The sequence below is a fragment of the Sus scrofa genome, chromosome 17, assembly GCF_000003025.6.
Source record: "Sus scrofa isolate TJ Tabasco breed Duroc chromosome 17, Sscrofa11.1, whole genome shotgun sequence".
Classification (NCBI taxonomy): domain Eukaryota; kingdom Metazoa; phylum Chordata; class Mammalia; order Artiodactyla; family Suidae; genus Sus; species Sus scrofa.
This window is the reverse complement of record NC_010459.5, coordinates 30,296,578-30,422,191: the sequence shown is the minus strand read 5'-3', so window position 1 is coordinate 30,422,191 and position 125,614 is coordinate 30,296,578. Positions and strand designations below refer to the sequence as shown.

General features: G+C 51.1%; 5 protein-coding genes across 5 annotated transcripts; 2 read left to right on the top strand and 3 right to left on the bottom strand.

The window, feature by feature from the left end:
* On the top strand, positions 5,208-7,031 carry CST11 (cystatin 11). Its single transcript, XM_021077681.1, has 3 exons — positions 5,208-5,509; positions 6,040-6,144; positions 6,996-7,031. Exons 1-3 carry the CDS (start codon positions 5,285-5,287, stop codon positions 7,029-7,031), a joined length of 366 nt encoding a protein of 121 aa, XP_020933340.1. The 5' UTR covers positions 5,208-5,284.
* On the bottom strand, positions 14,621-18,351 carry CSTL1 (cystatin like 1). Its single transcript, XM_021077857.1, has 3 exons — positions 18,136-18,351; positions 15,471-15,584; positions 14,621-14,768 (listed from the first exon to the last, which is right to left on the bottom strand). Exons 1-3 carry the CDS (start codon positions 18,349-18,351, stop codon positions 14,685-14,687), a joined length of 414 nt encoding a protein of 137 aa, XP_020933516.1. The 3' UTR covers positions 14,621-14,684.
* Positions 26,087-60,753, top strand: NAPB (NSF attachment protein beta). The gene is made up of 11 exons (XM_003134297.4): positions 26,087-26,284; positions 43,390-43,469; positions 44,538-44,654; positions 46,211-46,257; positions 46,349-46,426; positions 48,657-48,712; positions 48,865-48,949; positions 56,046-56,150; positions 56,769-56,837; positions 57,157-57,207; positions 58,092-60,753. The coding sequence occupies exons 1-11, from the start codon at positions 26,187-26,189 to the stop codon at positions 58,200-58,202; spliced, it is 897 nt and encodes a 298-aa protein (XP_003134345.1). The 5' UTR covers positions 26,087-26,186; the 3' UTR covers positions 58,203-60,753.
* On the bottom strand, positions 61,947-70,759 carry GZF1 (GDNF inducible zinc finger protein 1). The gene is given in 7 exon segments (XM_003134296.6): positions 61,947-64,256; positions 64,458-64,615; positions 64,984-65,151; positions 66,834-66,928; positions 68,214-69,399; positions 69,402-69,628; positions 70,455-70,759. Coding segments are annotated over 6 exon segments (2,163 nt in total). The 5' UTR covers positions 69,607-69,628; positions 70,455-70,759; the 3' UTR covers positions 61,947-63,905.
* NXT1 (nuclear transport factor 2 like export factor 1) lies at positions 80,563-83,813 on the bottom strand. The gene is made up of 2 exons (XM_003134295.4): positions 83,470-83,813; positions 80,563-81,185 (listed from the first exon to the last, which is right to left on the bottom strand). The coding sequence occupies exon 2, from the start codon at positions 81,139-81,141 to the stop codon at positions 80,719-80,721; it is 423 nt and encodes a 140-aa protein (XP_003134343.1). The 5' UTR covers positions 81,142-81,185; positions 83,470-83,813; the 3' UTR covers positions 80,563-80,718.

Here is a 125,614-nt window from a genome sequence, read left to right as displayed (position 1 = left end):
CTCTGAGCACAGGGCCCTGCTTCCTGCTATGCTCAGAGTCTCTCTGTCTGGGGGTTGGGGGAAGCCTGGGAGCTTCCAGGGAGGGGTCAGGCCTGTGGCTTCCCCAAGCTCCTCCCATAGGCACCATGTGAGATAAAGGAAACCTATGCATGGTCTCTGGCAGGATTCCTGGCACAGAGCACTTGAATCTCGGTGCAGTCCTCAGGGATGAGACGACGAGGAGCACCTTCTGTTCTGTGGAGGTGACTCAGGGGGGCTCCTGGGGGCTGGTCCCCAGAGAGACCAAGACATCCTTAGGAGTGTGGACTTTTCAGCCCCGCCGCAGCCTCCAGAGGGGAGGAGGGCTGGACGCAGAGTGAATAATTCCCGAGGCCTTGCGAGGTTGCATCCATGGAGCCCAGGCATGTGGGGTCCAGAGCTTCCAGGTGGCGAGTGCATCCATTTGGGGGTGATGCACCCCAACTCCATGGACAGAAGTTCCGTGCTCGGGACCCTCCCAGGCCCAGCCCTATGGATCTGGGTCTCTGCATCGGGCTGTTCATCTGTACCCTTTGCTGTGTCCTTTATAAGATGGAAATATGAATGCTTCACTGAGCTCCATGAGCCGCTCTAGCAAATTAACCAAACCTGAGGAGGGGGTGGTGAGGCCTCCAGGGACCTCTTAACCTGCTTCGGCATCTGCAAGGAGTAGGAGCCACCTGGTAGGCCTGAACCTTCAGCCTATGAGAACCAATGCCATCCCCAGCTAATTATCTGGTGCCCTGGAGTTGTTGGGTAGGAAAAACCCGGATATTTGTGACCAGAAGGGTTAGGAGCGAGGCGCGCTATGTGTGGGGACATGTGGGGCTGCTGGTGTCCCTAATTCATCCTCTTTTCATAGTAGTTTCTTTCTCAGAAGATTCATGATGCTTGGGGATTGACTTATTCTCAAACCTTTTTTCCCTCCGGCGCTTCTTGCAAGGGGAAGTTATCAATGCCTTTGTCGTGTTTTTTCACAAACCGTGCGGCCCAGCTCCAGGTCCATTAAAAATACCATTGTCCAGCCCTGTCAAGGAGAAATTATAATTATAAAAATATTCCCTTTTCATGAGTGATGAAAAGGCAGAGAATCAAGTAGAAAAGTTGACATAGACAAGAATATGTAAATAAATAGGACACAAACTGTGTGCCATTTGTCTATAAGCACATCCCCAAAAAGATGTCTCAGTGCAGGTCCAGCCTGCCTTCCTTCCCCTGCGACCGCTCCCTTGGGGACCTCACCTTAGGAGCCACATCACTGGTCTCTGGGGGGGGCAAAGGGTCGTGTCCTGGGATGGGGCTGAGAGTGCAGGTACAACAGCCCTGAGCCGAGACCCTGCCCTCCATGGCTTCAGATACATGGGGCACCTCCCCTTCTAGAGAGGGCAATGGGATCGGGTCCACTGAGCCGCCAGACCAGCCCTGTCCTTCGTGGGGCAGCATCCTGACCAGGTTGGGGTGGGGGCTGGACGCGCTGTCTCTCCTGGGGGGCTGCGGCACCAAGGGCTCCCAGTGGGTGTTTGGAAACTGGGCGTGACTCCTGGTGGTCATCAGGCTTCTCTAAGAGGTTTTGACCCTTTAGGATGCCCTGTTTGCTCAGGGAGAGGGGCTGAAAACCTGGGAAGGATTCAACTAGGAGAGGAAGGGAGCCAGAGACCTCTGGTGGGTGGGGGGGCTTGCCTCCATTGCACAGACTGGGAACCGTCCTGCACGCTGGCTTCCTGAGGGGCTGGGGAACCCCACAGCTGATGCCACCAGCCACACACTCACACTCACTCACTCACAGGCATAATCATGTATACAGGCACTCACATGCACACACTCATGCACACACTCAGGCACGGAATCCCTAAAGCTGATGCCACCAGTGTGCGCACACACACACTCACACATACACATACTCACACACACTCAGGCTCGCCAAGCCTCTTGCACAGCTGCCACACCCTGGGCAAGGACAGGTTCAGGGCCGGGGCAGCCTCAGGCACACTTATGCTGGAGGGACCTTGGCCTCCCCAGGTGCAGGGCTGGGGTACAGCCCAGGGAAGGGGCAGCCAGCCAGGAAATGCGGGCAGGAGAGGGAAGCAGGGCATCTGTGCAGGGAGCGAACGCCCTCCAGTCCCTTTCTGGGGGGACCTCAGCTCAGAGCCCTGCTGACAGAGGCTGGCTGGGGCTGGCCTTCAAAGTTGGGGTTGGGCCTGGGCTCCCGACGGCCACTCACCTTTTGCTGGGCTTGCCCACCTCCTGCAACTTGTAGGCGTGCCCTTCCTTATTGAACTAAGCCGTGGTGAACTCCACAGACAACGTGGTTCTTAGTAACGTCTATGGATTCCTTGTGAGTTGTCCAGATGTGAATGCCCAGTACAGTGAACCCCAGGAGCAGAGGTGTCATCAGGAACGTGCTTTCTGGCATCGGCACAGAGGACTGGCAGAGGGTGGGATGGGGGCTCCCTAGCTCACCACCCATGTGGCCTCCCTGCAGCCCTGCACTTCTGGCCTCCACTTTGCCCAGAGCCTCTGTCCAACTCCCCTCTGTCCCCTTCCTGTCCCTCCTTCTAGCACCACACAGGCAGAGCAGGGTCACATCCCCGTCCCTGGCACAGAAACCCTGGGCACAAGGGCATGCCGCGGCACACTCTATCCCCTCGTTTCCAGGGCTTCATCCTGAGAGTCCCGATCGTGCAGGGACCAGAGTCCTCCTTGTGCCCTCAGGGCAGTGCAGGCAAGGGTGACCAGGGTGACATGGGTTCCTGGGAATGCTGGCGAGCCGTTCCCTGGGCAGTGGAGGCAGCAGCCCAGCCTGCCCTCGACCTTGGCCGGAGCCAACACCACCCGCTGAGCCCAGGGAGCACGGGGTGTGCGGCCAGCAGCGGGGGCGGCCAGGAGGCCCTGTCCTCTTCTCAGCCCTGATGGGAATTTCTAGCCTTGGTTGATGTCCCAATTATCTTTTCTCTTATCTGCTTCCAGCTCAAGTCCTCTGAGGCAAAGAACATCTTATTATGCCTCGTCGTTGAAATGTGTTGCAACTGGTTTTGTTGCCCGGAATTTGGCCAGGATTCCACGGGATCTGGAAAAGACCGAGTTTAGGGCATCTTCATACCTCAGACCTTCCACAGCTGACTCTCTCTACTTTGTTTTGTCTTATTGAGTTCGCTGGGTGTGGGTCTGTATTTCTGTCCGTTGTTGAAAGATGTGTTCCAACCTCTCCCAGTGCACTTGACTGTGGATTTGTCTTTGTTTTCTCACAATTCCTGCTGTGTATGTGGGGTTCTGGCCTTAGGTGTTGTACAGATGGAACCATCAATCCCTCGTCAGCAGTACCTTCACCCCAGTGAAGCCCCCACTCTGCAGTCGGCTTCGACATCAGAGGAGCTGCGTCTGTGTTGTTCCCAGTAGCATTTCCATGACGTGTCCTTATCCATCTTTGTACTTGCAGACGGTGCCTTCATTAAGTCATGACTTTGTAAGCAGCAAACAGTTTTTTAAATAAGCCTAACATGCTTTCAGGTGGAGAAGCGATCCCTTTTGCAAAGACTCCTATTACCCATCATCATGGGTAGGTTTGGGTTCAAATCTACCAATTACTGTGTTTTCTTTCCATCCCAATCTTCTCTGTTCCTCCTTTTCTCCTTTCTTGTGTTCTTTTTGGCTCATTCAGGGCTCTTTCATTGTTCCATTTCTTCCTCTCAATGGCTTTATTTTTCCTGACTTTTTTTCTTTTAATGGTAACACTAGCAAGGGTAGTGAGCACCATTGACTTAGTTGAATCTGCTGTAAATTAGTACCTTTACCATTTCAAAGAAGGGGGGGGACCTTGAAATACTACTGCTCCTAAACTTCCCTTTGCCTGTGTTATTGTCATATTCGAAAGCCCCTAGGACAATATGCTTGTCACCTTAGACACTCACTATTCACTTGCACTTAGCAACATGCCTAACCTCTGCTGGGCATCATTCCCTCAACAGAACATTTCTCCCACAGGGACCATTTTCCTCCCCCTAAATAATTCTCCTAAGGATCTGGGGGTGTTGGTGGATATAGTTGATACATCTTTTAGTTTTTGAAAAAAGCTGTTTTTTCACTAAACAATTCTCTTTCCATGACAGCCCCTCATTCTGCAGTTTCAGCTGAAACTCCTTACTCTTTCCTCCTGATTTTTTCTGTGGGGATGGAGAAAGGGACACAGACTGAGCAGTGATGCCCAAGCCTCTGAAAGCTGAGAGAGGCAAGGAAATGGTTCTTCCCTGGGGTCTCGGGAAGGAGCACAGACCTGCCAACCGTGTGGTTTAAGGACCTCCCATCTCCAGAGGCGCGAGATAATAAATGCGTGTTGTTTAAAGCTACTGTTGGTAACTAGTTATGAAGCCACAGGAAACTAACAAGCTGCAGAGGGAGGTCAGCACCATGGGGGCTGGGAGCCTGGGAAGGCACCTGTGCGGAATCCCGCCAGGAGCCCTGAGGCTGGAGCTTCTGTCCCCCCTTCCTCTTCTCATCCAGACCTGGAAGGTCCAGGATGGGGGTGGAAAGACAAAGGGAGAAAGACAGAGAAGCCCTCTGAGCTCTGGGCAGCTGAAGAGCCCAGCTCTGGGTGCTGAACTGAGGCTGTGTGTGCTGTCCCAGGGCCTGGGAGGGTCTCAAGGATGAATGGCGCAACCTGTTACCATCCATAGGGACAGCGGGACATGATCACAGCTTCCCCTAAAGCACACCCTCCCTTTGCTAGGGAGCATCCACTTCTCTGGAGCCCAGGCATCTCCCACAGCTAAGCTGTATTTGCAGGAGGAAGACACCAAATTTGGGGCTTGTGGGAGACCTTGGTCCAGCCAGCCAGGCAGCGGGGGGAGATGACCAGAGGAAAGTCCCAAAAAGATGTGGGGCTCATGGCCCATCCTTCTCCTCCAGCCCCGGGTCCAGCGCCCCCGTGTCCCTGTCGCTTCCTGCTGCTCCAGGCCTCCCACGGTGTGGCTGGGCCAAGCTCAATGGACGGAAGTCCCTGGTCTGGCTCCACCCGGACCTGCCGGGCAGCGGGAGGGGCCCGGCTGCGGAAGGAGCAACCCACCAGAGAGAAAGGGTTCGCCTGGGTGTGCACGGAGATGAGAAACCTGTGAGGAGGGTGTGGCAGACAGGCAGAGCCCTGATCTCCCCATAGGTCATTGGGCTGCAGCTCGAGAGCCAGGAGGACAGCCGTGCGTGTCAGCTGCCTGGGCTGCCTTAAACCCACCAGGCAGCCCAGCCCTGCGGGGGCTTCCTCCCCAGCTGAGCAGCCATGGCCAGACCCCAGCAGGGCCCCCGGCTGCTGCTGGCCATCGTAGGGGCCCTGGTGGCCCTCAGCTACCAAACAAAGAAGAAGAGCTTCATCCACGTCCAGGAGCTGCCCGTGTCAGATCCTTTCGTGGTCACCACCCTGGATTTTGTGAGTAAGGAGTTCAACAAGAAGAGTGAGGACAAGTACAATTTCCGGATCGTGCGTGTCCTTAAGGCCGTGCAAGTGGTCAGTGTCCCCCTCCCCTGGCAGCCTGGACACTGTGGGCTTGGGGCAGCCATGCAGCAAACTCAGTCCCATAGTCTGAAGTGGGCATGCGTTTAGCCTAAGAGAGCAGAAGCTCCCTGGCATGAGTAAAGTGGAGCCACATCACCAAAACCCAGGGCCAGGCCCAAGGGCCCAAGCCTCCTGCTGCCTGGGCGAGGGCCTCCTGGAGCCGGGCCACCTCTCAGGGGTCCTTTCCTGCGGGGCCGCATGCAGGACTGCTGCTGAGATGGGTCCCCTGGGAGCCTAGGCTGGGGTCTCAGCCCTTGACAAACATTTCACAAAACGTGGGTGACCCAAGGGTGCCCTGCTCATGGGGCAGCTTCCGGGGGGTCTGCTCCAATGGCCAAGGGGAATGGGAGGCTCGATGGAAGGTAGAGGGGCCTGGGGTCTGCCCAGGCTGGCCCTGGGCCCAGGCAGCGCAGGAGGAATCTCCACCCCCAGAAGCTGCAGAGAAAGGGAGGTGGTCCTGAGGTCCTGCCCTGGCCCCACAGCTGACCAACCACTTAGAGTACCGCCTGAACCTGGAGATGCAGAGGACCGTCTGCCCCAAGGCAGAGAGGAACAACTGCACCTTCCAGGAAGGGGAGCTGTACAAGGTACCAACCAAGAACAGGTTCCCTGGGGCTTGGGGATGAGGAGGGGTGGACTGGCCGGGGACAAACGAGCTCATCTGAGAAGAACCTGGGATCACACCTGGCCTCTCATGGCTTGAAATTGAAGGTGAGCATGACCAGGATCTTGCCTCTGGCAACAAGAGGAGGTGGGGGGGAGGTGGGGGGAGGAGGGGGAGGTGGGGGGAGGTGGGGGAGGTGGGGGTCCAAAGGAGCAGCCGAGGTGGCTGAGATTCAGAGGCAGATGGCAGGGGGGGACACCCTGGGGCTGAGAGAAGGAGCTGAGCATGTAATATTTTAGCAGCAGGGTTGGGGTGGGGCTCCCTGGTGCACCCACTGAACATCTGAATAGCAGCCTGATGGGAACACAGGTTGCTGGGCTACAGCCTCTGCTCTTTCCCTCCTGCAGCGTTTAGGTGAAGCAGAGGAGAGGCGGCACGTGGGTTCGGAAATAGTTCAGCCAGGAGTTCCCTGGTGGCGCAGTGGGTTAAGGACCCAGTGTTATTCCTTTTGGGGCTCTGGTCACGGCTGTGGCACAGGTTCCAGCCCTGGCCTGGGAACTTCCCCGTGCTGGGGGCACACCTGAAAAAAAAAGTTCAGCAGGTGGTGGGGTGGATCTGGCAGAGGACAAGCCTGCAGGTGTGTGACCTGCTGAGGAGCCACTGCCCCAATAGTGACTTCATGTCTACCCAGTGTCATTACGTCTGGGGAGAGTGGCTAGACCACCATCATTGCTGGTGGTGGATTATCACTGCACACATGTCAGGCAGGGCCACACGCTCAGGGACCTGAGGGTCTCAGTCCCACAGGCCTGCAAATCACTTCTCTTTATCCAGAAGAATGAACAGGAGCATGAAGCCATGACCCCCTGACCTAGAGTAGCCGTGATCTGGGTGCAGCTTTCTCGTGTGAGCGTTTATAGATCCCCGCTTGCTTTCCATGTGTCCTGGTTTGGTGCATAGATTACATGGTCACCCTAGCTCTGATGGCTTGGGTATTCAAGACACAGACGCGTCTCTGTCCACGGGCTCCCAGCTCCGTGGAGAATTCTTCAAACTCTAGCAAGTGAGACTTTTTCGGTTCTTCCCTGGAGAAGATCGTGAAATCTCTGAAAGGAATCATCGCCTATAACAGTAAAGTAAAATTAGAGACTCATTGATGTGAGAGATTAAATTGTGGAGTTGGCATTCAGAATCCTGTTTTAGGAGACACGCAAGTGTTTGCAATTCCCACCCCATCTCACCCTGCCCTCTTCCTCCCTCCTGGGAAGAGCCCGACAGCCACATCGCCCGAAGATGTGACAATACTGTGGGAGCAGAGAAAGTGAACAAGAAAGGGGTCTTGGGAGAGAACAGGGGAGGAGCAGGGAGGATGGACGAAGGGTGGATGGATGGATGGAGAAAGAGGATGGGAGGAGGGAACGAGAAGGGGTATTGGGCGGGAGGAAGGTGAAAGGAAGGCAGGAGAGATGGGGGAGGGGGGAGGGGACAGGGAGGGTAAGTGACGAGGACAGCACGTGAGTAGAAAAGAAAAGGAAGAATCAGTCCTTCCCACGGTGGTGAGGCGGGCAGACCCTATTTCATCTCTGATTCTAACGACAAGCAGTGGGGACATTCGGTGACTTGATCTCCGCAGTAAGGCTCTCAAATCATCGAAATCGAGACCCAGGCGGCCACACCTGTGGGCTGGAGGCAGGTGGCAGTGCCATTTTCCCCCATGTGTCTTAGACCAGCTTCTTTCCCCTTTAAAATATTCACCCGGCATGTTGATCTTCTTCACCTTTGGTTTTGTTTTTTTAGAAAATCGATTGCTTCTTCTCAGTGTTTGCTGTCCCCTGGTTTGAAAAGTATAAAATTCTGACCAAAAACTGCACCGATGGCTAGGTGTCCCGGAGCTCGGCGGGCAGTCACCGTGTGTACAAGTGTCCTGCACCAAGAAGGGGCTCTCCATGTAAAAAAATAAATGTTAGTCAGTTTCTTCTCTTAATGCTTTGAATGCTTCTGGTTCCACTCTTTTCCCCCTAATTCTTCAGCCCCCAGTAATATGATCTGAGTGTCTCCTGGGGCCCAGATGAGGTGATGTGTGGAATTCTTGGCCTTGCAGCCCTTTCCTTCATGATAGCAGAGCTTATTAAACCTCATCCTCACATCAAGTAGAACTCTTTAGATTTTAAAAAGAAAAGATGAGAGAGTTCCCATTGTGGCGCAGCAGGAATGCATCCAACTAGTATCCATGAGGATGCAGGTTCGATCCCTGGCCCCACTCGGTGGGTCAGGGATCCAGCGTTGCCATGAGCTGTGGTGTCAGTTGCAGACTCAGCTCGGATCCCGTGTTGCTGTGGCTGTGGTGTAGGCCAGCAGCTACAGCTCCGATTGGACCCCTAGCATGGGAATTTCCACATGCCGCGGGGGCGGCCCTAAAAAGCAAAATCAATCAATCGATCAATAAAATGAGGAGAAGCGAAAAAGGAGGTGAATGAGGAAAGATGCTCCCATTACTTGGCTGAACAGCTAAGAGATATTGGCAGGAACGCCTGTTGTGATGTCTTCTTTGCCCAAAGTGGGACATAGGGGACAAAGGGAAGAGTGACAATGGTCACAGAAAAGAACAGGGCCTCTTTTCTGATGAGAGCTAGGACGAGAGGCAGGCCCTGTCGTTGCAGACAAGTGCACTTTCTGGTATCAACGGCAGAATTAGACTCACAACCCAGCATCAGCAACCATGGACCACAGCAGATGTCTTCCCAGACAGATTCCCCTCCCAGAATGGGCAGAGAGCACGTGGGCCCCTGTGGGACGCAATCCAGGGCTATGAGGCCCGTTTACACTGCCCAGACAGACCCATCACATAACTTCCTCCAGGACACGAAGAGAAGCTGGGGACGCGCCATTAAAGGGGCGCCCTTTGCTGGGATGTCACACCAGCAGTGAGGAACAAGCACCCCCACAGCAGTTTGCTCCGGTATTTCCCACCACACCCCCAGGCTCACTTCCTCCGTGTGGTCTCAGATGGCTCCAGCGGATCATGGGCACATCAGCCCTCATTCCCACCCAGCAGGGAAAGGACGACCTGTTCCCAAGGGATCAGGTAAAGGCCCTGGGGTTTAATACTGCTGGAGAATTCTGGGGACTCTGGGGAAACGCACATGCTTGCATGGCGCCCACCCACCTGCAGAGAGGGGGCCCAGGGCATTTCTCCAACAGCTTTGGCCAATTGCAGGCTGCAGGGTGGCCCCCCAATGGTACTGACTCCCAGGAACCTCCAGCCTGGGGTGGCTCAAGGTTGGAGCAAGCACCTGGGCCTTCAGGACCACCAGTGCTGGCATTGTCGGGGACTGGAGCTGGTGCACAGAAAGGTGAGGTGAGAGGACACAGGTGGAACCCTGGTGGGGCACCGCATAGGCAAACTGTGAGCCGAGGTGACAGCAACCACCACATCCCCAGCTGCAGAAGCCAGAGCTCCGGGAGGACAATTTTTTCAACTTTTCTATTCCAAATCTCGGGAGTCCTCAAGGGCCCAGTTTCAGGGGAGGCTCCGTGAGAGCCTTACCACTAACTCTCTGGGAAACGCTCACCTGAGCTTCCTCAGCTTCAAATGAGCATGACAGGACCTGTCTCGAGAGAGCGCTGTAAAGATGAAAGATGCTCCTGCATGGAGGTTGCTTAACACAATGCCCAACACACAGCAAATATTCCAGGAAACATGACTGACCAGTGAGAGTGCAGGCTGGGGTGTCTGTCTTTTAATACTGACCAGCCATGCTGCGCTCCTGGCATGTTGGCTTCTCATCTGGAAACATGGAGAGAATAAAGGGAAAGGGGAACATTTCTGCTCATTGGTCTTGGATTTCTCAGCCTAGTGTGTCCTTGAATTTTTATTTTGAAACAATTGTAATTCATAGGAAGTTACAAAAACAGTACGGGGCAGAGTTCCCGTCGTGGCACAGTGATTAATGAATCCGACTAGGAACCATGACTTTGCATGGTTCCTTTGCTCAGTGGGTTAAGGATTCAGCGTTGCTGTGAGCTGTGATGTAGGTTGCAGACGCAGCTTGGATCCTGTGTTGCTGTGGCTTTGGCGTAGGTCGGCGGCTACAGCTCTGATTCAACCCCTAGCCTGGGAACCTCCATGTGGCGCAGGAGCGGCCAAAGAAATGGAAAAAAAAAAAAAAAAAGACAAAAAAAATATATATATATATAAAACAGTATGGGACATCTCCTGTACCCTTCCTCTCGCTCCCCCTATGGTGACACCCTTGTGATTCGAAAAAAATATCACAAGCAGGAAACTGATGTTGGCACACCGTACACGGATGTCCTTCTGCCATGTGTGTAGGTTTGTGCGGCCACAGCCAGGAAGTCATCCTTGATTTCCCTCCACAGTCATACCCCTCCCTTTACCATCTCAGACTCCCAGCAACCACCGATTCATTCTCCACGTCTAGAACTGTGCCAATTCAAGCATGTTGTGTGGGTGGGATCATAGAGTGTGACCTCGGGGGATCCATCCCAGGTGTTTCAGGCATCAGTAGTTTGGTCCTTTTAACTGCTGAGCAGTGTCCACGGTGTACTCAGTACCACGGCCTAACTCCTTACCCATGGTGGGTATTGGTTGTTTTCAAGTTTGGAGCTTCTGTGAACAAGTGTGTAAGATTTAGGTGTGGACCTAAGTTTTCGTTTCTCTAGGTTAAATGCCCAGGAATGCGATTGCTGCGTTCTATGGTAAAGTATATTTTAGGATTCTTTTTTTTTTTTTTTTTTTTAAATAAACTGCCAAACTATCTTCTAGAACGGGTATATGGTAATGTTTCTCTCTAGCCCCAGCGACAGTCTTTGCTCTGAGACCAGCTTTGTCTGATGTTAATAAGGGATCTCCCGCTTTCAATTCATGTTTGCAAAATAGAACTTTTTTTTACCCCTGTGCTTTTTTTTTCTTCTTCAAGGGCTGCATTGCAGCATATGGAAGTTCCCACACTCGGGGTCGAGTCAGAGATGCAGCTGCTGACCTATGCCACAGCCACAGCAACATAGGATCTGAGCCGGTGGCTCACAGTGATGCTGGATCCCCAACCCAATGAGCAAGGCCAGGGATCGAACCCGCATCCTCATGGATACTAGTCGGATTTATTTCCGCTGAGCCACGACAGGAATTCCCTACCCCTATACTTTCAACCTACCTATACCACTAGATTTGAAGGAAGTTTTCTGTAGGGTACCTATAGTTGGGTCACTTTTTAAAATCCACTCTATGGATCTCTCTTTTAATTGGCTTGTACACATAGTTTGTATACACCATTCCTGCAGCTATTGAGAGGGCTTAAAGTCTACTTTACTATTTGGTCTGTTGTCTGTTCTGCCTTTTCTATCTGTTTTCAGTCTTCTTCCTGTGAGTTTCTTGAACATTTTTTTTTTTTCTTTTATGGCTGTACCTGCAGCAGAGGGAAGTTCCTGGGCGAGGGGTCAAATCAGAGCTGCAGCTGCCGGCCTAGACCACAGCCACAGCAATGCCAGTTCTGAGCAGAATCTTGGACCTACACAGCAGCTTGCAGCAATGCAGGATCCTTAACCCACTGAGCCAGGCCAGGGATGGAACCCACATCTGCACAGAGTCAGTGTCAGGCCCTTAATCCTCTAAGCTACAGCAGGAACTCCCTTGAACACTTTTTGAAATTCCACTTGCATGTGTCTGTACTGTTTGAGTGCATCTCTGCATAGCTTTTCAGGGGCAGGTCCAGACATTACGTCATGCGCAAAGAACTCACTGGTGCCCTGGCACCAATATTCCACCAGTTTGAGAGAAGGGTAGAAAGTTGGCCTTCCTTTGCATTCCGTTTCTAAAAGTTCAGCCAACAGGCCAGACTGGGGATCTGGACAGGTTACTGTCCGTGGCTCCTCACCTGTGACATAGAGGTAAGCTGCTGTCTCATGGGTTGTCACACTGATCAAATGAGGTCATGAGGCAGCAGGCAGCGAGAGGCCCCCAGGCAGACCCCAGGAGACACCAGATTTGCAAAACTGGTGGCTTCCAGTTTCCCTCTTTTTTTGCACAAGAATTGCATTACCTTTAACCCTTCATCTCCATCTTCCCTCTGGGTCAGGCCCCTTGGACAAAGTTTTGACTGAGATGGTGGAACTGGTCCCCAGGGAGGACACCAGCTGGCCTTGATTTCAGGGAAACAGCAGTGGGGCACAGCTTCAAGTGAGAGCTTGTTTCTTGACCCAGAGATCAACCCCTGGCCATGGTGGTGAGAGCACCAAGTCTATGGTGAGGCCATGAAAATGAGTGGCTAGAGTCTGGGCCCCAGTTCTGGTCTGCTTTGGGGGAAAAAAAATGGAGTTTGACAAAGAGATAGAAGGTAAAGAGATAAGCCAGGGATTTATTAGAGAAGCAGAGTTTCTGCAGACAGACCACAGGCGACCTCAGAGAGAGCCGTGCCTTTGGGAAATTTAAATCACTTGTTGGAGGGGAGTCTTCCTGTGTCTGTCTTCCTCTGGCCAATCATCATGCTTTGACCCTGTATCTGTTCTGTCTCAGGGCCCTCCCCCATGTGTGGGCATCTTTGAGCAGAGATGCATTCCTGGGCAGGGAGTGCTGGGAGATTGAGAGCACCTCTTATGGGGCAGTGCCCCCTTCCTTCTGACCTGAGGAGCTTTTCTCTGAAGGTGTAGCTAGCGTCTCTCTGACCCCAAGAACGAGAAGTATGTGGCCTCCTTATTTTTTGCCCATTCAGCACTTAGCCCCTCCCTGCGCCTGTGATTAGCGTTATCTCAACTTGTCCGCAGGAGACAGAGTCCAGGTATTCATTCTGCCCCCGTGACTATTTCTATCTCAAAGCATAAACTGGAGGAGTTCCCACTGTGGTGCAGCAGAAACAAATCCGACTAGGGACCACGAGGTTGCGGGTTCCATCCCTGGTCTTGCTCAGTGGGTTAAGGATCCAGGGTTGCCGTGAGCTGTGGTGTACGTCACAGATGTGGCTCGGATCCTGCATTGCTGTAGCTGTGGCATGGGCTGGCAGCTGTAGCTCCAATTTGGCCCCTCGCTTGGGAACCTTCATGTGCCACGGGTGTGGCCCTAAAGAAGCAAAAAAAAAAAAAAAGCATAAACTGGAGGCTGCTTGCCACTGTCTAGCCTGGTGCCCATCTCTCTCCTGCTTTGTCTGGGTAGGGAGGGCGGGGGACTTAGCCCACATGCTCCCCAGCTGTGGTCTGGGGTCACCTTCTCTGCTCAGCCATGCATCCCATGAGGGGGGGACACATGGGTCTCACTCCACCAGCAGTGAGCCTGTGAGAAACTCAAAAAAGACCCCCATGGTCAACCCAAGACTGGGTCCTGGGAAAGACCCCTGGTCAAATCGTCCTTGCCTGGAGGCTAGGAACTGGAGAGTAAACAGTCCCAACACGGGTAGAAAACTTTCTCTAAATGAAAAGAGGGCCTCGCTGGGTGTCTACTATCTGTATAAATGATGGCATTTATTCTGAGCACCTGCTTTCTTTCAAAGAAGCTGAAATTTCAGTCCATGATGGGCAAAGGGTGCCTATGTGACAGTTTCAATGAGACCCCAGGACACATTCTCCAGGGAGCTGTCCCAGGAGGGACCCTGGAATCCTGGGCCTGGTTTCCAGGGAACTTCTCCCCACAACCTGCTCCCTTTGCTGACTTTGGGCTGTGTCCTTCACTGTGATGCTCAGAGCCCCAAGTACACCTGTACACCCTCCCAGTCCTAGGAGCCTCCTGATGAATCCCTGAACCTCGGGGTAGGCTTGGGGCCCCTGACACACTCACAAGGCAGGTGTCTGTTATGGAGTTGCACATGTGAAGAAGAAACTGGGCTCTACAAGCTCAGGCCAGAGTCAGGATGTGCCTGAATCTTTTTTTTTTTTTTTTTTTTTTTTTTTGGTCTCTTTGCCTTTTTCTAGGGCCGTTCCCACAGCATATGGAGGTTCCCAGGCTAGGGGTTGAATCGGAGCTGTAGCCGCCAGCCTACACCAGAACCACAGCAATGCGGGATCCAAGCCGCGTCTGCAACCTACACCAGAGCTCACCGCAACGCTGGATCCTTAACCCACTGAGTGAGGCCAGGGATGAACCCACAACTTCATGGTTCCTAGTCGGATTCGTTAACCACTGCGCCACGACGGGAACTCCAGGATGTGCCTGAATCATGAAAAGCTTAGAGACATGGACTGGAGGTAGAAAACCATACAAGTTCCCCCAAAGAGTTAATGACCTTCTGCACCAGCACCTAAACTGTGCAGGCCGCCTAAAGACCACTGAACATATGCATGAGTGTGTGAGTACAGGTGTGTGAGGGTGTGTGAGCCTCCTTGTGGGTGTGAGTGAGCCTGTGTATGAGTGTGAGTGTGAGCCTGTGTGTGGGTGTGAATCTGCCTGTGAATGTGGACGTGGGAGTGGGAGTGAGTGTGTCTGGAGACCCTGACACACCAGGATGTTTCTGATGCTACAACACAAAGCACACGGCAGGCCTGGCCAAGGTTCCATCAAGGATCTTTGCACAAATGCACCTAGGCCTCCAGGCAGGAGTTGTTCCAGAGCTGGTAGTGGTTTATCCAGGGCACAGTGTACACCAAAAAGTCACAAATGAAACTCTGTGGCAGGAGAGAGAAAACAGACAATCAGCCTTCAGGGAGAGATTTTTTAAGGTGACAAAAATTCCTGCCTCCCACCAGGCCCCAGTCTGGGGTGTCTAAACCTTGCCGAGATGGAGCTCCGAGCACATGGGTGAGACCAGATCTGTTCACTGTCACGTACTGGGGATCAGGGGTGGCTGGACAGCATGGGAATGTCACCACGGTCTCCCCTGCCAGCCCCTGGGAACCTGGAGCAGGCACACCTGGAGAGCTGGCCCCATCCAGTCCTCCTGCACCTGCGCCAGACACAGGGCAAGACCCTCGGGACTGGCAGCTCGAGAAGTGCTGCAGGAGAGACCATGAAGAGGGAAGAAGTTGGGAGACAAGGAGGCCACTGGACAATCCACAGGGACCTGGGGGCACAGACCCAGACCAGACAAAGTCCCAAGGAAAGTAAAGCCACTTCCACTTGAGGGCTGGAGAGTGGGTCAGACAGGCAAGCAGTCTGGCACCCAGAGGCCTGTGGCCAGGGCTGTGCCTGCCCTGGGTGGGGAGACACCCAATTAGAGGGCTTCCCTTCCCCATCCCCCCTGCCCTGTCACCTCTGGGGAGGTCAGGGCTGTGCCCACACAGCACCCCAGACACCCAGTCACCGCTTTCCTTATTGAATGTTCACTTCCCCCTCAAGTGGAGCCCCTTTGCAGATGCCACAGCACACACCTTCTGCAGCTTTTTCTTGCTCTGAAAGGGGCATGAGAGGTTGTTCGTGATATTCCTCTTGCACTTGGTCCGTCCAATCTTCACAGAGACCAGGTATTCCACGCCCGTTGTCAGCTACCGACAAGTAAAGGCTGTTTTGACTTCAGGTGTCCAGTTGCTGATGCTCTCCAGAAGCAGCTGGCCGGAGAGTGAAGCCCCAGGACCACCATCCCATCCTGGAGCTCAGCCTCCTCCCCTCCAGGCTGGAGGATGCAGAGTAGCGCCCAATCGGTGCCCAGGGCATGCGAAGCTTGGTCCCTGCTCTGGACCAGCTTCTCTGCTGCAGTCACAGGTGCCTTCTCACCTGTCTCCCTCACATCCTCGGGACCAGGGAGGCAACAGTGAGCTTGGCAGCCTCCTGTGCCCCATGGTTGGCACAGTCGTCCTCAGAACACACACACAGAGCTGAATCCAGGCCCTTGTCCTGCCTCCCTCTCCTCACCCCCCAGCAAATTTGAAGACAGCAGCTCAGTGCCACAGCTCACAGCCTGGGTGCAGGGACTGAGCTGGTCTGAGCAAGCTCCTGCCTGCTGCTGCTGTAGGCTCAAGCCTCCCTCCTCTCTCTCCTGTGGAGGGCACCCTGGCATGTGTCCCCTGAATGCACAGCACAGATTGTCAAATGGCTTACTAACCACGAATGATGGCAGGTTTTAGCAAAATGCAGGGAACATAGCCTGAAGCAGCCTCGGAGGCAGCCAAGTGAGAGAGGACAGTAACTGCTTTGTCCCTGAGTTTTGTCTCCTACCAGCTGTCGCCTGGGCCAGTCCCCCCACCCTCTGTGCTGTGTCTCCATTTCCTCCTCTAAAATGGGCAGAGTGGTGCCAATTTCTTCCCGGGTGTGTGCTGGTGTGGACAGAACCACAGAGAGTGCGCCGGGGCTAGTCCCTGCTGGTCCTCTTATTCTCAGGTCCACATGGAGGCCACCAAGACTGAAGGGGCAAAACTGCAAAGCCCTTGGTGGCAGGAAGCTCCCCCCCTCAACAGGGAAACTCTGCAGATGGGCTCCAGGTGAGTATGCCTGCTGGGGAAGGAAGAGGCTGCAAAGTTCCCAGGCATTATGCCAAACCAGTGAGAGGCAGGGCACTCTCTGGGGTGGTGACAGAGGGGGAGGCCCTCGTACTGCCCCCTGGAGGACAGCACCCCCAGAAAACCTCAGGGCAGAGCAGCAGGATGTGGGGCCTGGGGGCAGGATTGTCCTGGTTCCTGCATCCCCTGGAAGGACCTCAGGATGCAGGCTCCTGGCTCCTCGCTAGAGGACAGCGGGCTCCATCCAGGGATGCTGAGGTTTCACATGGGAAGTAGGAGGAAACTAAAACACTGGCCATAAGTATCACGGACTCTTCTTTGTGCACAGTGTCTCCTTAGTCATTGTTAGATGTGCTTGCTAAATAACAATAGGAACAATCATGATCATACAAATTCATGGGTGTGGCTTCTGCCCACTTTGCAGGTGAGGGAACGGGCCTGGAGGCAATGGGTAGCCCTTGACCAAGATCCCACAGTTAGGAGAAGCCGGGTGTCACACCCAGAAGGGGGACTGTGGCCCTGCAGAGATGCCTCCGTTTCCCCTCCTGTGCCCTCTGTGAGGTCATGAGGCAGCAGGTGCCCCAGGTCACCCAGCTACCCAGGGCACATCCACTCTGTTCACTAATCCATGACATGACTTCAAAAGTTGGCCCATAAACACTTGTTTCAGCTGTTACTGATAACGGACTAGACTTGGGTTCCACCTTCTCCCCAGAGACTGATCGGGAGAAAAGGCCAACTTGGGCAGAATTTGGTGAACGGTTGCCACCTTGTGGCCATGTCACCCAATATCCTGGGCTCCGTGGCCAACCTGCAGGAAGAGCAAGTGACTCAAACGGACAGGAGGACAGGACACAGTCTGCACCGCATGGGGCCTTAGTGCCACAAGGACACTGCCCTGCCCCCCGGGGTTCTGTGCCTGCTGCCTGCCCTTTCACCAGAGCCCTTTCCTCCTGGTTAGTCATTTTTTCCAAATCCAGTTAGGTAAACGGAGATACATCATTTCCTCTGCCCAAACCTACGTAGTTTACCATCTAACCTTGAGGACAGGATGGGCCAACAAAAGTGGGATTTAAACAATTGTCCTTTCCTCTAGTATCTTTCAATCAGTCTTTTTCAGAAAAACTTTATGTGTAAAACAAAAAGAGAGAGCGTGTGGTTAAAGCCTATCCCCCACCACCTCCCCGAAACACCCGCTATGGGGTCCCAGGTTCGGAAGACACAGCTGGGAAGTCCAGACTGGGGCCTTACAACCCTGGACGTGGAAAAACACCTCTGGGGGAAACAGAAGACATTTGCAATTTGCCAAACAAGAAGGATAATAAATGAAACAAGACCATCCACATTTGCTATCCCCCCGGCAGGACCTAATTTCTGAATGAAAGCAAATTTCCTCCAGGAGCAGCAGCTGAGAAGCTCAGGGACTGTTTCTGCTCAGGTGAGAGGAGCAGCGTTAGGTTCCCGCGGCCCCTGTGTCTGGGGCTCAGGCAGCTCTGGGTCTGAGCCTAGAAGCTGCCGCACCCCCACCCCCGGGGACACCCTACCCGATCCTCCCTGGGAGCCCACGGGGACCCTCGAGGCCCTGCCCACCTGCTCTCACCTGCACCTGACTGCGCAGCAGCTTGTCCACACGGAACAGGTAGGAGTCATTGCTGTTATTGTTGAAGGTCTCCATGAAGAAGTTGAGCGTGGAGTTCACGTTCTTCCAGCTCATGGACTGCTGGAAGCCGCTCCACCCTTGAAATTGACCCAGTCTGACCGCCAGGGCCAGGGCCACCAGCAGCAGCAGCGGGTTCCCCCAGCGTCCAGCTCCCATCTCTGCACCGTGCCTTCCAGGTAGAAAGGTGCCACCACGACTGCTCACCCACTGACAGTGCGGTCCTCGCCTGCACAGGCTTCTCCAGGAGACTCCTGCCTGTGGTCACACAGAGATTGAGACCCCAGCCCCTTCCTTCTGGGGCCCACGATGTGGCCAAAGGCCCCACTGGGGAAATCTCCCTCATGGCTTCCTGACCCCTGACCCACCAATAGGTCGTTCACCTTTTATACCCACCGGGTTTTTGGTTTTTGGGTTTTTTTTTTTTTTTTGGTCTTTTTGCCACTTCTTGGGCCGCTCCCGCGGCATATCGAGGCCCAGGCTAGGGGTTGAATGGGAGCTATAGCCGCCAGCCTACACCACAGCCACAGTGACGTGGGATCTGAGCTGCGTCTGTGACCTATACCACAGCTCACGGCAACGCCAGATCCTTAACCCACTGAGCAAGGCCAGGGATCGAACCTGCAACCTCATGGTTCCTAGCCGGATTCGTTAACCACTGAGCCATGACGGGAACTCCGACACCCCTGGGTTTTTGGGGGACTATAGGAAGTGGCGTTTCTAAACACCTGCCAGAGCAGGCGAGCTCCTCCCCCTGCCCTCACCCTGGTGGGGAAGAGAGCCCCAAAATAGACCCACGGGCAGTAAGAACTGGTGCCTTGGTGGGGTTCAGGGAGCTACAAAGAGGTACTGTCTGAACTGGGAACAAGCGTCAGGGACCTGGAACAGGGTCTGACACATTCTACTTATCTACGGTGGGCTCAGCCCTCCGCTCAACCATCATCTGTTCCTGTGTTTCTCTAGAGACTGGCTCTTTTTACTCACCTGCCACTCACTCACTGCAGAGTCCTGCCTGCTGGATCCCACTATGCCTGCAGGCCAGGCGCTACTTCTTGCTATCTGGTGTGGCCCCAGAGCTTTGTGAGGTAACCTAGCCTTTCTGTGAGGGAAGGATGAGCTGTAGGCCTTATGCAGAAATGGGTCCTGCAGGCCCTGAGGGCGAGGTGTTAGGAACGGGATATTTTCCCTCTCTCTATTTTTTATTTTATTTATTTATTTATTTACTTTTTAGGGCTGCACCTGCAGCATATGGAAGTTCCCAGGCTAGGGGTCAAATCAGAGCTGCAGCTGCTGGCCTACACCACAGCCACAGCAACTCCTGATCTGAGTGACATCTGTGACCTACACCACAGCTCATGGCTGCCAGATCCTTAACCCACTGAGCAAGGCCAAGGATTGAACCCACATCCTCACAGATACTAGTCGGAATCGTAACTGCTGAGCTACAGTGGGAACTCCCACCTCTCCCTCTTGCAGGCTTGGGCTCGGCCTGAGAATTCAATGGACCGAAGGCAGATTAACAGGAGACAAGCATACAGATTTTAGGGGCTTATCACACATAAACAAGAGAATGAAGACACAGAGAAGTGACCAGAGAAGGTGGTGTCTGTACTTTGCAGACAAAGACAACGTAAATCTGTGAAACATTAACGGGGGGTTTGGGTTTGGGGTGCTCAGTGGTGAAGGGGTCACAGGTTAGTTCGCACAGCCTTCCCGGTGGCAGCAGAAGGACGTGGCTGACCTTGGCTGGAGGTGCCAGCTGGTGCTGCGAGCAGGCGAGCAGCAGAGGGCCAGCAGGGAGGAGGCAGCGCTCCAGAAGGCGTGGAGCCACACCACCCCAAAGGGCCCAGGGACGTTTTCTTTCAGACTGAGAAGCCACGGGGCTCAGAGGTCAGAGAGGTCACAGGGGCCAACCAGTCTGTCTCCATGGGCCTTCCCCTGGGGACCGAGGTGGTAGGTTTGCCACAGGCTGCTGTCCTCGTGCAGCTTTGTCCATGCAACTGCAGCTTGGGTTTACCAGCACTGAGGCAGGTGACTCCACTTAGCCACAAGGCCCCATCCTGAAAGCAAGAGAAGGCCCCCAGCTCCGCAGGCCAATGGCCTCCTGCCCCTGCCCCTGGCTGTCCTTCTGTGGAGGGACACTGTCCCCCGAGGCAATGAGCAGCAACAGCCCAAGAGGGCCAGGACTTTGCTGTGACCTTTGAGGCTTCAGGTTCCAGTCCTTCGCCCGTGTTTTCTGTTTGGTTATTTGCCTTCCATTGGTTTGGAGAATGTCTTTACCCTTAATGATTATTCTTTTAGGGTTTACATACTGCAAATGTCTTTGGCTGGGTTGTGGTTTTTGTCTTTTGAGTTATGCTAAGCAGGTGAAAAATCTTTAATCTTAATGGAGTGAATGTATTGATTTTTTTCTCTTATAGTTTGCACTTTTGATGTCTATTTAGGAAATCAAGGTCATAAAACTGCTTTCCTGTCTTTGCACTTAAAACTTCTTAAAGTTTAAAGTTTAGCATTTCACATCGATATCCACAACCATCAGGGTTTGTTTGTTTGTTTTTTTCACGGTGTGTTTGCTAATGCTTTATTCAGAATTTTTGTATCCATGTTCATATGTAAGCTTGGCCTCAAACTGTCCCTTCTCACACTGGCCCTTTCTGATCTGGTTTCAAGGTTATATCAGCTTCAGACACCGAACTGGGGAGGTTATCTGTCAGGGTCCCTGCAGTCAAAAGGACACACTGGCAACAGCGGGTTTATTTACGCTTCTACCTACAGTGCTGCAGGGGCAAGTGTGCCTGGGGACAGTGCCGTCATTGGCTGCAGGATGATGGGACCTTCAGCTGGCCACCCAGTCAGTGGACCAGGGACCAATGCAATGATGTCTCTCCCTTCTGTCCTCCACCTCAGGCTGGGCACCTCGCTGGCCAAACACCACAGGAAGTCCGAAGCCATGGCCCCCTAGTGGAGCCTGTGCAGGTCAGCATCACAGGCTGACCACACCACAGGGATGGGTGATGAGCCAACAGCCATGGGGAGGTGGCCCTGCCTTCGTTCTGCAGAAGTGATGGATGTTTGCTTTTCTGTCCATGTCCTTTAGGGGTTGGGAAAGAGCGATCCTATGATCTGCTTCACGTCGTTGTCTCTACCCAGCTCCCAGTATGGCTGGATCTCGTCATTCAGGTACTTCTGTCCTATCAAGTGACCACAAACCTGAATTAACAGAGACTGAACCATCGCCCCCCAGGGAAACGCAGGCTTGCTTCCCATGAGTGTCTGATCACATTTTGTCAACCCTTCAGTAGGTAACCTTCTTGTATGTGACAGATATGGTTGTATTTGGCATGTTGCAAACGTGTTAATGCTGACTCATGGCCAATAGCCCTGGAACTCCTGCCTGAACAAAGCTACCCCAATACCCGTGTTTGCTCCAGAGGACAGGGCCCAGGCTTCTTGCCTCAGGACCAGACAGCACTTCGGCACTGTGCTTGGGGGCTGATTTAAAAAGCAAAATTGCTAACAGAATGTACAAACATTTTAAAAACATGGCACTAAGTGAGAAGGACACATTCACAAAATGAGGGCAGAGCGTGGCCTTGCCTTGTGTGCATCACGCACGCCAGTGTCTCCTGCTCTGCACCCTGGAAATAGTCTTTAAATTCTGTCTTTAATGCTGCACAAAGTTTAGAAGCCCAACATCATCAGTGTGTGGAGAACAGTCAATGTCATTAATTCACTACTTCAATGGCTTGCTTCCTTTCTTCCCTCCCTCTAAAGGGGGCCCTGCCAGGGCTGGGACCAATTGCCTCTGAGCCACTCATGCTGCAGTGGGAACTGAGGCCAGATGCCCATGGAGGAGGTGGCTGGAGCAGGGAGAGCTCTTGGGACCCCCAGTTTGGGGACTATCAGTGCGACCTGAGTGGATCAGGGTGGGGACAGGCACCCCTGGAACGTGCGGTAATTAAAGCTTCTGCACAGCTCCGAGCGATTTGCTCCCAGGAAGCAGAAGCACCGCCTGGGAGCCTTGGAGACCAGGTCTAAGGCAGCATGGCTGCTGCCTGGGTCCCCCCTCCCGCCCCCACGCTCCCCCCCACCCCCAGCATCTGGTGGCCCTGGCCACCGTGTGTGTCCAGAGAGCCTGCGAGCAGCCCTCGGCTGCCGTGGCCACATGTGTCTCCCCAGTCCAGGCACTAGGTGGGCAGGAAGTCAACTGCAGCTCTAGCTACACCCTCAGGCACACCCCACGTGAAAACCCCCGGCAGCTGGAGAGCGCCACAACCACAGGGGACATAGTGACCAAGTTTGAAATGGAAACCAGGGCCCACTGGGTGACCCACAGGTGAGAAAGCCAGCTGATGATCTGGTAACCAGCAGGGGGTCTGCTGGTCCTCAGCTATCCCGCTGGTGTCTTCCCACAGGTAGACCCGGGACAAGGACTCTAGCAGAAGCAGGGATGTGGGCAAAGGGCAGGAAGGAGCCTGTAGAGGGTGCAGAACAAGCAACCTTCTCCTGTGGGCAAGGGAGTGCCCCCCACTGGGGGTTCCAGGAAGGGGTGTGGGTGGGGCTGCAAGTCTTGTCCAGCCTCCACACTGAAGAAAGAGCCTGGAGTCAGTGCCACAGACCTCAGTGGTTTAGTGGATGAGGGATCTTATAGGTCTAAAGCAAGGTCCTGGGGCCCCGGGGAGGGCAAGACCCTGCAGCTTTGCTCCTGGGGGGAGAGGGAAATTACCAGATATGAGGGGTGGTGCAGACTCCCAAGGAGACCAGCAAGGGCCACGCCCCTCACTAGCGCTTTGATAAGCTGTTTGGGTGAAGATGTTATGGTTTAAAGATTAGAACAGGATCCTACTGTGGTTCAGGGTTAATGAACCAGACTAAGAACCATGAGGACTTGGGTTTGATCCCTGGCCTTGCTCAGTGGGTTAAGGACCTGGTGTTGCCGTGAGCTGTGGTGTAGGTCACAGACACAGCTCAGATCACACCTTGCTGTGGCTGTGGTGTAGGCCAGCAGCTGTAGCTCCGATTTCACCCCTAGCCTGGGAACTTCCATATACCATGGGTGTGGCCCTAAAAAGACACACACACACACAAAAGACTAGAATAGTCACTAGCTGGGGCTGGTTGGGGGGGGGCGGGGCAAGCACCTAGGTAGTTACTGATTAGGCTCTGTGATTGGGGGAAGGTCAGTCACGTGAATGGTGTGTAGGTTAGGTGGGCGCTGGCCCAGCAGGGGGCATACAGAGAGCGAGAGCACAGCCATCTTGGGGGAGCCTGATCACCAGAGGGGGTAGAATGTTCCTCAGCTGTCCCCCTCCCGCGAGGGGTCACTCATTGAGGGCTGCTCCCAGGAGGCAAAGAGGCATGAATTCCCCTATGAATGAGATTAATTACTGGTTGGGGGTGGGGGAGTTGCAGGGCTCAGCATTCAAGCAGAGCAGGCTGAAGGCCAGAGAGAACCACCAGGAGGACAGCAGGCACAGGAAGATTAAGAGCTAGTCATGGTCAGAAGTTTCCCACTGATTCCAGAACCAGAGGTGACACTATGTGAGCTGTACCTGGCAGCTGCGCTGAGTCACCGAGCCATCAGAGCACCCCCCCCACCAGGCCCCTGCATTGGTGCCTGCTGCCCTTCTCCCTAGGTGCCAGCTGATGCAGAACCCCATGCTGTACCCCCTCTGCCCATATGCAGACACCACGCCTAACCCTAACCTTAATCCTGCAGGTTCTACCTGGTTCTGCCTCCTTTGGGGGAAGCTCTCCCTTTCCTGCTCCATCTTCTCAGAAATTCTGAAGCCTTCTTCCTCTTTCATCCCCAGTGTCCAGAGCCGCTGAGAGACAAGATGTGTCAGTCCAGTGCTGTCCACTAGAATTTTGGGCAGTGACAAAATATTCTCTGTCAGTGTGGCCTGATATGGTAGCCATCAGCTACCTGTGGCTACTGAGCAGTTGAAATGTGGCTAGTATGACCGGGGATGATATCTACACTTTACTTCATATTATTTGCTCTAAATGTATGTGGCCACTGTCCTGGTTGGCATGGGAGCTGGGGGGCATGGGTCCTTTGGATCTACTGCAGGGTCTCGGCATCCCCTTCCCTGGTCCACACGGGAGCAGGTCTCCTCCTCCCTCCCTCCTGCTTGGAGCATCCCCCTCTGTCCCTCTGGTCAGGGTTGGTCCCGGTTAACTCTGGGAGGTCTGTCCCTCTGCCAGCTACCTCCCCTCACCCAGCTCTGGAAGAATAAAACACGCTGTGAACACAGCAATGAAGGTAGGAGGTTTTTCTCCCACTGCGGTGTGGACTGTGGGGGAGGGTGGGAGTGCCCATGAGAAGGAAGAGAATGAGGGAAATACCCAGAAACACCAACAATGTCAGGATGCACCCCTGCCACCCATAACTGCAGCCTCTAGAGTAGAGAAGGCAGCCCACTCCCTCCTCCTCAGCTGACTGTATGCTTGAAACTCTGGAACTGTAGGCTCAAGAGTGGTGGACTTCTTAAACATACCCTTCCTAGACTCCAACTCCAGGAAACCCTGATGTAGAGATGGGGGCTTGGAGAGCAGTATTTCTCGGAGTCCTGCCCTAAGGCAGCTTTGGCAACTGCTTTAATCAACACACTGTTGTTGCACTTGGAGTTTTTGACCTGAACCCCTCCACTAAATCCCCATAGACTTCTCAAAGGCTCATGTTCTCTGCTTCTCAAAGGTTCATGTCCACGGCTTACACGTTTCTTTTTTTTCACTCCTGTGTTCACTGCTGCCTCTAATTTCCTGCCTCCTTCTTCCCCAATACTGCTCCAAATTAGCTCTTTGAAGTCAGAATAACAGATGCAGTGAAAGTAAATAAACTCTGGGATCTGAAGCTCCCTTCAGTCTGGAGTGCCTGCACTGCAAGCTCTGCAACATTTGCTTTAGTGACCTTTCTTTCTAGGAGTTTGGCCCTTCTTGCCTTTCTCTCAAGACAGCTTCATTTTCTTAAATGTATTTTGTGTGCCAGTGCCCACAGTGTATTTATTAATAGTTTGAAATTGTCACAAGTTCTCATTTGGCAGTGGTTTTCATATTTGCTTCACCACCTCTGCTTTAGCATTGCCAAATGTAAATGGTCTAGACTTTGTATGAAAAAATAACTCCCTCTGGGACAGTCCTGGAAGTTGCTGGCACACAATAGCCCCTATCTATGGATACCTCTCCTGGGAGATTCGAAGTCTTCCTGGCAGGGAGAATGGCTGTCCCAGAGGCCCACCCCACAATATGGCCAACATTATGTAAAGAGCAAGAGAGCTCAATTGCTCACATCCACTGAAAAGAATCCAGTCAATAAAAAGGGAGAATTATGCACATATTGCATATGTGCAAGTCTTCTATAGCCTAGGAAGAGACGCCTGACAGATCTAAACGCCTTGCTCTGGAGAAAAACATGGCTCTTCCTGCAGCTGTAGCTGGAGCGTGGGAAGATGGGCCAGTATCACAAGGTTTGTGCAGCTGCTTGGGTGGCCGCCTTACAGCGTGCTCTCAGAATGCAAGCGGTACAGTGGAGCTTTCCAGCCTGCCACCCGCCGTCTCCCGGTCCACGCCGTTATCCCGCGTCCCATCCATCCCGTTATCCCGTGTCCTCCCCGTCCATCCCCTGACCACGGTCGGTCGTGCTGGGCAGGGACTCCTGAACTAACGTGATGCTAGTGTTTGAGGCGGTCTTCCTTGGAAGCCGTGGGAACTTTTCCATTTCCCGCCTCCTTAAACTGTCAATACTCTCCTCGGTAGAGGGCCCTACAGAGGGTGAGGACCCCGGTCCCGAAGCCCCTGCCTCCAGCCGGCTCCGCGGCCTTCTGGGAGTTGTAGTTGACGCCTCGCACACTCCCGCCGCCAGGCCACCGCTCGGACTACAACTTCCGACAGGCTGCGCGCCGCGCCTGCGCGCCCCTCCGCTGCCAGAGGACGAGGCGCGGGAGACGCGTTCGGCTCGGGAGTAGCTTGTGGAGGCGGCCGCGGCTGTCGACATGGACAACGCAGGGAAGGAGCGAGAGGCGGTGCAGCTGATGGCGGAGGCCGAGAAACGAGTCAAGGCCTCCCACTCCTTCCTCCGCGGGCTCTTTGGGTGAGCGCCAGACCGCGCGGGTCCTGAGGGGAGGGTTTCCATTCCAGGAGGCGGCCCACACTTTACTCAGGGTCCCCGGGGCCTTCCACGCGCCCTTCAGGGGTCCCCTAGGATCCCCCGGGCACCCACAAACCTTTGGGGACCACCGAGCTCCCCCCATCCCCCCACGCGCACGCCAGGAAGTCTCTCCACCCCCCGGCCCCGCCCCCACACACCCCAGGGATCCCCAAGGGCACTCTATAACCCCCCCACACACGCCCTCCTGGGACCCTCTCGGCCACCCCGACACTCTCCAGGGATTCCCTAGGACCCTCAAGCGCGCACCCTCCCCGACCTGGCGTTCGTGGCCCTCCCCACCGCAGCCACACGGGTTTGTTATTTCTCCACGCGTAGCTCAGGAGACCTGAGTGGGTGGAGGCGCTGGGAGGGTGGGCGGCGGGCTGGTGGTGGGGCCTAGCTTCCCGCATTCCACCACCCTGTGCCCGCGCCCCTTGCGCCAGGTACACATTTAATAAATACCCGTGGGAGGAACGAGTACGTTTTCTTCGTAGAAGGTTCATGTGAAACCCAGCCCAGGGCTTCCTACGGATTAAGGATAACGTAGCTCCTCTTTTAAGTCTGCGTCTTTGGGGAATCCCGTCCATTTTCAGTGATTCTTCTGTGCTTTCCTAGGGAAGGTCTTAAATTCGGACTTCCCAAAAAAGCAGAGCCTGCACTGACAGTTCTTGGACAGTAGAATATGTGAATGATTCAGCTGTTTAGGATGAGAGAGGCGGAAAATTCGTGGTGTTTTTCCGTTTTTCCCTTTGGAAAGGGAAAGATCCTCTGCGGACACCCAGAGCAAGTTTTTATTCTGAGGAGGACCAGGGACCCATCCTTAACTGTTGCGCTATTAGACACAGGTTTATTTCAGTTTAGAACCTGCTCGTTTTGCCACCCTCGTTCTTTTGGTTGTAATACTTAATCGTTGTTGAGCATCTCCATGAAATGCTAACTGCAGGTTTCACGCAGTGCTGGAGTGCGGGCTCAAAGGTACCAAAGGTCATTTATCCCAGCTGGTTTCTCAATTTCTCAGGTGATGTGAAGTTTGGATTATAGCAGTGAATTATAAATTTATTCCCCCCTTAAAAGTTAGGACAGTACATAAGGAGCCACTGCTTCTTACTTGATGGGAACACCAAACAAGAGTCCTTTCTCTGGTTCACAAAACAATTACAATTTATTCAATAAAATTTAACCACATAGCACCTCATGCCTAGAGGCAGTCTTAATGGCTCAGCATCTCAAGTCTGCATGGGCTTCCCTGGATGAGAACCTGTAATTGGCAGGGGAAAAAGCCTCAGGCACTTGATGCTTCTCAGGGGAGTGCCCCTTTCTATGCGGAGATGTTGCGGTGCTGTTTTTGTCACACTAGGCCAAATCTTGAGCCAGTAATTCTAAAAGGATTTTGAAAAGGCTTTTTGTTTTTAGAGAAAGGTCTTTTTCCTCCTTGACTGTTGATCACCTGTTTCGTTGGCAGGCTTTGATCCTCACCTTCACACTCAGTTTGCAGGAAAGTCAGTGCATCCTAGGTTGGGCCTGGATCCAGCAGGTCAGTCTGTCATTCTTGCTTTGGGCCTGGGGCATGTTCATTAGCCCCTCTGTGCCTAAGTTTCCTCTGCTATAAAATAGGGGTCACAGAGATACCTCAGTGAGTGAAGGTTCCAGGAGTATATGCTTGTAAAACATTGAGAATCATTAAAGATGGAGACGGTGAAATATTCATTAGCATATTCATTAGAATTGTCAGGCCCAGTTATTTTCAAGGAAGCAGAGAGCCAGACAGATCAAGTGGCTTTGCCAGGATTTCAGAGTCAAAGACCTTATGGACCGGATCATCAGTCTTTTCATGATGTAAAATATTTGAAAGAGCTTTGCCCCATGTAAGTGGTACTTATACTACGAGGACTGTGTGTTCAGTAATACTGGGCTCCAGAACAGCTTGGGGAAGATGCGTACTCAGTTCTCTGAGAGCTAATAGCATTATATAACTCCTTGAATCCAAAAACCAGGCCTGACTTTTCTGTTACTGTTGTGGGAAGAGTGATTCTGCACAGTGTTAGGTGTTTAGGATCTTACGTTACACCTGGCATCACTTGGAGCTGTCATCACCTTCTTAGGCGGGGGCACATGTCCCCCTGCCTCCCATCCCTCAGCCAAAGAATTCCCTGTCTGCTTGTTAAGCCACAGTGAACTCCATCTTCATGTCAGACTCCTCGGTAACACTCAGCCACAGAGTATCGAAGTATCACAAAGTCCATGTGCTTAAGAGCCAACAGTTGTGCTTTGAAGAGGGCAGTTGATGCTGCTTGGGACCAGGGCGGCCCTTACAAGGTGCCCAGCGGGCCACAGACCCCTCATCCCGGCTGCAGATTAAAACCTGATAGCAGTTGGTCCTCTTCACTCACTGTTGATACACCTCCTGCGCCAGTTTTGTGGCAATGCTGTATTCTCACTACTATTCTGTAGCGCTTCCTTTTTTGTTGCTTTCAGTAAAATTAGATGAAAACACGCATTATGTGTTCCGAGGAAAAGGCAGTCACACATTCTCCTATGTGTAAGATGCAAGTCCAAGCTTGTCTGCAAGATGTCAGTGTTCTCTGCATCCCCCTGCAGGAAGGGAGCTGTGGAGGGACGCAGCCGTCACAAGGAACCACTGTCATGGTGTCCTATCTGTCTGCTTGACTGCCACTTAAACAATGATGTGTTTTCGTAGTTGTGGAATTAAATTAAAACTTACTCTTCCACTGGCTTTGCATGGTATAGAGAATTACCACCAAGAATTGTGTCTTGATTTCATTTGTTTCCGGAGATGAGCTGTTGAATTTTGTAGTTAATTGCAAATTCTAATTTAGCACCTTAATGAACTGCTGGTATGATTCTAAGCTGACCTGGGTCTGACAGTAAGATGGCTTTGCAGTTCTAAGGCCTCTCGCTCTCTCTTGTTACAGGAGAGCACTTGGGCATGCACTGGCAGCACACATGGAAGAGAGTGGCTTAAGACTGACCATGGAAAGATGTTCTGGATTATTGACACTGTCTTCTCTTGGTCTTGAGTGTTTCCAGGTTTCCAAGCTTGTAAAGGAGCCATAAATCTGGCAGTGTCAAAGTAGATTTCGTGAAAGCCCCTATAGGGCCTATTATCGTGAAATAGGTTGTGAGTCTGTCATTTCTCAGCTACTTGTGAAAATTGGGAATATTTCTTAAGCATCGTAGACCATTTTAATTATCAGTATTCTTCACTCAGCTTTATTTGGACAAAGACTGTGTTTAAATTTTGCCAAAATATGGTGGGAACATGTGACAGCATTTATAAAGCACTTGGGTCTGCCTCAGCACAGTAGATATCAAGGAGTTCCTATCGTGGTGCAGTGGTTAACAAATCTGTCTAGGAACTATGAGGTTGCGGGTTCAATCTCTGGCCTCGCTCAGTGGGTTAAGGATCTGGCGTTGCTGTGTAGGTCGCAGATGTGGCTCGGATCTGGCATTGCTGTAGCTCTGGCGCTGGCCAGCGGCTACAGCTCTGATTCAACCCCTAGCCTGGGAACCTCCATATGCCAAGGGTACGGCCCTAAAAAGACAAAAAAAAAAAAAAAAAGATATTCAAATGCAGATTAAATTTTTTAAAAAATCATTAAGCTCAGATGACTTAGAGACAGATGGTATGGTATAAGAAATATATATGTATACTTATATATTTCTTCTGTAATAAGTAGGATAATCTGTATGTTGGATAACTGTATTATATAATGTAAATTATATATGAACTATAATAATGTATACTAGTTTACACAAGAAGACCAAATACAGGTTCTAGCTTACTAGTGTGGTGACCTTGGCCAAGTAAATTATACTCAGAGCTTCTGTTTTTTCAGCTTTCAAATGGGCAGATTGATAGAGTTTGCTTGTCAGAGCTCTAAGTCTTGAATGAGGTGTCAGGATGCTTATTAAGCTGACAGAGCCCTGTTACCCTTAATTATTGTAATTGGTTTTCCAATTTTAGTGTCATGTTACAGTTTGTATATCAAATGATAAACTGTCACCAGATTGGCCTTTTTCTGTTTGCATTTTTGCAGCGTTCACCATATATTCTTGTTCTTGTGAGCAGTGTGAGGTACAGAGTTGGTTACAAGAGGTGGGGAGGCCCCAGGTGGCCTTGGCTCTGGGACAAAAACTCCTGGGGCATCTGCAGTGTTGGCTTGCTGTGGCCCAGTGCCTCCCAGCACCAGGCAGCACGGCGGGCACTTGTGGGCAGCGTGGTATGTGATTGTTGGTGCAAATGCTGATTTGTTTTCTTTTACTCTTTTGTCCAATTTGAAGAGCAAAGACAACAAAGTGAGTGGAGTTCCACGTTGCTTTCTTCTACATTTTCTTAAATATGTGTTTGCTGTAAATGTAGTAGCTCCATATGGTAGGAGAACTCGAGGAGTACAGAAGAGTTTCAGGTGAAAAGTAAAATTTTCCCCGAGTCTTCTCCTAAATCTTTCTCAGCAGAAGTAACTTTTTAACTTCTTTGTGATTCTTCTGATGGTTACTACCATAATTCTAAATAAGTTTAGAAATCTTCTACCTGATTTATTGATTTTAGAGACTGTCTATCGATTGTGCTAAAAATGAAGAATCTAGCATTGCTTATGTGGCAGTGCATTTTCTCCTTTACCTCCTGATTTTAGTTAATTCTTAATCTTTAAGTATTATCTCTATATGTAAATAACATTTAAACTTGTCATTCTACTTAAAAATTTTTTTTCAGATATTTTTCCTATTTCTGTGAGTCAATATAATGTCCAAACTAGGATTTTTTGAGATTCTAAGAAACAGGTATAAACCAAGAGTGTCCATATAAACAGGACAGAGGATCGTCTGTTATAAAAGACTTTATAGTCTGTTTTTATGCTTTCACTTTGCATTTATTTGATAAGATGATAAAAGCAGTAAAAACTTTTGTACCTTAAGAATTGCTGGTGAGGAGTTCCTGTTGTGGCTCACCAACTAGTATTCATGAGGATTTGGGTTCAATCCCTGGCATTGCTGTGGTTGTGTAGGCCAGCAGCTGCAGCTCTGATTCAATCCTTAGCCTGGGAACCTTCATATGCCGTGGGTTCGACCCTAAAAAGGAAAAAAAGAAAAAAAAATTGCCATTGAGTGATACTTAAGAGTTTCCTGTAAGGTAACTTTTGGAAGTAGAATTTCAGAATGTTAATCATGTCTGTATTTGAATAGAGCTTATCATAAGTAATGGTAATTTAATTAAAATCTAACAAATTAATAGATCAGTACTCTCTTGGATTAAAAAAAAGATTTTTTTTTCACAGTAAGGAACTGTCTGTCAGTTCTGGTTTAATGGTTGTTTTCATTAGGGATTGATTGAAGAGTTCAGTTTGGAAGGCCTATCCAACATATGTGAGGTGAAGGTGACTTTCCCATAGTTATTAGTATGTTAACTAATGAGTGTCCTCATTGAGCTGTTCTTGCACATCTTGAATAACCTCTAGATTATAGTATATTATTTTTAATGGGTTATTGGATTTTGTTTTAAATATTTTATTTTGAATTCTATTTACAGCTCTTTTGTGTATAGTCTTACTCAAATGGAAGTACTGATGTCATAGGTGCCTCATAAAAATAATTTCTAAGTTTTTCTTCTTTCCTATGCTCTGGTGTTTAGAGTTTTAAATAGAATCCTCTTAGAGTGAAATCATCTCTGGCTTTTTGGTAGATATTTCTTTTAATAGTTTTCTGTTTTTCCTCTGGAATTCATAATGTTTAAACTTTCTGTCTCTACGGAGGTCAGTTTTGGTAAATTGTATTTTCCTAGGAAATTGTTCATTTTATCCAAGTTCTAAAATTTATTTGCAGATTTGTGCATAGTAGTCTTTTATGACTTTTTAAATGTTATTGCAGTAGTTATTTCCCTTGTTACTTTTATGTTTGTGCTTTTCCCCTTTTTTTTCTTTATTCTTTTGACTCTTTCTCTCCAAGTAACTAATATTTTGACTATGAGTTTTTTTTGTTTCCTGCCTTATTAATTTCTGTTTTTGCCTTTGTTGCTTTCTTTGTTTTTTTTCCCCTTGGCTTTTTGGGAGGTGGGCTGGTATTTAATCCATTATTTCTAATATTGCCCTAGTATTCATGGGTAAATTCTCCTTTAAAACTGTATTGCTGTTTTAATTGCATCCTATGGATCCTGATATATAGTGTTTTTATTTTAATGTATTTCATATTAGACCCAAGAGTTAATGAGGGATTTGTTCCAGGTAGTAGGTCCTTCTTTGAACATTACTAATTTATAGTTTTATCTCATTTTTATCAGGGAATTCACTGAGGTTTTCTTTGCCACCTAAGATATGAGTGGTCCTTGTGCCCTTGAGAAGAGGTGGGTTTCCTCTTATCAGAGTGTTTGACTTGATAGAGATCCTTGAGATCTGGTTACTGGTTATGTTGTCCAGGTCTTTCATGTCTGTGTTTGTTTTTTTGTCCACTTTACCTGTTTTGGACTGAAAGAGGTATGTTAATATCTCCTTTTATAGGTATCTCTCTGTCTTCTTGTGTTGTAGGATCTGCTTTATAAAGGTGGCCGATGTGTTGTAGTACATAGGTATTCACAGCTAAAATAATTTCATTAAGAATTGTATCTGTATTATTTTTTCAATTTAAATTTTTTTTTTTTTTTTTTTTTTTTTTTTGGGCTTTTAGGACTGCACCTGCAGCATATGGAGGTTCCCAGGCTAGGGGTTGAATCGGAGCTACAGCAGCCAGCCTGCGCCACAGCCATAGCAACGTGGGATCCGAGCTGTGTCTGCGACCTACACCACAGCTCACGGCAACACTGGATCCTTAACGCACTGAGCGAGGCCCGGGATCGAACCCGCATCCTCATGGATCCTAGTTGGGTTCGTTAACCACTGATCCACAAAGGGAACTCCATGAATTGTATCTTTAGCATTATGAAGTAAGTTTTTAAATTACGTTTGAGCCCAAATTCTACCTTGTCTGATGGCAGGATAACAATCCTGGCCTTCTTATTTGCGTTTGCCTGCTTTAGGGCTGTAGTGCATAAGAGGATTATATGATGCCTCTTGCCACGTGACAGATGTTGTTGTCTTGTCAAAAGCTGACTGACCTATTTGGTAAACTTTAACCATCTCTTTATCTTGAGGCTTCAGAGTAACTTTATTTTAGCTGTGTCTTTCATACTGAGTACAGAGTTGGGTTTTGTTTTGTGAGCACATCTAAAAATCTTCAGGGCATTTACATTATTGGTATGGCTGGTATATGGATGATTTTTAATTATAATGCTATTTCGTTGTATTTGTTAGGCACTGTTGACCCTTGAACAGTGGGTTTGAATTGGGTGGTCCATGTATGTGCAGATATTTTTCAGTGATAAACACCCAGCACTGCCAGACCTGCAGGATCCAAGGCTGCGAGACGTGCATTCCGGAGGACTGGCTGTGAGGTGGACATGCATGCCCCAACCACACACCTTCATGGGTCAACTGTTTTATTTGCAGTGGTCTCTTTTCTTTGCTTTTTATTTAGGAAGTTTTGTATTTTTGTTTGCCTTTATGCCATGAACCTTTTTTAATACCGTTAGCTCCATTTCCTTGCTTAGGCACCTGGCATATCATCTGCTCTGGAAAACACCCATTACCTTCCTATGTGCAAGCCGATGTGTGTGTTCTACTTACCCCCATCTGGGCTGGGTGTGTCGGGGGAGGCTCAGTTGTGTGTACAGCTTCCTCGGCTTACACTAGGGTTGTGTCCCCACAAGCAAACACATCGCCAGTTGAAAATGCATTTACTATACCAACCTGCCTCACGTGCTCAGAACACGTATGTTAGCCTGCAGGTGAGCAAAGCCACCTAACACAAAGCCTGTTTGATAAAATGTCGAACATCTCGTGGAGTGTGTTGAGCATGGTACTGAAAGTGGGAAGCAGGCAGGCATCTGGGTCCAGGATGGTTGAGTGTGTATCAGTGGTGATGTGGCTGACTGCTAGCCCAGCTTGTGCCCCTGCCCAGCACGAGAGAGGACTCTACTGCCGGTCGCTAGGCCTGGAAGGATCAGCCAGCATTTGAAACCTGGTTTTATGGAACACGTGTCACTTTTGCACACCATCATGAAGTCAAAAAAACATGAATCAGACCATGATAAGTCAGAGACTTCTACTTTGTCAGAACAAACTTGTCCGTGTTATTTTTCTGTACTCAGCCTGCCTTTTTTGGCGTTACATCTCTAATAAAGCATGTCCAGTCTGTTCTGTGCCCAGGCACCTCGTGGCTGGACGTTAGGGCCTTGCTTCTACCAGTACTGCGTATTGCATGGCTTGGCAGGCTGGATCCTTGGCTCACACTTTTTTCCCTTGAGTTTCTTGACAGATGTTGTGCCTGTGTTGTCTTGCCTCGTATGCTGCTGTTGAAGTCTGAGGCTCACCTGGTTTCCTCAGTTCTGTAAGTGACTGTGCTTTTTTGCCTGGAAGCCCAGAGGCCTTCCTGCTTATAAAATCTAATTTCTCACTAGGATGGGGCTTGCAGGAGACCGGGCTGGATTGGTTTCTCAGTACCTGATGGGCTTTTCAGGGTTTAGATCCAGATCTTTTGTTTCCATAATGTTTTCTGCAATTACGGTTTTAAATACATTTTGGTGTTTCTTTCACACACCCCTTTCAGGGACTCCTGTTAGGGGCTGTTGGCTCTTTGGCTGTCCCCTCTCCCTCTGATCCTCTTCCTCCTTTATCTCATGTGTATCCTCTTGGCAGTTTTCATTTTTCTCCTCAGTGTCCTAGAACCTGTTCTCCCTTAGATGTATTAGAGCTAAGATTCATTTCTAGATGATTTGGTCTCTTTCTGTCAGTCCTTCTAGACTTTGAAACAATTTGCTTTCTTCTTTGTTCAGTGCATGTAGAGGAGGAAAAACTGCCCCTTTTCTGTCACCCTGAAGGTCCTCCAGCAACACGAGGACATGAGTGCTCAGGGGACAGCTGAGTAGAGGACAGTGGAAGGTCACAGGTGCCAGGCAGCACACTGGGAAGCGGCCAGGACCAGGAGAAGGGGGCTCCAGGGGGTTCGTGGGAAGGAAGCTCTGTGTCTGTGGTTCTCATTTGCCTCCAGCTCAAAATCATCCTTTTGCTGAAGTGGTGTGTTTGGGGGCATAGTCTGTGTGCTCCTCCATTTGGAGCTCGAGTTTCTGGCTTGGAGTGTAGTTTTGTAGCTGTAACTATTTGCTTAGTAATGTTTCAATGACATGGCATTGCTTCCCCTGCCTGTGGCTTCTTGGGACCTGTTTTTGTCAGCTGTGAAGTTCTTTTTACACAGTAGCTGTGTAGATGCCACCTGCCTTTTCCATGTTGGGTCTGGGGGTTAGTGGGCACGTACCAGCTTGCAGGTCAGGGGTGGGAGATGAGGGGTTCTTTGGTTTGACTGCGCTCTCTGGTCGGCACCCCTAGTGCCGTTCCTTTGATGACTGGGGGTGGGGTGGTTTCTGGGGCTTGGCCTGCTGCAACTCCAGTTCTGCCTGCTCCTTCCTTTCCCAAGACCTCTGCTTTCTTTCCCTTCACTGCCAGTCCTCCCCTTCCCCATTCCCCTCCCCAGATTCTGGGGCTGACCCCTCTAGCCAGGCTCCTTCCAGCTCCCAGTTTCCAGCCCCGCCCACCAGGCCCTCTAGGTCTTACGCCTGCCTCCCTGCCCTGCTTGCTGGGCGCTGCATCTGTGGACTGCTGCCACTGGGACCCTGCCACACTGGCTCTGTGTCCAGGCACAATCCTCCCAACCCCCCCATTTCCAGCATGGGCTGTGTCACTGGCTCTGCTAGTTTGAGGTTTTCATTTCTCGAGTTTTATTTAAGTGAAGTCTCACCGAATTCTGTCTGCTAGTTTTGCTGTTGAATGGGTTATGGATGGTTGTATTTGCCCCTGTTGATCTGTATGGTTCCAGAGGATGTAAGGACATGTTTGTGTTTAGGCAGCCACCATTGTCCTACAGGAAACACAAGACTCAAAGATTAAATTCAATTTTAAAAGGGACTTTTAATAAAGATGGAAATCAATATGAAAAGTCATGTATGTGAGTCATTTCTGAGTGTTTCCAGTAATTTCAATCCAAGTAATTACTTACTTGGCTTTTGTGCATGTTTAAGTATATTGGTTTGTTTTACTAATAGGTCCAGTCTTCCATCTGTAGGAAAGGTGGCTCCCCGTAGCAGACAAGGCATCGGGACCATCGTCAAATAAAGTCCAGCTAGTTTTCTCTGCCCTACCTGGTCTCATAAACTTTGTTCTAGGAAATTGTGGTTAAATATAGATTTTCTGTGATGGTCCTTAAAGGTCTTAGATTGTTTCCTCTGTCTGGGAATCTATGATTGTTTTGTTATAAACAGAAATAAAGTGATAAGTTCTCAGAAGATGGAGTCCCACGGCCACTGCCAAGCCCTGTGGCCACATGTGGTGGTGGAAGTGAGCCCTCTGCTCTGGGGGGCCGCTCTGGGGGTAGGGCCCGCTCAGCCCTACTCTGCTGGGAGACGAGACGCAGCTGCGTTTGGTTGCGGGCGCCTGACTCCGAAGCCTGTGTCCCTGCCACTCCACTTCCTGTCACTGGTTTGTGAGAAGGCTGAGGACCTCAGTCCGGGTTACAGGTATTTGGTGTAAGAGTCCAAACGAGCATGAGTGAGTGTCTCCCTGGGGCCTGTCCTTCACCCCTGCAGCAGACGCTTCTGCTTTCTCATCACATGACTGTTTTATTTCTGTATTAAACCCAGAAATAAAATGATCTTGAATGGGTTAAGCTTATCAGGAAATGTCCCAAGTTTTTAGAATCTTTAGAGATTGCAGATGTGAAATGTCAGATGAAAATAAGTTGCTTAGGAATGGTGAAGAATAGTCAGTAGCTGTGTGGGGCTGTGCTGTTGTGATACCAGTCTGGTTCCTGGCACAGAGCTTGTACAGCCTTTAAGACCCTAAGTGCTGAGGGTGAGTGGGGGTCCTATTTACAGTAGGCCCCTTTCAACCCCAACTGGGTTATGCTAATGAGGTGACTTGGGTAGGTCTCCGGAAGGCTTCAGGATGGGGTCTGGATGTTGGAGCAATCCAGTGCTTAGAGGGCTGGATGCTCAGCCTCACCCCTGGCCTCCTGGAGTGGGAGGGGCTAGGGATTGAATTGTCACCAGTTTGGCCACTGAGTTAATCCAAACTCTGTAATGAGCCTGCAGGCTGGGGCTCAGCTTCCGGGATGAGACTCGGGTGGGGCGGGGGTGGTGGTGGTTGTGCTCTAAGAAACCAGTCAGGGGAACGTGTTCCTGAGTTCCATGAGTCTTTCCAGCAGATTATGTAATTTGAGGTGGGACCATGGGAACCCCTGGTTTGTAGCCAGGTTAGAGCTGTGAGCACCCTGGGCGACCGCTGCTTGCCGTCGGTGTCTGAAGAGTGGGACCCCCTTACCCTGGGGGTCTGCATGGACTCCAGGGAGTTGGTGTCAGAACTGAATTCTATTGTGGGACACCCCACCTTTGGTGTCAGAAGTGTTGCGAATAAACAGAAATTTTTTTGGATGCTAGGGGTGTTTTAAATAGATTACGTGTTTTTCACTGCTTTTCTAGATGCTTTCCATACTTGTGTGCTATTTTGGGGGGCACGTGGGTGTACTTACAGACCTCTGACATGGATCCACTCTTCTGTCCTGAACTGGGCCAGCATTGTTGGTGGGCCTGTGTGCTGGGGCCTCTCTTTGTCTGGGGGCAGGTGGCCCAGGAGAGGAGCTTCCTGCTTGACTGGGTGGGGCCCCTCTCTGGGAGCACAGAGGGAGCCCTGTTTTCAGTCTCCCACCTGGTTTGCTGTCGCCTCAGGGGTGTTCCAGTGGTGGAATTGAGTTTTGTTTATAGTTGTGCTCTGAAGCCACAGCACTGTCATTGCCATGAGTTATGACATTTCTGCTGTGTCTCGAGGGTTTGGAGCAGCTTTGCCTCTGCCTCAGCCCTTGCCCTCTTTGGGGCACCTCTCGGGACATGTGCCTTGGTCCCCAGGGGTCATGCATGTCACTCAGGATGAGGAGAATGCAAGGCATGGGGTGAGCGAAGAGGACAGGCTTGTCTGTGTAGGTGTCCTCGAGCTCTCTGGAACAATGGGCTGCGGCGTTCCTGGCTGCTGTCTCCTCACCGTCTACCTGGGAATAGGCAGGGTGGGCGGGGAAGAGAGGCGGGAGTGCATGTGGGCTCCTGGGGGACAAATGGTTCTGACCCCGGCTCTGCCAGAGCTAGGGCACTGGACACTTAGCCCTTGAAGTGAAAGAGAGTTCCTGCTGTGGTGCAACCAGATTGATAGCCTCTTGGGAGCGCTGGACACAGGTTTGATCCTTGGCCCAGGAACTCCATATACCACAGGGCGGCCAGAAAAAAATTAGGATTGAGGTGAAGGGGTCTTTTCCTGGTGTTCTGACTTCTGGCCTCCACCATAGTAAGAACTTTCTGGTCTTGGTGTTTCCTGGGAGTGGTGCCATGTACAATATCATATCGTTCTATAAGGCAGATTCCTCGCAGAAACTTGTGTCTCTTTTCAATGATCTTCTGCCTTACTGTTATCCAGGGCCTGTGGATAACAATCAGTTGAATATTTGAACTTGAATTATGAATATGTGTCCTTAAACTTACAAAAATTAACTTTCCCAGGTATAGAGCACAGTAGATGTCTGGAGTGATTTAAAAGTGCATGTTTTCATGAATTAGATTTGGTCTGTTGATGAAAAGTGAGATCTCTTGTGCTTTTATAATGAGAATTTTTCTGGTGACTCTGTTTTAGGAGAGGTGAGGGTCTTGAGTCTAGTGGGATTCATTCATGATTTTTATAAAGATCATTGGACTTGGCATCAGGTGTCAGCTCTACCACTGACCTTGGCTGGATGACTTTGGGCAAGCCATTGACCTCTAGGTACAGTTTTCTATAACATGGAGACAGCATTTTCATGGTTGTTGTAACAATGACAGTGACGTAATGTATATGGAAACATGCAGCATAAAACCCAGCATGGCGTAGGCGTCTATTATTCCTAGCTGAATCTGTCTCTGAAAATAGTAGGATAAAGTACATTTTAATTAAGCTAGTTTTATTTGGAAACCTTTCGTAAGAGTGACTGCACTATAATTACAGTTCAAGATTCCTGGTACACTTTAGAAAACTAAGATTCAGAAAGTTGCAAGCCTTTGTTAGCATCAAGCAGCTATGTCTAAGATTAAAAACTTTCAGAGTTCCCTTGTGGCTCAGCGGATTAAGGATCCAGTGATGTCATTGCAGCAGCTTGAGTTGCTGCTGTGGCACAGGTTTGATCCCTGGTCTGCCTGGGAGCTTCTGTGTGCTGTGGGTGCAGCCCCCCCCGCAAAAAAAAAGAAAAAAAAAGGAAAAAAAAAGAAAACTTTTCAAGTTAGGAATTTTCCATCTGGATAACTAGTTAATTTTTTTTTAAATGTAGTTTTGAAGTAGAGAAAAAGGAACAGGAAGGTGTAAGAGAAGGCTTTGCTTATTCTGACACTTCATTTTTGGTATGGCTTGTTGCCACCCTGTCTTTGGCTGTGTGATATAGCTCCCAAAGGGGTTTTTTGGGAGGGGATAGTAGAGCTTTATTGAGGTATAATTCACATACCATATAGTTCACCCATTTCAGGTGTCCACTGAAGAAGTTTTTAGCATATTCACCAAGCTGTGCTACTAGCACAGGCAATTTTAGAACACTTTCATCACCTCAAAAAGAAACTGTACTTCCTTCCATGTTTTTCTCTAGCACTCCCAGCTCTAGGCAGCCCCCAGCCTGTTCTCTGTCTCCAGAGACGTGCCTGTTACAGACCTTTCATGTGATGGTACAGGTGATGGTAGCTGGGCTGGGACTGGCTCTTGCACTTCACTTCATGTTTTCAAGGCTCATCTACGTTGTAGCATGATCAGTACTTCACTCCTAGTGTGTGTACCATCTTTTCTTTATCATTCTAGTTGACCAGTGTTTGGCTTGTTTCCACTTTTTTGTCCACCATGAATAATGCTGCTGTGAACATTTGTGTACAAGTTTTCATTTCTCTTGGCTTTGTACTTAGGAGTAGAATTTCTGGGTCATACAGTAACCATGTTTAACCTTTTGAGCAGCTGCCAAACTGTTTCTAAAGTGGCTGCGCCGAAAAGCACATGAAAAGATGTTCAGCATCGCTGATTATTAGAGAAATGCAAATCAAACCTGCAATAAGGTACCACTTCACACCAGCCTGAATGGCCATCATCAAGAAATATACAAACAGTAAATGCTGAAGAGGGTGTGGAGAAAAGGGAACCCTCCTACACTGTTAGTGGGAATGTAAATTGGTGCAACCACTATGGAGAACAGTATGGAGGTTCCTCAGAAAACTAAAAGTAGAACTACCATATGATGCAGCAGTCCCACTCCTGGCCATCTGTCTGGGAAAAAAACATATTTCCTATGTTCACTGCAGCACTATTCACAATAGGTAAGACCTGGAAGCAACCTAAATGTCCATCAACAGAAGATGTGGTACACATATACAATGGAATATTACTCAGCCATAAAAAAGAATGAAATAATGCCATTTGCAGCAACGCAGGTGGACCTAGAAATTATCATACTAAGTGAAGTTAGACAGTGAAAGACAAACATCACGATATCACTTGTATGTGGAATGTAAAAAAAGATACAAATGAACTTATTTGCAGAACAGAAACAAACTCACAGACTTCAAAAAATTTATGGTTACCAAAGGGACAGGTGCGGGGAGGGATGGACTGGGAGTTGGGATTGGCATATGCCCACTGAGGGATATGGGATGATTGGCCAACTGGGACCTGATGTACAGCACAGGGAACTTTACCCAGTATTCTGTGATAGCTTATGTGGAAAAAGAATCTAAAAGAGAATGAACGTGTGTATATGTATAACTGAATCACTTTATCGTACAGCAGAAATTATCACAGCCTTGAAAATCAAGTATGCGTCAATAAAACTTTTTTTTAAAGTAGCTGCACTTGCCACTTGGACCCATAGTACCTGAGGGTTCTTGTTTCCGTCCATCCTTCCTGACGTATGTTAGATCTGTCTTGTGATTGTTGCCAGCCTAATGGGAGTGACGTGATAGCTCACTTGTGGTTCTGATTTGCCTTCGCTGGTAGCTGATGATGTTGAATATCTTCATGGGTTTATTGGCTGTACCCTTTTTTTTTTTTTTTGATATATCTTCTTTGGGGAAATGTCTGTTCAGACTTTTGCCCGTTTTTGAGTTATTAATATTTTTATTATTGAGTTAAAAGAGTTCTTTATATATTCTAGATACAAGTCCCTTATCAGACAAATGCCTTATCAGATAGAAAATATTCCCCAAAGTTCTTCAGTACATGATCTTATTAAAATAATCATCCTGATTGAGTACTGACTTTGGGTCCAGCCCTAGTGGCAACTGCACATGGATTCTTCCTTCCTTCCTTCCTTTCTTTTTTTCTTTCTCTTTCTCTTTCTTTCTCTCTTTCTCTCTCTTTCTCTTTCTCTCTCTCTCTCTCTCTCTCTCTCTCTCTTCTCTCTCTCTCTCTCTCTCTCTCTCTCTGTGTCTCTGTCTCTCTGTCTCTCTCTCTCTCTCTCTCTGCCTTTTCCAGGGCTGCTCCCACGGCATATGGAGGTTCCCAGGCTGGGGGTCCAGTTGGAGCTGTAGCCACCGGCCTACGCCAGAGCCACAGCAATGTGGGACCCGAGCTGCATCTGCGACCTATACCACAGCTCAGGGCAACGCCGGATCCCTAACCCACTGAGCAAGGCCAGGGATGGAACCCGCAACTCATGGTTCCTAGTTGGATTCATCAACCACTGCGCCATGACGGGAACTCCCATGGATTCTTCTTTTGATCTTCACAATAACCCTAAGCATAGGGCATATTTACCCTCAGTCTACCACATGCAGAATCACAGGCCCAGGGAAGTTACAGAGCTCGCCTCAGTCAGACAGTTGAAGGTTATTGCTGAGTGGAGGCACCCGGACCCTGCCTGCCCGAGCTCCCTGGCACCCCTGTTCATGTGGCCCCTTCCCGGGGGTCAGCGTGGCCTTGCCTGTGTCCTGGTCCTTGCTTCTATACTGCACTGTGAGTTCCTGGTGTTTGCTGCACAGAGCCCTTAGCCATGGATAGACAAGATGGAGGCCTTAGCTTAGCATAGTGGAAACAGGCTTGACTTTGGAGAAGAGTGTGTCTTTGTGTAAGAACTCCTAAGCAGCTAAAGCCGTCCCACTGGAATCACCTGTGCAATGAAGAACCTTCCAGAACAGGAGTTCCCGTCGTGGCGCAGCAGAAACAAATCCGACTAGGGACCATGAGGTTGCAGGTCAATCCCTGGCCTCACTCAGCAGGTTAAGGATCCGGTGTGGCCATGAGCCGTGGTGTAGGTCGCAGACGCGGCTTGGATCCAATGCTGTGGCTGTGGCGTAGGCTGGCAGCAACAGCTCTGATTAGACCCCTAGCCTGGGAACCTCCATATGCCGCGGGTGCGGCGCTAAAAAAAAAATACAAAAAGAGCTTTCCAGAACAGTGTGTACTCGAGCAGCCGTGGGGTTCCCCCCCCCCCCAGGATGTTTTCAACTCCTTTTCCACAGGGCTGAGGGACTGGGCAGGCCTGGTACTTTTGTGCTCTAGCTTCAACTGAATAAAAATAGTGCTAAATTTATGGACGTTAAAAGTGTCAAAAAATATCCTTCAGAATTTAATCTCCTTTGAAAGATATAGTCTCCTTTTCTCAGAATGAGTAAAAGCCCAGATTTCACACATGGAAAGGACTCTAGCTGAAGGCTAGGCTCAGGGGCCCACCCACTGCCTCAGCATTGGGTCTCAGTTCTGTGGCTTCCTCACCGTGTGGCCCGTTACTTCCGTGGGCCTCAGTGTCCCCTGGAAAGCAGAGATGATGAGAGTATCTCCTCTGCGCGGCTGTTGAGACCCTGTGACGCTGGTCTGGCACGTAGTGCGCGCTCAGCAAGTGTTTGCTGTTGGAGGGTTAGGGAGTGGATGGTGGCTGTAGTAAAACTTAACCTCAGTTTTGAATTTTTTCAGAGGAAACACAAGAATAGAAGAGGCTTGTGAGATGTATACCAGAGCTGCAAATATGTTCAAGATGGCCAAGAATTGGAGTGGTGAGTATCAAGTGCTTGTTCGTTTGCATTGTTCACCGTCCACCCACGTTGGGGTCGAGGCCTGGTGGGCGGCTTTCCCATCCCAGCACCAGCAGAGGTGCCTGGGCGTTCTCCTGTCTTGCGCAGAGCAGGACTCGAAGCCGGTCGGCTGGCCTTTGTGCTGCCCCTTCTCCCTCTGGGGCGTGGAGACCAGAACCCGGTTTGGGGAGAAGTGTGTCCCAGGATTTCCCTGGAAGGGCGTGGGGACGAGGAGAGCTGCTGAGGCCTCAGTGGAATTGAATGCTTTGTTTTTTCAAATGAAATTTGAAGTAATTGTTTAGTACCAGCAGGGTTCTGGGCGTCTGTCATTGTTTTCTACACTTTTCTGTATGTTTTTGACACGTTGATGGCCGAAATGTTTTTAAGTGCTGAGAGGTTTCTTGTGCCCTCCTACCAGGGCAGGCAGGCCATGAAGCCCTGTTCATCCTGACCTCCTGCTGTCGGGGCTGTCCCTGACCACCTGGTGCCCCCACAGCGCCAAGGGCCTTGCCATGAGGGGTCGACCTTGTACAGACGCAGTGCAGGCCTGGATCCCCCTGCCTGCCCCTTCGCTCCTCCTGAGGGGGAGGCTTTCATGGCCCTGCACCCCTGGCCCCCAGGTTCCTGATCCAGCCCCTTTCTAGAAAAGCTGAGTGCAGGCACCTGTCCCCCATGACCTGGTGGCACTCATGTGGCTGTGGGGAAAGGGCCATGTCCGCACCAAGTGGGACACCTACAGGTTAGACCTTCTGCGTCTCAGTCAGACTTTGTCGTAAACCGGAGAAAGCTCTGACTTTGGAAATGGTGGGCCTCTTTCAGTCTGTGAAGGACCACTTTGCTGTGAGCCCTCGTGGCAATTTCTTCAGTGATGACCACTGAGCTGGGGACACTGAGCTGGGCAGTTGTCTGGCCCGTGGTGTCCTCATGCATCAGCGTGGGGTGTGTCCCGAGTGTCCCCACCGGCACTGCTGTCCAGGGACCTGGCCTCCCTGGGGGTGGGGCGTGGCACCTGGAGCACCGGTGTGTGTTAATTCAGGACTCTGTCTTCAGCTGCAGGAAACGCATTTTGTCAGGCGGCCAAGCTCCACATGCAGCTGCAGAGCAAACACGACTCGGCCACCAGCTTTGTGGATGCCGGGAACGCCTACAAGAAGGCAGACCCGCAAGGTGAGCTGCATTGCCCCCTCGAGCCGCCGTGCTGCTGGGGGTCTGCCTGGGGACAGTAGGGACCTGGGTGAGTGGGGACGTCTCTGTAGTCATTTGAAGCTTTATCAGGAGGAAATCTGTTAAATGTGTCGTGTTGTCAGCACCATTTTCTTCAACTCCATCTATGCTGCATGGTGGACAGTGTTTTGGAAATTAACCTTAATTTTATCTGAGTCTTATTTATTTTATGAGTGTATACATTGCTCGCTAAAGGAAACTGATGTCCCTTACTCCTGAACACCTGTGTGTTGGGAGTGCAGTTAATGGAGGCCGTAAAATCCAATATTATAAACAGCTTGTCACACAGCATTCATGTGGCTTTTTAAAAAGTGTTTTTCAGAGTATTGGTATTGAGGAAGCCATAATCTTGGGTATCTCTGCTGGTGAAACTGTGCACACACCCTTTCTTTTCAAGTCAGAGGGCCTGATTTCTTCCCTCTGCACGTGCACTGGCACCTCTGGCCTCTACCTCTCTGTTGTAGCAGCCCGTTTTAACACGGAGATCCTGCTCTTAGGAATATATCATATGGAAATAAGATATTTCGAGGGCTGTGTTATAAGGCTTAAGCACAGCTTACTCGCAGATGTGTAGAGTGGGATCGCCCCAGATTGGTGCTTCGGAGTGTGGTATGGGCTCCAGGACCCCTGGCTTCAGGGCATCTTCAGTGACCTGGAAAATGCTTGCTTCTTGGCTAAATAAAGCACCACATGAGAACTGAGATCTCAAATTCACAGAAAGTTTGTGCTCATGGCAACTCATCCAGAAAACACAGAGTGGGGGAAGTGCATCAGAAGCCCATCTGGGGTTTTGAGCAGAATTTGTGGATAGCTTTCTATTTCTCTGTATTTTTAAAGGCGTGACAATCCACGGTTCTTACGCAGTTTAGGGGGAGGTTGCGTTCCTTTTTGTTAATCTGCTTACCTTTCTGATCCTTCAGTGAGGCATTTTGCTTAGCTGCCTCTTTAAAACAAAAGCAGTCAACCAGCTGCGTGCCAATGTTAGAATGGCACTTTGTGGTTGGCTCACTGTGTTAGATCAGTGTATTCATTAGCACTCTCATTTATTAGGTGTTTTTCTTCCTGTTGGTATATGTCACTACGCTGCAAGTTAGCTGCTTTTGACGCTGTACCAAATGTTGGCTTCTCTAAAGAGCCGTGAATACCGTCTTCCCAAGCTATTGCATACATGTGACATCAGTGTAGATGCTTGGCACCTAGGTTTTAGAGGGTAGCTTGATGGGTGTTGACAGCCCCATGGCTCTCTTTCTGTGATGCAGTCTTCCTGAGGCCGGGAGCCACTGAGCCAGCCCCACCTTTAACCCCCACCCGACCCCTCCAGCTCCTTGTCTGGCGCTGCAGCCTGTGGGGACAGGCCCATGGAGGGGCCCTGGCTGACTGCCCTGCTCCCTCTGCCCCAGTGGGGCCTCCTTGGGGTCTCATAGCAGCTGGGAAGACAGGCTTAGCAAACCTCTGACTGAATGGATTTTTATTGTCTTTCTCAAATGCCTTCGCTTCAGAGGCTATCAACTGCTTAAATGCAGCCATCGACATTTACACAGACATGGTAAGACCTCGCCTGCTTGAGCGCCCGTGGGGTGGAGCCCTTTAGATGGCTCGTGGTGAAACCGGACTGACTGCTTTGTTTTCCTTCCCAGGGAAGGTTCACGATCGCGGCCAAGCACCACATCACCATCGCGGAGATCTACGAGACGGAGCTGGTGGACATCGAGAAGGTATGCGGGCTGGCAGGGTGGCGGGAGGTGGGGGGGTGGCTCACAGACAAGGTCACGTGGAGCCCTCCTGGGCTTTGGGGGAGGTGGTTGCTGTTTGCCTGGAGTGAGTGTCCAGATGGGACCTGGGTCAGCTTGCTGTGCCACCACACTCTGCTCCTCTGGGGGTCCCCCTACGTCACCCTGGGACCCTTGTCTCTCCAGGCACTACGGGTGGCCATGGGTGTCTGGGACCTTAGGTTCAGGCCCTGCCTTCCATGGGGGTCACGCACTGTGTCACACAGGTTGGCTGCTGAGCTGTGGTTCATGGGATGGAATCAGAGGGGACCTGGCAGCACCCCAGGCCTGGCAGTCATGAGATGGGAAGCAGTGCAGCAGAGACTGTCTCTGAAATGCAACTTCCTCTTGCACTGAGCACCTGCGGGTGGGCTGGCTGGCGGGCGGGCGTCGTGTGCACTCAGGGCCCCCGCCTGTTTGTGGCATATGCACGTTGGTCACATAGTCCCTCGCACATGCACATGGTGGCTCTGCCCATTCTCCAGGGGGGTATGTTACAGGTGTTTCCTCCATAAGTCTCTGTATTTGTGTTTTTTATGACTTCCTAATCTCACATTTCATGAAGAACTTTCCGTGTTGATGCCTTCTATCACTGTTCTTCACCTTAAACCGGTAGCTCATTATGTTTAACCACTTTAAATTGTTTCTGGGTTTTACTCAGAAAATTTGTGGGGGAGCATATTCATTAGGGTGGGCTGCATGGCTGCCCCAGAGACCCCCAGACACCCTTAGTCAACACAGACATGTCCTTCACAAACTGACCGTGGTGCCTGGTGGTCCAGATGAGGCTGACGTTGGCCCTGTGGCTCTGCTACCTGCTTATTCCGCCACTGCCCTGGGGAGGGGCCTGAGGTTTTGTAGCCACTGTGTGCTCCCAGGGACTTTGCTGGGGGATCTTTTGACGCAGTCCTCTGCCTTTTCTGTCGTGTGTTCTGTTCTTGTCCCTGGGCTCCCTTTCAGCCCCACAGGCCACCTTGTGGCTGGTAAGCCCCTGGCCTGAGAGGGGAGGCAGCTTGCAGTTGTGATGTGGGTGCCAGGCCCCACTCCCCCGCTGCCCACCAGGAAACCTCAACATTTAAGGCAGGCGTGTACAGACAGGCTTGTGTGCTCTGGCTGAGAAGGGTCTTTACAGTGATTAATTGCTGATGGGAACGATCACGTAAAAAGTGTATGGAGTTGAAATCCCACTGTCTGCAGGCTGGGTCTGTGTGGCGGCCCCCAGCTGCCGTGAGAGAGCCACGGGGGCAACAGGTAGATGGCCCCCAACACCACGCGATAAGCGTGTGCCTGCTGCAGACCAGCTTGCTGGACCCGTTTAAAACACTGTCTGACTTCTCTCCTGCCATTTGGTGTAGAAGCCATTGGCCTCTTCGGTCTTATCAGGCCCTGTCCCTTTATAATTGCCTCCAGACTTGCTGATTCTTTCAAGAGTTCTCCTCTTGCATGAAACCTTGCTGGAAACCATGGGCAGCGGGTCTGCCCCTTCCCGGGGAGCCTCTGCCTACCCTCTGAGGTGTCAGTGCTCTGCTTCACTAAAGCTTATGCCGGCACAGCTGGGCTCCCAGCATCCAGCCCATAGCTCGTTTCTAGTACCACCTGTTCTGGGTAGAGGCAGCACCCAGAATAACTGGATGGGGCTGGGTGTCTGTGAGGGCCGTCTGGGCTATACCAAGCCATGGGCTGAATGGAGTGGTCCTCACTGGCCTTTGAAATGACAACCCGCTCTCACTGTTCTGGGACTACCACCTGGGAACCAGGCCGATGGAAGGGCTGCTGTCTTCAGTTTGTGGCTTCCAGCATCACTGAACTTGGTTGTTGTCTTCCAGCAATGGGAAGGGGACAGGCCTGGAGAAGGGTGCAGAGTCAGGTGTATGTGTCACATCAGAGGCACCCATAGAGCGTTGTTGGAAAGGACGGGTTGTGTGGCTGCCCCTCACTGCCGTAGGCCTGGGACAGTGGGGTGGCTGGGCATTTGAGGGGGTTGAGGGGAGATTCTGATGGACAGGGAGCTGTCTGCTACTGGGCTTCTGGACATGCATGCTTCTATGTTTATAAGATAAATAGGCTGGGTTATGAAAGATCTGCTACTGGAATAGGTTTATTTGTAGGAAAAATACCTGTCAAATGTAACTCTGCAAACAAGTAGTTTGAATAAAATGCGTATGTGTGTTTTCAGGCTATCGCCCATTACGAACAATCAGCTGATTATTACAAAGGGGAAGAATCCAACAGGCAAGTATTAATTTTCTTAATGCAATTAATGGGCTTTGTTATGTGTGATAAAAGATGCCTCCTTCACATGCTCTGTGAGCATCTTGGGCTGTTCTGAGATGGCTTTGCGTTCTTCTTTTGGAGGGTTCACTCTGCTCTGGTTCTTGTTGCAGCTCGGCCAACAAGTGTCTGCTGAAGGTGGCAGCGTATGCTGCCCAGCTGGAGCAGTACCAGAAGGCCATTGAGGTCTATGAGCAGGTGAGGCTGCTGTCTGCGCAGCTCCCAGGAGAAGGAGGGAGAAGGAATCTTTTCTTTTAAACTTTATGTAGTCATGATCTTTATTGAGATGTAATTCAGCCTCTTAAAGATTACAGGTCAGTGAGTTAGTATGTGCACAGACTGTGTAACCAGCACCACTGCCTAATTAAAAATCGTCATGGCGTAAAGAAACTGAATTCTCCTCTCCTCCCCGTCCCATGGAGAGCGAGTTTGCCATGTGATGCAGTGGGCTGACTGTGGGCTTAAGCATCGCTGATACTGGCATCTCAGTCCTCGAACCAGTCGCCTGGGATACAGAGGGACATTTGGGATGCTCTGCAGTTGGCTTAACCAGTTGTTGATTCATGGACATTTGGGTTGTTTGCACTTTGGGGCAGTTGGAGTCATGCGTCTGTGAATACTTGTGCTCAGGGTCTGGGGGTGTGTTTGGACATTTCTTGTTTATATATCTGGGATTGGGATGGCTGGGCCACTTCTTCCTGAGGAACTGTCACATCGCACTGGCAGTGCCATGTATGGTTCCCACCGGCAAGGTGCAAGTGTGCCGATTCTCCATAGTCACCCAACACCTGTGTTCTGGGTTTTTTCTGTAATAGCTCCCCGAGTGTGTGAAGCGGTATCTCATTGTGTTTTTGATATCCGTTTCCCTGGTCCTTAGTGATGTCGAGCATCTTGCCATGTGCTCATTGGCCTTTTGTATACCTTCATTAGAGAAGTAGCTGCTGTGTTCCTTTGTCCATTTTTGAATTGGATTATTTTTTGGTGTTGAGTTTTACAAGTTCCTTGTATATTCTGGATATTAACCATTTATCAGATAGGTGATTTGCAAATATCTGGGGGTGGCCTTCTTACTCTGTTGGTTGTGTCCTTTGGTGTATACAATTTTAAATTCTAATGAAGTCTGACTTGTCTCCTTTTTCTTTTGTTGCCTGTACTTTTCATGTCATATCCAAGAAATCATCAAACCCTAGGTTGTGAGGCTTTTCCTTTGTTTCACTCTGAGAGTCATATAATTTTAGCTTTTAGGTTTCTTCTTCTGTCCACTTTGAGTTAATTTTTGCATGTGTTTGGGTAAGGGTCAGCCTCATTCATTTGCCTGTGTGTATGCTGTTTCTCAGCACCCTTTGTGGAAGACACTGTCCTTTTGGCACAGAGTGGCCTTGGAGCCATCACTGAAGATTATTTGCGCATATGTGTGGGGCTCATTCCTGGGCGCGGTTCTTTCTCTTGCTCTGTGTTTCTGTCTTTATGCCAGTGCCACATTGTGTTCATTGCCTTGGCTTTGTGTGGTAGATTTTGAAATCAAGGAAGTCTGAGTCCTCCAGCTTCATTCTTTTTCAAGATTGTTTTGGCTCCCCTGGGTCCCTTGCCTTTCCATGTGAGTTTCAGGATCAACTTGTCAATTTCTGGTAAAAAGCCCTCTGGGATTTGGATAAGGATTGCAGTGATTGCTGCAGACCCACTTGGAACGTGTTGCTGTCTTAACAGGTCTAGAGCCTGTGAACTCGGGGTGCCTTTGCATTTATTTGGATTATCTTTAATTTTGTTCAGCAATATTTCAGAGTTTCGTAGTGTGCAAGTCAGGCATCTTTGGTTAAACATGTTCCTCTAAGTATTTTATTCTTTTGGTGCTATTGTTTTCTCAATTTCCTTTTATGATTTTGTTAATTTTATATACTGCAACCTTGCTGAACTTGTTTACTGACTGTAGTGAATTTTTGGGGATTCCTTTAGGTTTTCTTTATACAAAAATCACCTGCAGGAGTTCCCTGGTGGCTCAGTAGGTTAAGGATCCAGCATTGTCACTGCTGTGGTACAGGTTTTACTTTTCTAATCTGGATGCTTTTTACTTCATATTCTTGTCATTTGCACTGGCTAGTCCCTCCAGAACAATGATAAATAGTAAGAGCAGACATCCTTGTCTTGCTCCCATCCTGGAAGGAAAGCTTTGTCTTTTACCCTTGAGTATGTTGGCTATAGGTGTTTGTTGATGCCCTTTATCAGTTTGAGGAAGTTCCCTTCTCTTCCTAGTTTGTTGTGTTTTTACCATCAAGGTGTACTGGATTTTGTCCAGTGCTTTTTCTTCATCTTTCAACACGATCATGTAGTTTTTTTTCCCTTTATTCTGTTAATCAGCCATATTTTTAGAGTTCCCTAGTGGCTAAGCAGGTTTTATGGATCTGACATTGTCACTGCCATGGTGCAGGTTCCATCCCTGGCCCTGGAACATCAGCGTGCTATGGGTATGGCCAAAAAAAAAAAAAAAATTAAGAAAAAATAAACCATGTTTTCATATATTGACACAGCTTACATCCCCGGGATAAATCCTGCTCCATTGTTGAAAAGTTTCAAGGTCTCCAGGAGCACCTTCACGTTCTGAGCTTCTCTAGAGGCCTCACAAAACTTGGTACAAGCTGCCATATGCCAGTTGTGGCTTGTTAATAGTGGAAGGATATGGATTAAAATCAGCCAAAGAGAAGTTCCTGCTGTGGTGCAGCAGATTAGGAATCCGACTGCAGTGGTTGGGTCATTGTGGAGGTGCGGGTTCGTTCTCCAGCCCGGTGCAGTAGGTTAAAGGATCCGGCGTTGTTGCAGCTGTGGCTTGGATCGAATTCCTTCTCAGGAACTTGCATATGCTGTGGGTGCAGCCGTTAAAATAAAAAATCAGCCAGAGGAAAAGGCTCAGGATGTGGGTGAGGGTTGGTCAGGAGAGCCCTGGGCGTGAGCAAACAGCACCAGGGTGTGAAAAGGTGCAGCACTGCCACCAGGGAACTCTCCTAATCTAGCATCCAGTTTGTGCTGGGTTCATCATAGATGTAGTGACCACCCACCAGCTGGCCTGACCCTCCAGTCCCTTTGTAGCTTGGATGAACTGCGTGGCCTAAGACCCCAGGTGAGCAGAAAGGCTCCTTCAGGCAGGATGTTTCAAGGCTTAGAGATGAATCACCACCCAGAGTCACGGGCACGAGCGGGACTCACCGGATGGAATTAGTCCTTCACTATGTAGTCATGGTGTGTACCCTTTATGTCAGTTGATGAGCCAGTTTGCTAGTATTTTGTTACAGTTTTGCACTGTATTCATAAGGGATATTGATCTTTAATTTTCTCTTGTGATGTCTCTTCTGGCTTTGGTAGCAGCTCATAGTAGCCTAGAAGAATGCACTTGGGAAGGCTTCCTTCTTCCATTGTTTGGAAGAGTTTGTAAAGGATTGGTTTTTATTCTTTAGACATGTAGAATTCAGTGATTTTTCTCTGTTTTTCTGTTTTCAATTTCATAGATTCCTCCTGTTATCCTTATTTCTGTCCTTCCACTTTCTTCAGATTGGTTTTGCTCTTCGTTTGGGGGAGTTGAGAAGGGAACTTAGCATATTGATTTTTCTTTTTTTTTGTGAGTGCATTTTTAGTCTCGTCAGTTCCCCTCTAAGAGCTACTCTGACTGTGTCTCTCAATTCTCTTACATTGTTCTATTTCTGTTTATTTTATCATATTTATTGATACCCATGGATTATTTATAAGTGTTTAATTTCCAAGTGTTTGGAGATGTTTCTGTTAATCTTTCACTTGATCATTTCTAGTTTGATTCTGTTGTGGCTGGAAGATACAACTCTAATTTCAGTTCTTCTAAGTTTGTTGAAGGTTTGTTTGTTTTTGTTTTTGTTTTTGTCTTTTTGCTTTTTTTCTAGGGCCACTCCCACGGCATATGGAGGTTCCCAGGCTAGGGGTCCAATCGGAGCTGTAGCCACCGGCCTACACCAGAGCCACAGCAACATGGGATCCAAGCCGCGTCTGTGACCCACACCACAGCTCACGGCAACGCTGGATCCTTAACCCCCTGAGCAAGGCCAGGGATTGAACCTGCAACCTCATGGTTCCTAGTTGGGTTTGTTAACCACTGAGCCACGATGGGAACTCCGTTGAAGTTTTTTTTTTATGGCCCAGAATATGGTCTGTCTGGGCATATGTTCGTGGTTCTGCTGTTGCTGGGGTGCCCATTCCATGAGTGCTGAGTATGTTCTGTTGTTCTGCTGTTGCTGGGGGGGCCGTGTTCTGTGGGTGTTGAGTACGTTCCATGGCTCTGCTGTTGCTGGGGGCCACGTTCTGTGAGTGTTGAGTAGCTCCTCTTGGTTGAAGGCATTGAGTTCTTTGTACTTGTTGATTTTCTGTGTATTTCTCTTGCTGAGAGTGGAGTTTGCTGTCTCCAACATCATTGAGGATTTGTCTGGCTCTCATTTCTATGGGTCTTTTCTTCACATTTTCACATGTTTTGCAGCTCTGTTTGCTGCATTTGTATTTAGGATCGCTGTGTCTTCTTGGTGGGTTGACCCTTTTATCATTCTATAATGTGCCTCTCTGTTTTGGGGAGTTTTCTTTGCTCTGAAGTTTTATCTGAAACTAATATAGCCTCTTCTGCTTTCTTTAGATTAGTGTTTATATATCTTTTTGCATCCTTTTCCTTTCAACCTGCCTATATTGTTAACACCCGAGGTAAGTTTGTTGAGGACAGCATAGTCAGGTCGTGTTTTTAAGTGATGCTGCCAGTTTCTGCCTTTTAATTGGTGTATTTAAACCGTTCACAGTTTAATGTAATTATTGCTCTATTTGAGCTGAAACTGGCCATTTAATTTTTTTGCCTTTTTTTTTTTTTTTCTTTTTGCCTTTTCTAGGGGTGCACCTATGGCATATGGAGGTTCCTAGGCTAGGGGTTTGATCAGAGCTACAGCCACCGGCCTACGCCAGAGCCACAGCAACGTGGGATCCGAACTGTGTCTGCGACTACACCACAGCTCACGGCAACACCGGATCCTTAACCTACTGAGCAAGGCCGGGGATCAAACCCGCAACCTCATGGTTCCTAGTTGGATTCGTTAACCACTGAGCCACGACGGGAACTCCTTTTTTGCCTTCTGTTTATCCTTTTTTTTGTTGTTTTGTTTTTCTCTTTTTCCTGTCTTCTGGGGATTGCTTGATTACCTGTAGTGTTTTGGGGTGCATCTCTTTAAATAGTTTTTGTAGTGGACGCTCTAGGTACCACATTTACCTAATGTATTACAGGCCCTTGGTGACATCATTTTTTCAGTGTTAGTGAAATACAAAAATCTTACCTTAATTTCTGTCCCTTTATCCTCCCCCATTCAATATCTAATTGTAATATTTCTTCTATGTACTTGTTTTCCATTGTTTAAAGTTTTATTGAAGTATAGTTGATTTACAGTGTTGATCATTTCTGCTGGACAGCACAGTGGATCTATTGTACATGTACACACATCCATTCTTTTTCAGAGTCTTTTCCCATGCAGATTATCACAGACCTCTACATAATTTAGAAAATTCAGAAGAGAAGGCCCTGTGTTTCCCATATTCTGTCCCAGGTTCTTTCTTCCTGATGCTCAGGGCTCCTGTCATTGCCCTTTCAGCGGGGCTGCTGGCCACAGTCTCTGGGTGCTGCTGCATCTGGGAGGGTCTGCGTCTCCTTCCCAAAGTGCATCTTCGCTGGGTGTACAGTCCTGGGTTGGCAGCCCTTTTCTTTCAGTGCTTGGCAAGTGTGCTCTTACTGCTGGCGTGGTTTCTGATGAGAAGTTGGCTGTTGTTTTCCCTGTAGGTGAAAACATTACTCTCTGCCACTTTCAAAATGTTTTTCTTTGTCTTCAGTCTGCAGTCTGTGGCTTGGCTTGGATATCTTTGCTTTTATGCTGTTTGATCTCACTGAATCTCTGGAATCTGGATTTGTGTTTCTTGCCACATTTAGGAAATGTTCCGTTATTATTTCTTCAAGTACATTTTAGCCCCTCTGTCTTTCTCTCCCCTCTGGGACTCAGGCGGCCCAAATGCCTGCTTTATGGTCACACAGAGCCCCTGAGGCTCTGTCCCCTTTTTCTGCTCAGTTTATCCCCTGTCGTTCAGGCTGATTTCTCATGTTTTACTGTAGCTTCACTGCGTCCCTCTAACATCCAAGCTGCCATGGAAGCCGTCTCCTTTTTATGTCGGTTATTGTGTATCTCAGTTCTGAAGTTTCCATTAATTTCTTCTTTGTATCTTCTGGGGTTTTTTACTGAGAATTTCTTTTTCTTTGTTGATGCTTTTGGTTTTCCTTTGGTCTCAAGCACTTTTGTAATGGCCGGTGGAAGCACTTGAGGCGGATCTCTTTAAAATCTTGGCTAGGAAATTCTAACATCTCTGCTAATGAGAGCTGTCACTTATTAGTTTTCTTTTTTTGTTCAGCTTGAGATCCTCCCTTCTCTGGTATTGCAGGTGAGTTTCAGCTGAAAATGACATTTTCACCTTGTGTTATGAGACTGGATCTTGTTTAAACCTCCCCTCTCAGCAGTTCCCTTTGACTCTGGCCTGGCTAGAAAGGGGTGATGGTGAAGCCACGCCCGCTGGGAGGTGAGCAGGCCTCAGTCCTGCAGGCCCCAGTGGTCTCCACTGCTCCTGTCGGGGGTGCTCTGGGCCCCTCGTAGGAGAGTGGAGCCTCTCCACATCACGGGAGGCTGGGCATCCTTCTCCCTCTCTGGCTATAGCTGTCGTGAGTGGTGCTGGGGTAGTGCAGGTATTGTCTAGAGATGCTCTGTCTTGCTAGCCTGCCCTTTCCTGGTCCTTTGGCTGCAAAGAGCAGACTTTTCGTTTATTCTTTTTTTCCTGCTGCACCCACTGGCATTTATGAGTTGCTGGCTTTTTCTGTTCCAAGTCAGGGATTTATGCGAGAAAAAGAAAAATCAGGGAACTCACTGCTGTGTTTTCCCTCGTCCCTGGCTGGTTTGCTCTTCTTTCCACCTTTCAGTCTCCTTACATCAGTTTCACATGAAAGGACCAGGCCTTTCAGTTGACTTAGCAGGAGGCACAGAGCAAAGTGTCTCTCCCGTCTTCTGCGTCAGTCCTGTTCACAGGTCAGCACTTGGTGTTAAATCGTGTTTCTTGTCTAGTAACATATTCTGGTCTGTGACGTTGGGTTAAAGAATGTATTCATTTCACACTTAACTAATGGAGGAAGACACAGGGTACTTGCTAAAGAGTAGACGGGCGGCGGGTGCCTCCTGGGAGGAGGCCAACCTTTCCGCGCTTCCCGCTCTCTGCCTAGGTTGGGGCCAGCACCATGGACAACCCTCTGCTGAAGTACAGTGCAAAGGATTACTTCTTCAAAGCCGCCCTCTGCCACTTCATCGTGGACGAGCTGAACGCCAAGGTGAGGAGCATGGTCTGACCCCTTCACCCCGAGCACAGTGCACCCTGCTCCTCTGTGACCCTGCCCCAGCATGATGTCCCCTGACAGCTGCCGAAGCTCTTAACTTCAGGCGCTTCCTTCAGCATTTTTGCTTTGAAGAACATAAGGGCTGGGAAGACAGTAAAAGGAGAAGTGGAATTGGAGTGAGGATTGGGAGGGAGTGAAAAGCAGAGGGAGAGCTGGAGGGGGGCCGGGCAGGGTCGGGGCAGCTCCATGTGGTCATGATCGGTGTTGGGGCGGAGGGGCCAGGAGTAGGGGGGGGGCCTGTGACACCCTGGCCCCAGCACTGCCGCCTCCCCCTGTGGATGCCAGCAGACAGCTGCTGCAGGGTCTGAAGTGAGGCCTAGCTCTGTGTCCTCTCTATCACAGCCTCGTTCAGAGAACCGGTTTAGAAGTCTTCAACTTCTTCCCTGAAGTTGAAAATTCAAAATAAGTGGGTTTGATCAACACAGGTCGTTTCTGATGTTGAGTCTAGCACTCAAATAGGATGTAAATAAATCTTACTGAAGTTCATAGAATGGCAGAGCTCTGTTTCCTGGTGCATTGAGTCAGCTGTTAATGAGTGGTTTTCTCTCCCAGCTTGCTCTTGAGAAATATGAGGAAATGTTTCCAGCATTCACAGATTCAAGAGAATGTAAACTATTGAAAGTAAGTAGACGGTTGGGTTTGCAGTGAGGTTTTCCTTCTGTGAAGTCCCGGGCTGCTCAGGGGACTCCCTGCTCCTGCACTGTGGCCCCAGATGCCCAGAGGGGCGAGCTCCGTGATCTGGAACCAGTGGCTTGGGGCTGCCAGCACAAAGCTGGGCCAGGACATGGGGTGATTCACACCTTGTGTCAAGCATGTCCCATCTTTGTAAGGTGTTTGGCAGCATCAGTTACGTGACAGCAAGGCTATTTCTGTATTTAAAGTATTCATAGGTGGAACTTCTTAGCTTACCAGACTAATTTTTCTGTATTTATGCTCCCAGAAACTTCTGGAAGCTCATGAAGAGCAGAACAGTGAAGCTTACACGGAAGCAGTGAGTTCACCTTTGAGATTTTGCACCTCCCCTGACAGTTCATGTTACAGAAACCTCTTCTCCTTTTCGCTATGTAAACACTAAATGTTATTTTGGACATTATTGCCATTATACCTAAGTTGTAATCAAAAGGCATGTTTTTTAGATCCCAGTAGCCTTAGTAATTAATTAGTTCTGTGAGCCATGCTGAGTTTAGCTGGGAGGCAAATGTATATCACATACACTTAGGATTTGTTGTTTGGATGCTTTCCATGGAAAATAATCTGATCCATGAATAAGTTCAGTCAAATCCGATAGGGAGCTCCCTTGTGGTGCAGCAGGTTAAGGATCCAGCATTGTCACTGCAGCAGCTCAGGTCACTGCTGTGGTTCAGGTCCCATCCCTGGCCTGGGAACTTCCATTCGCCTTTTGATAGGGTGACCTTTGCTACCATCTGGAGGTCTCTCCCTTCTTTGGTCTCGCGTGGGAATGAAGTCAAGGAACCCTGTGTCCGCTCCTTCTGTCTCTGCAAATACTTTTTGGTGTCTGGTGGATGCTGAGGCAGCATTAAGTTTCCACGTTCCCTTATTCTGATATGGGGTCTCGTGTCCTTTGTCATGTTAGCTTTGCTTTTCTGGTTATAAGGCTGCTGTGGGTTTTCACCATTGCACGAAGCATGCAGAGCAATACAGAAGGTGTGGGAACGTGTCCCTGGCTCCATTGACATAGTCTTGGGACAGTGTGAAAGCAGCAGTCTGGGTGAAGAAAGTTGTAGGCTGGGCGTGGTTGTAATGCGGAAAGTTAGCGGCTCCCGCTGTGACCACGTGAGTGGCCTGGGACGCTGTGGTTCTGGGTCTGTTTCCTGTCGTTTCTGTGGAGTGACTGCATTCCTCTCCCCTCACCAGGTGAAGGAGTTCGACTCCATCTCACGCCTGGACCAGTGGCTCACCACCATGCTGCTTCGCATCAAGAAGTCCATCCCGGGGGATGGCGATGGCGACGGTGACCTCAAGTGAAGCCCTGTCGTCGTGGCGAGTGGCAGGGTTAGCCCAGGGATCGTCATGGATGCCATCCAGTGGCTTCATTTTGTTGCACACGAGCCACACGTGTGTCCCTGTGGGGCGGACGGGGAGGCGCCTGTGTGTTAGGAGTGTGACACGCTGCTTCACGCTTGTCAGAGCCCCCAGGGTTTTCCGAGAACTTCTTCAGTCTTATTCCTGTTACTTTGATGTGTGCAGAGCTCGTGCTTCATTTTGCCACCTCTTTATATGTCCTTTTTCTCGGCCTAAGTACCAACCCGGTTGATCCAATAGGCGCAGTGCATTTTCTGTGAACTCGCAGCCGTCTTCTCCTCTCAGTGTGTGTTTAGTTAGGATGGTGGCTTGGAATGCGTTTGTGATTCCCCTCGGTAGAAATTATCTCTCCTTTTTGTTATCTTGTGCTTCTTTAGATGGTGCTGGTGACCAGTTTCTTTGCTTTTTTATACTGTTCTGTGGCTAATGTGCATGTGAAAATTTGGAGCAGCCGGAGTCTGCCAGTGCCACAGCTGCGAGCAGGGAGCTTCCCAGCGCTTCTTGCTGGCGTGTGGGGCTGCGTGTGGAGGCGAGGCTGGTCTTGCACACGCGTACACACACACACACACACACACAGGCCCCTGCAATGTGGCGCTTCCCGTTCCTGTTGAGAGTATCTGCTTTAGTTGGGGTGGAGCCCTTGCCTGTTTTCACATAAAGGGGTATAACTGCACGTCCCTTTCCTCCACTTCTGTGCTACACGCTCTTCCACGTTGAGATGTGCCACGCCCATGTGCACCCCTGCCAGGGCCAGGAGCTTGTCTGAGGGAAGCTGGAGAAGGTGTGTTGTGGTTTTATCCCCGTGTGGACGTGCTGGGCCAGGTGGGGGTGAGTGAGTCGCCTCAGAGGTTTACTGCCAGTGGGTCTGGAAGGATCCCAGTGAGCTTTGGGAGGCCTGGCTCTTAGCTGGTGGAGTTGTTGGATCTTCTCTGTTTGAGTTCTGTCCCGTGTAACATGTATCCCGTTGACCTGTGGACTTGACCTGCCCATTGTGTTACACGCTGACCTTGCACTTTAGATGTGCTCGTTTCCTTGAATCTCCTCTGAGAATGTCTTAGGCATAGATGGGGTATGTTTGCTATGGTCTGGTGCCAGGTGACAACAGGGGACAGACAGATGACACTTCTAGCGTCTGGCGGATGGTAATGGAATGGTGTTTGTGTTTTTGGATGACTCTCGACCAGAACTGGTGGCTTTGGGTGTGCCCAGGCCCAGGGCTGTGTGGGGAGGGACGTTTGGGGATGGGGAGGGTCCATCTGGGACGGGGGGAGAGAGTGACCGGAGAGGAGGTAGAGAAGGCCAGCTGTGGGGTCACTTGTGAGGGCGAGCTGGTGGAGAGGAAGGTCAGCTGAGGGCCGCAGGAATGGACTGGGAGACCAGGTGCCCTGCCCTTGGGCCCTGGCACCTGAGAGGAGTCCTTTGTCCCTGCAGAGTCAGCTGGCAAATGGTGCATTTGGAGTGGGGCCCGCTTGGTGGTGCTTCGCTTCTGTTGGAAGCTCTGATGAAAAATCGTTAAGAGAGCAGGAGTTGGGTTTGGTTGGTGTGCCTGGCCTGGTGCCCAGGTGGCCAGAAGCTCCCCCTGTGGGGTGGCGTGGGGCCTGAGTCCTCTGGGTATAAGTCTGTCCCATGAGGAGCTGTGACCTTCTCTAGCCACGTGTTCGCTTCATTGCTAGTCCCCACAGTTTGTTTCCACTTGTTAACAGAACCTGGTCTGCCCACGTGAAGTACAGGCAGATTGGTGTCTTTGAAGGCAGTTCACTTAGCTTCTCGTCCTGATTCCTGGGCACACACACCTGAGGAAAACAACAGTATTAGCATCTTTCCCGTCAGAGTTGTTTGTATTGAAATGAACACTGGGATCAGTGCCCGGATTAAGATTTTGTTTTTATAATATTTCATGTGAAAAATAATTGTAATGGCCAGAACAGACCTGCCAGAACATAAAAGGAAAATGAGAAGAAGAAAGTTCTATTAATGTTGTCCAGACTTCCTCCCTTGAAACCATCCTCAGTGTGGCCAGAGCTGTGACTTAGAGCCTGGCAAGGTCTCCAGCCTGCATAGAGAGTCACCTATGAACAAAGTACAACGACTGTTTATGTCACAGTCCTTGCATTTTAGCAAATCATTGTTGAGTCAGAATGAGTTCAGATTTCTTACAGGAAAGCTTTGCTTTTTGTGGCGATGTTTTTATAGCTTGTGTGAGTTTTTTTATTTAATGACTTTAACACAGTATTTTTACAGTTGTGACCATGTGTGGTGGTGTCACTGTGACTAGTGTGTACATTTCTTGTTTCCTCTGACCCCGTGCATTTCAATGCCTGCCTGTGCCGCAGGCCTCCTCGGGACATGGGGACACAGCTCGCCCCCCGAAGCGCCCCGTGCCCCTGGGGAGGGTGTGGGAAAACGACCCCTGGCGTGATAGACCCACCTTTGCAGAAGGAGCCTCTGTTTTGTGTGAGCCTATATGTGAATAAAGTGGTTGTTATGAGCAGCATGTCCAGAGTCTTCCCTGGCTGGTTTGCACAGGACGGGAGTGGCTTCCTGTCCTGGAAATTGTCCCCACAGGGCAGGGGGAGTGGCATCCTGGGCTCCCTCTTGACCCCCTGTCTGTTGCTCCAGCTGCTGCCCCATTAGGAACCCACTGCCAGGTCCCTGGACCTGGGTGGGGACCAGGAGCCCCAGCCCATCACCCAGGGCAGAGCCACGTTGACTCGGTTGCCCGCTGCCGTTGCTGTCGGAGGGCCTTGTTCAAGTCCCTCCAATTTAATTCAGAGCATATTAAAATGAATGATCCAATCAGCCGTGCCCATCAGCGAATCTATCATTTTGCTGGCCTTAAAGATTATGTTCTCATTGAATTGTCTCTTCTCAGTCTTATTTTTTCTTTTGGCTTTTTGCCTTTTCTTGAGCCGCTCCCGAAGCCTATGGAGGTTCCCAGGCTGGGGGTCTAATCGGAGCTGTAGCCACCAGCCTATGCCAGAGCCACAGCAGCACGGGATCCGAGCCACGTCTGCAACCTACAACCACAGCTCAGGGCAACGCCGGATCTTTAACCCACTGAGCAAGGCCAGGGATCAAACCCGCAACCTCATCGTTCCTGGTCGGGTTCGTTAACCACTGAGCCATGATGGGAACTCAGTCTTATTTTCTGACAAAAACTCCTGTGGTGGTTTTTAAAGACTCACTTTTAGGAGAGTCCCAGAGTCCCCAGCAGGTTGATGGAGGGAAGTGGGTGGTTCCTGGGGCTCACTGGGTGATGGACTTGCTAAGCAGCCCTTTGACTGCGTTCTGGCTGTCTTGGTGCATGTGGACAAATGGCCTTTCCCCTAAAATGATGTTAAAATGACAGGAACACCATCATGTTTAGTTAAGGGGAGAAGCACTCATTTTGTTGCAGGACTACATACAGAGAGACGGGACACCAAGGCTCATTGCCAGGAAACTGTTTATTCGTGCCTGCATTGGCTCAGGGGATTCATATCCAAAGGCTGAGCCCCGAGCCTTGTAAACCCTCCGTTAGTTCCCCTTTGACATTTTGCTCCTTTGTCTCCATTAGAAGGTCACATACTTTCTGTATGTTCAGATTGGATGGACTATATTAGAGTTACACATGTGCACCTAGATGCTGATGATGCCCCATTGCCACAGAGTCACGGGAGGGCCCTTACCACAATTTGGCCTCAAAAAATGTCCCTTCTGTGGCAAGACACGTAACTTAACAGCTAAATCACAACTTATACTCACATTTGTTGGTTAAGATTATTGCCTTCGGCAAAGCTACACTTCTGTTAAGATCACCTTTCATAACGCTTTACACCCACCACCTGGCCTATTTTTTCAGACCCTGTACAACCAACTTTGGTTCAGAGCAAAGGCCGTAGGCTCAGAGCATCCCCTCGGTGGCCTGTCCTGAGGCTCTGAGGCCACAGTACCAGCAGTGGGGGCCCAGAGCCTGTCACAGCAGGAACACGCATGGGGCACAGGCCTTAGAATTAAGGGAACTATACCTGTTTCAATCAGGAGTCTTTTTGTATAGAACCTAAATCCTAATAAATGGAAGCAAACAGATTTGGGAACACTTTTTATAAAACAAACATTTATTAGCGCATTAAACAATTTTCTGTAGTTTCAAAGAAAAATTCAAGACAAATTCTTCCAACAGGTAACAAAATAACCTATTATTTAAATTCCTTCTCATTAAGATGACTTTACTCTGTGAAACAGTTCATTCATCCTGGCAAGTGACATGCGTGTTCTGTAAACACAGTAGGAGGTGCTGTCATGACTGGAGGTGAGGAGTCAGCAGCACTGCCTTGGGCGCAGGTGGAGCCTTGGGGTCGACGCCCACACCCCGAGGCTGTCCCTGCACACTCAGAGTGTCACCGGCAAGACTACGTCCTCGGTGGTTTCTGGTCTCTCACGCAGCTGTCTTCATCCTGGACTTTGTGCATCAAGTACCTTTTCCTTAGGGAAAGTGTTTTCACAGCAAGTTTAATAAATTAAAACATTAAGTAAAAAAGCAACTAGTGACAAAAAAATCCTCTTTTTTAAGTGAACATGTTTACTGGGGTCCCATGTGAGGCAAAGCATCCTGCACACGGCGGTGGCCTGCCCTCATGGCCAGACCTGGACCCAGGCTGGGTGAGGACGGCGGGATTACCTTCTGCTGCACGTGCCCTTTGCGAAAAAGGCCGCCAGGAGGCAGCCAAGAGCACTTAAGACAAGGTTAGCGGTTCCACAGCCCACTCTTAAGGCGAACCAAAGACATGTATGTGCCAAGGCTTTTGGTCCCTTCTGTCAAGTCCACACAGACGCCCAGGTGGGGGGTGGGGGGGCACAGGCGTGCGCCAGTGACTTGTCTGCGTCAGATTCCTGAGGTGTCAGAAATTCTGGATTTCTGAAAATTACAGAAATTGACTCAGAAAAACCTAACAAAAATACCAATATTCTGTTTAGATTTGCCACAACCACCTCATTGCTACTTGTGATAAAACAGCTACACTGAGGTGTTCTCAAAGCACCTTAATTTTTCACACCTCTATGCAAAAACTATTTTTCTGCTAGTCTTTGGTAGGACAGCTTTTTAGGAGTGAAACCCAACAGCCACGTTTCATCTTGGAAGTCATCTCCCGACCATCTTGCTAGCCGAGCCACATGGATGTGGAGTACGGCGCTCGGTTTAGCCCCACAGCCAGGGCTTGAGGGATGGCTGGGCACTGTCTCAGCCCCACTCCAGGGTCCCCAGAGCAGATCTGACTTGCTTCAGATAGGAAGCAAACAGCTGAGAACACATATATGGTCCCAGTTTTATTTCAAGTTGGTAGAAAAATAGCTTGGAAGTATCTGGGGGACAAACGCAGATGGAAGCTAAAGGCCCTGAGACAGTCGAGCCAGGCACCAGCAAGCGTGAGTTGGACACGGAGATGACAGTGATGACACCAGACTGAGTGAGGTTGCATAACTGCCTGGTTTGGTGATTAAGTGGCTGAGATCATGCAGATCAAGACTTGGCAGGGAAGCTCGGGAGATGGTTTGATGAAGACGACGTGCAAGGCATGGAAATTCAGGAAAACCTGCGGAAGCCATTCTGGCCCAATTCTCTCTCTTGGCTCCCGGCGTCCAGCTGATACTCACAGGTGCCCAGCTCTACTCCATGCTGGTCAGAGAGTGGAGCTGCTCGGGCCCCGGGTCGGCCTGGGGTGTCAGCTCGCTGAGCTCGCTGATGGCGGTGGCCAGCAGTGTGTCCTGGGACACCACAGGGCCGTCAGACTTGCAGGCTGGGTCTGCAAGCCTGTCCTCATGCACGGGGGGCACACTGCCCTGGACTGTGGCCAGGTTGTGAAAATGGCCATTTTCTGTGAAAGACAGCAGTTTATCAGAGAGTTTGGCTGTTGCGTACTCTTCATCAGGCTGTTCAGTCTTGTGCCCGTCGTCATTTTTGGGTGAGCCATCCACAATGACGAGGAAGGACTTCCACGGGGTGGTCTTGTCGTGGATCTGCAGACCGGACACAGAGCAGTCCCCGAACGAGGACCTGTCAACCTCCCAGGTCACCAAAATGGGGCGTGCCGGCAGAATGGCCCTCACTTCACCACCACCGTCCTGCCAGGAGGGTACTCACTCCACCCCCAGGCGGTGGTGGCCCTGCCGCAGGGTAAGGCAGCCGCCGCCCCCACCCCCGGGACCGCCCGCGCTCACCGAGGTGTGTCTCCGGAGGGTGGACTTGTCGGTGAACGTCCGCCCGCACGCGTTGCACATGAAGGGCTTCTCCCCCGTGTGGATCCGGTGGTGGCGCTGCAGCGCGTTGAGCTGTGTGAACTGCTTGCCGCACTGGTCGCAGCAGTAGGGACGCTCCCCTGGGAAGGAAGAGCTTGGCGCTACGGACACACGTCCCTGAGACACCAGTCCCTGGCCTCTGCGGAAAAGGTCCCTTCCCTGGCTGGAGCCACAGCCATGGACTTGGCCCAGTTCCCACAGCAGTGGTGGGCCTGTGGCATGTGTCCATGGCTGTATGTTGGTCACTGTCCCCAAATAACCGGAAATGCTGGGCGTGCACGCACCCACACCTGTGCTCATACAGTCACCCTTTGGGCTGTCAAGCCAAAAACCGTGCTATTTAGGACACAAAGCTAAGTTCCAAGTAAAGCTAGTGAATCTACACAAACCCTTCGGGATACTTTCCTGCCACACTGCCCTCCCATCCCCGGTGACACTCCAGCCATACCTGTGTGGACTTTGATATGCTGGTAAAGTGAATTCCGCTGAGCAAAAGTCCTGAAACAAACTTCACATTTAAAGGGTTTGGATCCAGTATGGATTCTGTTGTGATGCTTCAGATACTCCTTAGAAGCGAAACTCTTGCCACATGTTTCACACATGAAAGGCCGTTCACCTACATGAAGGATGAAACAGGAACTTAGAAGCGACACGGGCACTGGGACACGCAGGAGGGAGCTCCTCCCTCTAAAACCCACACGAACCCCTCCTGAGTGCGCTGGGGGGCAGCCTGTCATGTCTTCTACATTCAACTTCTCTTCAAATGCAGGGCTTGCTATTTGCTGCGAACTGGTGTAACCCACAAAGATTCCAGTAGATTAGATGAAGGAGCCCCTTCAGCCAGCTCCCATCCTGGAAATTCAGTCCTCCAAACAAGAAAATAGTCTACAGCCAGTGTGGTGGAATCACTGCGTTTTTGTTTTCTTGGCTGTGCCCGTGGCACATAGAAGTTCCTGGGCCAGGGATTGAACCGGCTCCAGAGCAACGACAACATGGATCCTTAACCTACTGAGCCACCAGGAACCTTTTCAAAGTGCTTCTGTGGGTCATCATCAGAATAAGAGCCCCTCGTGAAAGGGGACATCCAGGCTGGATGCTTGTGTCTTTTTCAGAGCAGCACTCCCAGCGCCGAGCAGGTCGCATGAGGAGGGTCGTCTGCCCTTTGCGCTGTGCAGCCTGGGCTCTGGTCCCATCAGACTCCTCTGTCAGGTGTGCTCCAATTTCACAAACGCAATTATAATTCCAGCTTTAATAAAGCCAAAAAAAAGAGTTCCTGTTGTGGCTCAATGGGTTAAGAACCTGACTAGTGTCCATGAGGATGTGAGTTCGATCCCTGGCCTTGCTGCAAGCTGCAGGGTAGATTTCAGATGTGGTTCGGATCCCAAGTTGCTGTGGCTGTGGCATAAGCCGGCAGATACTGCTCCGATTTGACTCCTAGCCTAGGAACTTCCACATGCTGCGGGTGCAGCCTGAAAAAATAAAAAAAAATAAAGGCCAAGTACATTGGCATTTTCATCAGATAACCAATTCTAATTTAATCTTTCAGTGTGACCTGCCCTTAGCCCCCACCTCAGTCTTCCATTAGACCCCAATTCTGCTCACTTTAGTAGTTCACCTCATTAAGTGGCTCACCTGTCTACTTTATATTTGAACTTAAGGCTCACATGACAGTGCTTAGAAGTAAAGGTAAGTAAAAAGCTTTGTCAGTGAGATAGTCAGTGCACAGCAGCTGGTGTCACTTGCCGCAGGGCCCTGAACTTCAGGAGGGTCTCCTAGGATCGGGCTAAGGGGCTTACGTGTCCTCCTTCACGGAATAAAATCACACCACAAAAAATTTTGAAAACCAATCTTTTACGCAAAGTTGGGATTAACCGTTTGCATAGCTGCATTTTTTCAAGGGGGCATCCACGTGCAGGTGTTTTCCATGACGTTCAGAGCCCTTCCTTCCAAGAGCCGGGTCGGGTCAGGAGGGGTAGATTTACCATCTACTGAACACCCCCCAGACAGTCAGGCGGTTCCCACCGCTCTTATCAGGAAGAAGCGGGTAAGAGCATGTGGCTTTTCCCATGTTCAGAACAATTTCTTTAGGACTCACGGGCCAGTTCCCAGGCCAGTGTGCATGGCCGCCGCCACAAGCGGCCCACAGCACTGAAGGCAGCAGGCGTATTCTATTTAGCTGTGCTCACTTCCCAGAGGGGAAGGCGCGCCACGGCTTTAACCCGAACCACTTCTAGGTGAGCTGTGGCTTCCCTTCCACAGCCAGGAAAGACATGCGAGCAGGACAGCCTGAGTGCTTACCTGTGTGACACCTTTTATGGTAAATCAGCATGTGGTTCTGAGTGAATCTTGCGCCACATTCATCACAGACAAAAGGCTTCTCCCCTGTGTGAATTCTGAAAGCACAGCACGCAGAGGGTAACTCGGTACGGGTTTCAAAGCTCACTTGGCAAAACCACTTCCACCCTCACCTACGGGACGGTTCACTGCAGAAACCCTAAGGCAAAGCCCTGAAAGGGACAGAGGCCCTGGCTCTCACCCCAAATCCATTTCTGCCTGCGGCCAAGACTGCCCGGCTCCGAGAAGCCCAGCATCTGGTTCGTGCACGTGCAGCCGGAGGCCTGGCCTCCCCTGGTGTTCACAGCACTGGACTGCACTGCACAGTTCTGTAAAGCTTCCTCGTTGGGAGTAAGCACCACAAACACCCCAGGGACCACTGCTGACAAAGTTCCACATGATCAAAATGTTTACCATCCTTCCCTAATTCGACAGAACAGTCTAGAAAGAACTGCTCTCAACATGAGGCAAGCTGGTCGCAGGTGCATTCCTGAGGATGGCATGGCTGTCACCAAGGTTACCAAGCCCTTCCTGAGCCAGGCTGTTAAGTGACAGTAAAGACGACGACACCCAGCTACCTCCCCACATAGCCCGGGTTCGCAGGCAGGTCTGAGGCAGAGGAGAAACCGGCCACATCTGGATTTCAAGCATAAACGTGGGAACTTTAAACACTGAATATCACCCACCTACAGTTCAAAGATCACTAAACAGGAAAATCTACTCAACAGTCTGTGATAACCTATGTGCGAGAAGAGAAGGGATATATTTATACGTATGACTAATCCACTTTGCTGTACACAGACCTGAAACTAACAGAACACTAAGTCAGCTATGCTCTTGCTCTAATAAAATTAAACAAACAAAAAAGCTTATTCTGGCAAGTTCTAAAATGTACAGTGATGCCCTGAAAGTTAAATTTTTAAATTATAGTGAGTTACATCTGAAAAAAAAAAAATCACTGAACAGAATCACTGTTTGTCCTAATTCCTGCATTGGGGCTAACTGGTGGCCAGCAGTCCCCAAGCCCAGAGAAGCATCACCTCACTAGCGTCTGCAGTGGGACTGTGCTACCCAGCTGGTCTCGGGCCCCCATTCTAAATGAAGCTTGGGGAGAGGGAGTGGGGTCGATGGCCCCCGCCCCACAGGAGTGGCTCCCAGGGAGGGAGCCCCCCTCAGCCCAGGCTGGGAGGACACCCCAGCATCGCTGCCCAGAGTGAACCCAGAGTCTCAAAACGGCCCCCGACTAGAGGGAGCAAGCTGACAAGTGACAGCTCGGGCGACACTGCAGCCACGCTGGCAGAGCCCCAAGACACCCCACCTCCCCCAGGGAGCCAGCAGGCCCACCTCAGGTGTGTCTTGAGCGCCGAGGGCTGCGAGAAGGCGGCCTGGCACTCGGGGCAGCCGTAGGGCCTGTGGCCGGTGTGCGTGCGCTCGTGCAACCGCAGCGCCGTCTTGGAGCTCAGGCCCTTGCCGCATTGCTGGCACTGGTGCCGCTCTCCGCCGCCCTCGTGTACCTGCACCACGTGTCGCTTCACGTCCTTCTTCCTCTTGAACTTCTTGCCGCACAGCTCACACGGGAAGCGGCGCTCGCTGCTGTGCACGTGGCGCTGGTGGCCCCTCAGGTTGCAGCGGTTGGCAAAGGTCTGGCCGCAGGTGTCGCAGCGGTGAACCACCTCGGTGGCCACACCATGGTGGTGCCTGATGTGCTTCAGGAAGCTCTTCTCGTACAGAAAGGCCTTCCCGCAGCTGGTGCATGGGAAGTCACTCCGCCTGGTCCCCAGCGTCCCTTCCTCCGCTGCAGCCCCCTCGTCCTCCTCCCCCTCCCCCGGCCTCGCTTCAGGCAGCGCAGTTTCTGCCTCCCTGGCACTGGCATCTCGGGCCTCCTCTTTTGTCCTTGGCTCCCCCTCTGTTCCCACAGCGTCCGGGCTGGGCTCTTGGGGTGCCCCGCAGTCCCCTGCATCGCTCGCTGCACTGCCCTGCTGCTCCCGGAGTCTGCGTGTGTACTTCTTTTTAGGAATTTCAACGAACACCTTCCTCCCAGCCAGCCTCCCGCTAGCCCTTCTGATCTTAGGGTAGGGGGGCTTCACAACCTCTTTTCTCTTGTCTGGCTTCTCCCTGGACTTCCTTGGGGGCAGAGCTGGCAATAAGCCGTTGCTGATTCTCTCTGCCTGGGGATCTGAGGAGCCCGGGAGGCTGCTGGTCAGAGGTCGGTCCCCAGCCACACCTGCCCCCCGAGTGTTGGGGTCAACAGCAGCAGCAGCAGCAGCAACCTGGGAGCCACCACCCTCCTCAACCTCCTGAGACTCGGAGAAATTCTGCAACTCCAGAAGTACTGACTCTAACATCTGTTTCTTTAACTGAAAACAGGTTTCAGATAAGTCCAAACATTTCAGCTTCTCAGCCATCTCCAGCATTCGCTGCACCCGATCTTCTTCCACCTGTACCTTTGCAGTATAGACAAACTCAAGAAAGGAAGCAAAATCGGCGACCTGCACTTCATCTAAGTAGACGTTAGTCCTGGCGCCAGCTGCGCCTTCTCGTTAAGGAAAACTTCCTTAAAAAACTTGCTGGTGGCCGCCAGCACTGCCTTGTGGGCCATGAACTCCTCGCGGACACCCTGGTACTCCACGCTGACCGTCACGTCGCACAGATGACCCAGCAGGCGGAGCTGGTGCATCTCGTGCAGAAGGTTCAGTGGTGAGGACTTGGATTCTAGCAGAACTGCACCACTCTCCATGTTTCTTCCTCCCAGAAGCAGCCTTGGGAACAAAACCAAAAATTACTCATGCATGAAGTAGAAGGATTAAAAATTATGAGGATGATTTCAGTTCTTGAGAGAACATAAAGTGATTAACGACAGAAACCCAACTTTTCTCATGTACAGATTCAAAACACACATCACTTCTTAGCATTTTTCTGAAGCCCAGATACAGCTTCATGACATACTTGCATGAAGAGAGACTGATCCCCCAAAGATAAAAGTTATGATTAATGAACTACGTTAAAGCAATACCTTATCTAGGTTACTTCCTAACCTGCTTACAGTCCCAGACCCCAAAACGAAGAGAATTTATAGCGACAATAAATAACGCCTACTTATTTGACCAGGAAACATAATAATTAAAACACATGGCGACCACTGTCTGCCTTGGAAAACAACCAACTAAATAACTACTATTCATGGACAAAACTTCATGGAAAAGTGGCCACGATCCACGGCCACCTCCAACCCCATAAGGCCCTACCACGGGCAGCACCGTCGCAGCACCTGAACGATGCGTGTTCAGCGGCGCTATCCTGGGCAGGGTTTTCAGCAGGGGTTCCTATGCAGGAGACTGACAGGCCGTCGTGAAGGCTGCAGCCGCGCGGGCGTCCCGGAGCAAGCTTCACAGGAAAGGCGCCGACAAGGTCACAGGGCAGGCAGCTACAGCCCGCCTCGCCCGCGCACCAGGTTCCCACTGCCCGGCCCGCCCGGAGCCCCGTCCTGCCCAACACGGCGCGAACGTTCCCCGCGGCGTACCTGCCGTCCGCTTCGGCATGTGCCGCCCTCCACAGGCCCAGGTCCCCGGGGCCGACCTCACCTACCCGTCCAGCCCGAGTGGCCGCCTGTCAGCAGGGCAATGGCCGCAGGTGGCCTCCTCTCTTCGCCGCTGCCGGCCGGACCACCTCCGGCTCCCTGACGGCCTCCCGCCCACTCGTGACCTTTGAGCCCGACTCGGAGCCCAGGCCGCAGCCTCCTGCCCCCCAGGCTGCTCACCCACCGCCCGCCCGGCCGCCGCAGACCCAGCGCTTCCGAGGACCAGGCCAGGGGACAGACGAACGGACCGGGGGCGGGGCGCGAGGGGCGGTGAAGGCGACGCCGATTGGCCGCCGTAGGCCCTGCCCCGCCCCTCGCGGGCCGGGTAGGGCCTGCGCACGCACGGCCGACTGCGGAGGCCCTTCGAGGAAGTTACGTGAGCCGACGCACCCTGCCGCCGCGCGTTAGGCCAGCAGCGAAGAATTACGTCACCCACCGCGAGCTAAAGTCTGCGCCTGCGCAGGAGGCTGCAACGGCAGCTCTGCCTCTCCCGCTACGCGGCAGGGGCGGGGTCGGCCTGCCCCCGAAAATCACGTGAGCTGCGGGCCCGCTGCAGCAGGTGGGCAGTACAAGAGGGCGGGTCGCCGGGGGGGGGGCGCGTGACGTCAGACGGTACTGGGCGGCGGAGGGTTGGGCACGGGGAGGAAGTGACACAAGGTGGAAGGGCTCAGAGAAGGGCGGAGCGTCGAGAGCCAGACTGGGCGGAGCGTTGGTGGAGGGGCGTGGCGTCAGGAGCTTGGCGCAGGGAGAAGCGGGGTATCCAGCGCCGAAGAGGGCGGGGCGTAAGGGTGATAGGAGGGTCCTGGAGGAGGGGCGGGGCTCCGCCACGTGCCGCAGGAAGCGGTTGGCTGATCCCTAGGTTCGTTGCGTGGTCCGGCTGGGTTCGTTAGACCTCGCTGTGCCGACGCGGTTCAGGAGCTGAGCGGGAGCCGTCTGCTCCTAGAGCCTCCGAACGTGTGCGATCTCTGGACACGGGGCGAGACCCTCTGGACACCTCTGGAACGCGCCCTCCACCCCAGGGGCTTAATATCACAGCTCCCCAGCCTCTGTTGATCCTCGTCTCTCCCAGACGTCCAGCGGGCCCTGGGCCGACTTCTCATCCGGTGTCTTCTGGTTAAGTTTGCGAGTGTAGAATGTGGCAGATCTGCTGCACAGCCGCCACCTTCCCTCTCTTACAGGCTCTGACACAGTCATAAAGCATCTGCCTGAAGTGGCTGGGATGCTGTGTGGACCAAAGCGCCCTGGTCCCGGGTAGTCGGGCCCAGGTGAGAGGGTCCAAGCAAGGAGGCTTCCGGCTGCCCTATTTTCCAGCTTCTGATTTGTAAGAACCTGCACAATCTTTACTTTCTGCTGCAGATAAAAAAGCATGTCCTGGTTCCAGAACAACCCCACCTTCTGTGCACAACTGCTGGCTCTGCCTCCAGGTTCACCCAGAAGTGGATCCTGCAATCGCTTCCCTTCTCAGGATTTTCAGAAGCCAGCCCAGTTCATGGAGCATGGGGCTCACCCCTAGGTGCACACACTGAGAGTTGAGTCCTTCCCTAGTAGTCTAGGACCCTCCTGCTCTCCCGCACCCAGAGCCCTGACTTCCTCCAGAAATGAATCTCCTTGCCCAAACGGGTTAATAAGAACAGTATGTGCCTCATGCTTACGGAGGGTGAGCCCTACTCATGTTAGTAGTATGTCACTTTCTCACAAAACTCTGCGAAGGGGTAGTATCATTATTCCTATATATACAGAGGAGGAAACAGAGGCACAGGAAGGTTAGCCAGCCTACCCAAGATCACAGCGAGTCTGAGCCAGGACTGAACCTCCACAGTGGTACTCTGTGCAGACCAGTCTCCCCAGCTACAGCAGAACAGAGATCAGGTAAATGCCAAAAGGGAACTAAACTGGGTGTGATTAAATAGCATACTAAAAGTTGTGTCTGGTTTGCATGAATCCATAAGTCAACACTGAGAAGTGTGGTTTCTAAGACATTGAGTGGAGGTGGGGCAGCTTCTTGCAAAACCCCAGGGACTTGGCCCTCCTGCCTGATTGCATCATGGCCATCTCACCTCCGCACCCTCCTGGGCACAGGCTGCTGGGTGCCGAATCCTTCCCTCCTCAGGCCGTTTGCACATCCTGTTCAGATCCTCCCTCTTTCCCCCAGTTAATTCATCTCCACTCAGCTGTCTCCTCCCCAGAAGCCAGCCCAGCTCCCTGACCAGGACAAAGTCTCACACCATAAGCTCAGACATGTTCATGATTTCCAGGCCCCTGGAGGTGTTTAGGGAATTGGAGGTGGGGCTCTAAGCACCAAAAAGGAAGGAGTTGGGAAACAGTCATTTGCCATTTTAAAACTGCAACGTACCCAAGATAACAGCAATTTGGGAGCCAGGACTGAACCTCCACAGCAGTGCTCTGTGCAGACCAGAGTCCTAAAGATGGTCATACTCATATTCCAGTGGTTCTGGACTGAATCTTTGTGTGTGATAACATACACTATATTTGTACACCAGTATAAACATAATGACTTTCTACTGGATAACAAGTATCTGAGTCCCTGTGTTCATTTCTTTTGGGGATGTATCTAGAGCCTGAATTGCTGGATCATGTGGCAATTCTGTATTTAACTTTTTGAGGAACCCCCCATCTGTCTTCTACAGCAGCTGCACCATTTTCCATTCCCACACGCACATTCCTCACCAATGGACTGAAACAGTTTTAAGTAAGGGATTTTCACACAAACAGTGTCTTAGTGTCTCCAGCATGATGTTCAACTTATCAGACCTCTCCATAGTTTCAAAAAACGTAGTCCTCAGTCTTCAAGATATGAGCCCAAATAAAATGGCTGCAAGAAAAGCCTATATATATAATTCATGATAGGAGGTGGGAAATATACAAAAGAATAGCACCTTATTTTTTGAAAGAGTTCAGATTCCATTAAATCATAATTCACATATAGTATCATGAGCCTCACATTTGTGTAAATTTTTTTTTTGGTTTTTTTTTTTTTTTTTTTTTTTGTCTTTTGTTGTTGTTGTTGCTATTTCTTGGGCCGCTCCCGCGGCATATGGAGGTTCCCAGGCTAGGGGTCGAATCGGAGCTGTAGCCGCCGGCCTACGCCAGAGCCACAGCAACGCGGGATCCGAGCCACGTCTGCAACCTACACCACAGCTCACGGCAACGCCGGATCATTAACCCATTGAGCAAGGGCAGGGACCGAACCCGCAACCTCATGGTTCCTAGTCGGATTCGTTAACCACTGCGCCACGACGGGAACTCCACATTTGTGTAAATTTAATCTGGCCACAAATGCTTTGAGATAAACTTTCAACAGATTGTCAAAATAAGTGATGTACCACTTTTTATAGGACAATTTCAAATAAAACCTTGTAACATTGCTTCAATCTTAACTTGTCACTATCAAAGATCCTAAGAGTTTAAAAGAACACAGGAAGTATTTAGAAGGAAGAAATCCATGTAGACACAGAAGCATGAATACATGGAAAAGAGCAGCCAGGATTCTGTGTTCTATCCAAGTTAGCGTTCAGTGCTGAAAGGACTTCTTTAGTTGGGATCATAATAGCTTTAGCGATTGACCAAGTGGATATGATTGTTATAGATTTTATCTTCAGTTCCCTTTAAATTTTTTGGTCTTTTTTTTTTTTTTTTTTTTTTTGCTTTTTAGGGCCGCACCCACAGCATATGGAGGTTCCCAGGCTAGGGGTCTAATCAGAGCTGTAACTGCTGGCCTACACCACAGCCATAGAAATGCCAGATCCAAGCCACGTCTGCAACCTACACCACAGCTCATGGCAACGCTGGATCCTTAACCCGCTGAGCAAGGCCAGGGATTGAACCCGCAACCTCATGGTTCCTAGTCGGATTTGTTTCTGCTGCACCACGACGGGAACTCCTTCAGTTCTCTTTAGATATGCTATGTGATCAGGTTACAAAGTGGAAATTACATTGGGTTATTGAAAGAAGCTATAGAAATCAACAAGGAAAACACCAACGGCCCAATGCAAAGCTAGCAAAGAACGCAGACAACTTACAAACGCATACACATAGTGGATACAGGGGAATATTCACATATGCATATGCATGTGACAAAGAGGAGACAAGGGAATACTACAAAAAGGATAAACAAATGAATGCCACAAATTGACCAGAGGTTAAACAATAACCTGTGATGCAGAATTTGCTGTGAGAATGCCATCTCGGCGTGGTTAGAATAGATGTTTATCTCCATGTAACAGGCCCTGAAGTCATCCTAAGGAAGTAAGAGGGAGTGAACAATTTTGAAGTAATATTAGTGAAAATTTGGGAACAGCCGGCTTGCCCACAAGAAGGACTGAATCATTTATAATACATCCATGCACTGGTTTATTATGCAGTTATTAAAATAACATTTTAAAGAATGTTTAATGGAGCTTGTGGTAATCATTCCACAATACATACGTTTATTAAATCACCACATACTCTTTAAAGATAAATAATTTTGTCAAATATACTTCAATATATCTGGAAAATCACTGAATTTCTTGGAATGCTCACCATATTATAATGTAAAGAAGGTATGCTGGTTTAATCAGGAAATGATCTGCTTTAAAAGCAAAGCTATAGGAGTTCCCTGGTAGCCTAGCAGTTGAGGATCTGGTGTTGTCGCCATGGCGAGAGTCCATCCATGGCATGGGACCCTCCACATGCCATAGGTATGGAAAAAAAAGGGGAAGGGCTGGCAATATTGCTACCATTGTTACAAACATCTTAGAATTTCTTAAAAAAAAAAAAAAAAAAAAAAAAGCAAACAAAACCAGACCAGGAGACCAGGAGGCACTACCTACAACAAATTCTAAACTGCTTCAAGAGGAACACAGAAGCTGCCTACCTCCGCCCGCCCCGCCCCAGGTTCCGAAGCACTCACCACCCATTGGCTGTCACACAGCCTTCCAATTGGTCCTGGGCCGTCGCCGAGTGATGACGTCGATAGCCTTGCGTGCAGCCCGGAAGCGCAGGAAAGTGCCCCACTGCTAAGCTGTGGAGGCCCTTCGGCTCTCAGACCTCCGCCTGGGGGCTGCGGGGCCTGAAATTGGGGCATCTCAGCCTTCCGTAACCCACCGGGCGGCCTCGCAGAGACCGGTGAGCTGGACGGGGTCGCGGCTGCTGAGAATTCCACATGGGGTCAATTTTCGAAGACTGCGGTCCTGCCTCTTCCCAGGTTTGCAGCTCTGGAGGGAGGCTGCCTTGTCTATCCCTGAGACTGTATCTTCATTGTAGTTCAAGAAACGCCACATGCCAGTGTGCAGGGCCGCTGGCTTGTCCACGTTTACTGCCCGGCATAGGGTCCGTGGAGAAGGCCATGCTGTTGTGGGCAGGAGACCCCGTGCGACATTTTCACCTAGCTCCCTTCCTGCTCATTCCTGTGTTACTGTGACCCACTGCCGCCCCGAACCTCCAGATGAGAATCGGTTCTTGTCCGTGGGACAGTGATATTTGAGGGCCGCCCACCAGACCTTCATTTTGAAGGCTCCCTGGTCCGACCACTCCGATGGGAGTTTCCCCAGCATGCTCAGGGTTGGAGGTTGCTGGGGATTCAGGAACACCCTCCACAGGGTTTGCAGGTCTTCCTGGTGAGGTGGCCTGCTAAGCACCTGCTATGAAGTGCGTGCCTGAGCACTAGCAGCCTGTCTGCTCATGTAACGTTTCGTTCCCTTTTAACCACCTTGTTTTCTCTCTGCCCTGTAGAAGGCCTTGGTTCTGAATTTCTGAATAAAAGCACAATAGGCTTGTGTGTTTGGGACAGGTGGGGGTTGGGGGAGTGTTTGGGGTGGGGGACACCTGATGGGACAAGAGGGGCCCAGTTTCCTTGGCTGGGCCTGCGGCATGGAAGCGGGCACAAATGCCCGCCATGCCTTAGAAAGGGGAATAGCTCGCCTTCAGGCTGGAGCAGGAGATTCAAGTGGAAGTCTTAGCCTTTTCCTCCCACCCGCCTGTCAGAAGACAGTGTCCACACTTCATGTGAGTCATGGAAAATAAAACGACTGACTCTGGCTCACCTTCCTCTCTGAAGTGGGAGATGACAAAAAAGTGCAAGGCTGTGAGCAGGATGGCAGAGAGGAGACAGGACATGTCTTCACATCTGGATCTAAGCCGCATCTGCATTTACTCTGGGGTGGCTTTCCCAGAGCACTTTCAAACTCATGTTGTGCCTCTTTCAAGGAGGAAGCAGATGAGGGCCTGATATAAGCAGCTTTTGGCAGGAAAGAGCTCTTTGCAGGAAACCACCCTCAGCAGGGCACCTTCCTTGTCACTTTAGCAAAGCTGTATTGTCACTAACCTTAAACCAGGCGCCCCCATGCTCTATTCATCTCCTGCCCAAGCACATCTTCAAATCTTTTGATCACACAAAGCCTTGCCTAACCTGTTGGTTCTTTCTGTAGAATAAAGAAGTAGAAAAGAATAAGCAATTAACAGATGCCTAGACATCTTCCCCAGCCTCCCACTTCAGGAATCTCACAAACAGGACAGCATCTAAAAAAAGATCACAAGGAGTCAGCAGGCCTGCACACAGCAGGGGACGGCTATGACTCTGACCCTCATCTCAATGATGAACTGAGATCACTTCCCCCTTTTCCCTGTAAAAACTTTCATGGCCAAGCAGAGTCTTCAGAGGTGGTTTTCTGGAACATGAGTCTGCCTTCTCCCCAGATTGCCAGCTCTCTGATTAAAGCAACATTTCCCATTTCTATCAACATTTGCCTTGCAAGTGTGGAATCTTCGAGTGGTGGGGAGAGGACCTGAGACTGGCAACACTGATGTTCTTCCGGAGTTGAGGAACAAGGCCTCTTGCCTTGCCTCCTGACAGGCAGGAGAAATTCTCTCCTTAGGAGATGGCAGCAGGGGTCTGAACTTCATGTTAACCCTGCCCCTGAGACACATTCAGCTAAGAAGGGGCTTGTGTCCCCTCTGACTCCTGGGCCTGGCCACACTCCATTTCTGAGTTCTCAGCCACCCATCTCTGGACCAGCTTTCGGCTTTACTTCTGCCCCAGGACAGCAGGGACCGACGACCAGGCTTGGCAGACAGCCTGATGGCCCCCTGCTCGTAGCACCCCTGGCCCCACCCCCAGTCCCCTCCTTCCCTATTTCCAGGGGCCACCGTGCAATTTGGGGTTTTTTGGGGGGCTGAAAGTAGGGTAACCGACTAGTTCCAGATCTTCTGGGACTTTCTTGATCTTAGCATTGAAAGTCCCATCTAGGAACCCCCAGTCCTCAGCAAACCAGGCCAGGACCCTCCTTCAGCCAGCTCCCTGCCCACCTCCATCACCCCTGAGTTTCTTAGCCATGAGTCTTGGAGGGTAACAGAGGAGTTGGCCATCTCTGAACCTGGGATCTTTTGTGGGGCACTAGAATGGGTTTTCTGAGGCCCCCAGCACTGCTGAGATCTGGCCTTGCAAAACAGGCCTCCTGCTCTGGGGGACTCTTGCTTCCCTGGAGACTCAGCCCCAATGACCATGGAGGCCCAATTGCCCGGCACCTGAGATACCTCCTCCCAGGCTGGGCTCCCTACTCAGGCCTGACTTGGCCCGGGACACTGACCAGGGTTTGCCCCTTGTGCAGGCTGCTGCCATGCAGCTGCCACCATCCTTCTGTCCTGCCAGCTCTCCATCTAGTCCCCAGGGTTGGGGCCATTTGCTGTCAGGGGGTGAGATCCTTCCTGCTATGGCAGCAACACCCGCCCTGCTCAGAAATTCCAGGTGGACCAGCCCTGGGCTGGAGGTCCTTGTAGGCTGTGTCCAGTAGGGTCTCCTGCCAAGCCCAGCAGGTCCTGCTGAGGCCCCTTCTCTCTAGGCTAGAGGCAGGGGACATGGTGAAATGTAGCCAGGCTTGCTGTGTACAGGGACGCCTACAGCTGCTGCCCTGAAACCTCCAGGGGGGAGGGTCACGTCCAGCTCTGGGGGCCCTATGGGACCTGTACCCTCTACCCAGGCCTGAGGTGAGGAAGGTGGCACCCACGTCACCCCCTAAGGACAGAACCTTGAGGCCCGAAGTCCAGCAACACCTCCCTCCAAACCAGTCCCTGCACTAACCGTCTGTTGGGCCGCGCCCACAGGCCTGCAAGTCCTGAAGTTGCTCGGCTGCAAGACTCAAGAGCCCTGAGACAGTAATAGAGACATCATTAGTTAAAAGAGCAGGGGAACCTTACATGTCTGAAGCCAGGTCTGGGAGCGACACCCGCTATGACAGACAATGGACAGGCACAGTGTCACGCTGGCTGCAGTCTCGACAACTGGGGGGAGAGAGGCTACCATTTATAGGGGGATTGAGGGCAGGTGGGCTCATCTGTTACCAGAGAAACCATGTCCCTCAAGCCCATGGGTTAACGACCATCAGGAGGGCATGCTTCCTTTACATAAACCAGCAAGTGAGGCCAGTGTGGCCAAAGGGGCAGGGGACCAGGGACAAGTACATTTGTGTGAGTAGGGGCAGGTGACGTAGAGCACAGAACAGCCATCCTGAGTGGTCTGACACCCCTCTCTGGCCCCGAGGAACAGTGCTCCAGGAGCCCAGTCCACACCTCAGCTGGGAACCTCAGTCCTATCTCACCTGTGTATTGCCAGGATCTCTACCACTGGCCAGACCACTCTCTAAATGGCTCTGAAGCTGAATGTATTGAACTGACCATTTCTTTTTTTTTCTTTTCTTGTCTTTTTGCCTTTTCTAGAGCCACTCCCTTGGCACATGGAAGTTCCCAGGCTAGGGGTCTAATTGGAGCTGCAGCGCTGGCCTATGCCAGAGCCACAGCAACGCGGGATCTGAGCCATATCTGCAACCTACATCACAGCTCACAGCAACGCTGGATCCTTAACCCACTGAGCAAGGCCAGGGATCGAACCTGCAACCTCATGGTTCCTAGTCAAATTCTTTAACCACTGAGCAACAACGGGAACTCCCTGAACTGACCATTTCTAAGTCTTGCCCTAACTGGATTACAAGCAGCTTGAGGGCAATGTCCCCATGACACACCCACATCTAAATCTCCTTTCTCACTTGAGATTTTGTTACCATCCCCAACTGCTAATAGTTTAAAAAACGGCTTTCTTTCTCAGGTAATTAGTCTGTGGGTAGCCAAGTAGGGCTATTCTGGAGGTCCATGTGGTCACCAGGAACCCAGGCTCCATCCAGCTCAGCACTAACTTACCTTGAGGGGACAGCCAAGCCATCCTCCTGGCCCCATTGTGCCAAAGCCAGTGGTCCGGCCACCACAGCTGCTTCCCAGGCAGCAGGACAGAGGAAAAATGGGCTTTTGATGTGGGGACTTTATCTCATATCCGGCCCAGCTGTCATTGAGCTGGGAGCAGCCTTGGGTGCTCAGCAAGGCTGAGGAGGAGAACTAAGAGGAAACAGCCATCTGTGCAGTCTGCACATGGGCACCTCTTTCCCCTCAAGGGTCCCCATCCTGGTCCTAACCCACCCCCTAGCACACCTGTCTCTCAGCTTTACCTGGAAGCCATGTGTCCGCAAGATCTCATCTACACACCAGAGGATGATGGAAACTTCTAGCTTTCTAATCCTTCTTTACTTTGGAGAAATGCAGTTAGAGTTGGTCCTCGGGATCAGTAAAACCAGCACCTAATTTGATATCCTCCCTCCCACGCCCATACTTCTTCCTCTTAAAAGCAGTTCTCTTCTGCTCTTTGTGCAGAAGCAGTCGCGGCAGCCGCCTTGTTTTATAAGCAGTTATCAGCTCCAGCCTTGGTGTTTCACCAGCCCTCATCCACCTGACTCTCCGCAGAGGGGCTGAGGTGTCAGGGGTTCTGATGTGCTAAAGGGAATTGGATACGAAGGGCTGGGCTGCTCCTGTGAAATGCCAGTGAACAGCCCCATCCTGAGACTCAGGAGCACTTGGCCCAAGATGTGTGGCCTGGTCATTTTCAGTGTCCCAAGGGGTTCTGGTGTGAGCAGGCCGTGAGCCCACCTCTGGGACGCCTGTGCGCACACCTGCTCCTGGGGAAGGCCCTGGACCTCAGCCTCCGCAGGGCCTTCCAAGCTTGCTGCCTGCAACTCTCCTTCCCCTCCACCTCCCTACCCAAAACCTACCAAACATACTGGGCAAAGGGAAAAAAGCAACATTCGTATTATTTTTTTAATCATCAGAGTTTCCAGAACCAGGGTCTCCACTGGGCAAGTAGAAAAATAGAGAATTTCACTACTTTGAAAAGGCAGCTATGACAAACAAGCATGTGCCCAGGAGGGCCCTTGGCCTCAGTGGGCTCCCAGCGCCCTAGCAGGCCCAGTCCTGGAAGCGGAAGCAATCACTGGCGATCTTCCATACTGCGTTGCTGGGTGAGGCCTGGGCCGTCAGGATGAAGTTCTGGTTGAAGTCCCGCTGCTTGTTGCCCTCAAACTTCACCGTCCCACAGATGACCACGAGGACAGTGGTCTGGCTCGGTGTGGCGTCGTCGTGGACAGGCTGGCAGTCTACCACGTTGATCTGGAACTCGCTGGAAGGCAACATCTCAAAAAACTCACTCAAGGATTCTTGTCCCGAAACGGCATTGCCGTTCCACACCAGGGTGGCAGTGCCTGTGTACAGGCGGGACAGCAACCTCCGCCGCTTGTCCATGGTGCTGTAGTACACGTTCACAAACTCCTCGGCTGCGCGGCAGGCCTGGTCCACGTAGGTCTTGAAGTCCACGGATGCCATCTCCGGCCTCCGCCCAGGTGCCTCCTGTTCCTGGGGGAGCCAGGCTGTGGGGCAGGAAAGTCGAAGAGAGCCTGTGTGAGTGCCAGCGTCTTCTGCTGGTGGCAGAACAAATACATACGGTGGAGAGGATTCCAGAAGACACTGGTGCCGATGCCTAGTCTTACTGCGCCTCAGTTTGCTCGTTTTAAAGTTACTGTGCGTAACTGAATGTAGGAATAGACAAAGCAGTGTACACCGCACGCTGACAGAAAAAGCCTGAGACCCACACATTCACAAGTGGCAGCTATTACTATGAATTCTAATGAACTCATTTTATAAGCTACAGGCCATCTGACTATGGAAGGCTGCTTTATCCTGGCAGAGAGGAACAGGTGTGGCTGCCCTGGAGAAGCAGGGAAGCAGTGTACCCCGTAAAGACAGTGCACCCAGGAAGGGAAGAGAGGCCCAATTAAGGCCAGCCAGCCAGCAGAGCTCAGCTGATGAGTCTGGGGCCATCTAGTATGAGCTCAGCCACAGGGCCTGGGGAGCGAGGAGAAGGCAGGTTTCTTAAGAGAACAAATGCTACGAGGACTGGACAGGACCGCTATGGTGGCTGCAGTCCTCATGCTGCTGGGCACTGAGGAGCGAAGCTGGTGCTGACTGGAATGAGGGAGGATGTGCAGATCCTAGGAGCACAGGGAAGCCCTGAGTGCTAATGAAAGTAGGCAGGGGCCAGACGGAGATTCTATGAGGTGCAGGGCGAAGGGGTGGTGGCAGCAAAAAAGAATTTTGGCTGAAGCCAAAATGTCAACTTCCTTTATAAACAGTCCAGAGGAAATTCCCTGGTTGCCTAGTAGTTAAGGATTCAGAGTTGTCACTGACTCAGGTTCGATCCCTGGCCCAGAAACCTCTGCAGGCTGTGAGAATGGCTTAAAAAAATAAAAAAAGAAAAAGAAAAAAAGTGCCCAGCAATATAGATACCCATTATTAGAAACATCTTTGAGTTCCCTGGTGGCTCAGTGGGTTAGGGATCACTGCTGTGGCTCTGGCTACTGCTGTGGCATGTGTTTGATCCCTGGCCCGGGAACTTCCACTGCCAACTGCTGTCCCCCGCCAAAAGGAACAGCACAAACAACAACAAAACCAGTCCAAAAGCATAAGGAAAAATTATTACTTGCTTTTTTTCCGGGTATGGTACAACTGTTCTGTTCTTTTTTTGCATGATTAAAACATTTCACCACACAAAAATCAAACAGAGGACAACATTACCAAGATAGTGAATATGTTTAGATTTACAAACTTAAATATTGAATATTTTTTCGTTTCAAAGACCTTAACTTAAAAAAAAAAATCAGGAGTTCCCACCATGCTGCAGTGGAACAGCGGAAACAAATCCGACTAGGAACTGTGAGGGTGCAGGTTCCATCCCTGGCCTTGATCAGTGGGTTGAGGATCTGCTGTTGTGTGAGCTGTGGTGTAGGTTGCAGACATGGCTTGGATCCTGCGTTGTTGTGGCTGTGGTGTAGGCCGGCGGCTACAGCTCTGATTCAAACCCTAGCCTGGGAACCTCCATGTGATGCAGGTGTAGCCCTAAAAAGCAAAAAAAAAAAAAAAAAAAAAAAAAAAAAAATCAGCTCATGTAATAGATAAAAGACCCCAAGTAGGGCTGGGAAGAAGTCAGGAACGCTTAAGGGCTAAGGAAGGTGGAGGCCTGAGCCTCCAGGACAGAACTGGCGAGGCTGGAGATAGATCCCTCCAGAAAGGGGCCTGGGGGCCAGGCGCCCACGCGGGTTCTGCCACCCCCTCCTGAGGATCTCAAGTCCGGCTCTGCAGACACTCACTTGTAGCTCCTATTTTCTAGCGCTTAACATTGCACCACGTCTTTCAATGGTCCCCAGAATGGACGAGGCGTTACTGTAACAACTTCGCTAATGAGAAAAGAATACTTAGGTGTGGATGAGGGTCCGCGTGGGCACACCCCCATCTGTCATCTAAGAACACGATGTTGGGACGGTGCTGTCCTCTCACTGACTCCTGCCTTTCTGGGGTCAAATGTGCGGGCACTCGTTTCCCGAGGGCTAGTTTATAATCCGTCCCCCGCCCCGCCCCCACAGGCCTGTCTCCCTCGCTGGACTCCCCCTCACCCGGCTTCTACGCGATTCCCCGGTACCTGGGTTCCCTGCCTCCGCGGACACAGCTCAACCTGCCGCCCACCTGGAGGGTCTGCAGGAAGAGAGTCATTCCTGCGGGGCTGTAACCTGCTTAAGTCTCGCGGCAGGACCAGCCTGCATCCCCACAATGCGGGGGCAGAGGGTAGGGGGGGCACCTACCGGCACGGAAGACACCTACCTGAGCGGGGGGAACTACCTGAGCGGCAGGGGCAGCGGGGCGGCGGCCCTGGTCGGCGCCGGTCAGCGTGGAGATATGACCCCAGTCAGCGGGGGCCTCAGTCAGCTGGGGTCGGCGTGGGCGGCTCTGGTCACGCGGGCCGCGGCTCCGCGGGGACCCCCCTGACGGTCTGGCCTGGCCTGCCGAGTCTCCGCGCTCCTCCGCCGCTTGCTTGAAGGGGCCGGGAAGAGCCCCCCCCTCCGCGCCCCTTCCTCCCGGGACCTGCCGGGTCTCGTCCGCGCCTCCGCGGGTTCCCGCGCGGGGCCAGCCAGGTCGGCGCAGACGCGAGCTCCAGGCCCCGCCCCTCCCTGTGACGGGCAGCTGTATCAGCCAGTGGGACGGCGGGGCCGGAAAGCCCCGCCCAGGTGTGGCTCGAGGCCTCGAGGCTTCCGGGAGAGGCGCTTTCCCAGAAGACCACAGCAAATCCGCGCTTGAGTCTTAATTGGTTCATCCGGGTCACTGACTCCGGCGCAAGGTAGATGAGGCCCCTGATTGGGGTCTCCGGCACTGGGGGCGGGGCTGTCTCGCGGCTGCGCAGAGGCCTCTAGACAGGTGAGGTTTACTAGTGCTCTGCGTTTTCCCGGCGTCTCTATGGTCAGCTTACCTAGCGCGCACCTTTGCCTGTTTTCCTAAGAGGACCCTTGCTTTCAGGTGTCAGGACAAGTTTAGAAACTGGGGCGGGGGGGGGGGTGCTCTACAGCATAGGTGACCTCCCACTTAAGTAGTCAATCATTTGGATTATAAAAAAATAAAATGCTGGCTGAGTAAAAAGCGTGAACTGAACTAACACTTCTGGAGTGGTATTCACTCTTCAATGTCTTTACAAAGCCCAAGCCAGTGAAAATGGAGTTTAATGTACAAAACTCTGAATGACCGTATGACTGGAATGAAAACGGGAGTTGACCTCCCCTATGACCCCTGGATTGGATGTCCTGCTGCTTTTGAGTTTCTTTGTTTCTCATGTAAGCCCTTTTCATTTCATTCTCATACCTTAGGCGGAGATATAATCATCATTCCTGATTGTATAGACGAGGAGGCAGAGAGATACAAATTAAATGACAGCTTGGAGTCACAGAACGCCTTCAGACCTAGAAAAGATGTTTAGGAGGGCATTTATCCTGCTCTGAGTTCTTCGAAAACGCAAGGCTTTAACGCTGAGAGGCAGCAGAGTCAGCAGCAGGAGAGTGAGAGGGCAGGAAACTTCTAGATTTGTGTCACCAGCAAATTGTTTCTGACCCACAGCAAGAGTTTTTGTCTTTTTGTCTTTTTAGGGCCACACGCAAAGCATATGGAGGTTCCCAGGGCTAAGGGTCTAATCGGAGCTGTAGCCGCAGGCCTAGGCCAGAGCCACAGCAACAGCAGATCCGAGCCCCCTGTGCGTGTGACCTACACCACAGTTCACGCCAATGCCAGATCTTTAACCCACTGAGTAAGGCCAGAGATCGAACCCGAAACCTCATGGTTCCTAGTCAAATTTGTTTCTGCTGTGACACGACTGGAATGCCAATAAATATTGTTTGAATTAGCAGACAGTCCTGGGTTCAACTCATTGCTCCATAACATTCTAGTTGTAATGACTCTTCTCTATCAGTTAACCCTCTCCTCTTGGAAGCAAGCCTGGTTTTTACTGCAGCTGTGGTGCTTGAGTTGGGAGGTTAGAGATACCTTTGGCTCTAAGCGCCCAATTCTGGGGTAGTAGAATGCCCAGTTAGGGCCACTGAACCTAGAAAAGGAGTTTGCCAGGGGACTGGGGGAAAGATGCTATTTCTCCTTCTGGACATGTGATATGTGGATGGTGCTGTGGCAGCTATTTTGCCACCCTGAGGAGGGAGCCCTTGTGTGACGAGGTAGACAAGAGAGATGGGGAGAGATCAAGCCTTTGATAACTGTATTGGGAACCAAATCAACCTTGAAGTTTGAGCTTTCTAAAAGCCAGTACATTCTCTTTTTACATTATTATTACTATTTAAAATTGAGCATAAGCAGAAAATACTTGTAAGTTATCTGGCAGGGCTTAGTGCACTAGCAGAGTGTGTGAGTTAACCTCCCCTGAAACTCAGGGCCTCATCTATAGAGGAGGGAAAGTAATACCATCATTTCCTCTGGTTGACGTGAGGAGCGAGTGAATGGTACAGGGTGTGGTCAGTGCTTAGCCCAGGGCTGACCACACAGCAAACATTCAGGGGACGTTAGTGTGCTTTGACATTTTCCATTGACAGCAACTTCCTTGTTTGCCAAGGATCCTTCCCCAAACTGGCTCTGTAACTTGGGACAAATGTACTGACAAATTGGTAGGATTTGTCACCAAATCACATGGGCACCTTCTGGAAGATGAGCCCAGCTGGAGCAGCTGTGAAGCCAGTGGCCCATTTGCTGAGTGGAGTCTGTCCAGGGAGGAAGGACGCAGGTGGTCAGATATGCAGAGCTGCTGGCAGCTCTCAAGACTGGCCTTATGTAGGCATCTTGGGGTCTGTGAACACCAGGCTGAGTTTTCCCCGTTGTCACTGCACTTCTCTGGTGTCACAACTAACAGTGTTTGTTTGCTGTGTGACTTGGAACTGATCAACTCGCGGGTCTACAGTGATGGCTGGCCAGTTGTGCCTCCAATAGCGGCTGCTAAAAGAAACATGTGCTATTTTTTTTCTCTGCTTTAAAGGAGTCATCCAAGCTGCTGCTAGATGGGGCTGCATTTCTGGGAGGTCACTTGGGACCTGACTTTTGGGGAGATTCTGGGGAGACAGGAAGAAAGGAGGCCCATATGCTTAGGAGCTGAGGTGTGGCCATGAGCCCAGAGGGGAGGTGTGAGGTGGACAGCCATGTGACCAGGGAGAGAGAGAGCTGGAGTGAAGCTGTGCGCGCGCACGCGCGCGCGCACACACACACACACACACACACACACACACCACAGTCACTGTGAAGAGTGGCTGCCTTGACTCCCAATGGTTTCTCATTCCTTCTGTGGCAAATTATACTTTCCAAAAATGGCCACACTAAGACTTGGCTCCCACATGCTCATCCAGCACTGTGCCTTGCCTGGGTCAGAAGTTGGCATTAGTTCCCTCCTCCCCTCCTCGTGGGCTCAGGTGGCCCTCCACTGTTCAGAAGAAATAGTCTGTGCAACCTCCGTGGGCTCTGGGTGCAGGTGTCCTTGGCACCAGCCACTGTGCGGTGTAAGCCCTGGCCATGTGGACAGGCCCGTGGGAAGAGGAACAGCTGAGCCACCTAGACGCTAGCAGTCCTGGGAGCCAGCTGCCTTGGAAATGGACTCCCCAGTCCTGGTTGGGTTGCCAGGGCTGGTATGGCTGGTGTGGCTCCAGGCAGAAATGAGCCCCCCTTCCATGCCCCAGCGATCACAGATTCCTGAGCTGCCTCTGTTGCTGGTGGTGCTGCCTGTGTCTGGCCTAGTCAGTGCCCACTGACTTAACTCTCTGGACCCTCCCATTTCTCAGCTTCTCAGCAGCTTCCATGAACTGCCTTGTGAAGTGCTGGTGCCTGGTGGGCGTCTTAGCCTGGCTCCTCCAGGCTAGCATGTTCAGAACAGGGACCTGGTGCAGATTGTGGGTTCAGGAGGTGCAGAGCCCTTCTGGGGTGGTGGGGTTGAGACAAGAAGGCTGGTGTGACACTGTGATTTATATTAAAAGTTACAGATTTGGTACCCCTTCCTGCAGAGCTCCTAAACCCTTGCAATTTCCTAAGTGCCGAGAGCAATAAAGACGTCTTTTGCTGTGTTAACGAGGTGACCTGAGAGACCACCCCTAAGGGTGGGGCTGGTTGCCAGGAGAATGACCAGTACTTCGAGGCTTAGAGGATTGACCTTCTAGCCCCAGCCTGGACTCTGAGGAGGGAGAGGCTTGGAGGTTGAGTTCGATCACCAATGCCCAAAGGTCCAACCAACCATCTGTGTGTGCACTGAGGCTCCATTAAGCCCCAATAGATGGGCACTGTGAACTTCTGGGGTGAGGAACATGTGGAGGTGCTGGGGGCGCTGTGTTTGGAGAAGCTCTGAGCCCCTTCCCCACGCCCTGCCCTGTGTGTCTCCTCCATCTGACGGTCCCTGATACACATCCTTTCATAATAAACCAGTGGGGTAGCAAGTGAAGTGTTCCCTGCGTTCTATGAGCCATTCCAGCAAGTTCATCCACCCTGAGGAGGGGTCCTGGGGACCTCTGATCCACAGCCAGGGGACCGCCTGGACTTGTGACTGGTGTCTGAAGTGGGGGGTGGGCTTGAGGGCTGGGCCCTCACCTGTGGGATCCTCTGCCCACGTCTAGCAGGTGCGCCCTGAGGTCACCCTCCCAGTGCTCAGGCCACACAGGAATGGTGGTTGGGGGTCTCTGCTGGGGGTGAATGAGAGTGAGAAGACGAGATGTCTCAACACCAGACGGCCTGGGTCATGTCCAGGGGGGTCCTCTTGGCCCCATGAGGGGTCAGCACCTTGTTACCGGTGTGTTGCGGTGACACCCAGTAAGCCCAAGTACATCCACTGCTAACAGACCACACGCACTGGGACGCTCTGGGGGCTTGTCGGCTCACAGATGCCAGAGCCTTTGCCTTGGTTTCTGCTGCAGGAAAACAGGGTGAGGCCTGGGCTTGCATTTCTAACAAAGTCCTGGGGCTCACTGGAGCCACTGGTACTGGCCAGGACCACATGGAGAACCACGGTCCTGACCAGAGGACAGTACCCAGACGGGGCTCCTGGGACTGTGGGTGAGATCTGGGGAAGAGTGCCTGGAAGTGGAGGCTTCTTGGATTCTGCTGATGGCAATGACCTCCCAGCCCACATCTGGGATTCTGACTTCTCGTAATTCTAGCACCTTTTTTTTTTTTTTTTTTTCCTGGGTCTTTTGTCTTTTTAGTGCTACACCCACAGCATATGGAGGTTTCCAGGCTAGAGGTCTGATCGGAGCTGTTGCTGCCGGCCTACACCAGAGCCACAGCAACGCCAGATCCAAGCCGTGTCTGCAAACTACACCACAGCTCACAGCAATGCCAGATCCTGAACCTGCTGATCGAGGCCAGGGATTGAACCTGCAATCTCATGGTTCCTAGTCAGATTCATTTCCGCTGCGCCACAAGGGGAACTCCTGATTGTAGCATCTTAAATTGAGTCTTGCTTTCCACTCCCCTGGCAGTTAGTCCAGACCTGACTATGCTGCTTGATTTCCCCACTTCTGATGCTGCCTGGACTTGTCCTGCCCTTGGATTCTGAGCTGCTATTCAAGCAGCGGCCACACGAGTGTGGTCCAGACTTTGCAAAGAGCCTCTGTGCACACATCTGCTCAGCTCGGCGCCTCTGGACCTATGGGGATAAAGTGCTCCGTCTTTTCCAAGATCTAAGTGGGCAAATGGTGCAAACTCAAGAGTATCTCCTGTGCCTCGGCAGTGGGTGCTTTGGGTTTCTTTTCACTGGGAGGAAGGGTTGGGATCCTCTGGGAAAAGTGGATGCCATGTGCGCACCCAGAGCGGCAGAGTCCCATGAGGTGAAGTTAAGCAAATGGTCCACCAGACTGGGGGCCACTGCCTTCTGGAAGAAGAGGTTGAAAGTGTCCCCGAGGAAGAAGGCCTGACAGTGATGGCAGCAAGCACGCTGGTCACAGCTCATCCTCACCCCACTCCACCCCCGCCAGCACAGCTCAGAGTCTGTCTTGTTCTCTCAGTATCTCTTTAAGCCCCTGCTTGTTGCTTAGGAACAAACCCTGTAATTTAGAAGTCAGATCAAATGATGATTTTTATTTTAAAGAACTGTGTGAACGATTGCAAACTTCTCATCCCTCACTGTCAGGATTCGTGACTGGCAGCAGCTACCAAATGGCAGAGATTTTCTCGGGGGAAGGGGGTGAAGCAAACTGATGCTCCAAACTGAAAACGCTTCCTTCTTCCAGATTCTGAGTTAGACGCTGTGTAGATAGAGCTCCTCGGTGGCCTAAGCAGTTAAGGATCTGGTGTTGTCACTGAAGTGACTTGTGTCGCTGCCGTGGCGCAGATTTGATCTCTGGCCTGGGAACTTCCACATGCCATGGGTGTGGCCAGTCCCCCCCACACCATAAAACAGAACAAAACCAATGAGTCTGGCTTTTAAAAATTCCATATATAAGTGATATTTCTATACTGTATTTTTCTCCCACTGTTGGACTTATCTGAGCATACTGCCCTCAGGTCCAGCCGTGTTATAACAAGTAATAGAATTTCCTTCTTTTTTATGGTTGAATAATATACATACATATATTATTTGTATATTAATAATAAACATAAAATTTTATATATAAATAAATGTATAATTTATATCTAAATATCAAACATTTTTTTTGGTTTCATTCTCCCCCTTGTTAGTATATGAGTCTTGTGTCTAGAGGAACAGGACAGAGGAAAGGAAGGATAAGAAAAGGATGGAGATGGGAGTTCCCCTGCGGCTTAGTGGAAATGAATCTGACTCGCATCCATGAGGACACAGGTTCGATCCCTAGTCTCACTCCGTGGGTTAAGGATCTGGCATTGCTGTGAGCTGTGGTGTAGGTCACAGACGCAGCTCAGATCTGGCATTGCCATGGCTCTGGTGTAGGCTGGCAGCTACAGCTCCAATTCAACCTCTAGCCTGAGAACTAAAAAAAAAAAAAAGAAAAGAAAAGAAAAGAAAAAGGTGGAGGATGAATTGAATACGAGCAGTACAAGCAGTTTTCAGAACAAGCCCATGGTGGGCGGCCCCCATGTCCAGTGCCCACATGACAGGCCCTTCCGTCTTCTCAGGAGGCTTGGATGGGCGAGTGATCAGAAACACTGGACCTTCCAGAGATGCCTTGCCTGGGGTCGGGGGAGAGGAGGGCCAGACCTGTGGGTTTGCTTTAGGTCCTCATTTGCAAGCAGAGGCTTGTTGGCTCCAGACTTTCTCTGGCCTGTCTGACATCCAGGGAGCCCAGTGAGGCTCAGAACACTTGCAAAATCTTTTGGAAATAAAGATGAAAGGGTGGGGTCTCAGCCCCTTGTGAGGGGAGAGGAAGATCCCTCCTACATAGCAAATACCGCGCCTTTTCCTTGGGGCAAACAAAGTCCCCAAGGCAGCTTTGTGCTGGGAAGAGCTGGAAAGGAGAAGTAGTGGGAACCCCAGCTCATCCCAGACTCCTTATTCCCTGGGTCCTCCCTCTCGCCCTGCCCCGTCCCCCCTTCAACTGACAAGACCATTGCTGAGCACCTCTGAGAGGGGAGCGGAAGGAAGCAGCAGGTGCCCGGACAGGTAGGGCCTCGGTTTCCCCACCTGTGTGGCACCCCTGCTGCCCATGTGGCCCCTTTGTGCAGGTGCCGGGGCTGCAGGCAGCTTCTGGGCGTGTGAGTGGGGCTGTCACACAGGGCTTGGCACTCAGAAGGGCCATGAGCTTGGTTCCAAGCTTTGTGCTTGTCCCTGGGAATCTTAACAGCTTCTGAGCAGGGGCCCCGAGTCTTCAGCCTGCCCTGGACCCAGCAGATCGTGTCCTGCCAGGGGCTTTGGTTTCTCTACCAGTGGAAGAAGGAGGGATTGGATTGGGCCTGGGGCCCCCAAGAATGGAGGGCTTGAGCAAGACCAGGGGCTGGGGCTCCAGGGAAGAGCCTGTGCAGCCAAGGGCAAAGGCCCAAGTGACTGGGTGGGGGGTAGTGTTGGAGAGAGTCCTACAGTGCTGCGTGCCAGGCCTGCTTGGGCATCTAAATGGGGGGGGGGGCAGAGTGGACTGTGGGGTGCTGGTCAGGCCCCTTCCCAAGTTGCTGGTGATCTGTGAACAGTGGAAGGAGCCAGAGAAGAACCACAGTGGGTCAAGGAATGTGCTGTGTGCCACGCTGGTGGGCCCGCTGTGTGTGTCTCTGTGCTTATATCTGTGTTTGTGTGTGTGTGTGTGTCTGTGTTTGTCTCTGTGTGTGTCTGCGTATATGTCTGTGTGTGTGTCTTTGTGTCTGTGTGTATGTCTGTGTGTGTGCATGTGTGTCTGTGTGTGTCTCTGTGTCTCTGTGTGTGTCTTTGTTGCGGGGTATTCAAGCCCTTCTACTGTCACAGTGGTGCTTTGGTTTCCTGAGAGCTTTGAAAGACAGGGACATGGGGGGCCAGGTTGATGGGAGTTGGGGCCTCTGCCTCCGGACCACTCAGTGCTGAAATCATTAGGACAAGAGCCGGGCTCCAGAGTTGCTCAGGAAGCAGGAGCTGCCATGACAGCCCTGTAAACACGGCCGAGATTCTACAAGGCTAAGGCTGAGCCCAGAGAGCCCGGATTCTCTGCAGCCAAAAAGGATGGACGATGGGCGGGTTTCAGGGTTACCCACAAAGCTGATCCCTTACCTGGGGGAACCGAAGCTGTGTGGTGTCATTCCCAAGGTCCTGGGAGATACCCCCACTTCCTGATCACGAAGGGTGCTCTTCCCCTGCCCAGACCAGGCCATCCAGGTTGCTTCCAGGCCTGCACGTCCCGTTTTGTCCTGTTACGATGACCAGGGCGGGGCGCTGAGTGGGCAGGGCTGAGGGAAGCTGGAATGGGGGTGTGCTGTGTGCCACTGGCCACTTGGGTTCATCTGCAGGTCTCCGTTCAGGGGTCCTTAATCTGGAAGGCTTCCCAGACCTTGAGGCTCCCAGGCGACCCTGAGAGAAACATGTGAGGCAGTGCCTCTCAGCTTCCAGTCTGTGCCCTGGGCTCCAGGGGCCTTCCATGAAATTCCCTTTCTAAGTTGTTCAGCTTCAGATTCTGTTGCTTGCAACCAGTCCCCTGACTGTTTCCGGCGGTGGGGACAGCCAGGCAGAGGCAGGGGTGCAGGCGTCGGGCATGGGGACACACAGCAGGGGGCCCGAGGCTGGCGGCACAGAGGTCTGGCTGGGGACTGTGGTGCATGAGGTGCCCGTTCTGACCTGGAGGATGCGGTTGACTGGTGAGGCCTGCCCAGGAAGGGGGTGATGTCCCTGCTCCCGTAGGACCACTGGGAGAGGCCCCAAGTGGGAACCCTGCTACTTACCTTCCTCCCCAGGTAGCTCTGTTGTTAGTTAGGCATTTCCAGCCAGTCCTCTGGCTCTTCTGCAAGTTTGCTCCAGCGTCTTGAGCAATTTCCCCCTTGGATGGAGCCTGGAACTGTTGTCGGTTCATCAAGAACTGCGTGCTTGTGTGGGTCAGCCAGGGTCTGCAGGAGCCTTGGGCGACCCCGGTTTCTCCCTGAACAGCAGGGAATGTGACCTTCCCCACACATGGGCAATGGGCCGCTTGAGGAGGAGGGAGGATGGGGAGGAGGAAGCGGCCCCCTGGTCTGGCCGTGGCCATGGGCGAGTTCTCACATGTTTGGGGCAGCGGCTGTGCTCCTGACCCCACTCCTGCCCTCGGGAGCGGCCATCAAGTCCAGTCTTCTGGGAGCGCTGCCGTGGTGGCTGAGTCAGGCTTGTGTCACTCATACCCCGAGGTTTTGGGGGGCTGAGGGGGAGGCGAGCTTTCCAGAACAGAGCCGCGTCACCAGCCTGGCACGGAACAGTGGTTAAGCCACCGAGAAAGCACGCGTGTTATCCCAAGAGATAAACCCTGGAAATGTAGACAGGAATTCAACAAAGCCCAGTCCAAGCCCGCCACAACCCAGGAAACGCGCAGGAAATGAAAAGTGGAATTTCCTTCCTATAAACAGAGTCCAAAGGCAGATCTCAGGCTTTAGAAGGTTAGGGGGTCTGTGACTTCAGGGAATGGACAGTGGGGGGTGGGCGGGCAGGGAGACCTGTGCCAAGTGTGAGGGTGTAGGGTCAAAAGGCAGAAGGGCAGAGGTCACCTCCCAGCCTTATCACTCCCGGGTTTGGGGGGCTGGTGCCTGGTGAGTCACTTACCAGCCTAACAGCCATGCCAGGTCACGTTGGAGCTGAGGGCTTCTTGTTCTACCAACCGCCTGGGCACTTGTCCTGTTACCTGCCCTGCCTGTAACCTCTCCTACACACTACCTGTCCTACCCACTACCTGTCCTGGACCTGCCCTGCCTAGCTCAAAATGAGGATGGGTCAGGGAGAGGTGGTGCCTATGAGCTGACTGGTAAGGCTACAGTGACACTTAGGCAGGCCTGGCACGGGGCTTGGACCCCTTGTCTGGGTCTCAGCCTGGACCCCCCTCAGCACAGGCACCAGGGGCAGCATCTGAGAGCAGCGCCCCACAAACCTATTCACCATCGGAGGTGAAGGAAGTGCCGAATTTCTCTTGTCGGCATTAAACCCATCAGACGGTCCTTCTTGTTCCATGTCCATGTGTGTTTAGAGTGGAGTTGCATCAGAAGCCCGTGGCTCTGGGTGCCAAAACCACGAGGAGGGAGGAATTCAGATGCCAGAATCCTCCAGGCATGGGGTGGCCCTTCAGCCATGCGGGGTCATGTTGGAGCTGAAGGCTGTGCACCCCACTAGGGTCTGCCTCAGCTAGGGTCGGGGGCAGGGATGTGTTTCTTACAGGTTCCCAGGGGACCCCTCAAGGCTCGCCCTCAGGCAGAATCCTCTCATAGGTGTGGACACTCACCTAATTGAAGCCCTGCCCCAGGCTTATTTGGGAACAGGGTTCCTAAAGAGGTGATTAAGGTAGAGTGAGATTACTGGGGTGGGGCTGATCCCACGTGACTGCTTTTCTTTTCTTTTTCTTTTTTTTTGGCTTTTTAGGACTGCACCTGTGGCATATGGAGGTTCCCAGGCTAGGGGTCTAATTGGAGCTGTAGCCGCCGGCCAGAGCCACAGCAACGCGGGATCCGAGCTGCGTCCACGACCTACACCACAGCTCACAGCAATGCCAGATCCTTAACCCACTGAGCAAGGCCAGGGATCGAACCTGAAACCTCATGGTTCCTAGTCGGATGCGTTTCCACCGCACCACGATGGGAACTCCTTTATTTTCTTATAAGAGATCAGACACAGACACACAGAGGAGACTCCTCAAGAGGAGAGAGGTTGCAGGAGGAACTGGTCCTGCCCCACCCCCCACCTCTGTAAAAAATTAATGAAAAAACCTCAATGAAATATTGCAGAGAGAGCAGAAGGGGGAGGTCTGAGCCCAGTGGGAAGAAGAAAGAACATTCACCCTGGAGAGGACTCGCAAATGGAAAGCCGTGGGCCGTTTGCTCACCACGGCCCTCCCTCCCCACAGCCTCTGCTCCTGATTAAAACCTTCTGTCCCCCGCCCTCGGGGGGACATTTCTTGGACTCACCCTGGTTGCTGACCCCAAACTGCAATTCTCCTCTGATCCCGAATAAACCTGTCTTTGCTGGAGAAACACCTGGGAATCTATTGGTTTCAGGTCAACACCTAGATCTCAGGCTTCTAGCCTCAAGCACCGTGAAAAAATAAATTTTGATGATTTAGCCGCTGGGCTGTGGCACATTGCTGTGGCTGCCCATGCTGACAAGGATACCCAGCTTCTGCCCCTTGGGAGGTGGGCAACCCATTCAAAATCCTTTGTCCTCACAGTGGGCAGCTCGGTGCTGCACTGCAGTTGAGCCTCAGCATCCTGTGATTTTTCAGCATGTTTAATTAACTCTGCTGGCATCAAAATAACACAGATTGGAGGCGGGGGCAGGACAGGTTTAAATGAGGGTCATAAGGATACATTTTCAAAAGGCTGTCCCTAAAATCTGCGTGAGATTCAGGCCAAGTATTTGGCACGGTGCCTGGTATAGAACAGGAGCTGGATATCACTCAGCTTTGTTCTGATAAGATGATAATCAAAAAGGAACAGTCTTTTTTTTCTTTTTCTTTTTTTTTTCTTTTTGTCATTTCTTGGGCTGCTCCTGTGGCATATGGAGGTTCCAGGCTAGGGGTTGAATCAGAGCTGTAGCCACTGGTCTATACCACAGCTACAGCAACTCGGGATCCAAGCCTCATCTGCAACCTACACCACAGCTCACGGCAACGATGGATCCTTAATCCACTGAGCAAGGCCAGGGATTGAACCTGCAACCTCACGGTTCTTAGTCGATTCGTTAACCACTGCACCATGACGGGAACTCCAAAAAGGAATAGTCTTGCTAGAAACTTGCCTCCGTACCGCAGAATGAAATTTGTGCTTGGACAGCTTAGGACATTCACAGAGAGGCTTTGAAATTTGGAGCCTCTGCCTGCAGAGGACACATATTGGCAAAGGCCCATCTCCATCACTTCCTCTTCAATCCTCTAAACATTTAATTTGCTCCTGATTTTACAGTGATAACACTTTGTTAGGAAATGTGAGCTAATCACTAAACTTAGAAGCGATAAGAAGCTAACTGAAGCTCATGAACCCAAGGTGTAATATCTTCATAAACTTCTGAAAAATCTTTTGAAGTATACTATTTCTTTTTTTCCTGCCCATGCCCGTGGCATGCGAAGTACCTGGGCCAGAGTTTGAACCAGAGCCACAGCAGTGGCAATGCTGAGTTCTTAACTACTAGGCTGCCAGGGAACTCCTACAATATACTATTTATTTATTTTTTTTTGTTGTTTAGGGCCTCACCCACAACATCTGGAAGTTCCCAGGCTAGGGCTTTAATCGGAAATCAGAGCTACAGCTGCCGGCCTACACCACAGCCACAGCAATGCAGGATCTGAGCCGTGTCTGTAAACTATACCTCAGCTCATGGCAATGCCGGATCCTTAACCCACTCATCGAGGCCAGGGATTGAACCGACATCCTCATGAATACTAGTGGGATTCGTTTCTGCTGAGCCACTGTGGGAACTCCCATGGAGTTTATACACGTGCTTAGTCTAAAGAGTTATATCACTGTCCACAGCCTGGCCTCTGATCAGCCCACTTCTCTATCATCACCATCGCCGACTCTTCAGGCTTATCATTTTATCTTATTTGGCTGCACTGGGGCTTTTCCCTTAGGCATCATCCACGGACTCCCTTTCTGGAGATGGGGTTTAATTCCTCTGCTGCCAGATCAGTGGCCGTGATGGTTCGAATTGCACTCAATGCACCAGAGGCAACAGATCTGAATATCTGACAGCTCTGTCCCAGGAGGCAGCCCTGGAGGGTAACCTTCCTGCAGGAGCCTGGCAGCCGTGTCTCCACCTCCTCACCCATGGGGGCATGAGGACAGCAGCCACACCGAATGGGGGTGCTTGGATGCAGAGGCCACAGCCTTTATTTCCCCTCAGTGTCTTCACTGTCCTGGTTTTGTAGCCCAGGCTGCATGCCAGCTCACGCCCCCTCACATCAGGGCAGCCTGGAGATCAGGGTCCCAGGTGGTGGGTTCAGGGCAGGCTACCTACCCTGACACAGGCCTCCTTGGCACACTGAGTATTTTGAGTTAAAGTTACTTCAGAAGCAGCTGGTGCAGGAAGGGCGCATGGACCCTCCTCTGTCCCCTGAAAGTGGGAAATAAATCTCTGAGCTGAAGGGTGGGTGTCCCCCTGCATCAGAGAAACACTCTTGTCACCTGAGATGGGAAGGCGGGCACGAGAAGCTGCGGACACTAACCTGTTCTTCACTGATTTACTGTCCCAGCCCGAACTTCTCTGCCTGATTCCTTCCTCACAATGTATTGCTTTCTTTGTATAAAAGGTATGAAAGCTGCCGGCTCTGGTCAGAGTTCTTCGAGTCTCATATTTTTATGAATTCCCATTCCTGCCAAGCAAAATTATTTTTTCTCCTGTTAATCTGTCTTATTATATATTTTAGTGTAATGATAATTTTTATTGCCTATTTTTTTAAAATTGTTATTTCCCATACAATTTTTTTTCTACTGTACAGCATGGTGACCCAGTTACACATACATGTACACATTCTATTTTCGCACATTATCATGCTCCATCATAAGTGACTAGACATAGTTCCCAGTGCTACACAGCAGGATCTCATTGCTAATCCATTCCAAAGGCAATAGGTTGCATCTATTAACTCCAAACTCCAATCTATCCCCCTCCCTCCCCCTCCCCATTGGCAACCACATGTCTATTCTCCAAGTCTATGATTTTCTTTTCTGTGGAAAGGTTCCTTTGTACCATATATTAGATTCCAGATATAAGTGATATCATATGGTATTTGTCTCTTTCTGACATACTTCACTCAGTATGAGAGTCTCTAGTTCCATCCATGTTACTGCAGATGGCATTATTTTGTTCTTTTTTATGGTTGAGTAGTATCCCATTGTGTGTATCAGAAGAGTCAAAGGGCCAAGGAGGGAACAGGGGAACATTCCCACAACACAGGGCCAACGGGGAGGTCCCTCATTTATTTCACTTACCTCAGGGCCTTTGAGGGAGCTGTATGTAAGAAGACATCCTTTGTTTCCTCAGGCAGGACTGATGATACCTTTTACTCACATGCAGGGATTCTCTTTGCCTCCAACATACACACACACACACACACACACACACACACACACACACACACACATTCCATCCTCTGCTTGGTGTGGCTACATTGCTATCATGGGGAAGCTCCTTCTCACCGTCATCAGCAGGTGATTGTAGTATCTATAGCCTATAATATAATTGCTCCCCCTTATGTGACTTTTTTTTTCTCTGCACTTTATAATGGTTTTGTGTTTTATTTGTACTTTTCAAAAACAAATCACTAATTTTCTCTTAGACTCTTTTCCAGTTATTTATTTATTTGGGACCAGCCTATTCTATTGAGGGGCTTCAGGGGAGGGTGGAAGGGCTGGGAGACCAATGAGATCTGATGTTCTCCCAGCTGGGATCTCACAGCTTCACAGTTGCTGAAAGCCTTCTCCAGTTATTTAAATTAGGGTATTTTTTGTTGGAGTTCCTGCTGTGGTGCAGCAGGTTGAGGATCTGGAGTTGTCTCTGCAGTGGCTGGGGTCACTGCTGAGGCTTGGGTTGGATCCCTGGCCCAGTGGGTTAAGGATCCCACCTGGCCACAGCTGCGACCTTCAGATTTCATCCATGGCCTGGGAATTTCCATTGACCTTGGGGATGGCCAAAACCAGAAAAGATATTATTTGTCAAATGCCCTTTAAAATATAACTGTTTTGGGGGAGCAATTTTAGGTGTGAAGCAAAACTGAGCACAAAGCACAGGAAGTTTCTATACACCCTGGTCCCCACACTTGTACAACTTCCCCCACTATCAACCTACCCCCTCTGCTGAGGGTATGTTTGTTATCTTCATAGACGGAGACATAATATTATTACCCAAAGTCGATGTTTACATTAGATATTGTACATTGCATGGTTTTTGACAAATATCTAAGGACATCATGATAGATGGAAACATAGTCATTTCACTGCCCTAAACACCCTCTGTGCTCTGTTTTCACCCTTTCCTCCTCACCCCCCAGCAAGCCCTGACTTACTGTGTCCATGCTTCTAACTTGTCCAGAGTGCACAGAGTTGCAGAGAAACCTTTTCAAACAGGCTTCTTTCACTTAGAAAATATGCTTTTAAGGTCCTCCATGAATTTTATGGATCGATCGTTTTCTTTTTATTGCTGAATAACTGCCCATTTTAGGCGCTAATTTCCTCCTCCTGAAGAAGCCTCCTGGAGCCCCGACCCCCCACTCAGACTGAGGTCTGGGTCTGGGGCAATGCTGCACCCAGCACCTCCATTGGTGTTTGTCCTGGGAGCCTGCTCCTCCTCTGTGCTGGACTTGCTGCTTCTCAGAGTCCCGTCTCCATTTCTTCGATTCGATGCTCTGAAACACAAACTCCAGCAGTTTCTTGCAAAAAGAAGGGAAAGTTTCTGAGATCGTGCACATTTGAAAATGTCTGTGTTGTCCCCTCGCCCCTAACTGATTGGGTAGCTCTAGATTTCTGGGTTGGAAACCATTTGCTTCCAGAACTGAGAAGGCACGGATGTCTGTCTCCAGCTTCTGGAGCGGTGGTGGGGCAGTGGATGCCATGTGATCCGGCTTTTGCATAAATCTGTACAGTGTCTCCCCAGGACGGGCAGGGGGTCTTGGTATGGGTCTGTGTCCATCTCGCGTGCTGGCCTCTCTGCTCCTGGGGTCTGGAAATCTCTGTCCTGTGGCCCTTTCTTGGCCAGATCAGTGGCACATGTTCCACGAGTGTGTGGCTCTGGTGCCGCTGGCTGGCCGCCCTGCTCCTGGCAGACTGATTTGCTACTTTCATGAGGTGACCACCTGGGGCCAGGAGAAAGTTGAGTCATTTCCTACTGCAAATCACACCCGGTCAAAAATGCTGTGCTTGCAAGTGAATTTCCCACAAATCTACAGTGATAATGGCTTCACAGGAGCCAAGACAACACCCAGGCTCTGCTGACATTCAGCTGTGCTGACAGAGATGCTGCTAAGAGACAAGCGGTCATGTTGGGGATCAGCTCTGGGCTCCCAGATCTGTGCTCCTGCAGCCTAAGGGAGGGCTCCAGACTGAGCAGTTGTCAGAATGGGCCATGGGGAAAGGATTCTATCACCTGCAATGGGTTCCATCATCAGGCACAAATGGAGACTTGGCTTGAATCTGGGCGGACCTCTATCTCATGGAGGATGTGGTCTTTCTCCTCTGAAAAACGTCCTTTGGTATCTGATGGGTGACCAGGCTGCCATTTACCCAGATGGATGTGCTGGGCTGCATCAGTGTTGCACTTACTGCCCCCAAACCAGGACTCAGGGCAGGGGTCACTCCCCCCAGGGATGGAACCTATGTGGCCAAAGCTCTGGGTGAGGAGCTTAGACTCAACATCTGGCCTTTCCTCTTCCAGTCCCCAGCTCCCTCCACTGGGCCACACAGTCCCTAGTCCCCAGATGCAAATGTCCAGGCTGACATAGAAAAGCTGTGGGGTGACCCTGTGAGGCAGCATGACGGCAGGGTCCTTCTGCAGGGAAGGAGGGCCGTGTCCCTTTCAGAGCAAATCCCACAGGATAGAAACTGCTCCTGAGGTGAGGCAGCCAAGGGGGCTGAGCCCGGAGGGGCGCTGGGTCTGAGTCCTGCTCTGACACCTGGCGGGGCTCCCTGACAGCTACTCAGAGCCTTTGATTTTCCACCTGCGGTCAGGGGTGAAAACATGGCTGTTTAGGGTCATGGGGCTCTGTGGGGACCAAGGGGATCTGCAAGGCATGTTACAAACTGTGAACCTCTGTGTGTTTGCAGCCTTTGGTGGTGGTGGCCGTGTGGACATGAGAACAGCTGTCCCCAGGGGAAAGCTGTTCACGTAAGAAGCTGGGTGGGTTTTCTGCCCACATAAGTGAGAGGGCTTCCGTGTTTGCTGGGGGCAGGGAGTGACCAGCATGTCCCTGGACACACATGGGACCCTGACTTCGTGGGGAAGGGAGAAAGGCATGTCTTGGAGCCCAGGGTGGAAATGAGCACCCCCTCCCCTGTCCCGGGGGTGTGGTGTTCCCTGGGCTCAGGCCGGGATGGAGGGCAGGGCCTGGAGGAAACAGGAGGGGGTGGGTTATGTCCTCTTCCACCTTGGCCCAGTTGTCACTGGGGACAGACACATCTGTTTGTGAGTCCGCGAAGCCTGTGACCCTGGAGTCAGCAGTACCTTCCAGTCTATCAGCGGTGAGTGACACTGAGGGAGACATTTCAAAGAGCAGGTTGCAAATGTCCAGAATAAGCTTTCTGGGCCTGAACTCTCAGGCTCATTTCCAAGTGGTTCTTGTTATTAATGGCAAATGCAGAGCGACCTCTGTGAGGACACAGGTTCCTGGGTATTTTAAGCATAGCCTTCCCTGTGCTGGCCCTGGGGGGGACAGTTGGTTACCATGAATGGAGCACTTAAAATGCCCAGTGTGGGAGTTCACTGGTGGCTCAGCGGGTTGAGGATCCAGCATTGTCACTACTGTTGCTCTGGTCACTGTGTGGCATGGGTTTGATCCCTGGCCAAGGAACTTCCACATGCTGTGAGTGTGTCCCCCGCAAAAGAAGTAATAAATACTTAAAATTCATCATTTCCTAATTAATAATAATTATTGAAAAAGCCCCCTGCTTTCAATGCATTATAAATGGCGTCTCTATTTTAAGGTGAGGAAACCAGAGGTTTAGGGTGCTGATAAAGTCAGGTCGCTGCCAGAGGGCAAGACTCAGGTTGGAAGCTGGGTAGACTTAGGGTGCTCACCGTTTCACTTTGAGTGATGATGCTTGGTCACCTCCGCTGAGAGCAATAGCACCTTGTGTGACCTTGCGTGCTGTTTACTCATGGAACTGAGCTCCAGGCCATCCTGGGCTGACAGCATCCTTTCCAATTCATGTGCCCCTAAACCTTAGAATCTCTGACTGCGACTGAAGAAGAAGAAGGGCCCATCGCCGAATTCCTGCAGGTGAAATTAGGATGCGTCACCCTGGGGCACGGCGTTTCCTTGTTCCAGTGTGACTGGTCCTCAAAGAGACAGACACCAAAGAGGAGGCCAAGTGATGAGCGGAGGGGAAGCGGGACGGTGCCACAAGATCAGGACCACCACGGGAGTAGAGGCTGAACTGAAGGAAAGCTCCCCCGCCCCCCGGGGGCTGTGGGCGGACCATGGGCGGATCCTGGGCGTGGCCTCTGGGGGCGTGGCCTCTGGGGCCTTAGCCTTGGTTGCAAATGGTGGCTCAGGCCCTGAAGGAATGGTTCTCCGTCGTTTTGAACAGGACTACAACTGTGGTGTTTCTCACGGCCGCCTTGGCACAGGGACGTGCACATCAGCATCTCTGGAGATGACCTGTCAGCCGCAGGCCTGCGGGGTCACATCAGAGAGGGAACATTCCTTTCAGCGGGACCTGCGCTTGGACCAGGCAGGCCCCTGGCTGCCTTTCCTCACCTCTTCCTCGGAAGGGAGGGAGCTTCCCGGACCCGATGACAGAGGCTCAGAGTAGAGGCCAGGTGTGACCTTGGAGGGTCAGAACCGCTGACCAGCCCCGCCAAGGGCTTCTCCCAGGGCGCCGCCCCCATCAGATACGTGAGAGGTGGAGGTGGAGATGGAGGAGGCCTGGCCCAGGAAAGCTGACGGGGAGCCTGTGCATGTAAGCAGGTTCTGGGAGGGCCCTTGGCTTCTGGGTCACAACCCATCCCAGGAGGGGCGGGGCCCAGGCCACCAGCACCCATGATTAAAAATCTGCTGGCAGCCCACAGCCAGCTACAGACCCCAGCTCCATTCTGAATCCTGTAGAATGCCCCAATCTGGCTTCGCTGATGTTTTCTCATGCCTGCGGGTGGGGAGAACCCCACAGAGGTTTCATGCCTTTTCATCACAGAACTAGGGGGCACGTGACAACTCCTCCCCCCACCCCCACTGTGCTGGTGAAAGTGGCATCTGCCAGGCTCCAGTGGTTAAGGTACCAGTCTTACCTGTCCACACTGAGCCCAGCTGCCCTCAAAGAGAGAAAGGAGTCCGTTCCCGCCCTCAGGGAAATATCTGCACAGATATCCTGTCTGCCTACTTTAAATTGCAGTACCCCCTCCCTTTTCTGTTCCTCTTGCTTATTTTACTCCTAGGGCTTGGCACTTATGATGGCTATGGAGTCCCGGGTTTCCTGTCTCTCTCTCTCCCCACTGGGCCATCAGCTCTGGGGGTGAGCCTGGGAGGTGGGGTTGGGGAGCAGAGAGAGGCTCTGAATTGGGCCCAGCAGCCTGCAGATCAGACCCCCCCACACACAACTTCTCTTGCCTCAGCCCCCAGATCCCCACCTGCCTTTTAGCTTCCTCTGGTCCACATGAAAGTGTTACCTTCTTGGCTTAAGGTTATGTTCAGATCTTCTTTCACGAGGCCTTGTGGTGCCAAGACAGATGCTGAAGTGCCTAGAGACCAAGCAGAGAAAGAGATGCTGCCTGTTCTCCAAGCTACAGCCCCTCTGCTTCCAGCCCTCCCACTCTGCAAAGTTTTGTGAAATGCGTCCAGCTGGCCTGGCCCCTCTCTTTGTCCAGCTGAGACCTATGTGTACTGATCCTGTTAACTGACCTATTACTTTCATTCCCAGCTACACCTCATCCAAACACCATATATGTGTCTCAAGGGGTGAGATCTTCACATTGCAAGGTTTCTTGGGGGCACTCGGAGCATAATTAATTTAGCAAATTTTTAGACACCTATTTACGGTAAAAAGCAAGGCTCCTTTGCCAACATAGTGTTTGTTTTTGTAGAGAATGGAATTTAGCAAGAAGCAAATAGACCAACTGAAAATCACCCCGCTGACTACCAATTCAGGATGGAATCATCAAGAACGATTCCTCAGGGAGGATCTTTACTATTTCAGAGTATGTGTCTTTCAATCAGAGCCCTCGAAACACAACACATTTCTGAATTGTTCTCTATATGTCCTCTCAAAGTTACACCTCGACTGCACAGCTCTGCCCCAGTCAAAACATGTCCCTTTCTGCTCTGTAGCTATTCCCCTGGGCATGCTCTACTAGCAAATACAGAAGTTGTCGGAAATTCAAACATTGGCGACATCGGTGACATTGGTGAAACTGACAGCTCTGTCATGTCCTAACACCCTGCCCACATCGTGAAGATGGACTCAGATGACATATGGGGATGCCCATGGTGCCCCCAAGATCGGGGTAAGTCACAGACCAAGTGAAGGAGGTGTGGCTGGGACAAGCCTGACAGAGTGCCCTATGCCCTTTTGAATGTCCTTGGTGAAGGAGGCCCCGGGTTATGGAAAGAAGCTTTTTGAGGTCCATGAAATCAGACGGAGCCACCTGAGTTGAGTGCTGGCTGTTCTGGCCCACTGTCACCATCAGGAGCTTTCCATCTTCTCAAAGCAGTTGGAAAGGGTTCTCAAACACACAGATGATAAGTTCAGTGCCACAAAAGACAGGAATTGGCCTCAACATGTGGGAATGACATTCGAGAAAGCACAGAAATGAAAGGGTGTGATATTGGCACATGTGCACAGTGGTACCAATCATAACCCGTATGGGGAAGCAGCTTTTCAAATATGTGGGGAATTTTGGTATCTTTAATAATGATACTTGGATTTTTTTCACAGAGCTATAAGAGTTGTGATTTATTGTTTATGACATAAAATTAAAACATTGCTTTACAATCAAGGTTTACAACAGCATTTGAAAACTGGTTATTTCAAATTTGTATTGATATGGGTCAAATCATTTCTTTCTTTTTTTCCTTTTTTTCTTTTTATACGGCCTCACCAGGGGCATATGGAAGTTCCAGGCTAGGGGTTGAATTGGAGCTATAGCTGCTGGCTTAGGCCACAGCCACAGCAATGCGGGGTCTGAGCTGTGTCTGTGGTCTACACCACAGCTCACGGCAATGCTAGATCCTTAACCCACTGAGTGAGGCCAGGGACTGAACCTGCATCCTCACGGTTAGTAGTTGGGTTCATTACCACTGAACCACAGTGGAAACTCCTGAATCAAATCATTTCTCATATCAAGTTTTCCATAATCTCTCTACCATCCATGCTGTACCACCCGGGTTCCAAATGTACAAGCCAAGGCAGGCAACCATGTGTTTCTGTCCACTTGTTCCATGTTCTGGACAATTATGATATTTGGATATACCTTTGGAAGAAAATTAGATCCATGTCTAAATCATTCATATTTGTGGAATGTATTTTTGAGGAAGAAGTAAATATAAAAACCAATCTGTAGCTGATATGCATGTAATAAGGCAAAATTCACAAAATTATTAGAAAAATGGAAAGTTTGGATTATATAAAAATAATTTCAAAAATCTCTATGATAAAGGCATCATAAGTGCAGTTTTAAGACATATGAAAAAACTGGGATAAAAATCATATATCTATGTATATCATATACAGCATATGACTATTTAATGCCAGACCATAGAAGGAAGTTCTAAAATTATTTTAAAAGGCAAAGAACATAGCGGCAGGATATGACCAGGTTATTCAGAGGAAGTGCATCAGCCAATGTAAACATCACTACTGTTCAGGGAAATCCAAACTAAAATGACCACGTGATGATACTTTTCACCTATTACGCTGGCAAACATGAAGATAGTTGATGATATCAAATGCCCGGCAGGGGTGGGAAAGCAGCTGTTCCAATTTGGGGAGAACAAATCGGTACAGTTATTTCGAGAAAAATTTGACGTACTTATTAAAACAAAAGATAAGAGTTCCTACTGTGGCTCAGCGGAAACGATTCTGACTAGCATCCATGAGTTTGCAGATTCGATCCCTGGCCCCTCTCAGTGGGTTAAGGATCCGGCGTTGCTGTGAGCTGTGGTGTAGGTCGCAGACGTGGCTTGGATCCTGTGTTGCTGTGGCTCTGGTGTAGGCCAGCGGCTACAGCTCTGATTCAACATCTAGCCTGGGAACCTCCATATGCAGCAGGTGTGGCCCTGAAAAGACCAAAAAATAAAAAAAATAATAAAAAGTAAAATAAAGGCTAAGCACTTACTTGGACTCAGCCATTCTGTGGCCCCACGTCCACTCCAAAGAAACAAGTGGGCACTGGAGGCCAGGACAGTTCAGGGCAGTGTTAGCCCTGGAGCCAGGCTCAGCCTGCAGGGCTGACATGCGAGGGCTCATGGGGCAGGATGAGGTTTATTTTCACATGGCTTGACTCCTTTGTACCTATGCAGATACTGATTTAAAAAAAAAATAAACTGCTAGGAGAAAAACAGATTATAGAATAAACTTGGTTTGGAGAAAAATTATGCGTGGACAAATATACAGCACATACAACACATACAGGAAAAAGAAAGATGACATGTAAATATTAGTGGTTGTGGACTGGGTTAGATCACTTGAGATGTTCTTTAACTTCACTTCTCTTCATTTCCTAATTTTTCTACAAAAACATAGATTTTCTCTGTTTTATTGTATGTATATATTTTTGGCTGTGCCCACGGCATACAGAAGTTCCCCAGGCCAGAGATGAAACCCACACCATAACAGTGACAATACTGAATTCTTAACTGCTAGGCCACCAGGGAACTCCCATTATATATATGGAGGTTCCTAGGCTAGGGATCGAATTGGAGCTATAGCCACTGGCCTATGCCATAACCACAGCAATGCCAGGTCTGAGCCGAGTTAGCGGCTTACATCACAGTTCACAGCAACACTGGATCCTTAACCCACTGAGTGAGGCCCGGGATCGAACCTGCCTCCTCCTGCGTGCTAGTCAGATTCATTTCCGCTGAGCCACAATGGGAACGCCTCCCATAATTTATTTTTAAAGAACGCCATTGCCTAGGGACTGCCAGCACTCTGTGCAGATTTCCAAGTACTGTGAGCCCAGAGCACTGGCCGAGCAGGAGGTGCAGGGGACAGGCATGAGAGGGGCTCATGGGCTCTGTGGGCTTGTGGGGTGTTCAGACCCCACACTCCAGCCTGAATGTGCCCTGTTTCCCCCAAGTTCAGGGCATCCCTCTTGCCCCTTCTCCATGAGCCTGGGGGCTGGGTGGGGACCACCTGCCTGTGCGTTAGGAGACCCCCTGCAGGTTCTGCCATGTCCATTTGCTTGAACTCTCCAGGTGGTTTGGGGAGGTCTTAAATATGGCAAAGCAGATGCGTTACTCCAGGGTGGGCCATCCCGAGGACTGAGGGTGGGGGTGGCAGTTCATGGGGCACCCTGTCTACCCCCAGTGCTCCCAGTGGGTGGGTTCAGCCAGGATGTCACCCCTGTCCCTCTCTCCCCCACCTCCTGGGATCGTTTCAGGGGGCCTGGAGGTTCTGTGTGCCAAAGCCTCTCTGGCATGGCCTGGGACGATGGTGAGCTGGACACTCATGAATAAAAGGCACTTGAAAGCCCATGGACCTCGACAAGGGACTGTTTTTCAGGATGAGTAGGTCACTTGCTGGGAGTCAGGACAAAGCTATATGAGGGGTTTCAGCCCCTCCAAGGGGACTGGGGGCCCGAGTCCAGAGGGAGGACCCTGAACTTGGCTGTGGCTCCAAACATCCTCCACTTCCTCGAAACCTGAACCTTCCTTGGGCAGCCACAGCCCAGCAGACCGGGGTCAAGTTCACAGACTCCAGAGGGCGGGAGCTGGGGCCCAGGAACCTCTGCTGTTGCTTAACTGGCCAGGCTGGGTGAAGCCCAAGCCACTGAATTGGACCCACTGCTAAAGCACTGGGGGCTCGACTAAATTATAAGTATTATGGCTTGAGACCCCTGAGCTCTGGGGATTTCACGCAGACAGACTGTGATAGAAATGTTGGTGCTTGACAAGGCTCTTGCCTTTGTTCCCAGGATCACTGAGGAAATTCACTGAAAACCAGAGCCATGTTCCAGGGGTCTGGCCAGGACCTGAGGCTGATGCCCTTGTTACGTGGGTCACTGGCCATCCTTCTGCATCGCCGCAAGTGCTGACCGTCACTGAGTATCTGTAGTTCCAGTTGCAGAGAGAAGTGAAACCCTTAGAAATGCAAACTATGGAGAGAAAATATTTCTCATAAGCTTTGGAGCAAATTGGGGAAAATGGTGCATATGGCTGATGGTAAACGTGACCAATTGTGCCAAGTATTGCTGGCACACCGGCTGCTGTCAGTGAAAGGGGCCATTCCAGAGTCAGCAAATTCTTCTGAAAACTCGGGGTTGGAGGCAGAACGTTCCATGGGTGGACCAAAGGCCACTTCCGCGGTCCTCTGCCAAAAGGTGGAGCCCCAAATTCCAGACCTAATTGAAGGTCCCGCCGCTGAGGCTGATTTTGCAAACAGCCAGCCTCGCAGGGTGAAGGAGAGACAGAAGGCTGGCACCGGGCTGCAGGGTCCTGGCCAAGCTCCAGGGGCCAGTGAGGGTGGGAAGGACATGCTGCATGTGCCCTGGGTGTTGGGTCACGTGCTGAGCTCCCCCTGCAATCCCCGGGGTGACTCTGTTACAGGAGCCCCTCCAGCTAGTCCACTCTCCCTGGCGTGTGGGCTATGGAGGGCTACACACAGCCCTTCATTCTCATATTCATCTTTTTGAAAATATTCCTCTCCTCCGATTCTTAGGAGCAGGGGCCCCTAAACCCAAGGGCACAGGGACCTGGGCAAGGGCCCTCTCTGGACTGTAATGTGGGGCCCAGCCCCATCTCTCAGATGTAATTTTATTCCTATCACTTGTTTATGCAAGTTCTCTTTTTCACATTCTGGGACAAATGCCCCTGTCTCATTTGTGATTAATTCCACAGCCATTAGGGTTCGAGCAGGACACTGGGGCTGCTTAAAGAAGGCAGTGCTGCTATTCACAATAGCCATTGATAAATGATTGGATTAAGAAGATATGGTATATATACACCATGGACTACTACTCAGCCAAAAAAAGAATAAAATAATGCCATTTGCAGCAACGTGGAAGGAACTAGAGCCTCATGCTAAGTGAAGTAAGTCAGAAAGAGAAAGACAAATACCATATGATATCACTTATATCTGGAATCTCATATTTGGCACAAATGAACCTTTCCACAGAAAAGAAAATTATGGACATGGAGAACAGATTTGTGGTTGCCAAAGGCGAGGGGGAGGGGGAGGGTGTGGGATGCACTGGGAATTTGGGGTTAATAGATGCAACCTATTGCCTTTGGAATGAATAAGCAATGAGATCCTGCTGTGTAGCACTGGGAACTGTGTCTAGTCACTTATGGTAGAGCAGAATAATGTGAGAAAAAGGAATGTGTACATGTAGGTGTGACTGGGTCACCTTGCGGTACAGTAGAAAATTGACAGAACAGTGTAAACCAGCTATAATGGAAAAAATAAAAATCATTGTTAAAAAAAAAAAAAGAAGGCAGTGCTGGCGGACAGTGCCTGCTTCAGTTCGGACACGTCATCTGTGACCTGGGCAGGGGGGCAGGGGGTGCAATGGGCACACATGGAGAGCAGGGTGGGGAACAGGGACTGTGGCGTCTCCCCAGACAGCCAGGGGGTGCCATGCCAGCTCACACCTGCAGTGGCCACGGGCCTTCAGACAACCCAGTCTCCACTCTCCCTCCCACGGGGGGGCCACCTCAGTGCCAGCCCCTGCCCTGCAGGTGCGGGTCTAGGTAGGGAACAGCTTTGAGAAAGAAAGATGATCCAGGCCCTGAGTTTTAAGGAGGGGTCCAGTCTGACCCGTGTTCTGAGGTCTTTCTGGTCTCAGGGTAGAGTCTGGAGCGGGGGCGTCCAGGGGCCCGGGGAAAGATTCTGCAGAAGTCTGGCAGGAAGGTGGTTTGGGCTAGGACTGAAGGAGAGGGAATGTGGGCGGGTCGGGACGTGTTTCGGCCTGAGAATTGATGGCTTTGGAGCTGGTTGGGGTGGGAGGTGGTGGGGGGAGGTGGGAGGGAGACTTTCTTTGTGATGGGTCAGCCCCCCCACTTCCTGCCCCTTCCTGGACCTCCAGACCTGGGGCGATTTATGCCTCTGTGTCACTTGGCTATTGTTTCACCCCAAATGATTCCATGGAGCATACATCTTATTTTTTGAAAACTGAAAACAATGACACATAGTCTAAAGAGTCAATGCCAAGTTCAGCGAAATGAAGACTGAGAAGCATCAGAATTCCCACTTCCAGGGCCATGCATTCTGGGAGAATGACAGTCACCGTGGTTCTGGTCTTCTCTTCAGTTCTCAAGTGACAGTTTCCTGTCCTGTGTTTATGGTCACGGTTGGCATGGGCCAGACTGCTCTACATAAAAGTAACGTAATGGTCCCTTGGTCACTTGGCTTGTCCTCCACCTGTAGGTCTGTGGCTGGAAGCACCCTACTTGGTTTTCACAGAGGCATCTTTGCGTTGCAGGAGATGAAGCCACCCCGGTGGGGGGTGGGGGGCTGTGGTGTTTTCGGGGTGGGCACCCTATGCTCTTGTGCAGGGGACATAAGGCCGAGGGCAGAAGCGACCTGTGAGGGGAGGAAGAGGATGGAAGGGAAGTGCTATGGGGACATCTGGGGCGAGCACCCAGGCTGGAGGAATGACAGGTGCAAAGGCCAGGGCAGGGAGGAGAGCAGATGGGGCCTCTCTTGGCCACTGGGTTAGGAGAAGTGGTGGAACTTAAATTAAAATGCCAAGATACAACATCAGTGCTGGCAAAGCGACAACAGTTAAAAAGTCCAAGAATCCAAGTCTTGGGGACTAGGGGTGCTGGGATTTCTCCCACTACTGATGAGAGTAGATTCAGGTGCCACAGGAAGGTGGTGGCTGGTGTGCAGGTGACACCCGGGCTGCAGCAGCGGAGGTGGTATGCAGGGGCGACCCAGGGCCCCACCAAGGCCCTGCCCTCGCTTCCAGCCAGACCACTGGTCAGTCCCATCTGCAGAGGCCTTGACTCCTACCCACCCATCCTACTCATCTCCAGACAGACCTCAACTCAGCCTGGAGCGGACCAAGGGGTGGGGAGGTGAGCACGTGGGGTCAATGGGACAGTGGCCTGGCTGGGGCTTCCACTCACATGCAGCCTGGGTGTGGGCCCCACACACTCCGAGGGGTCTGTGCTGGTGGAGGGGTGGAGTGACACACTGGAGAGAAGCAACAGACAGACACTCCACCCCCGGGACGCTGGGGGAGGGGGCGGCTCACTTGAAAAAAACCCTGGAGTTTCCGGTGGACGTGGGCCCTAACACTAAGCCCACTCCCCATCCCTGTGGCCCTGGGCAGTTTCCTTCTCATGTTTCCTCCTTGGATCGACGGGATGACAGCAGTGGCCCTGGGACGGTGGGGGAGTCGACAGTGGGGAGCCATGGGGTGCCCCACACAGCGGCCAGGAGGCACATGGCTTCAGCCTGTCACTGCTGGAGCTGGGGATTCGGCTTCAGCTTCAGCTGCTGTAAGCAGAGAGCAAATGACCAGCCTGGCCACGGAGGGGCAGTGGTGGCCACAGCGGCTGCATCCACCCGTCCTTCTCCCTTCCTCCTACAGATGCCTCCCACATGCACCGACCTCTCTTTGTTGAGTCATCTCACACTGTCGGCTCCAAGAATCTCGGGGTCCTTGGACAAGGAGTTGGCAGCCTACGACCCTTGGAACAAATCTGGCTCCCCCCTACCAAGTTGTGTACGGTCCAGAGCTTTGTTAGCTCCCAAGCCGGACCAAACTCAGGCTGCTCGTTGGTCAAAATCCATGTGGCAGAGACATGGGTTGGAGGAAAAAGAGGATTGTTTGATTCAACCTGGGGAGATGGCGGAAGAGCACCCTGAGTTGCCACCTGGGCAGAAAGATCTTTAAGGAGCTCTCAGGGTGTGACGTGGGGGCTACAGCAGACTGAGTGGCAGAGTTGGCTTGCCAGCATCTTGGGACTGGCTGCGTGGAGCTCTGGTCAGTGTCATTTTGATTGTTTCAAGGGCAGTTAACGCTCAACTGTGGGGTTTATTCCCATTTCCTGGAGACCCGTTCTTGGACTTGGCAGCTCGCAGAGTCAGCACAGCTCAAAAGGGGCCGCTTATGTCCCCACGGCAGTCTGGCCATCTCTTAGCTTCTTCCTCTGGTAGTGGTTTTAGTATCTGCAAAACCACTCAGAAATGTGTCTCGGCTACTGGTATCTGTGTCCTTCAGGGAAGAACTAAAGATTCTGTGACTCTAGTGTCCCAATCATGAATGGTTTGAGCCTGCTTTTTTGTGACTCAGGGAGGCCTGGGAGAGTTCAGCTTTTCTACAAGAGGCAGGGGACAAGAGACTGTCCCAGGAAAGCCCCATAGGGTTCTGCTTTTTTTACAGTTTTTACACTTTTAGATGGTTGGGGGGAAAAATGAGAAGAATATGAATATTGCACAATATGAGAAAATTCCAAGTTGGGTGCCCATAAGGCTCATCCTCTCTGCACACAGTGGCATCCACCTGCTTGTGTAGACCTGCATCTGTGTTCAGGCCTTGGCTGTTGGTGACCAGTGTGATGGAGACCAAATGGCTCTTAAGGTCTAACCACTGTCACCTGCTCCTTACAGAAGCCGTGGCCTCTGAGGATGGCACAGCAGGGACGCCAGGGCAGCCGGAGGGTCAGCAAGGGTGTGGCTGCTCTCCATGCCTGTTTCACCAGCGTGATCTGCTGCTGTCACTTGGTCTTTCCTTTCCATCTGCTGTGACAACATCTGGAAGCCAAGGGTGGACAGAGCCCAAGAGAAACAGGGGAACCAGGTGCCTGGAACGACGTGGTGGCTCGTGGCCTGAGATCCGGGGTCTGGTGGCCCCGCAGTCGTGATGATGCCTCTCCACCTTCCTGCCCTCCCAGCCACTGCAAACATCCACTTGCGGCTCCCGGACAATTTGGGAAAAGCTTAATGCGCATCTTGAATTCATCGTGGGTCCATTTTTAGATGTTTTCCTCACTAGTTGCACAAAAGCCTCTGAGTCAAGAAAAGTCACATGATCCTTTGGTGGTGCTGAGCCAAGCAGAGGTCTGATAGCCCTGAGTTTTGTGACGTGGACCATGGACGGGTGCCATTGTCCCCTGGCTCTGAAGAGGACAACCCCAGGACTGGCCAGGGTGGGGACATCAGGTGTGGGGGCTCCTGTTCCCTTAACGACCCCCTGCTTCCCTCAGACCCTGGGTCCACCTGACACTCTGCCTCTAAGTCATGACCCATGGGCCCAGTTTGTGTGACCCAGGTCTCCCCAGCTTGGAGGAGAGTGGCAGGGGTGGGGTGCTGTGTCCATGAGTGTGAACCCCGAAACTGCCCAGTAATCTATGCTTATTAACCTAAAGGATTTTCTACAGTGAGGTAGGGTCAACAGTGCTTTTTGGGGGGCCACATCTGAAGCATATGGAAGTTCCCAGCCACGAATCGAATCCAAGCTGCAGTTGTGAGCTGCACCACAGCTGTGGCAATGCCAGGTTCATAACCTGCTACACCACAGCGGGAACTCCCATTTTAGCCACTTTTAAGTGTACAGCTTACTGGCATTAAGTACATTGACGCTGGTGTGCAAACATTGCCACCACCCATCTCTAGACTTTTTCATCTTCCCCCAAACTGTCCCCTCCAACAATTACTCCACATTCTCCCCTCAGCACCGTATGTTTTTCCAGATGCATCTTCCTTGAAAAGCATGTTGGCTTCAACCACTGCCTCGTTGTCCATTATGTGACTCTATCCCAGTTTATTTTGAAATTGATGGATATTTAGGACATTTTAGTTTTTACATGCTATAAACAGTGTTTTGAAAAATATAGGGATGGGAGTTCCCGTTGTGGTGCAGTGGTTAATGCATTGGACTAGGAACCATGAGGTTTTGGGTTTGAGCCCTGGCCTCGCTCATTGGGTTAAGGATCTGGCACTGCTGTGAGCTGTGGTGTAGGTCGAAGATGTGGCTCAGATCCTGCGTTGCAGGGGCTCTGGCGTAGGCCGGCGGCTACACCTCTGATTCGACCCCTAGCCTGGGAACATCCATATGCTACAGGTGTGGCCCTAAAAAGACAAAAAGACAAATGATCACATTATCATTCTCTGGATACTGGGGGGCCCCAAGTGAAGCATTAAAATAGGAAAAAACAACAGGAAGTATAAGGATGGAAAAATAGGTCAGTCACAACGTGAAAAGGAATGCTGGCCTGAGGTGGGCTTAAATACAAGACGGCACCCTTCTAGCAGCTCCGAGAGGGCTGGCTGGCCCAGGCCGCCCAGCCCCTGGCCAAGGCCAACCACACAAGCAGGTGCATTAAGGGTTGATGTTCCAGCGCAATGACTCCTATTCACACACACATACAGCCTATTTCTTCACAATAAACACCCCTGATTTAGGGCATAAACAAGGTTTCTTGTTAGAAGAAAATGAATTGAAATAGAACGTGGCTTTTGCCCAAACTGACCCGAGGCAAGAATTTGGCTTCTCACACATTGTGCTAATGTCCCCTGAGTCATCTTGGACAACGGCTTCTTTGGGGACCAGGGGTCTGAAGGAACCGCTGCCAGAACTAGTTAGTTACTGGCTCCTGGCGGAATGTATCCTGAGGATCACTTAACCGACCCACGTCTATTTGGAAAAATGAAGGGGGCATTGCGGTCCTGGGCAGTGTTCCTGGCGCGGAGCATTTGTTCCTGGTGGGGAGCACAGACCATGCACCAAGTGTTAATACCCCAGCTCCCTCACTGCCCGCCAGGGGCTGCACTCTTGCCTAGATGGTGTCTTGCTTGACGGGACAACTTTGGTTGCTGCCTTCCCTTCTTTGGATCAATTTCTCACCCCTCTACCTGGGCTCCTGGGCTCATCTTCCAAATAAATTTGCACTTGGATTCCTAACCTCGAGTTGGCTTCTGGAAGAACTCCCCCAAGATGCCTTCTGAATTCTTTCCAAGATCAGCGGGAGGGCCGAGGGAATGCCCAGGGGCAGCACCCTCTAAGCCCAGGATGGCCCTTCCCTCCATCTCCTGGTTTATTTTGAACATATTCATAAGGCAAGGAGTAAGATTCGGACCAAATGGGACACTGGCTGTCCTGCCCCCATGTCATCCTGGAAGCACAGCCCGGCCGGCGCCCATCACCTTTGTTTCTGCTCTCTCTCTGTGTGGTGTGTCCCGACTCTACCTGTTCACTCCCCAAAGTTCCCATCACCAGGTATAGTTTTCTAGAATGGATCTCTCATCAGTTCACCCAGAATGCCCCTCTGCCTGGGAGACCCTCTGGGGAGAGGGGATTTCAGGTTTGCAGAAAGGTTTAACACTGGAAAAATGGTTCACTTGCCTTTCGCCACATGGCTTATCACCAGGTCAATCACCTGCTGTTATGCCTGAATCCCTGCCTCATTCACCTGAGATGTAAAATGGCAAGGTCTCAGGTCTCTCCTACCTGCACTGATGGATGGAAGGTATGGATGAATTTGACTTGCTGTTCAACTGCTTATTGTATTCTCTTAGCTGAATTTGTGTTTTTAGTCATGAAGGATTTTTAAAAGTTGATTGGGAAGGTATTGCTCTAAAGGTCATTGTAGGGGCAACTGATGGATTTTAAATATGGACTTTGCATTCGATAATAGGATTTTATCAATGTAAAATTTTCTCTTTTTTGACCCTCCTTAAGTTCATTTACTTATCTATAACAATTATTACCTTTAGATCAGCTATTTCTTAACTGCATGAATTTTATTACATTTATAATTGTACGACGATCATCACAACCCAATTTTATAGCATTTCCCTCCCAAACCCCCAGTGCATCTCTCCCCCACCCCAACCTGTCTCCTTTGGAAAACTTAAGTTTTTCAAAGTCTGTGAGTCAGTATATGTTCTGCTAAGAAGTTCATTGTGTCCTTTTTTATTATTATTATTTTTTTGCTTTTTTTTTTTTAGGGCCGTACTGGCAGCATACGAGGTTCCCAGGCTAGGGGTCTAATTGGAGCTATAGCTGCCAGCCTAAGCCACAACCACAGCAACACCAGATCTGAGTTGCCTCTGCGACCTACACCACAGCTCACAACAACACCAGATCCTTAACCCACTGAGCGAGGCCAGGGACTGAATCTGCAAACACATGGTTCCTAGTTGGATTCGCTTCTACTGTGCCGTGATGGGAACTCCATTATGTCCTTTTTTTAGATTCCACATGTAAGTGATAGCATATGCTGTTGGTGTCTCACTGTCTGACTAACTTCACTTAGCGTGATAATTTCCAAGTCCATCCATGTTGCTGCAAATGCCATTATTTCACTCATTTTTTATGGCTGAGAAATATTCCATTGTGTATATGCACCACAGCATCTTTATCCACTCCTCTGCCGATAGGTATTTAGGTTGCTTCCATATCTTGACTATTGTATATAGTGCTTCCATGAACACTGGGGTACATGTATCTTTTTGAGTCATGGTTTTCTCTGGATAGATGTCCAGGAGTGGGAATGTAAAATTTTCTGATTTTGATAATAAAACTACAGGTGTGTAAGAAATCGCCCTTGTTTTTAGAAACTACACACTGAAATTAGTGGTAAATTAGAGGACAGTTTCTCCTACTAACTCTCAAACAGCTCCAAAAGAATCCTATATATATATATATATCAGAGACAGGGAAATGATTAAAGAAATGGGGCAATATAAAACTAACTGGTAAATCTGGGTAAAAGGTAAAGAGTTATTGACCCCCCTTTTTTTACTTTTGAAATTATATCAAAGTAAAAAGTCACAAAAAAGAGCATGTACTGCAGACAAACTATAACCAGACGCCCTGCTCCAACCCGTGGGGAACACATAGGATCTTGCCACTGACACTTCAGCCGCTCTCTGCTTCTGGTGCTCTTTGCTTTAAAGTCAGGAAAACCTTCCCACCAAACGACAAACGAGGGCAGGGGGTTGTGTGCGTGTGATTCCACTTGCTGCCCCCACCCAGGCCCAGGTCCTGGCTCGCACCTGTGCAGTCGGCAGGCTATTCCCCATTCTGCCACATGGTGGCGCTGTTGTGAGCTGCACGTCCACCAGGGGCTGTGCCCAGTGGGCCCAGTGCTACCAGATACCTGGGGGCTTCAGGGACTTGGACAGAAGGCTGATCTGGCTGCTAGGTGTTGTACGGGAGGTTGCTTTCCCCGGGGATATGACAGGCCTATAATGTTGGCACAGTTCTGGCCTCGATGGGGGCCAGGTGTGGTTTGGGGGAAGGACCTGAGGGCACACAGGTGGAAACGCCTGGGTAGTCAGAGGACATTTGTTGGAGGAGCTCAGAGCATGTGATAGATGGGAGCAGGCAGTTCTCACTGGGTCTTTGATGGTTTGGGTCCAGGAGCTTCCTGCCTGTATATGAGCTGAGCCTGTGGTAGGTGCTCAGCCCCTGTGCAGGGAATCAAAGTTCCTGCGGGTTAGACGTTTATTGCCAGATGTTGCAGAAAGGGCTGCTGTCCTGCTCCAGCGGTGCCCAGACCTCCGTAGTTCAGTTCTGCAGTCCACTCCTCTCCTCTTTGGCCCCGAGAACAGGCAGAGGTGACGCTGAGCGTTTTCTGAGATGTTCTGATGAAAATAGTATACTAGATATCTGTCTTTAAAAAACTACCTAAATGACATCTTGAAGTCATTCATTTGTGAATTTATTAGTTAACAGCATTTACCATGTGACAGCAGTGGGAGGTGGAACGTTTTCTGTGCCTCTCGGGGATCCCATTGGCATGACCAGTGTGTCTCCTGCAGGAAGCTGCCTGGCTTGCCCATGCGCAGGTCTTCTGTGGAAGGGCTTCACCAAGTTTCCCGAAGGGCCTGGCCTCATCACCTACCTGCCTGCCCGCCCTGCACCCTTCCAAGAGCCCGTCTCACTGACTGCCCTGGCTGACAGGCTGGCGCACTGCTTTCTCATTTTTGCCTGACAAACCGGCTCATCTCAAGGCTCCAGCCGTGTTCTCCTTCCGGCTGGGCTTCCATCTTTCCCCTTTGGCTTGGCACAAGGTGTGGACAACTCGGTAAATGATGGTCTTCTTTTCAAAGGCCTCCAGGACCCCCAGTCTGCCCCTACTTCCTTGGCAAAGGCCTGGGAGTCTACACTGGGGTGGGATGAATCCCCTGTGTATCTGAGGGATCCCTTCTTTGCATCAGGAGCAAAGTGCTATCAGAACAAGGGTGTGGGTCCTGCCGTCAGCCTAGCAGGTCACTGGTGCAGGACTGGGTGGATTGGGCGCTGGCACAGAGGGAAGCAGGGAAGCCAGGGGGGCATGGAGGAGGGGCGCCGGGAGGCGCTGGAGGATGTGCTGGCTTAGAATCTGCAGACATAGGCGCTGACTCACAGCTTCGTTGCAAGCCATGGAGAGCGAGGTGGGAAAGGACCCCAGAAGTGGAGACAGGGCAGAGCCTGCGGGATGACTGTACCTCCCACTACAACTGGGTATCTCCCTTCGACTTTGCACAAGGGTGATGGGGAGGGGAGCGTGGAGGGTGTCTGGGCTATGGGCCGAACAAGCCCGGGGGGTCCAGGCTCTGAGTGTGCTGATGCCTGGGCTCAGGAAACCTGGGGTGTGCCCACCTGTCCCCTTCCTGGGGGCTGGAAGGGCAGGATGGTCTGGGCTGGAGGGGTCATAGGTAGGTCACAGCGATTGGAGAGTGGCCTTGTGCTAGCAGCTGGCAGCAAATCCTGGCACCTAGACCACAGACTTGGATGGCAAACTCAGCAGGTGCCAGGGCTGTGGGCAGTGGCAGGAAGCTCATCTTTCAGATAAGGTGGACCATTTCCTGCTGGGGTCAGGTGAGCGCTTCCTCCCAGTGCCGTGGAGCTGGTGGAAGGAGGCAGCCACCCCTCACTCTGGGGGTGCAGGGCCAGTGACCCTGACGCTGCAGGAGCACCTACTTAGACTTTGGGAAGAACAAGAATTGCACATGTTGTTCAGACACTTCCCTTTGGTGGGGGAGGTGGGTTCCCCCACCAGCCCAGAGTTTTCTCACTCTTTGCTACAGTGAAACATCACCCTCCTTACTAGGCTTGGTTCCAAGATGCCTCAGCCCTTCCCTCTCAAGACCAAGGTGGGAGACCATGAGCACTGGGGCCAGAGCCTTTCTGGGCTGTGGGTCAGGGCTGATTCTTCCCAAGGCCTGGCTCTTCCTCGCCCTCCCCTCCAGGAGCTGCCATCCACAAGCTTGGCTCTGCTTTCGAGGCCCTAGGGCTGCTGCGTCTCCTTCTGGCCATCGTGGACACCTGACTCCAAATGGCCACACCCTGTAGAGCTTATGGTCATATACTTGGCCAGCAAGGATTTTTTTTTTGTCTTTTTGCCTTTTCTAGGGCTGCTTCCAGCGGCATATGGAGGTTCCCAGGCTAGGGGTTGAATCGGAGCTGTAGCTGCCAGCCTACGCCACAGCCACAGCAACGTGGGATCTGAGCCATGTCTGTGACCTACACCACAGCTCACAGCAACGCCAGATCCTTAACCCACTGAGCAAGGCCAGGGATCGAACCCGCAACCTCATGGTTCTAAGTTGGATTCGTTGACCACTGCGCCATGACGGTGTTTTTAAGCTCAGACATTTTTTTAAAAACATAAATAAGTGGAAGTTGTTTTGGACCTCGAGTAAATATTCCCTAAGCGCCTTTTGCATGAAACATGAATAAACAATATATATACTATGTTTCCTTCAAAATATACACTTTTCAAGGAAAGGGATCTAGAAAAACATCTCCTGAATTTCTGCCAGTGGGAAGACTATCTGGAAAAAGCGCATATATATTTTTTTCCAGTGGTTAATTATAGCGTCTAGATACAATTTCTGGGGCTGGCATTCGTGGGACATCCACACTGCAAAACCAGTCTGTGCCCTGTCGTCCCTCGTCCCCCACATGATCTCTCTTTGCTGCTGGCAGAACTTGGCATTGGTCCCAGAACCCTGGCCCATTAGACCTGGCAGGAGAGCAAGGCAGCTCCTGATTTTCAAGGTGAAGAGAGGAGCCCAGATACTGTCTCCAAATTTGTGGCAGGGAAGCTTCTTCTTTCTTTGTTTTTAAAAATTGAATTATAATTGGTTTCCAATGTTGTGTTAGTTTCAGGTGTAAAAGCAAAGCGATTCAGTTAGACACATATCTATCTTTTTCTGATTCTTTTCCCTTGTAGGTTATTACAAGATATTGGGTAGAATTCCTTATGCTACACAGCAGGTCCTTGTTGGTTATTTTATTTTATTTTATTTTATTTTATTTTATTTTATTTTATTTTATTTTATTTTATTTTATTTTATTTTATTTTATTTTATTTTATTTTATTTTATTTTTTTGTCTCTTTGCCTTTTCTAGGGCTGCTTCCAGCGGCATATGGAGGTTCCTAGGCTAGGGGTCTAATCGGAGCTGAAGCCTCTGGCCTATGCCAGAGCCACAGCAACGCCAGATCCGAGCCGCGTCTGTGACCTACACCACAGCTCATGGCAACGCCGATCCTTAACCCACTGAGCAAGGCCAGGGATCGAACCTGCAACCTCATGGTTCCTAGTTGGATTCGTTAACCACTGCGCCATGACGGGAGCTCCAAGGTTATCTATTTTATACACAGTTGTGTGTGTGTGTTAATGCCAACCTCCTCATTTATCCCTCCCCTTCCCCTTTGGTCACCCTGAGTTTGTTTGCTCTGTCTGTGAGTCTATTTCTGTTCTGTGGGTTCATTTGTGTCATTTTTTTTTTTTAGCTGGATTCACCAGGGACTCTGCTGCCCTTTAGTAGGTGAGAGCTGAGAGGGAAGCAACTAAACACAGGTGACAAAGTGACAGTTTGCCTCAGGCCTCTTTCCTTTCTGCAGGCAGAAGGGACTTTCCTAGAAGAAGCTGGGGTTTCCTCAAGGCAGTGTTGAATGGGCAGGTCCGGGGCCGCCCCTCTGCGAACCATCCCTGACTGGGCTCCTCTTTCAAGGTCTGGTCACATTCTAGGTCTGGGGTGATGCCCCACCCTCCACGAGCCCCCCACTGCTCTTGCTGCCCCCTCGGCAGGTGCGACAGCCCCCGATGCCCTCCCCAGACTCTCGTGATGGTATGGTGTCCATAGTTCTATTTCTACACCTCCAAGCACACCCTCGTTCTTGTTTCTTTGGAGAGATGTGTATTTTAGGAAACAGCAGCTAATCCAACAGTAGCTGGTCATTTATTAGAACCCCAGCCCTGGGCTAAGGGCTTTCTGTGTATTATGTCATTTAATTCGCCGCAAGTCCCAGAGGTCCTGCTGTGGTGTTATTATCGCCGTAGGAGACTGACTCACACAGCCTTCCATCTGGAGGGGACTGGGCTCCGTCAGTTCAGCCGCATGTCCAGGGGACCAGTGTCCCAGGGAGCCGGGCACAGAGCCTTGAGTGGCTGGCACTGATGGGCAGCCTGCTGCAAAGGAACACCCACAAAACACCGAGGGACCCCGACACTGTGGAGCGGGGGTCCCGCCCAGGTAGCCTCTGCTCCCTTCTCTCCTCTCCCTGATGGAAGGAGGGAGGAGGGCAGGAAAGGCGGGGTTTGTGAGATCGAGTTGGTTGAGAACAGTCTGTTATTTGACGTGTTCAGCAGCCTCATAGTCGAGACAAATGACCCCTTCTGGCAGGCCCTGAGCCCTGTCCCTGCCAGCCCTTTTCTGGACAAGCTAAGACTGTGACTGGACTGTAACCTCCACCTACTGTGTTGTGTTGCCTGGTCAGGGCAGAGAGGAGCCCGCTTGGCCCAGCTTGCACACAGATTGTGCCACAGGAAATCCGGCGCATGGGGCCCTGACGATGTGTTAGCCCATCGGGTATGTTGGGCAAGTGGCTCCTTTCATCATCTTGCAGGGACCGGGGACAAGAACACTGACAGAGCAGCCTGCAAGGGGTGTGGGAAAAGGGGACACGTCAGGCCCCCCCACGTTTGTGGCCTGGCAGGGAGTGGTGGGAGTGGAGAATAGGCAGGGGGCTAACCCTTCCTCACCCCCCACCCCCTCTCCCCCTCCTTACTAGGGGCTCTTCCCTCCCTGACTTTCCTCCCCTCCCCTCCCGCTTCCCCTCCCCCACCCCATCTTTCTCTCCCCTCTCGCCCCCCTCCCCTCCCTGTCTCTCTTTGTTCCATGCAGGGTTCCGAGCAGCTGGAATGTCTCTACAATCTATTCCTTGGGTACAGGGCCCCTGGGCTCATGCAGACACGCTGCTTTGTTCTGGGTGGGCAGGACGGTGGGGCAGGGGCATGGCTGTCACCCTCCTGGAAAGCCTGCGATGCTGCCTGGGCCTCTGCGGATTGACCAGGCAGCCCTGGTCAATTGAGTCTGTCTGCCCTCAGGGCCTGAACCTCAGGTAGCCCTTGCGTTCCCCCCCAGGGGTTTGAGGATCCATGGAAGCACAGCTGACTGGCCTTGCAGCCCTGGCCTGAGCCGGTACCCAGCATCCTCATGGTCAGGCACTGCGGGGTGGCATGTGGTCTTCTGCTCTCAAGGCTTGGGGGGAGCGAGGCAGGCGCCTTTCTGCTCCAGGTGTCACCTTCAGCCTGAATGGTGGCCTGGACAGTGGCCGCTGCCGACCCCGGTGCCCGGCAGGGAGGGCACATCCTGCCCTCTTGCTGAGACTGGGCAATGCTTTTTCCAAGTGACATCTCTTCTCCCCTTTTCCTGGTGCCAAAAGGCCAGAGAGAGAGGGTGAGAGCCCCTGCTCTCCTGCGGTGAGACCAGGGAGTGTCTGTAGGTTATTGTAAAACTGCACAAAGCTGTGGCCCATTTTCTAACTGGACAGAGAGCTATTGTGAGGACACCCACAGAGCACGGAGGGACCCTGACAAAGTCATGGAGCGGGGAGTCCCCCCCGGCCCCCCGGTAGCCTCTGCTCCCTTCTCCCCTCTCTCTGACACCTGACCCTGCACCCACCAGTTCAGGTGTGTGACTGTTGGGGAACAAGGTCCTGGAGGATGACACAAAGTGTCAGAAGTGTCTGTCCCCTGTGGGGTCGGTTGAAGGGCTGGCAGTGTAGACAGGGGTGGCCCCGGAGCTGGGTCCCTAGCAGGAGGAGCAGCTGTGAGGGGGCCTCAGGCTGGGTCCTTCCCTGTCTGGGCTCAGAACACAGCCAGTTGCAGGCTGGGGGCCGTCACTGGTGCAGACTGCTCTATGGGAGGGCCCGCTGCTGCCGGGGGTGGGCAGAGTGTGGTCGCCCAGGAGCCAAGGCAGCTGGAGGCATCACCTCTGAAAGGGAGGGCCAGCAAGGCCAGCAAGGACCTGTGTGTTTGGGGGGTGAGCAGGTGGTCAGTCGGGGAGGTGTCCTGACAGCACCATTCTCCAGAGGGGCTGAAAGGTGGGTGTGGGGGCGGGGCATCCCCATCCCCATGGGCTCAGGCTGAGTTGGGCCGAAGATCAGGGGCCTGATGGGATCAGGGAGATGCTTAATTAAAGTCCCAGTAGTTCCGGTCAGCAGGTGTTTGTCTGGGTTGGTCTGGTGGTGACAGGCACCTCAATGAATCATTTACGAGACCAAGAATGGGGTCTGGGTCACAGGGGTGTAGGGAGGTCCCCAAGCATCACATCAGAGTCCCGTGGAGGGGGGAATCTTTGCAGTGAGCCCCCGCCCGGAACAGAGAGGGGTGGGCTCTTAAAAGAAGCTCCAGGTCCAGTGGAGCTTGCCATGGTCAATGCCCAGGATGGCATCGTCTTGGTAATTTGTCCTTCTGGGCGAGGCCTGGGCTTCAAAGAGTTAAACATGACTCATGCAGTTAAACATGCAGAAAGAGCACAGGTCCAGTGCTGTATGTGGTGCGTTAGTGAAGGAATGGCAGGGTGGGGGTGCAGTTTCAGAGAGGAGTAGGATTCAGTCTTCTGCTCCCCCCCCAATAAATTTGCTGCCTCGGGGCCAACACAGGCTGGTTAATACCCCGCGGGGCAATAAAACTATAACATTCAGGATGATTCTTCTATAAGCAGAAATTATATGCATCTGTACTAGATTTGGTCTCTTATGAACTGTGTAATTTCAGTGTCGAACCTCCAATCGTAGGAAACGGCAGGTCAAGCATGGCTCAGACCCCCAGACAACAGAGGAATCCTTGGGTGGTCTTGTTAAATAGCGCCCAGTGTGGGTGTGGTCATAAAAGGTCATGCCACCCACTTTTTGGCCCTCTTGACACATTTTTAATACTTCTCTTGACATCTCCAAGAATTTATAGAGGGGCTGCTCATGGCTGGCCTTCCAGAGCCTGCCACAGCCTGGCTGACTCCAGCAAGCATCGGAGCCAGAGAACAGAGCTGGAGGACCGGCCTCCTTAAGGCCCACTGATGGCAGAGAGGTGATTCTGTTAGTTTCTTCTTTGGTGCCACTGTGTTTTCCACAAAGACCGTTTGGGGAACCTTTGAAGTGTTATTTGGGGGCGGCGGGGTAGGGGAAAAAGCCGGTTTCTATTAACATCAGCCCACAGCCTGAAAACAGTTTAAAAAGCTTCAAAACAAAAATATTTTCCCGAGGTTCCGAACAACACAAGGTCTCAGTAGCCCAGAATGAGGAGAAGAGCTGCCAAGAGGGACTATTCTTAGTTCCCGCAGGAGCCCGGAGTCTTGTCTGCACACCCGGAGGAGCCCGCATTTCCTAGAACCATCACCGCCTACTCTAGTGTGTCTGAACAGAAACCTGTGATGAGCCCAGTCCCTCCTTGTGTCCAGTTTTTGTCTCCGATCTCGGTTCATTCCTTTGAATGTCACGGAGCCGAAGGAATCCAGCAATTTTGTTACCAAAAATAAGCAGGCTTATCAGGTTTTAGCAGTCAGATTGGAAAACAGGAAAGATTTGGTAATCTTTCCAGTTAAAATGCAAACAACATGATGCTTGCTCTCAGCAAACCCTTTGGTTTTCTAAACAATCTAGTTGGCCAAGTTACTTCTGGAGAAGGTGTTTTTGGGGGGGACGGCAGTGTTCCCCTGGGTAGCTGAGCTCAGCACAGAGGCTCAATATCAGCAAAGGGGCAAAACAGCAAAGGATAAGGAGGACACAGGCTTTGCGTCAAAACCACCAGGGGGGGAGGGGGAGGGCAGGGGCAGGGGGAGGAGAGGGCAGAAAAGGATGAACTTCATTCCCCATTGATGCATCCTAGCCTGTCACTCTGGTTTCTCTTTTCTGGAGGACAGTCCATGGGTTCTGCTTTGTTTGTTGTCTGTCTCTTCTTAGCTCCGTCCCGACTGAGTGTAAGCCCTGCGAGGGCAGAGGTTCTTTATTGTTTCATTGCTGCTGTTTGAACCTGCTGGCAACATGCCAGGCACTCCCTAATAGCTGCTGAACAAAGAGAAGGGGTGACCAGCCATCACCATCACAGATCTGGGAGAGGGTGGGCGTCTTGGGGAGCTCCTGGGGAATGGGGCTGAAGCCCATATCTTGGTAATGCATCAAACAAGGCACTCTTATTAAGAAGGAAAAAAAAATCATGATTTGTAGTCTTGAGGTACCACTGGGCCTTCTGGAGCCAGCACCCCCCCGAGGGGCTCCCCCCCATCCCACTGCTGGAGGGCTTAGCCTGCCTCCTACATCCGCCCTTCCTGGCCCTCACCTTCTCCTTTGCAGCGGGATGCCCTAAGCCTTCCTGCCCCCAGACCTTCCCACCCCTCCCTCCTGGCCATTACCTTTCCCTCCTTATTGGCTTTGCTTGAACTCCTATTCAGCTGTCAAAGCCTGGCCTGAATGACCCTTTTGACCCCATGGAGCGGCTAGCACACACCCCTCATGGTGCACCCTTGTTCTGAATCTTTGTCTATCAAACTTTTCTGCATGATATAAGTTCGCCACAGCACAGGGCGTGTTGCACGTTAAATGGTGCTTCTGCTCTGGGAAGCTTTGAAGAGGGAGGGCCTGGCAGGGGACGTGGGCAGCAGGTGTGGAAGGCAGGTGGGGGCATGTAGTCCTCCAATGGCCAGGCTGGGCCCTTTGCAGGAGTCCCATGACGAGGAAGCCCCCAGCCTCTGCAGCAGAGAGCACTCCGTCTCTGGTGGCCTGGACAGGCTGGATCTCGACAACCAGCGGGTCTCCAGGCACCTCTGTTGGAGACC

What these genes read in the sequence shown, in the direction of transcription:
- NAPB (XM_003134297.4), top strand. Translation starts at nt 26,187, where the DNA reads ATGGACAACGCAGGGAAGGAGCGAGAGGCGGTGCAGCTGATGGCGGAG. An exon ending in GATGGCCAAGAATTGGAGTG is followed by an intron (nt 43,470 to 44,537) that starts GTGAGTATCAAG and finishes CTCTGTCTTCAG; the next exon opens with CTGCAGGAAACGCATTTTGT. An exon ending in AGCTGGTGGACATCGAGAAG is followed by an intron (nt 46,427 to 48,656) that starts GTATGCGGGCTG and finishes GTGTGTTTTCAG; the next exon opens with GCTATCGCCCATTACGAACA.
- CSTL1 (XM_021077857.1), bottom strand. Translation starts at nt 18,351, where the DNA reads ATGGGAGCTGGACGCTGGGGGAACCCGCTGCTGCTGCTGGTGGCCCTG. An exon ending in TGCTGCGCAGTCAGGTGCAG is followed by an intron (nt 15,585 to 18,135) that starts GTGAGAGCAGGT and finishes ACTTGTCGGTAG; the next exon opens with CTGACAACGGGCGTGGAATA. An exon ending in GCAAGAAAAAGCTGCAGAAG is followed by an intron (nt 14,769 to 15,470) that starts GTGTGTGCTGTG and finishes CTCCTGCCACAG; the next exon opens with AGTTTCATTTGTGACTTTTT.
- NXT1 (XM_003134295.4), bottom strand. Translation starts at nt 81,141, where the DNA reads ATGGCATCCGTGGACTTCAAGACCTACGTGGACCAGGCCTGCCGCGCA.
- CST11 (XM_021077681.1), top strand. Translation starts at nt 5,285, where the DNA reads ATGGCCAGACCCCAGCAGGGCCCCCGGCTGCTGCTGGCCATCGTAGGG. An exon ending in TCCTTAAGGCCGTGCAAGTG is followed by an intron (nt 5,510 to 6,039) that starts GTCAGTGTCCCC and finishes CTGGCCCCACAG; the next exon opens with CTGACCAACCACTTAGAGTA. An exon ending in AGGAAGGGGAGCTGTACAAG is followed by an intron (nt 6,145 to 6,995) that starts GTACCAACCAAG and finishes CTCTTTATCCAG; the next exon opens with AAGAATGAACAGGAGCATGA.